The sequence below is a fragment of the Netta rufina genome, assembly GCF_964035555.1.
Source record: "Netta rufina genome assembly, chromosome: 5".
NCBI classification, from domain to species: Eukaryota; Metazoa; Chordata; class Aves; order Anseriformes; family Anatidae; genus Netta; species Netta rufina.
In genome coordinates, this window is record NC_140128.1 from 11,043,991 (window position 1) to 11,178,178 (window position 134,188).

General features: G+C 41.2%; 2 protein-coding genes across 2 annotated transcripts; one reads left to right on the forward strand and one right to left on the reverse strand.

Annotated features, from left to right (window-relative positions):
• Positions 1-42,638: 42,638 nt before the first annotated feature.
• Positions 42,639-45,409, forward strand: DBX1 (developing brain homeobox 1; the record flags this gene model as incomplete). The annotated part of the gene is made up of 4 exons (XM_084287387.1): positions 42,639-42,987; positions 43,276-43,377; positions 44,505-44,707; positions 45,032-45,409. The coding sequence occupies 4 exons, from the start codon at positions 42,639-42,641 to the stop codon at positions 45,407-45,409; spliced, it is 1,032 nt and encodes a 343-aa protein (XP_084143513.1).
• A 12,046-nt stretch (positions 45,410-57,455) lies between these two features.
• NAV2 (neuron navigator 2) lies at positions 57,456-120,300 on the reverse strand. Its single transcript, XM_084288071.1, has 28 exons — positions 120,178-120,300; positions 110,586-110,724; positions 104,680-104,971; positions 103,058-103,760; positions 99,314-99,781; positions 98,144-98,209; positions 96,841-96,885; positions 94,432-94,592; positions 91,806-91,994; positions 86,648-86,700; positions 84,963-84,986; positions 84,769-84,843; positions 81,597-81,680; positions 80,684-80,795; positions 79,986-80,131; positions 77,309-77,481; positions 74,937-75,090; positions 74,243-74,402; positions 73,661-73,761; positions 71,878-71,973; positions 71,322-71,490; positions 69,380-69,615; positions 68,011-68,165; positions 67,449-67,520; positions 66,768-66,964; positions 66,191-66,309; positions 60,846-61,049; positions 57,456-59,679 (listed from the first exon to the last, which is right to left on the reverse strand). Exons 1-28 carry the CDS (start codon positions 120,273-120,275, stop codon positions 59,554-59,556), a joined length of 4,617 nt encoding a protein of 1,538 aa, XP_084144197.1. The 5' UTR covers positions 120,276-120,300; the 3' UTR covers positions 57,456-59,553.
• Positions 120,301-134,188: the final 13,888 nt, after the last annotated feature.

Sequence of the window (134,188 nt, forward strand, 5' to 3'; positions counted from 1 at the left end):
AGAGGTATCCAAGGAAATACACAGAGAAGTTTCCTACCTCCAGGAATCATAATGGTGATGCAAGAAGCTAATAATGTCAATATAAATTTCGTCACTTGTTATTAATTTCTGGCACATCCATAAACACCGAAGTCTTTGCATGGAACTGTGTAAGTAAAGAAAAAAGGAAATGCTTAATGATACCTCATCTACAAGATGAGAACCAGTTTGGACATAAAATTTTTTCATAGATTAAAAACACAACACCGATTTCAGGGGAAAAATAAGAGGGTTGCTATTATGCAGAATTTGTTGTGCATCAAGAAGAGACTCAAGTTAAATGCTGTACACGATCTCGCTGTTTCTCAGATATTTATTATATGGGATGTACACATCCCGTAGAAGCCTGACTTGTTAGCAAATTGAATGACACTTGTAGCAAACCTTTGTTCCCGTGGGTGATTTCTCTGACAGAAGTTATAGAGAAGAATAGAATCGAGGCGAAAAAAAAAAAAAAAAAAAAAGAAAAAGAAAGGGAACAGGAAAAAAAAGCCTGAAATCTCTCTAGCCTACCGTTCAGCTCGGCCATAGAGAAGTACGGAAACTAGACTTCCTATTCATGTACATGTATTGCCCACTCTGCTTGTCATGAAAACCTTTCTCACAGGACTCGAGCAGTGGTGCACTGGTAAAGCCCATGGGATGAACTTCAGCATTCTTTTTTTTTTTTTGAGAAAAAAAAAATAAAAAACTACTAAGAAAAGTAGTATTCCTGATTCCTCAGGATCAGGTCAGTGCAAATCCTTCTAAATCCTTCTTTTTATGAAAATCACCCTAAGCCACAAGCACAGGTCCGTCAGGGTCACTTTGGTTGGACTCTGGGTGCTGCCTGACACTACCAGGCTTGTGCCACTGCTTCCCTTTTACATGTACATGTGGTAAGGGGAAAATGAATTTAATTTCCTGTGACCTAGAAATAGGACGTGAATTTCCACAGAGAGATGTCACAGAGAAGGAATTAAATTTCATTAGGGATGGAAGAGAAGGTGGATTTCCAGGAGTAAGGTAGCTATGCATAATTCAAAAACCTCTAGGGAAGATCAGGCCTTTGTGATTTCCCAAGATCTCTGAAGAACCACGGGAATCCACAACAACTAAAGGACAGGGAGAAAGAAGTTGGGGTAAAAGTGACATTGTAAGTCCAAGAAGGCTGCAAAGAAACCACCAGCTTCTAAGATACACTGAAAGCTACAGGTAAATTTCATTTTTTTTCAGGATTAACACCAGTCGATTTTTCTAAATAACAGGACTTCATGGAAATATGCAAGGAATATTCAAATACTTTGGGGTCTCAAGGAAAAATGGGTGGATTTACAGTGCCAGTGAAGGGGTCCTGAAGGGTGTCCATGGGGAAATAATAATACATGAAGGTTTAAGCTGAAAATAAATCTGTTCTGCATCCATAAGTTATACCACTATAGCAGCGCACTCTGGGAAGCCCATTATATTTACAGATCCTTTTTCTTAACATACAAGTGTGGGCATGATATGGTTTTAGGAAAAGAGCAGCACTATCGTAGGCAGTACAAGGCAACAAGTTTTACTCAGGAAATACACGGCATCTGAATGAGTGGTAGCTTTTAGAAAACAACTCTTGATTCAGTGTTATGATGCACATTGCAGTACTCTTCTCATACTTTGTTATTTCTTTATGCCAGCAAAGAAGTACTGACTGTAGCCTGCCTCCCAAGGTGCAGGTCTTCGGCTTCCTTTCACCATCCGGTTTGCATCAAATCTTTGGCCAGCCCTCATTACAGAAGAGATGATTTATTACATTTAAGTGCTGCAACCCTTCTACCTATGCTACCTTTATCTGAAAACAGAACGGATAAAATAGTATGAAAATCTATTTGCAGGCAGTACTATGTTGTCTACTTCAAACATTCTACAACAACAACAACAAAAAAAAAGCATAGGAAATGGCTTCAAAATGATAAGATTTTTGAAAATAACCTCCAAGTTACTATTTGCATTTTGATCTTCACCCTTATGACATATTCAATAAATCTTTTCACATTCAAGATAAAAACATACTTTTAAATGTGGGGGAAAAAAAAAAAAAAAAAAAGGAAAAAAATGAAAGAAAGAAGGCTTCTTCATAATTATATGACTCCAAGAGCTGGGGACTAGAAAAAAAAAAAAAAAAAAAAAAAAAAAAAAAAACAATAAAAATCTAGAATTCTGAGCTTCAACCTCTAAGGAGATTGAAAAGTCAATTAGTCCATTCCCTTGCCTCAAATCTCAAAACAACAACTGATGGAAGAAGATAAAATTCACACACCTCTTTGCATGGTGCTGCCATACATACAATGGGAAACATTTTCTATTAAGCGATGACTTAACAACTGGTTGTACAAATCAGAAGTTTTCAAAATAGAAACACCCATTCTTATCCGCCCAAAAAGAGAAGCCAGAAAGTCAACTCTTAACTTGCCATTACTTATTATCTTGCTTTTTGAAAACTGCTAATAGACAAAGTACAGAAGTATTATCTGCAATAATCTTGATCCCATCAAGGCATCAAATTTCAGTCTGAATCACCAGTTACCCTCTTTTTGCAATGCCCATTATAGGAACTTCATGCATTTCATCTGCATGCCTGTAGCAAACACTATGAATACTGCTAACGAGAAACAGCTCTACATCTGTGTTTGTCTGCATTAATACCTCATGTTACTGTTGTGGATACTTTTTCAATCCAGAAAGATTTGCGAATAAAAAAAGAAAAAAAGTAAACCTGCCCGTGTCTGCACAAGAATTAACAGAATTCAGTAGATACAGCCACAGCGCAATTTTTGCTGTGTATAATCCAAGCCTCAGGGTATGTCCTGAGTTTTTCAGCTTGAAGACAGGACCATTTTCTTCTTTTAATTCCTCACCTTCGTCTCAAAATTGGAAAACAGAACTGACAATGTAGAAATGTTACAGCTTGAATTTGATTGCTTCACACTAGTAACTGCTTTGTATATCTGACAAAGATGTTTTGTGGCACAAAAAAAAAAAAAAATCTCTTAAAGACATTAATCTACATGCACCATAGACTATGGAAGTAATTATCCCATCAAAAAAAAAAAAAAAAAAAAAAGTTTAATATAAAAACCTAAATGAAGTTTATTAAACAAACAAACTAAAACCAACCCAACAACACTATTTGTCACTCTCAGGCTGCTGAGTAGCAAAACAAACGTGGAGGCAAGCTCGTGATCAATAAGGCGAGCACAGCAGACGTAAGGGTCTCAAAGCAAATATTACCAAAACTTGAGAAATTAGAAACAGTGACTGAAATGGGATGTAGGAACATTAGCTACATTACTCACATGCTCCACTATCAATCAGTACTATCTTCCTATTTAAATCTTTATTTTCTGTCAGGTATCACAATTTATTTACAATGACTTCTCAGATAACTTTTGGAACTTTGGACAATATGCTGAATGAATTACAAGCATGAATTGGTCTACTAAATGCAAAGCTTTCAAATGCCAAAATCCATCCTTTTCTTTTTATATCTGCTTTTAAACCCACCATTTATTTTTATTTGAATTTCCAAGTTCAGCATTTCTAATGTATTTAAATCACTGTTGTCCTCTCTTCTCTCAGCTTCCAGGAAGACTGATCTTTTAATTTTTTATTTTTTAATGAAATCTGATATTTCTGATATTATTGTATAATGATATGAACAAAGGAGTTGTGGCTCTGACAAAAAGCATGACTTACAGCAGCTTATCCCGTCCATGGAATAGTTGGTTATGCTGTGTAATAACTGGTAACACCATCTGTCACAGCACATAATTTTACATGTAACAAAAGTATCTGTGGGCTCCTAGGGACTGCTTTAAAACCTAAATCTAAGTTCAAGTTGATACTGGCAGAGAGAGAAGTCAGTTTCATACACGATATTTAATAAAGGAACTAATAAAGTAAGGGAAATAAGGGAAATAGGTCCCCACTTTGCCAAACCATTAAGTGGATGTTATACACCAAATTACTACATGGGTGGCTGTGCTGACCTACTCCACCTACAGTACACACTCATATGCCATTTGCTACAACCAAGTACCATGTTTGCATATTCAACACAGGGGATTCTTTCCAAACAGACTGCGTTATCCTTGTGGTATCGCTTTATCCTCTTCCTTGTAAAAGGCTTTCCTCCTTAAATTCGGCAGGCAGAAAGAAATTGCGTAACTATGCAATTTTTAGAAAATAAATAAAAATGTCACCACCTAACCTTTGGTGAAGCAGTGAGGTGCTAGCAGTGAATGTACGAGACCAATCTCTGAGTGAATTTTGACGTTGGGCTCCAACCTTGCACATCATGCTTTCCTCATGGGTATTTGCCACTGCTCCTGTAAGCAGTCACATCCAAGGAGCCAGAGTCTCCTCCCTCCAGAGAGCAATGTGTTAAGCCAAATACCACTCATTCACCTCTGGCTATGGAAAACAGAGTTGATCTGGGGAGTTCAATCAAAAAAGGTGAAAGGCAGAACTGCCAGAACAGCACGGATGTTCAGGATGGAGTTTGCAGCTAAACAAGTGTGGTATAAAACCCAAACTCCAGTACAGGAATGCTTACATGGCCCCTTCCCAGGGATCCCACAGGAATCTAGTGGGAGCCAACTCAACGTGGTTTTCTTCCACACAGGACAAATAATTAATTCTCCAAGGTAGCCCTTTGACATGACCACACACATCTATCAGCTCTTTCTGCCTGCCAAGCAGCCAAGGAGTGCCCGAGGGCCTGTCCTCAAGGGGCAGGGTGACCAGGGGTCCAGAGGAAGAGCCTAGCAGCTGGGCCCTGAGAGGAGCCATCCCTCCTCCTGAGCACAAACACCACCCTATCAGACCAAGCTGAAACAACCCAGACTTGTAACAACAGAGTACAAATGATTTCAGAATAAACTCAGGCCCAGGAACATGCGACTCCATCTTGATTGTACCCCACCCTTCCGCCAGCACTGAGCCAAACAAAATGGCAGCATGTTTCCTTTCACCTCCCAGAGGTGGTTAGGCCTTTTCATTTGCTTATTTTAGCTAACCTCAGATCAGATCGAGCATTACGGCCTGCTCACTTCTCTAACAGCTCCAGGGGGAGACAACAGATTTTTCACTTCCTTAAAGTCCTCCTGGCCCAAAGCCAGTCCCGGTCACCTGGAGGCTCTTGGCTCTGACCATAAGGCTCCCTTTTGTCTCCCACAGCCTGCATTCAGTGCCTTCTCCACGACCTGAAATCACATTTTGTGACGCAATGTCTCCTTCATGAGCAAGAAACCAAATGGTTCTGGCACTTCTTTTATCAAAGTTCATCTGCCACTACAGAAACAATTAGTGAGACGGGCTTTCCAAAATCCATCAGGTACAAGCAGCTTAGCCAGTCGGTCAGTTGATGCCCGATGACTACCTGATGCTACTCAGAAGCTACAGGTCAGGGGATTTCTGCATTACTTACTGAGTTAGCGCAACAAGATGAGGTCCTGCAGTCTACACATCAACTACTGCTTAATACAAAAAGCTCAACTACAAGGGAAGTGGGACAGAGAGCTCTTTGGCAGAGAAGTAACACCAATGTTGTTTACCTCCTTCATTTTCAGAATATATGTGGAGCAGTGGAGCACTTGGAGTTAATGGGTGTCTAAACTGAAGCACACCTGTACAGTGACAGCGGGAGAGAACCACGGGACAGCCCCAGAACTTGTTCAGTATTTGAGCTAAACTTTCTCCTCTGCTTTAAAAAGCCATAAATGAGAATTTTTTGAATGTTATACAGAGAATCCATCAGCTCCTCCAGCTAAAAGAACTGCAAGCTGTCTAACCTGATAGCAAGCATACCACCCCCAACCCCCAAAAAACAGCAGCAACATGCCTGAAAATTTAACTTCTAAAGCTTCATTTCTGGTCTTTCCTTAGCACTATGCAGTTCGGCGTGGTGATTTCCAGGACCCCTCCTTTTCCAGGCAGAGCCAGCCAGGTCCCCTGACATTGGTCCTGGGTGGCATGCCGAGCAGACATGCACTGGGGTGGGAAACATTGAACTTCATCCTTAAGAAGTATCAAAAGGCGACTTCATTAAACCTAAAGATTTTTTGCAGTGAGGTAACAGCTTATAGTGTATTGCAAGGAGATATGAGAAAGGGCAGATTTTTCTTATCTTTTGTTATTGGAATTGACCCTCAGGGTCCTTAGGCCTCGGTGAGAGCTTAAGCAAGCTTAGATCAAGGAAGGATTTTGAAATTGAATTTATTCAGATTAGCAAAACCTTCCATGAGAGGATTTACTCTGAACAAGCTGTTGCCAACTCAGAGCTTAGAAAGCCCAGCACATTTTGCTGATTTACAATCAACTTTCTTTTTTTTTTCCCCCCTCCTTTAAACAAGGCTGGCATCATTAAAATGTTTGCAATCAGTGTTCACACAGTATCAAAGATTCCCTGCCAAATGTTTGTTTAATAGATACTTTCCTTGGTTGTCCAGATCATTTTCATTCAGATAGCGTTTCAGGGTCTTAGGAAAAAAAAAAATTGCCAATCATGATTATTGCAAGTAAAGAGGGAGGTTCAAGAGGAGGAATACAGTTGTAGCGATGCAAAAGCGCAGTGATATAATGCAAGCCACCTCTCAGACACTACTTCATTTTATAATAATAATAAAAAAAGGAGATGTAACCTCAAAAAAAAAAAAAAAAGTTCTGCTCTGGCACTTCAGAGATGTAAATACTCAAATATATGAACGAGTCAAATCAATGTTCTCATTCATGTACTGCAGGTCAGTAGCGCACAGAGCTCTCAGTCACGATGGTTTTAACCCAGGGAGCAGTTTTACAAGCGACCTGCAAACCACGTTTGCATCACTCTGCATTTTGCCATCCCCTCCAGCTCCCAGCTCCAGAACACAGGCCGTGAGCTTGAAACCCTCCCTCTGCGTGCATGGGGAACTCGGGCAGAGGAGGGAGATGCGGCTGGGGGCAACTCACTCGGACACCAGCTCTTGGTTGACTTCTGCCCTTTGGGCAGAAAAGTCTCTGAAACAGCAGGGTTTCCTCCCCTGGGATTCGGGCGGCAGCACAAGTGCAGCTCAGCCCCTTCCCAGCCCAGCCCCGGGACCCAGGCACTCCCCAGCCCCACATATTTGTGCCTGTCCCACAGCAGAGACCTGGATGAGGAACCAGAGCCCTGCTGCTCCCGGGGGACGCAGATGCAGGGATAGTATCTCTCTGTGCCCAGCACCCACTTTCAGGCCTCAGCCAATTGTCAAGCTCTAACAATTAAAATTGTCCAAATTGTGTACAAGTAGGGCTAAAGGGGAAATGCTACTTTTTAATCAGAGTAACAACCAGACCAGTACTAAATCATTTGCTGCTAACCCTTAGCTCTTACAATTTCTTCCCCTTAATTTGAACCTTAGAAGTATAGCCTTCAATTCTAGTAATAAAAATCTAACAACAAAAAGCTAAAAACGGATCAACACACTAAAATAATATCCTAATGTAAGATGATGTAGTGCAAGGGATCACATCACAATATTCACCAAGTAAAGGAGCTTTTACAAACACTGAGTCCATGCAGTAATTACTTCACACAGGCTTAATTTCCTCAAAATATCTGTTTTTCTTTGCATTTATCTGTGCTTCCGCCCCCCCATTAACCCTATTTTCTTCAACTCAGATCTCTGTTTTATTTACACACACACACACACAAAAAAAAAAAAAAAAAAAAAAAAAGGAAAATTAAACTCCAAACCTGTATCTTTGTCACTGCAGAAGATTCTTTACAGCATTTATCCCAAGGAAGTCCTTCGATTTCATTCTGTAACGTTTTTATTTTTCATTTTCTGCTATACCTTTGAAGGACTGTTTTAACTGAAACAATTTTCAATCTGGAGAATGGCTTAATATTTCTTTTATATAGAAAAAAAATGTGAAAAATTTTGTGGGAAAATCTGTTTTGTGAGAGAAATACACATATCAACGAATGTTTCTATATATACCCAAGACTTCAAATAATTCATTTTTTTTTTAGAACTTCAATTTTATTCAGTCATGTTTTTCCTTTCACCTTTTTTCTTGTTTTAATCAAGTTTTGCTCCTTCGAAATGAAAGAATTAACTGCAAGCTTTCTAAAGTAAGCACTAAATATACGAATAATATATTTTCAAATCTAAGAGTTAAGAGAAAACACTATAGGAGTCTTCGAAGTCAATTCTTCTGCACAAGTCCCATATAACTAGCCTGATAAAGACATCTGTGAAGTAGAAGAGTTAATACGATCAGGTCTCAGCCTCTGCACTCCTAATGTCCGGCACACTCACGTTGCAAAAGAACTTTCCTCCTGAATTAAAAGCAAGGAAAAACTCAGTAAAACATGTATGCATTTTCTTTGCGTTACCAAATAAACTGTGTTTTTAAAAATGAACAAAACTGTATTTTTCCAACAGAGAAACATGATTTTTTTTTTTTCCACCAAGGAGACCATACATTCTCGACTAGCAGCAATCTTTGAAATAAATTATCTTCTCTGTCGCATGATGTGTGTTGTATCTGAAGGTACACAGGATTCCCCTTTACCCTCTGCCAAAGTGTGCACATGCATACGTTATCCTGGCCAGGTTCGGCAGCTATTGCAAATTCTCATTTTGTATCCTTGCCTAGCTATAAGTCCATTGTATGTGGTATTAGGCCCGTTTCTTGTAAGAAAGATTACTGTTGTATGTATACTATTTTAAATGGTCTTTTTGTGACCTTGGTCTGTACCCTGAAACAAGTGAAAGTTTTCTTTTTTTTTTTTTTTTCTCCTCCTGATGGGCGTACTAGGAGAGGGTAGAAAAAAAATCATTACACATGCGGCGCACCAAGGCACACAGGCTTCCTTGTGACCGTATTTAAAGAAACGGGCACAAAGAAATAGTCATTGCAGCTACAATAGGGCAAATCTAGTATGCATTTCCAAGGAATCACATTTTGGGGAGAATTACAGAATAATTACACATATGCTTAGATCACGAGCATTCAATGAAGCGGACAATATTTTGAGGATTTAAGATGTTGGTGTTGTGGTCGTCTCTAAGAAACCAGGATAATTCAGACATTCAAATGCAAAAATGCACCATTTGGAGAGTGTAATGCGGTCTGTTCTGGTCAGTGTTACAAATTCGGAAAGGATTCCCTGGCTGCAGACATTAGCCACTTAATACTTAAATCTGTTTCCAAATGTAAAGCATACAACAAAAGTGTTTTGCATTAATGAAATGTATCCTAACACCAGCGCAGTGACACATTTCATTAATGCGTCACATTACTGATGTAAAATATAATTACAACAGATATGCCTGTCTCAGGGCTTGATAAGACCCACGGATGAAATATTGTTTGACTAATTACGCAGTAAACCTCCATCTCAGTGCTGTCATTTTCTCGCCGTAGGCTGAGCTAATTTCATGCCACCATCCGCAATCGAACGTCTCAGCCTTCCTTACAGCTATGGTTACAGATGGCTCGGTCAGGTTGATTTGATTTCTGCTAGTACAACAAGCATAGCAGGCTGCTATCATTGTCAGTCGCTAATGAATTGTTAGGAAGCACGAGCAGATGAGTACAAATATGTTTTATTTTTCTCCTAAGTGGGCAGCATAAACCGTTGCCATTCATGCTGGCTGTACTCGTTAGCACACAGAGATGACACCACACGTGAATTTAACCAACTTCACATCATTTTAACCTCTCAGAGAAGCTAAACCACTGTCACCTACGTGGCTTACATGAATGACATTTCAAGGTAAATGAAATACCAAGACACTATTTAGAGTACAGTAGAGAGCCAGCACCTAGCCGTATTTCTACTTATCTTCTTCCATCCTAGAGTATATTTAATACTGTTTAAAACATGAGGCAGGTTTTGCTTCTCTGCATCTGCTCTCATTATAATAGCGAGCAAAAGAATAGCATCATCAGTATGCAAACTATTATTATAGAATTACTTATTCAACCCAGGGTATTCTACAGTGATCACTGGAAGAATAAATGTATTATTATCACATGTACAACGTAGTACAGCCTTAACAGATAAATACCCTACAAACTCTTACTCACATGAGCGTGCTGTAGTAGTTACTGGGTTTCCTGGCATGATGGGAATCTGCTTTGAAAATTATAGAGTCTGACAGAGTGTTTATGATTGTTGATTCTGCAGACATTTACTTCTGCAAAGTCTTTATACAAGACCCGTTTACGCCAAGGACAGCTATCGGAACGGGGCACAGCATGCTCAGGGCTGAAAGCAGAGGGACTACTTTCCACAGGAAGCACTGCAGTCGGTCTTCACTGTTTCGGAGCCAGCTCTAAGTTGGCTCGGGGTTTGAAAGTGGAGTTGCCGCAGAATGCAGCGTAAGCAGAATAGTTAGTGTCCGTTTAGAGCCCACTGTCCAGACAGCACAATGGATTCGAGACAATTCCTCTGGTTCTTCTCCCTTCCCCCAAATCACCAGACCAACATAAAATCGTGTCTTTTCAAAACAATTACAACAGATCCTTTTGTTTGTATTGCCGTTTGATTAACCTCCTCGGTCCCCTTGGATTGCGGGCTGTAGCCTTTTTCTGGAGCATTGAGTTTCAGAATTTTTGTTAGAAATCAATCTAGTTTCATTAACAGAAGTAAATTTAACTTAATATTTAAAGACTATAGAAAAACCTACTAACAAAACTGTCCCATACACAAAGTCACAGGATTTGGAACCTAACGAGTCTGATCGCAATCTCCAGTTTTGATCAACTTCGATTTGAGGTTTTTAATACTTTTAAAATCGACTTTCTATATCCGAGTGTTTCCCAAGAAAAGGGAAGGAATGAATAGATATCGCATACGTACTTCACAAAAACAAAAAACAAACACTGCTGATGCAATTCTGCCGATCAGGAGATAAAGAACCACCCAGGTCACTTTACAACACTGAGCTATCTTCCTTGCAGCTCTCCTGTGCTGGATTTCGGTGAAGTACAGGGATAATATCCAAAATGAAAGAAGGAAACAAAGACAACGCCAAGGAAAACAGTAATCAGCAACCTCCTCTATGCAACAGAACATGGCATTGTCAGCAGGTCAATATTCTAAATCCCGTTCTTATTTCAAATTGTTGAAATAAGAAATAATTATAAACAAGAGCAAAAAAAAAAAAAAAAAAAAAAAAACACAAAAACTGCAGCATATGAACTGCCAAGTTCATATGAGTTATGAAATTCTAGTGACACAAAATAAAAGTGCACGAATAATATATGGAAAGGTAAGCACATCCCCTGATATTTTAGCTGCAGAAATCCTACGTGCTCTTGAAAATAATGAATTAACGTGTTGCCATAAGAGAACATACAGAAAAACAAGGTATGTTATGATTCAGTCCTTGCTACAGGAAAAGAAGAAATGGAAGGGAAGATAATAAAATATCAAACTCCGACAGAGTAACCTTCATAATTTAAAGGCAAAAAGATTCTGAATGCAGTTACATCTTTTGTACAGGAGAATATCAACCAGGCAGAATTCAGTCCATGAAGATTTGGATTAAAAGGGCTTTTGCACTGAACACGGGAAGCAGAACACGCGCTTTCCCTAGTAAGGAGCTATTTGCCGGTGCTGTCCCTCCCTGCTGATCAGACTGTGCCAAAGATCTGACTGATACAGCTTCTAATGGATGGAACTCATTTTCACAGAAAGTTTCCATTTTTCTCTCTAAAGTTAAAAATCCAACAACGTCTCTCAGTGGATACATTTTTGGCTCAGTTGCATTTTGCTGGCAGCTTCTCTTCACGTGGATGCTGATTTTGAATACGATTCTGTTGCTTAAACCTATGCCTCAGCTTGTGCAGCAAATGCAGTGCTTACTGACCATAAGTCATCAGGGAATCATGAGTCAGTTACTTAAAAAACAACAAGAAATCCTTCACTATCTTTGTAGTTGTGTGGCATTGTCATCCAACACAGTCAAACTGTGTTTTTATACTTTCACAGAATCACAGAATTTCTAGGTTGGAAGAGACCTCAAGATCATCGAGTCCAACCTCTGACCTAACGCTAACAGTCCCCACTAAACCATTTCCCTAAGCTCTACATCTAAACGTCTTTTGAAGACTTCCAGGGATGGTGACTCCACCACTTCCCTGGGCAGCCTGTTCCAGTGCCTCACAACCCTTTCAGTGAAGAAGTTCTTCCTAACATCCAACCTAAAACTCCCCTGGCTCAACTTTAGCCCATTCCCCCTCGTCCTGTCACCAGGCACGTGGGAGAACAGGCCAACCCCCACCTCGCTACAGCCTCCCTTGAGGTATCTATAGAGAGCGATAAGGTCGCCCCTGAGCCTCCTTTATACTTTACTGTATTGCAACAACTTTCAAGCAGCACCTTGAATACTTTTACAGATACTACCAGAGAGCTAAGAAAGATTAATGAAATCTTAATTATTGGAAAACTGTGCTGTTAGGAGAGACGTAAGGTGTTTTGTTTGTTTGTTTGTTTGAATGTATGCCTTTTATCGATTCAAGTCTACCCCGTTTTAGAAGCAATGGCACTTTTTATTACCTCCTGTTCACCGTCTTTGTGAAGAGTTGTGTCGTCTTAGCCTGGTTTCACGTCATCTCATTTCTACAGCCCAAAGCAGCGGAGCCACAAGGAGCAGCAGAGGACCAGCTTTGGGTTGCACGCCATCCAGCACCACCACACGTGTGGCACCCTTATTTCACTCTCAAAGGCCACCAACACAACCTCCCCAAGCACTAAGGATACTTCAGACTTGTATCAAAGCTGGTTGATGATAAAATAAAATTAAAAAAAAAAAAAAAAAAAAAAAAACACACACACATGGCTATACAGCAAATATTCCCAATGCTTTCACAGAAACCTTCCCACTTGTTGGTCTTAGACACTTCCCTTTTCATCCCTTAAGTCCAATAAGAAGCAATTACATGCAAACATATGGGACAACGCTGAGTCCGGTCACGTTAGCCAAAATGGAAATAACAATCATTTAAAACTCAACAGGTAGCATTAAATCCTTCCTGAGGTACCTGCGTACCTGAGAAGCAACAGACGGAAACAGCTAGTGGAGGTGTATACAGCCATCTGTCAGTTTGCTCCTCTTAGCACACCCACTGGTATTTAAAGGTATTATTAAATATTATGGATATTATGATCTATCAGTGGTAGTAGCAGTAGTAAAGCAGAGGAGTAGCTGTCTGGGCGGTTTATGTTTTCCATTAGCATATTTACAGTGCACTGAAATACTACTGAGAAAGAGGAAACAGCATATGAATCAAGGCCTGGCTGTCAGACTAGAGCAACGAATATGGGAGTCTGATTTAATTTCATTTTCATGGAAAGTGAAACTGCAATGTAATTTGGTAGCTCGAGTCTTCCCTTAGGAGGCATCTGTGAGGCCCTGCAATGTTTTTGCTTATGCCAGCTTCATGCTTTAGTAACTGCTGACTTGAGTGAAGTTACTCCTGGTGTACAGCAGCGTGGCTGGATAGACTGCCAACTCCATTAGTTCCAGCCCCAATTGAAAGCACTCCATGGGAAGAAATACATGGCTATCTACCAGCAGATGAAACAGCAGTCTATCTCATACTTGCTGGGCCCATGTTATTGCCTCGGAGAAGCCAGATGTCATTTCTTCCTCTCCTACTCCAACAAGTCCATTCTTTTGAGCAACAGCAGCAGAATTTCACAGTTCAACCTCAAACTCACTAACTACATAAAGTTTCTGCTCGGGACACTCAACATTCCCACGTGTTTGTTGTTCAGCCCATTAAGTTGATGGGATAGTGCAAGTGGGGACACTCGTACAGCAACTGCAGCATCAACCCGAACTTGAAAACTGTCATCACATCTACAGACTCCCCCATCTAAATCTGTCTCAGAGCTGAAAGATGTATCAATCATGAACAATGTTAACGCCAAGCAGTATTTAGCAAAGAAACAATGCAATACGTTCTTAAAAGGCTTTGCTAATTCAGCTCAGACATCCTTTGACGCAAGTCCAGTGGCTTAGGAAAGCAACTTTACATTATTGCATCCCCACTGGCTCTACTTTGTCTTCCATATTCTCCGAATAAATAGACAGGAAGAGCTCTATGCCTGGCTCCGTTTGCTCGGCCTGTGAGGACATCTGTGTCACTAAGTACAAGTGCAAAGGTAACAGCTCCCTGCGCAGAGACGTACAGAAGTACAATGACAAAAGTGATCGAATCTTCACCAGCTCCATGTTGGAGATCAGCAAAGAAGAAAATGGGCAAGGTTGGTTCTAACAAGTTACAAGTTTTCTGAGGTCCCTCAGAAATATCTCCTTCCTTAGTCCAACTTCAGGTCATGGCCACATCTACCTGGTGTAATAAAACAATACTTCCAACTTAAGGATGCCACAAGCACCCCAACTTGCCAGTCTGTTTGTTAGGATTCCTTTTGCAAACAGTCCAGTTAATGTACTGGGAAAAAAAAACGTAACCTAGAATTATTTGGAATTATACCCCTACCTAGTACCAACCAACAAAACCACACTACATTCATTTGAAATGGCTGATGGGCTAGCCCTGCAAATATTTACACGCTTAACAAATACACCAAGGTTTAAATGTTGCGTTCAATTTATATTTAATTCCATTAATGCCCTGAAATCTAATAAACTGCCATTCAGATGCCAAGCAGTAAACAGTTACAACAGAAGAAAACTGCGTGAGTTCTTGTTTGTTGTAAATATCCAACTAATAAACAAACAATACAAATTTCCCCACAAGAAAATCTTGCTGTTGAACAAAGGACGCTGTGGCGCTCCGCAATTTGGCTGGCTTTTCACGCTTTCCCCATTCTTCTAGTGAAAACTTAAGCCATGAAATTTCTTTTTTGTTAACGCAAAGACATGGTAATGTCAAGCATTCATGACCATAAGCATGGAAAATTGATGAAATTACAGTGTGTTCAGGAAAATAATACGGTGATGAGAGAAAGAATCTTTGCTTGTATCTGCGTCCTGGTGGCAGCTTTTTGAACAGGTGAACATTTTTTCCTCCCTCTGTGCAAAACATCTCTTTGCATGAATACATCAAATGGATGCCCATGGAGAAAGGTCAAAGGGAAATAGTCACATAAATAATTAAGATATGAAGAGAGCCTGGATTATGTTCATTAATGCTTTCCACTGTCCTATTTGGTTGAGATGCACCTTTAAATGTGACACAAGACAGCCCATATGGAGACAACTGCCTTTGCCCCCTCTCTAAATCCCATGTCAATGCCTGACATGTACAATACACAGTTTAAAGGCAAGTCTTGGAGTTGTGTGTGTTTAGGGAAGAAATCCACTTTGGTGCAAGGGGTGGCCTAGCTGGCCCTCCTGAAGACTGCTGGGGAGGTTCACATAAAGCCAACACCACGTAAAGCTCAAAAAATAAAATAAAATAAAATAAACCACAGGCAGGAAAGGCAGAGTATAGGTAGAAGGGTAACCAGGTCCCAGGTTTGGTTCCACAGCTGCATTGGGGAACTTCACACACATTGCTCCCACCTAGTGGCAAGGTGAATAAATAAATAAATAAATAAATATACAAAGCCAAAGGTGAACATGAACCTAGCCATTCTTGACGGATCAAGAATTACTTGAAGAGCGCAGCATGTCAGCCCCAGAGAAGCTCTTCTGCCCCATGGCAGCTTGGTGGAAAGCAAGCCCAGCTCCAGGAGCCTAACGTCTGGCGGTGGTGGTAGAGTCACACTGAAATAGGAGCTGGTAACATTTAATCTGTGTGTAAAGCAAGACAGGTACGCACTGGTAATCTGTAGCACTCTGTCATAAACAGAAATACGACTCCCTGTGAGAATGAGATTGCTTTGCTCGAGAGATTTCTCTTTGTCAAACTGATTCCCGACTCACATACACATGATCTTCACTTCTAAGGGTACCCAGGAAAAATCTACTCCCTCATTTTTTTTCTCAATTTATCCCTTCCGCTAAGGGCACAGCCTATTTCTAGAGAAACAGCTCCAAAGAACCAGAATGCTTTTGCTGGAAACGTGAAAGCAATCACATCTTAACACAACTCCCAAACCATCCCCTCAATCCCATTTATCAACTATTCCTTTCAAATCTTGACAATAAGTTTTAGTTGCTTAATTACATTTTTTCAATCATACTTGCATTTTAAGCTTTCAGATCGTCTAGATGTGCCTCTCTTTTTCCAGGTAGACAGAAGACGCTGTTACTTTTTGTGTGTCCTATCCATGTAGTACACGTTTGGCTATCCAGGCAGGAGCAGCACAGTAAGGGAGGTCTCTCCCAGATGCTAAAAAGCTCAGCTGCAGCTAATGAAAGCGCAGGCAAACGCAAACCCAGCACAGCTTGGCTTGTCTGTGGGATTTCATAGCAAGTTCTCCCGTCTCTGAACCATATGCACTGATGTGAAAGTAAACTCAGGGCTACCAGCTCCCTGCTGCAGGCTACCACAACCCCAGGATTTGGTTCTGTTGCGGCACCCCATGAGCCCCAGGCGTGCTCCCTGCCCGGCCTGCAGGCACAGAGCCCTGCACCACAGCTCCCGGCCAGGCGTCTGGCAGCTCTCCGGGGTCAGCCCCATCCTGAGCTTTCCTCGCTGGGGATGTTTTTCTGCACTTCCTAGCCAAGCAAGCATACATAGAGGACTTATTTTCTGGCACCGTACTACCGCTCTTGAAATCACAGCAGAGTTTTTGCTCACTTTTTAATTTCCAGGACGTTACAGGTCACCTCTCAGGGCTTTTCTCCCCAGGTTTGAGGACCAGGGCTGATTCTTAAAGCCTGGATTCACATTGATTTAGACGGCTCGAGAAGCAGACACACATTACATCTCGAGATCCATCATAACACTATGAGAAGCAGCAGCACCTCTCCAGATCCCAAAGGCCTTTTACACAGCCAAGGAGTGAAACATTGCCACGCAGGGCAGCAGAGAGCAGCCTCCTGCAGGCTCTCACGTTTGGTGACTCCCCACAGCACCCGGCGAATGCCAGGCAGGGAGGACCCATGTCCTCACCTCCCAGCACCCAAATCGGAGCCAAGCCGGTTCGCCCAACGCTGCAGGCATCCCAAATCGTGTTTGCACCTCTGGGACTCGCCTGGCAGCCCTGCTTTGCTGTGCTCGTACCCATGTTGCCCTCTTGTGGCTGTCCGGGCGAGGAAGCAGGACCTCCCGCACCCCAGCCGGGACCGAGCTGCGATTAGGAACGTGTCACTGGGGGTTTTTACACGGGTGGTTTATCCCAAACCTTGACATGTTACACCCAGCTGCGGCTGCTGCCACTCGCACACACTTGGGCGCACTCTGTTGGGTTCTGCCACTGCTGCGCCTCAGCTCAAGCAGCTGCAGGTTTCTTCTGCTGCACATCGCTGCGATATCGGGTTATCCAGAGATGAGCCTTCACCTCCCAGTGATTAGGGAAAACACGTGGGTAAACTCTGATGAGCAGACGGCGTTATAAAGAGGAGCACCTAATGGGCACGAGGCACAGACACAGCATTCAGGAATAAAACCACCTTACCTTCCCCAACACAAGGGATGCAGCACTGCATTTACCAGGAAAATCATGGCGTTTCATTTGTGAGGGCTTTTAGTTATTATTCAAAGCTACATCTGTGAGCCTTATATTAACTCAGGAAAACTGGAAACTGCTACATACTGACAGAGTGCCAGGAGGAGGAGGAGCTGAAGAAACACAACATTAGCAGAATTAGACACAGGCGCTATCTACCTTACAATCTGAGAATAGATGGAAATCATTTTTCTCCCGACAGCTTCTAGAGCCGATGCTGTTATATTTCTCTCTGTACTGGAAGAAAAATTAGACAGTGTTCACAACTGAGCACACAGTCTTCCTGTGCTGACTCTTGCCAAGAAAAATGCACGGAAAAAACAGGTATCCAACTGCATTAATTAATCCCCATGCAAAGCTAATGCACTACAAAGACAGCCTTCATGTGGTTGCTAAAGCAATATTATTGCTTCTGCTTATTAAGCCTTTAGGTGGACATCCTTTACATTTTCATCCTACCACTACTCAGAACTCAAAACATAAGGAAAGTTTACTGGAGGAGTTTCTGTTTCAAACTTCCCTTTTCAGCTTCTCTCTGTGAAGTTCTTCATTTTTTAAACCTCCGTCAGTGCCTGAGAAGGCACACAGCAGATGCCTAGGGACTGAAATCTGGATGAAGCCTCTTTGGCCTAGCAGGAAGGAAAAGGAATTAGAAAAAGAAAGTGCCTCGGTTCTCTCCAGCTTGTTTCAAAAGCAGTTTACAAATGTGTGTGTGGGAAATGAATCTCATTAATTGGCAGGCCACGACATGCTCAAGTGTTCAGGATCACAAGTCCATAGCTTTATCCAAACTCGCTGGGAGATGAAAGAGAACTTTTAACAACTCTTCCCTGGAAAACAAGCTTTCCTTTTTGATAGTGTGTCATTATTCTGTGAGCTTTTCCTCATGGACTACTAAATGAAAACTGAATTAAGACTACCAGGAGCGATAAAGTAATGCAGCTGGAGGAGGACCAAGTTGCAGAACCAAGGGTCACCAGCAGCAAGAAAGCAACCATAAATCTGGGCACAGAGTGCCTTGGCAAGCCCTTGTTTGTTCACGATGATAACCTTACCATAATACATCATTCATAGCAGATGTATGGTCTTTCCACTCTTCTTAAGCGTGAGAAGAAAATTGTTGAGTTGAGAGCAAGCATGTGGATGTCTTTAATATCACATAGCACAATCATCATCACAGAAAATTGTTTTCTCCACCCCTGCCAAAACATATGAAATTTGATATAACAATCTGAAGCAATCGCTGGTGGAAACATACAGGAACATCCATAAAAAATACAGGCCAATTCCTAAACAACGCATATTTTTGACAGGCACTGGAAGCGGGGTTTTGTTTCAGGAGCCAAACCCTCCCCACAAGAGGAAGCATTCCTTTCTTACACGTTCTGGCAAAAATCACCGTGCTTAACACCACTGCAAAACTTGGCAGGTTTGGTAGATTTGCGAGCTCCGAGAGCCACCTTGCACTTTTTTTGTCCCTCTAGCGGTAGCTCTCTCGGTAAAATCCTCTGTAGCTGAGATTGCTTCATAACATTTGCTTTCAGCTTGATTTAAGGCTGTCCTCAAAAAAAAAAAAAAAAAAAAAAATACTTAAAATATGTTATGAACAACCCCCAGAATACAGTAGTCGCTCCCAGCAACTCTGCAGCACTTCAGCTGAACTATAGCAAAAACAATTTGTCACAGCAACAGCTGAAACAAGACGTGTCAGCGAGATGAATGTCTTGTTCACCCACGCTGCCATGCTGACCGGGACTGGAGGGGAAAAAAAATAAATAAATCAGTCCATTTCCAGCATGTGTTAGGCAAGAAGTAATACTGTCGTGGTTCCGCTCGAGTGGGCAGCCGAGCTCCACCACAGCCGCTCTCTCACTCCCCCTCCTCAAAGAGGAATGGGGAGAAAATATGTGAAAAGGGCTCAAGGATTGAGATAAGGACGAGAAAATCACGCAATAATTATTGTAACGGGCAAAACAGACTCGGCATAAGGAGATAGTAAGATTTATTGCCTACAACTAACAAGCGAGAGAAGTGAGAAAACAAAGAAAAAAAAACAAAAGCACCTTCCCCCCATCCACCCTCTTCCACCTCCTCCCCCCGAGCGGCGCAGGGGAACGGGGAATGGGGGTTATGGTCAGTCTACAGCACTTCTTCTCTGCCGCTCCTTCTCGGTCACTCTCGTCCCCTGTGCTGTGGGGTCCCACCCACGGGATGCAGTCCTTGATGAACTGATCCAGCGTGGGCTTCCCACAGGCAGCAGCTCTTCCAGAACTGCTCCAGATATGGGTCCGTACCACGGGGTCCATCCCTCAGGAGAAAACTGCTCCAACCTGGCTCCCCTACGGGCAGCAGCTCCTGCCAGATCACCTGCTCCTGCGTGGGCTCCTCTCCACGGGCTACAGGTCCGGCCCAGAATCTGCTCCGGCAGGGGTCTTCCACAGGCGGCAGCCTCCATCGGTGCAGGGCCACCTGCTCCACCGTGGTCTCCTCCACGGGCTGCAGCGTGGAACCCTGCTCCACCGTGGTACTCCATGGGCTGCAGGGGGACATCCTGCTTCACCATGGTCCTCACCACAGGCCGCAGGGGACTTCTGCTCCGGCGCCTGGAGCACCTCTCCCCCTCCCTCTACACTGACCTTGGCGCAAGGCTGTTCCTCGCTCCTCTCACTCTCCCGGCTGCTGTGTGGCGCAGCGTTTTTTCCCTGTCTTAAATATGCTCTCACAGAGGCGAAAAACAACATCGCTTATTGGCTCGGATCTGGAAAACAATGGGGCCCTTCCCAAACATGGGGCAGCTTCTAGATCTTTCTCACAGAAACCACCCCTATGGCTCCCTGCTACCAAAACCTTGCCACGTAAACCCACTACAAATACAAGTAATTTAACTTCAGTGGAGATGGATAAATGTCTACCTCATCGGGTTTCTTCGAGTAATCCCTGGCTAAGTAGAGCATGAAACTCCTGATCCAAGACAAGCATATTCATTCATATTCTCAGGACCATTAAATAACATTTAGGCAAGCATTATCCAAAAATCCAGCCTCCATTAGTGGCGGCTCCCTCTTTGTAACATAAATGTTTAGAGAAACTGGACTCTCCAAAAGGCTCACACTGAGTAGATCTTTGGGTACCACGTTTATTTTCTTGCAGTTTAATATCTATTTTAATAGATACTAAGTACTAGCTCTATGTTGTTTCACAAACTCATCTTGGGTCTCAATAGCCAAATTTGGCTGTTCTCATCCTGCTCGTTATGCTGAGAAGCAGGCCGTAAAGTCAAAATCTCACCCGTCATCCAAGAGTGACTACGATTCTGCAAAAGCGGAAGGGGATAGGTTTTACCTCACGGAAATTAAGGGATACCTATATTTGCCTCCAAGCATTAGATAAAACCAGAAACAGCTCAATTCCCACAGCCTTTGGCTCCGTTCACTCCAAATACACTCACTGGATTCCGGAAAAACGGTTTTGGACCGATACCAAACATCTTGTGGCCAAATGTGAGCGAAAGCACGTTTGCTCGGTTTTAAGTTGCATTTTGAAACATTTGCTCTGGTTCTGCAATCTTTACATTTTCTATTTAGATCTCCTGTTTGCTATCCCCTAGAGCTAGCCTTTTCTAAGAGTACGCTGATGAATTTCCTACTTGGGTACTTTCCGCTTCCTCATCTTACTCTTCCCCTTGGTCTATCTATGTTCCTGCCCAACACAAAGCCAAGGTTTGTTCAAGGTAACACCCTGGACCAAGTTTCAAATCACGGGCAATTGGCACTTGGCTGATGTGGAAAAGAGGGTGAGGCGTATGGGTCGGCTGAGCGGAGAGCAAACGAGGCAGGCACATCCCATACAACCTCTCATGACAACAAGGAGCAACTTGTGGTCCTCACCATCCCACTTTTAATTAATTCACTGGAATCCTTTTCACCCTTCTTCATGTACCTCATGCCTTTTTCTCCTTTCCTTTGCGTCTTCCTCTTATTAGTCTCAAACATTCTCAAAAGTTGCAAACAGAAAAAAAAAATACCATCTTGGACAAGACGTTCATGCTTTATGCTAGTTTTTATACCTAATCTATCCATCCATCCTGTGTGTCTGCCCAAAGTTTACATATTACAAAGCTTTCATCCCATTTTTTCCTCTCAGTGCTACTATCAAAATTAACATTGAATGCTTTTCTGTTAGCTTCTCCCAACCCATGGGTATCACAACTCTCTTAGGCTTTATTTTATCATCTTAACCCCTCACTGTGCATGTCAGATCCAGGAGAGCAGATAACAAGGGTGGCTGCCCATAAACCTCACATGCTTCTGTGCCATATGCCCTGCAATGCTGTAAAACAGTGCAAACACACACATCCAAGTTTGCTCACACTTTGCCTTTTAAAATTTGAGGGGTAAGTTCTAGGTTTATGCAAAATCCTGTGCTTTTAGTCCAATCTTTTTGTGTTACTGCTGTTTTCCTAACAAGTTTTGCTGGCAGCATTCATGCAGTAAGGCTCCCCTGATTTCGTGGGACTCTGCTGCAGGGGACGGAGTGGGAGTGTGCTACCCAGACTGTCTCAGTGTCACAGACCTGGAGGAACTACGTCAGGATCAAAAAGGCATTTGCTTTAATTAGCATTATTATTATTATTAAAGTCCAAGAACTCTCTAAAGCAAGGAAGTTTTCCTGGAGCTTCAGCAGTATCCAAAATTCTTCCAGAGATATAATTGGCCTCATCAACATATGATGTTCATAACCATCCCCGGTGCATTTGACTGAAATAAAAAAAAAAAAATAGAAAATTCCAACTTTTTTTGCCCTTTCTGCAAGAAATCGTTCCATTTTGACCACCTGATGGGCCCTTGGGGTTAATTAGAAAATCCCCATCAAGAGCTCAGAGGCCAATATCAGCTGTCAAAATCCCACATTCCCCTCTTTCACCTCTTTCAAGTGCAAAACAACCTGTGTCTGAAGATGTGCCGGAGAATAAAAGGGCACACCACAACCACTGTGGGCTCTGACTTAGACCTATTCATGGCCTCACTACTATGAATACAGCAAAATCTCAAATGAAAGTTTTAATCTCCCCACTGCATTCAATCCAAAGAGAAAAGGGCTTCCCTTTTAACAATTTCCCCCCTTAAATCTTTTGTGTTGCTATGCTCCTGAAAAAGCTGAGATTTTGCTCAGACCCAGCAAGGGCTTTTTGCCATAGAAAGCGCTGCACCTAAACCCTTTGTGCTGACACAAGAGTAAAGGTCCGCTCAGACCAAAAGTAACTAATGCATAAGGGCTTCTGAAGGTCTAAATACAAACTGAACAAGATCAGAGTTAAAAGTGCAGGCATCCGATCCCAGCCAGCTCCCTTCTCCCCATGCCAAAGGTGCACATCGAACGCTGAGATGAGCGGTGCAAAGCAAACATCCAAAAAGGACTAGATGCAACAACACTAGGAGCTGGCAGCAGCAAAGCCCTGCTACACCGCATCCGCTGCATCTCCACCTCTCCACGGACCAAACAAGGGATCTCTCTTGCATACAGGTGCACCCACACGGGTGCTATTGGAAATCGCTGAAGCGTTGCTATCCTGGTGATCACCACCTGTTTTCTTCTCGGTCCAAGCAAAAGTCACTTACAGACCCACCACTAATGGTTGAATTCAGGAGTCAGCTTTAGGACGGAGGGAAAACGGCACAGGCTGTGTTTCCATTAACTTATTGCTATGCCATGTGCAGGCACGTAACAGTACAGGGAAGTGCAGAAAGCCAGAAAAAGAAACTGAGGATGAAAAGGTCCACAGAAAAGTATTTCTGATGTGCTACTCCACCTTTTGGGATTTTGTGCATTTTGGTTTATTTTGTTTTTGCTGTTGATGGTTTGGGCTATTTCACTGCAAAACACAGTTTTGATCTCTTAGAGCAGCGCACTTCTTTCCGAGCACCCCATCCTCCAGAAGCACCATCCCTCATCACCACCTACGCCCAGCCCATCTTTCCAAAAGCAAGGAGGTGTGATTTTATATACTCGTGACCTGGAGAGTGCTTCCCCACTCCCCAGGGCTGTGTTCTCTCCCCCTCAAGTGATTATTTTGGTCAGTTTTCTTTTTTTTTTTTCCTCCTTGTGAGCAGTAACACCTACATTGTATGGGGAGAGACAGAGAGCATTCATAGCCCTCAGAAAGCCATTCACTTGAAGGCAGCTGGAGAGGCTAAGTGTTCGCCTTGCCCTCTTCACTCTTGGATGAGTTTTGTGCAAAGCTCGGGCTTGGAGCCCTTTCCCCCACAGATCCAAGCAATTAATGAGAGCGCGATGGAAAAAGGAAAGAAAATATCTCAGTGTTTTGCATCTCCGCAGTTAGTTCACTTTTTGTTTGCGAGGAAATTCTTCTGGTTGGGTCCCCGCCGGAGTAGAAAAACAGCCACCTTCCTCGGAAAGGAAAAAGGAAGCAATGTTTGTTTAATTAATATGTACTTGTGCTTTTTCTTTTATACAAGAGGGCAACTGAGTGTTTGGAAATAGCACCTCCTATTCACCCAGCAGCCACTGGGACCACTGCTCGCAGAGGGATCGTTAGCCAAATGAGACCTTACAAGGGCTTTAACTTCGTACTGCCCCACTTCTGACAGGCCAGCGGCTCGCATCTCTTCAGAGGATGTTTTTGACAAGCAGACAGAGTTCAAAAGGTCCTAACAGGCTCTTAACAACCTTTTTGCCCTGAGATTTGTGCGATACCAGCCAGGATCAAATTCCAAAGCGTCAATATGGCCTTCTATGTCTTAAAGTCTATCGAGGAGGAAAAAAGAAGATAAAAAAAAAAAAAAAAAAAAAAAGATTAACTAAACCCCCTCACGGCTTTACCCATCTTCGTGTCTCCATTCTGTTTGATTTGCCGCTTAATGCAAAGCCATTCACTGTTCACTTACATTTTATCATCACTTTTTATTTCTTGTGGCTATGCACAAGATATTCCCCTGTGCCCCACAATACGTGGGCCACCTATCACTACAAGTTTTTAATTTTAACGTTTACTTTAATAAATGCATAAGAAAGCAATGAACAGAGTGTGGTTTATTTCAGGCAAACCAAGCACTGGTTTATTTATCCACAATTAATTGGATTTACTGCATTGTCAGAGCTACCTTATCACATGTTCTTCAGAAAACGCAGAGGTAGTGTAAGGTCACTGTCACCAAAGCAAAATGAACACTGTGGGCAATTTTCACTCTCTGATTTAGCTTGAGAGACGGTGATTGAGTTAAGACACTGAACTAGCACAGCTCTAATTATTCTGTAAAGACCCCAGCACAACAGGATGATTTAATGCAAGTATCGATCACGTTGTAGTTGCATTCCACTGGTGGGCAAGGCAACGTGCTTCGTACTACATACAATCATTGCAAAATCATCTTGCTATAAAACGGGTCAACAGTATTTGTGGTTATGTTCTATATGCTAGCAGAGTGTTTCAGCTTTCCTTTGCCTTTAATAACATGAAAATAAAAATAAAATGAAACAACCATTAAATATATTTTTATGAAATAAATATGAAAATTTACACATGTTCATTTTGTCAACTCATTTTGCATAGTAGCAATAAAGCTCTTAACTATGTAATTCTAAAAATAACAGTAGCAGAAGACAGCTGTGTCTACCTGATTTAGGAAGCCACACAGACTTGGCCTGGTTAGCACTGGATGGGAACCAGAAATACCCCTGCCAGTCAAGAGGAACTGTCAAACGTTTGGGAAGAACCAAACCACGGAAATCAAATGAGTTAGAAAACTTCATTCAGGCCCATTGCACAGACAAATGGGGGGTAAAAAAATAAATAGAATTAAAATAAAAAATAAAGAGGAGTCAGGAGGCCTCAGTTAGATAATGGTTCACTGTGTCAGGTGCCATATATATAAACAGCAAATGGAAACTGCAGTAGTTTTTAAAAGAAGAGGTAATTACACATAGTGCTCTGAACTCCCCACCAATGCTGAAGGAGTAGCTGCTAATCAATTAACTTGTGCTTGGCAATGAACTACACCTGACAGGCAAATCAGAGAACCACAGACATCTTTCAGGCCAGAAAGGTAAGTGTATTCTGGCAAATAGTATGGTTTTCAGCATATAGTTCAACAGACCATTCCCCAACTTCTAAAGGTGGTTTCCTTCCTCCCCCCATTATTTCTGTTGATGCAAATCCATATTTCTGTTTGCCTGAGCCAAAGCTACTGCTCTGATGTAATGCACCCAATTCGGTTTTGGAAAGTATCCTGTGAGTAAGATCTCTAATGAGTGGGACTCCATGTAATATAAACCAGAACAGGACTTGGCCTTCTGCACTTCGCCCTGAGACTAATCCTTACTCTTGCAAGTAATGGCAATTGACCCTGTGCCATACTGCCTGAGATGGGATTTAATGGACTGGTCATTCACTGCAGGGACTGGAACGTGGGACAAGTTACAATTTTTTTTACGTATACTGCTGAATTAGCTGTTTGCAAGATTGTTCTCTCTCCCACCTTTCTATGGAGTGTTTTCTGACAGTGCCCACGCCAATCACGGCCAAGTGCACTCCTATTGAAAGGGGAGTATTTTCTCAGCATCTAAAGCCCACAGCTGAGTGTCGGACAGCATGGCCCCTAACATTACAGAGGAAATTGCAATGTTAAGACATTTGTCTTGAGGAAGGATAAATCGTGTCCCTCCAGAGCAAGTGTATGCACAGCATTTGCCATGACGGTCAGTCAGGGCTGGTGGCTAACAGAGGCACAATGCTGCCAGCACAGTGGCACGTCTTGAGTCTTTGTACACAGGAGGGAGAAAGCCCCTTCTGTTCTCTCTTTCATCATATCTTGTGTAACTTACACCAACCAAGCAGAAAGCTTCTGCATTCAGTATGGGGAATGCAAGTTCAGCTTCTCTTTCTCTTCCTCTCTTCTAGGCCCTCCTGGATTTATCAGACAGCATTAAGAATCAGCAATCATCTTTAATAGCACCAGCATAGGAGTAGTCCCAAAGCAGTCCCTAAGTTGCATACTGTGATCCTGTTTGTTTCCAGTTGCTGTCCTAGGTCAGCAAATCGCTAATTGTGTAACACAGATTTAGTAACCTGAATTTATTTATATATAAAGATTTCTAGGGGCCTGTGTTTATTCACAAGGTTTTTTAGATCTTGGTTTGACAATGAGGTTGCTAATTCATGGATTTGGAAGTTTTGGTGGAGGCACAATTGTAATGGGTCACAGCAGTGCCCTACCAAAGGAGCTAAAATGGCTAAAATTACCCATCTCCCTTACTGTATTGCAGGGTGTCCTGGTTTCAGTTAGAACAGAATTAATTTTCTTCCTAGTAGCTGGTGGAATGCTGTGTTTTGGCTTAGGATGAGAAGAGTGCTGATAACACCCCGATGTTTTAATTGTTGCAGAGCAGTGCTTATACCAAGCCAAGGACACCTCAGACTTTTGCTCTGTCCTGCCAACAGGCAGGCTGGGGGTGCAGTAAGAGCTGGGAGGGGACAGACCCAGGACAGGTGACCCAAACTAGCCAAAGGGGTATTCCATACCACCTGACGTCATGCTAAACATTATATAGGGGTGGCTAGCCGGGGGGAGGGGGCCGGACTGCTCGGGGTTAGGCTGGGCATCGGTCAGCGGGTGGTGAGCAATTGCATTGTGCATCACTTGTTTGTACATACTATTATTACTTTCCTATTATCACCATTGTAACATTATTGTTATTATTGTTATTATTATTTTGTTATTATTATTTTCCTGTCTTATTAAACTGTCTTTATCTCAACTCACGGGCTTCACTTTCCATTTCTCTCCCCCGTCCCAGAGAGGGAGGGGGGAGGGTGAGCGAACGGCTGCGTGGTGTTTAGCTGCCAGCCGGGTTAAACCACGACACAGGGCTTAAACAGAATCATGGAGATCTCTTACGTTAAGTACAGACTTGTCATTCTGCCAAGAAACCAACCAACCAAAGAAAACAACAAAAAACATATGCCATGCACACAGGATATACCTACGTGAACATTTCTACCTGATATAAATAGAGGACTTTGATCTCAAAGTCACACACCCATATAGTTTTATTACAGATTTTGCACACCTACTTTTGACCCACAGAAACCCAGGATCAGTTAACTAACATACTATGAATTTTTCATTCTGCAATAGTACTCCAAATATTGCTCCTGAAAGAATTTTTTTCTTTGGTTTTGAAGCTCAGTCTGCACAGGATAAGGAGTTTCTTGTGTGGGTTTGCGTTAAACCCAGAAGTTTGAGAAGTCTGTGACCAGAAGTCAACAGAGAGGCCACAGAGTCCTCAGGAGATTATCCCATGTAGCAGCAAATCCAGATCTGCATGTCAATTTCTGGTCATATAAGAGTGTACACACACACACACTCTGTAAGGAGAACAGCCCAGCTCCACAACACGACAGAAAAATTGGGCAGTGCCTCAGAGAAGGGAGCTGCAGACCTGTTTTCCTGATGAACCATGCAGGAGCTTCCCAGCACAGGACCCCAGCCAGCTCATAAGCCATGACCAGAGTTAGCTGATGCGTATATCTAACTTCTGAGCATCAAAACTACAGGAGAAAACAGTGTTCCTGGTTAATCGCACTGGTGCAAAGCACTCACATGCTACAAAGACACAAAGAAAGCTGCGTCTGTAGAATTTCCTTCAAAACAGAGGCACAGATTTGCCAATATATACTGCCCAGGATGGTAACACAGAGGTGCTGCTTGTCAGAAGGCACAGCAAGGAGGACAGTAGCACATTTGGCAGATTTTCTTTTTGTCAGGGACAAGATAAAGACCCTGGGGAAATGTGGGCTGCTGGCCATGAAAGTTTGCACGCTTTTTCCTGAATTACCACATGATCCTCTTCACGTGATCAGCTATGGCTATTTTCCTGAAGGAAGACAGAGAATGCGTATGGCTACCACAGCTATTCAAGAATCTGAAACAGGGATCATGGAACAGCTGCCCACCTGTCATAGAAGGTAAAGAGAATAGAAGAGAAGCATTACTGTGTATTAATACAACATGATTCAACCAAGAAGCCCATCATCCTCCTAGAATACAAATAATTATCTCCAAGTAAGCCATCTGTAACCAGACTGAGTTCAGACACCCATTCAGCCACAATTTCAAAATCCCTGTCCTGACCTCCTCTTTGGCAGTGATGAGCACGACCCTCACAGCTTTCTAGTTTCTACACCCTTACGTGGTGAAAGGTCCTTGCCTATATTGTACCTGCAGAACATTTTAGATAAGATCATGCCACTCCCTCCCAAAAAGATCCTCCTTCAAATCAAGGCAATTCGGTGAAAACTCTAGAGCTGTCTGCGTCAGCCGTGGTGATGAGCACAGCATAGGAAACGATGGATGAGGACAAACAGCGAGCTACGCTGACCGAGGGGCTATCCGCCCATTTGCAAAATGTCTCGTGTTTCCCTGTGAACATTGCTGAGCAAGCCGATGCCCTCGCTCAGGAATGGCTTAATTTATATGCCCTCAGATTGAGGTCATATCAATATCGTGCATAATCTCCAGCAGCCTTACAGACGCCTTAACCTGAGAACGTTCAAGCTCATTGAGAGCTATTCATACTTGGCAGATTGATATAGTAACTGACAATTCACTGCCATCCAAGTGTATCTGAGAACACAAAGCTCACATAAATATTGTTGAGCATATCCCATTGTTGGTTCTTTACTTCTGCCGTTCAACTTTCTACAGCTCTGTGTGGAAGATCATTTCTCTCCGTGTCATATATCTGACGTACCAGCAGACATGAAAAGCTCCTTGTTTCCTTTTTACCAGTAATGAACTGTGCTAGAAATGTCAAACACAGGTTTGTTCAACCCTGACCAACAACAATGCGAGACGTAAGAGTACAGATGGACAGAGACCAGAGGGGAAGCCTAGCTACGAGCCTGTCTTGGTAAGTGGCACCGAAACAGTTTGCGAGGGTGTTTCTACAGTTAAAAACCTCAGAAGGAAACACTAAAACCTGCCTGATACCTTTCTGTCTGCAGTTTCATAACCTGACCTGTCTGCTTACCCAGCCTTAACCCAAACCCTTACCAAAGGCAACTGTGTGCAAACAACAAGCATACAAACAGGAGTTTCATGCAGATGGCATTTGTGGCTTACCAACCCAGAAATGCCCACCTGGCCCTCAGCTCTGGATTTATTACACTCACCTTAACATTCATGGAATCATCGAATATCCCGAGTTGAAAAGGACCCATAAGGATCACCGAGTCCAGCACCACACAGGTCTACCCAAAATTTTAGATCATGTGACTAAGTGCACAGTCCAAACGCTTCTTAAATTCAGACAGGCTTGGTGCAGTGACTACTTCTTTGGGGAGCCTGTTCCAGTGTGTGACCACCTTCTCCATGAAGAACCTCTTCCTAATGTCCAGCCTGAACCTCCCCTGCCTCAGCTTGACACCATTCCCATGGGTCCTATCACTGGTGACTAAAGAGAATAGATGAGTACCTGCCCCTCCACTCCCCCTTGTGAGCTGTAGACCACAATGAGGTCCCCCCTCAGCCTCCTCTTCTCCAGGCTGAACAAGCCCAGTGCCCTCAGCTGCTCCTCGTACATCTTCCCCTCTAGGCCCTTCACCATCTTTGTAACCCTCCTCTGGACACTCTCCAACAGTTTCACATCCTTCTTGTACTGTGGTGCCCAGCACTGCACACAGTGCTCGAGGTGAGGCCGCACCAGCGCACAGCAGAGTGGGACAATCACCTCCCTTGACCTACTAGCGACGCCGTGCTGGATGCACCCCAGGATATGGCTGGCCCTCCTGGCTGCCAGGGCACACTGCTGGCTCATGGTCAACTTGCTGTCAACCACAGCCCCCAGATCCCTCTCTGCAGGGCTGCTCTCCAGTGTCTTGTTGCCCAGTATGTTCATACAGCCAGGGTTGCCCCATCCCAGGTGCAGGACCCGGCAACTGCTCTTTACACAGTTGGTGATCGCCCAGCTCTCCAATCTGTCAAGGTCTCTCTGCAAGGCCTTTCCACCCTCATCTGAGTCCACAACTCCTCCAAGTTTGGTGTCTTCAGCAAATTTGCTCAGAACACCTTCTAGTCCTGCATCCAAATCATTTATAAAGACATTGAACAGGACTGGCCCTAAAATGGAGGCTTGAGGGACACCGTCCACCAGCCTGACGCAGCCCCATTTACCACAACCCTTGGAGCCCTGCCCGTCAGCCAATTGCTCACCCATCGTATGATGTGTTTGTTTAGCTGTATGCTGGACGTTTTGTCCAGTAGGATCCTACGGGAAACCATTTCAAAAGTTTTGCTGAAGTCCAAAAGATCACATTAGCTGGTTTCCCTTGATGGACTGGATAGTGATCTTATCAGAAAAGAAAATCAAATTTGCTAGGCAGGACCTACCCTTCATGAACCCACGTTGGCTGGGAGGGTTTTTTTAATTCCTTAATCTAGAAGGCTACAAAGTCTAAAGACTCTACAGCCAGCAAAACAGCAGAAAAATGCTCCAGAAATATAAGAAACTGTCCCTAAACTTGAAAATGACTACACCTTTCTTTCCTACTTCTGCTGTTTTCAGATACTCACTGGCACAGGGATGATACGTTTCCCCTAAACCCTGCTCCATCACTTTAACACCAAGGTTGTAACTTTGATTATAGCTGAAATACAGATGAAGGCATAAGGTCATATTCACAGTAAGCCCCATAATTCTGCAAAAATCATAAGAGACCTGGAACCACAAAGCAAACACACAAAGTAACATCATCTTCCTATCCATAAGCATGCTCTAAAAATTACTCACCTGAAGAAGAGTTGCATGCAGCAAAGTCAGTTAGTATTATATAGCTTGCTTTACTCTAAAAGATCCTACTAGTTGTTACCTCAAAAAGACACGCTTACCCCTCTCAACTTGGAAACACAACAGCCCATACACTCTGACCCACCTAAAGAACCCTGCAGCTGGCTGAAGGAAAAACAAAGCACTTACCCCAAAGAGCAGCTCAGGCAGAAAGAGCTCTCTCATGGCATACCTGGGGTTTACATGCCCTTAGGCCCACCTGGCACCCAACCAACCACCTGCGAAAGAGGTGGGGCAAAGCAAAAAAAAGTAGAAATCAAGCAAGGTGAGTTCCTTTTGGTTACCTGGCTTAGCTCAACAGTGTGCAAAGCACAGCACAGAGAACTGGGCTGTTTCTAGAAGCAACACTTCCTGTACTCTGGCTTCAGCTTTTAATAGTAAAAGGACAATATGACCAAGTAGTATTTCCCAGCTGTGTAAAATGGCATCAGCATAAACTTCTCACTTCCCCCTTGGCCTTTTTGATAACCTCATTCTCTTTCTGCAACAGTACTGAGATAGAAAGATGGGAAGGAAATAACAAAGGATGAACAAAGTAGAAAAATCAATTTAAACATCATCACTTTCAAACTTACCCCGGACCAAATGCTTCCAACTGCTAAGCCAAGTTGGAGGGGGTCAGATACACTCCATTCTAGCTTTAAAGAGGGATGCTACCTTTTTGCTAAGCAGGGGCAAAAGGAGAGTAGTGGGAAGGATCCTGCTCACCTGCACAGCAGTGCATAGCTGTCCCAGAACAAATGGCTTTATCAGGCATCAGGCATGTTTTTGCTAGGGAATAGACCCACACTTGCAGAATCTATCTCAGGCGAGCATGAGCTGATGTAGTACCACTGAGAAAGAAACTTTCAGTTTCCTGACATTCATCTTTATGGCTCTGTAAATTAAACTGAAACAAAGAATCAAATTTTCATACACACACACACACCCCTAGCTGGGCTGATTTCTTTTGTTCAATTATAAAACCCAATTATTTTATTTCCCTGATGACCTTCCTGCTGCATTAATGAACAGAATGGGTTGACAAAGAGGTCAAATGAACTTCCACCAGTGAAACCATAGACTCACATGGTTAAAACAGATGGAGGATCAGATCTACCTTCCAGCACCTGCAAGCAGCTAGACTGAGCTCAGCCTTTGTCTAACTGCACTTCCTAAGCATCATTTGCAACATCAGTTGCACAGCCCAGACAGGTAAGTTCATTGTATACACATGAAATAAGTTTGACAAATCAGCAGCACCCATCCTACCGTTCTTCTTAGTCACTCGTGGCCCACACAACCTTATTTCACAATTTTGATGTGAGAATGAAGGAAAAACAAGATGCCTTTTTTTTCTGCTGTACTCCCTTATCAGAAGTTGTTGGAGGTAAGATCAGTTCATATCTAAACTGCAAAACAACATAGCAAGCAACAAAGGTACAATGGAGAAAAAAAAAAAATATGTGACGATAAGGTTTCCTTTAAGCAGTAGACACAAGTAATTAAACTTATTTCTGGGAATGTATGGGGGGAAAAAAAAAAAAAAGAGATCAATGAGGAACTCAGTGAGGAGATCAGCTGAGGAAGTCTGAAAAAGACTTCATGAAAACTACGAACACTTCTGCCAAACCTGATGGATGGAGTCAGAGAGGATCAGTGCAGTTAATCAGCTTACACCAGTTGACTCTGTAGATAGGACCATAAAATGAACCCAGGAGCCTTGGTGCCCTGTGCTGTCTTCTGTCCATTAGATCTCTTGGTACCTTCACATAGTGGAAGGAAGAGAAGTAAGGACTGATACTTTTCTTAAATACTCTCAGCTAATATGAATGGGGCTGTTACCCAGGTCAGTCAGATTAGCGCAGAGGCCACATTTCGGTTGCTTTCAACTTCCCCTGGATTAAACGATCAAAACTACTCAATCATTTGGTGTAAGAGACATGCAGCAATTGGAGTAGAAGGCTGTCAACAGACGAAGGGCTTCTGTTCAGAAAGCAGATGTCTTGGCTTCTTCTGAGTCTTGTTTGTTCTTCATAAATACCAGAGCAAGACAGCAGAGTCATTATTGTCTCGTAACAACCTTGTGTTAATCAGGCATGGCATTTGCTTGTATGGCCCAACCTTCCGGGCATCCCAGGCATTCCTTTTCCACCAGAATTAGCCACAAAAATACTATGGTGTGGCTGCTTTATGGCCATGGCTTAGATCAGCTTGTTTTGTGCTTTCAGGCACTGATGTTGCAACACTGAACATACAGGCACTCTAGTAGGGTTGGGTTTTTTGTTTGTTTTTACATAACCAAGGGGTTTTGACCACCATCTTTCCTTTTTCAGTGGCAGTTTGTCAGATGCTTTTGCCTACTTCAGCAACTCAGAAAAAAAATACAGTGTTCAACTAAGGAGCAGCATATCCTTCCCAAATTGTTCTAAAAAGGCTAAAAATATTTTAGGAACGTAACAATCAATGTCATGAGAGCCAGGTCAAAATAATGACACTAGAATTGTACTATTCATGGGCTATGCTAAAAATAATAATGAAAAAAGTTAATAAAGGCAAAACAGATCTTGAAAGTTAGGAACAGCAACCAAGGAACGTAAGGAATAAATGAAGGATGTGAAGTTGCACGCTGCGGCCTGAGCCCATCTCACGCCTTGCACCAACACCACGCTGATGTCTCAAGTCTTGGTGAATCCTTTCAAACTCAAGTGAGCCCAAGTAGCAGCCCAACTTTTCTGCAAGGGCTGAACTGAGTCTAGAGAGCAGGGAACAAGTTACCACCAGCACATGTGTGCACCCCAATCCACCATTACTGAACCCTAAAACTCCCGCTGGAAGGCTTGCGTTTGGCTCCATTACGGCTTTTTTTTTTTTCCTCTCCCTGGCAAAAGGTCTACCAGCTTCAATGCGAGCAGAATGGGGGTTTTCTTTTAAAGGCAAAAAAGCCCATTTTCTCTTCAAGACATACCATGCTTTTTTTCTCCCCGTAGCCCCCGCTTTTGTTAAATATTGAAAATTATTAAGTGTGCCGCTCTCCCAGCTTCTGAAAGCAGTGCTATTTACATGAAGTACTAAAAACCTAACTGCAAATGGACCTCGGAACATAATTTTCTTTTGGGACGGTGTCAGACCTCCGTGTGAACAAGTTCAGCCTTCAGTTTTGCACATCAGGGTCTGGAAAAAAAAAGTAATGGCTTCGGGAGCCCTATAGAGGTGCTTTTGCTTCCCTGACTTCTCACACACCATTCTTTCAAATGAATTTAAGGCTTTTCTTGTCCAAATCCCCGCAAAAGTAACCATACTGCAGTTTTCCTACTATTATGCAAATAGATTAATCAGCCAACGCTCCAGTGAGAATTAATTTATATTTGAATCAAATGAGGCCTCGAGCCTTTAGAGCCGAACCCCCGGGCCAAGGCCTGGGCTAGGTAGCAACCTCATATTATTCATTTGACGAAATGTGAACTGACATAAATACCATGGCTCGCTTTCAATCCGATTACTCCGTTACCTCACATCAATGCTACCCCAGCCATCAGACTCTCGCGTCCCTCCTTTCACCAGCCCAGCGAACAACTGACAACTCCTCCCTGATAAACAAGCACCCACGCTGCCACCTCGGACCCCCACTCTTAACCCATCATCCCTGCTCAATGGCCCTTATTCGACAAGGTACTTTATTTTGTTTGTAGGAATCGGGGGCTAAACAGCCCAGAAATGCTGTTTTGCTGGGGGCTGCGATTCAAAGCTGCCCTTTCAGAGCACTCCAGGCGCTGACAATGAACGCCCAAAAACATGCGAGCATCATCTCTGCACATACACACACACATTTAGTTTAGCAGATCCCCTTACATCTGCTATCTTTCATACTCTCCTTAGCCCATACGGAACACAATGTTTTGGGCTACTATGTCCAAAGGTCAACGTAAAGTGAACCCACACTTTACACAGCACCCTTATACTAAACTCATGTTGACAACCACTAAATTCTTTCTATTGCACGGCACAGGAACTTGTTTTTTTTTTAAAGATTTTTTTCTTCTCCCCTTTAAAACTGTAAGCATTTAAAAAGCTTGGCTAAACAATCCACCAGGTGTGAGAAAAGCCTTTTCTGTGCGGGCAGCTCTGTGTCAGGAAACCTACACTTTGTAATTAGATTAGCAAGCGAGAGCTGAATGGCTCTGATCAAAACATCTCCCCCCACATATTGTTTATAGCGCATAACCGATAACTAAGCTTCTCTAGTCATGGTGAAAATCTGCTTAAAAACAGGAGTGCTGCGCGCTCTGGAATTTAAATGAAGAGCAAAATGAAACAAAGTGCACATTCTTAAAAAGCTATACGTAATTACTCGGCCCTCTTACCTAAAGAGGGCATTATTTGAAAATATTCGCCATAAACAGCCCCTGGGATTTAACGGTAGCTCTTCAGGGAAGCGCTGCTTGGAACACGGCTGACCAAGAGGGCTTGGGATGGGATTTCTGCCTTAGGCACGTAGCCCCCAGCAAGCAGGCTGCAGGAGGAGAGGTGGGACAGCCCCCGGGCACACAGCACCCAGTGCCAGGGGACACCAGGGTCCCAAGTGGGAGAGGTGACAAGTCCCCGGCCAAGAGGATGACCTGAGGTTTTGCCACATGCCCAGACAGCCTGGCTGTGTGCTGGAGTCAGCCTCCCTGCACAAATCCCAAGTTGGAAACACACTGGCTTCACGGAGACACTGAGAGCCAGGTACAGCACGTTAGAGCAAGTCTTCCCTACCTGTTAGCTTAAGGGAAATAACTATGTTCACGAAGACACGATGATAAATGTAAAATAAGCCAAGGCAAGGTTCTTTGTAAAGCTTTCAAACTCTATTTTTCTTGGAAACAGCGAGACTGTGTCACGGTTTGATCCATCTGCTTGGAGTGCCAATGCCCCAGTTTTGAATTTTGATCTCAGCCCCGTCTAGAGTCAGTCCCGGTTTGTAGTCTGGGACCCGAAACCAGATGCAAGCCCTTGTATGAATCAATTTTTCCAAATTAAGATATTCAATTACCAGATCATTCTGCTCAGATCAGTGCTTGTTGTAAATCCCAGGATTAGTCCATCCTTCTTGAGACAAAAATAGTAGGGATGGAGTATCAGAACTGAGATTAAAAAAAATTGTCTTTGGCTGTAGGACACTGCAGAAATAGCAGAAGATAGCATTTTGCAATGCTTACCTGTGCTGGGACAATACAACCCTACCAGATTTCCTTAGGTCAAATGTTAAAATCTACTAAGTCTTATCTAGTACCCCTAAGGACCCTTCTGGAGGCACAGGATTTGATGCTTCCTATCTTCTTCTGTTTTGTAAAGGAGTAACACGGACCAGATTCATGTCAGGATGAGAGCTGAAAACATGAATGCAACCACTAAAAGGTGATCTTTTGTACAACAGCTCCAATTTCTGCAGGCATGACTAGAAACCTGAGAAAACCGGTTTCAGGCAATGCAGACCCCATTCAAACATCCTGGCTGTCTAATTCTAAACTTCAGTTGTCTTCGGTGTTTCTCCTGCAGTTTCCAAACTCTCCCAACAAAATACTGAAAAGAGACAAGCACATTCAGATTGGCTTTTAGGGCTTAACCCCACTGCACTGAAATTAGCTTGAGTTTTGCACCCCAACTTCAGCCCTGACAGAACGAGCAACACTCTTAGGCCAAAGCTGTGGCAAAAAGCTTTTCTAAAATATCCTTTACACATTTGCGCTCTCCTCAGTCCAAGACATTTCCATTTGCTTTCAGAAAGCTGAAGACAGAAATAGGGAACACCGGGTATCTACCCAGTGCCAGGGCTGGTGAGAAAACAAGGCAGGCTTTTTCAGAAATATGTAGAAAACATTTTCTACAGGATAAGCCCCCCTCAGAAAGGTTCTGGTCCTTGCTATTTGCTATTTCAAGAAAGCCTTACAGGTGCAAGCGAGACCAGAACCTCATCAGCCCTTCCTGGGGCTAAAGTGGCAGAGCTCTTCATCTCTGAACATGGTGAAGCCAAGCTGCTTGCAAAGAAAAGCCCGCTGGCCTGGCCTCCCTGCTCTAGCCTCTGCAATGAGGCACACGTTTTCTCAAGAGAACAGCTCTCTCTCATGGATGGAGTGCCAGTGCAAAGACTTTAGCTCAAGGAACAAGTGGCCCTGAGTCCAGAGCTCTGCACTCGAGCAACCTGAAGTTATGTCCATGATGCGCAGAACTACAAAGCTCCTCGTTCCTCAGTCATTACCTCTCCATTCTCCTTGGTTTTCTCCACCTGAAGCAGCTCAAGTCATTGAAAAACATGCCAGAGGGACAAAGAGAAATACATCTGCCTTCTTCTGCCTGACTTTTCAATTTACACCTCTTAACTGGGAGCAGAGCACGCAGACCAGAGCTTGCTGAATCACTTCTCATCAGCTCTACAAAGGTAAACACCCAAGGAACAAAGTTCATCAGTCCTCTTCTTCAGACAGAGCTCCAGAAATCAAATATACTCCATATCAACACCCACACAAACAGCTGTGTGTTTCTGTAGAAACTAAGCATTGCACCTTTCCCCAAAAGGCCAGCACATACAGACTCTTCCTTTACGAAGCCATTACAGTTTGCCAGAGATGTACAGATGAAGATAGCAGTGATTATGGCTGCTTCTGGAACTGCAAACCCACCGCCTCACTGGACAAGTTCACTAGCAAGGCTTCCATGGTGAAATCACTGGTTGCCTAGGGATTTAAATTATCACAAGAGAAAAAAAATATATATAGATATAGATATATAGATATCACATCAGCACTCCCAATTAGAAAAATAAATATATATATATATATTCTTTTTAAAAAGAAATTCCACCATTTCAATTCTAAGAGTATTGGAGAAACCCAGCAAAGAAGTTTTGCACTTTTTTTCTTGCTAAGTAACTGTTACAGTGTTTGAGCTTCTTTACTTTCCTCAACACAGCTCTTAGTTTCAGCAAAAGGTGTCTGTTGCCACAAACAGGTCCTCAGCGTTTGCAGCAGGATGGGCAGCGTGACTTTCCAGCCTGGAAGGTACACCCTGGTGCAGGTGACTGGTCCATTCAGAGCTCTCTTTCATCAGTGAGCTGAGAACTTTACCACTGTTGTAAGCAAAGGGTGACCGCTTGAGTTTATGTTTTGTAGGAGCAGAGATGAACCCTGCTCCGGGAAGGGAAGGAAAACCCAAAAATCTTTTAAGTCTTCATACCTACTTGAGCAGAATGAGAGAAACACGGACTGGAGAAAGTAAATGGGAAGGTGTTGCTTTCCTTCATCCTCCATGCTTTGTCCGTGTGGTCTACCTCAGAACCTCGTGGGCAGAGACCACGACTGAAGCAAGCAGCGCTGTGGCACCAGCATCCAAGAACCCCGACAGCCGCTGCCCCGTTCGCAGCCAGTTTCCCCCGTGGTAAAGAATCGGGAAAGTAAGGCAGAGAACGAAGCAGCACACTGCGTTTTGCAGATCCCAGCTCTCCAAGACATGCACATCCTAGCTCGTGAAAGGAGCTGGTTTTAGGGAGGTTGCGTGTTTGCTTGTTTATTAGACAGATCAGTGGAGAAGAAAGAAAAGGGATTGTTCGAGCCCAGATTTTTTTCTTTAAACAAAGGTGGAGGTTGGGGAAGAGATAAAAGGACGAAGTGGGCAAAAATAATCAAATTTGGAAGAAAGGACGCAAATTAAACAGGCTTGGAAGGAGTTCGTAAAGCGCAAGCAAGACACAGAGACTAAACTAAAGTTAATTACTTCTGACACGATCGGATCATCTGGTTGCATTTCAGGCCGCGTGCACTCTAGGCTGGCCAGGATGAATGGCGAGGGAAAAGAAAGTAACTCTCCCCTCCAGGTCCCTTTGCCAAGTCTGGGCTGCGCGCTCTGCCCAAGATCCCTCTTTCTTTGCGCAGAGAGAGAGGGGGGGAGAGGAGAGAGAAACACAGTTAACCACCTGTCAGGGCTGAGGACACAATAAGGCAGCCCCCAAAAGAGCTTTTCATGCATGCGTAATATATTTGTTCAGCTATTCACTTAATGAAGCTGATAAATGTGATGCGAAACAATAGTCAAGTTAATCTATTTAGTAAAATGTTTTGAGACTCTCAGGCGATGTTAAGGAGGGTAGTGTGTTCGGGGACATTTTCATTTCAATACGCTCATCTCTCCCCTCTTAGGGGGGTTCAAGCAACCTATGTGAATATAATTTCTTATAAATGTGTCTTTAATGGGTTTAATTCACCCTTGCCAGCTGTTTTTTTAGCTATTTTGTAAGAGCAAAACAAACGTGCCAGGCTTGGAAAGCTAGTTAAAATTAGTTTCGGTCACCGGGGCCAAGCTATATTTCCTGCAAACCATCTGCTTGATTGGCACAATAGAAGGATTTTCAAGAAAAGGGGAGGTGTGCGTGTGGGGGGGGTGGGGGGGCTCTAGAAAAGCCCTGCGCGATCCACCGGCCGCCCTTCCCCTTCTCGGAGCTGAACCCCGAAGGAGCAGCCCCGGGGCGGCTCAGGAGCGCCGCGGCCCCGGCTCGGGCACGGCTCGGGGCCGGGCTGCGCCCCTCGGGCTCGGGGGTCCCGGGGCCGAGCCGGGCCGGGCCGGGCCAGGCCAGGGCTACCGGGCCCGGGGCGAGCTTTGGGGCCGGCGGGCTGGAAGCGGCGGCTCCCCCGATTTCATGCGGATTACCGGCCGGCGATGGGACACACGCAGGCTGCGAGCCCTGCCCCCTCCCCGCCGCCCGCGTTTGTCTTTTCTTAGCCTAAGTGGGGGCGACAAAGAAAGGGAGTGACTTTTAAGAAATAAATTTGAAGATAACGACATTAAAATGAATGGCAGGAAGCACAAAACCGCATGAGCATAGGTCAAACGGCATTAGTCACAGGTTTTATCCTGGGACATTAGAATGCCCTTCTCTTAAGCGATCGCCGCCTTTGAAAAGAAACTTCCAAAGGCGATCGCTTAAAATAAGATCCTTTCGTCTGATTTCTTGGTTTCTTATGGTCTATCTTCCCTTTCAATAGATGTCTAGTCCCTTTCGCCCTGGTGCTTAAGGAATTCTTTACGAGCGTGCTCGGACGCACCGCAAGGAACCGGGTCCACGCGTGCCCCAGCATGCGCTTGACCCAACCTTGCCGAAAATGTCAGCTCCCCCCCAACCCTTTTTTTTTTTTTTTTTTTAGGCCGGCCAAATTAGCAGCAGTCGGTCCCTAGCGCGGCCAAGTGCCCCCGAGCGCACGGGCACGGGCAGCGCTGCGCCACCGCCGAGGCACGGGGCGAGGACCGCAGAAGCCGGGGCTTTGCGGAGACCCCCCGGGGGCTGCTGCTGCTCCTGGGGGTGGCGGTGGGACAGTCCCCGGGCTGCTCTTCCCCCCTGCTTCGCAAGCCCCGGGGGCTCCAAGGGGGGCTAGAGCCGCAGCGGGACGGGGGGTGGCCCCCGAGCATCCCCCCCGTCCTGTCCTTTTTGCTTTACCTGCTAAGCGTGGAGACGAGCGCGGCCGGGGAGGGGGGCACACGCTCCGGCCAAGTTTTATTTCAAAGCGATGCTTTCGGAGAGCCGGTCCCCTGCCGCAGATGCTCGTCTGCTTGGAGGGCAGCCTGCGGCACCGGCAGCATCCCCGGCGGAGGCTTCGGGGGCCGGTTCCACCCTCCCTAGTAAATAACTTTTTGATTTGGATCAGGGGAGAGGTTTAACAGACTCTCTTTCTTCCTTAATGTGATATAAATCGCAGATGCACTTTTATTGAATGGTTAAAGCATCGACATGGAGATAATCAACACAAAACGGCCGGACAAAAACCATCGAGAGAAATAAAGCTGGTTAATAAGATTTTTGAGAAAGCTTTGTGTTAAAAAGTAAAAAGGGAAAACAGCTGAAGGTGACAGTTAGTTCATGGTTAATAGGATCAAGGCTGCATGGTTGAGCTGCACACTTCTGCTTGCAAAGGTTCAGCCGCACCAAAGGGCTGAATGGGGTGCTTTTAAAACATAGGGCGTTTAACACATCTGTTATATTCCGCAGCGGAGAAGTCAGGTAAAACCGCTCTCAATAGCCGCTTTCATCGCCCAAAGGCCACGAAGCACACCCGCGCCGTGCCGTGCCGTGCCGTGCCCTGCAGCACCGGGCGATGCGCACACGCCCGCCCTGCCCTGCCCCAAAGCCGCGCTCGCTGCTGCGCCGCCGGTCAGACCCCACAGCCGGGGGGGTGTCGGGGGCTCAGCCCAGCGCCCCCAAATCCACGGCACCGCCTTCTTTTCCCCGGCAGAGGGGAAGCTCTTCCTCCCCCGCCGCTAAGTTATCAGCTCGAGGTGAAGCTTCCCCCCCGAGCGGGAGCAGCCCCTACAAAACCGCCTCGCTCTTTCCCATTCCCAGAATCGAGTCACCCCCCTCGGTGGGCGGCTGCGAGCCCCTTCCTCGGCTCGGGGACACCCGGCCGAGGGCTGCCCCCATCCCCACAGCACCCCCTAAGCCCTGGGTCCCGCTGCGGGACGGGCTCCAGCCCCGGCTCCGCTCCCGGCACGTTTCTCCCCCTCTCCGCAGCCCCATTCGGCGCTTCCCCGGTTGTATTTTCCGTGCCCCCAAAGCCGGTGCTTTCCTGACAGCCCGTAGCCAAGTTTAGATGAATATTTATTGATTTATTTCCTAACCTCAGCGGGGGAGCGGCAAATAAATTTAGTGCTTTCTTTAAATAATTCCCTTTCTACGAGGCAAGATGTCATTCGAAACTTTTAAATAGGCATTTAATTAGCCTGTGTGTGTTGCCTCGGAACAAAACCCTGCTGGGAGCCTTTGGAGCGACGTCTTCCAAAGAGGCGGTCAATATGCAAAATTGATGACTACACTTTCTTTGTGGCTCGGCCATTGTGCGCGGGGTGCTTATGAAGTCTAATCCAATCATAAATTGCGGCCCCGGACCAATGGGGAGCCCCGGGGCGGCCGGTGAATGAAGCTCCGGAGGAGAACTTTGTTGAACCCCATTGTTGGGGCTGTCACCGCTCAAAGAGCCCGAGCGGGGCTGACCACTATAAAACCCCGCATCCAGGAGGAAGGGCACAGAGAACCCTGCCCGGCTCGCCAGCGGGATCTTGGCGAGAGGGCACGCAGACAGACAGACAGACAGGCGGACAGACAGGCAGGCAGGCAGGCGGCCGGGAGGGCGGGCGGCCGGCCCCGGCGATGATGTTCCCCAGCCTCATCGCCCCTCCGGCCGTGTACCCCAGCCTGCTGCGGCCCACGCCCACCCTCACCTTGCCGCAGTCGCTGCAATCCGCTTTCTCCGGCCACTCCGGATTCCTGGTGGAGGACCTGATCCGGATCGGCCGGCCAGCCGCCTTTCCGCCGCGGAGCGCCCCGGCGCCCAGCATGTCCCCCCCGGCCGCCCGCACGGACACGGCCACGCCGGAGCTCGGCAGCCCGGCCGGCTCCAGGAGGGGCTGCCCGCCCCCGGCCTCCGCCTCCCCCGCCGGGGACTCCACTTTCCTCAAGTTTGGGGTCAACGCCATCCTGGCCTCCGCCCCCCGCGCCGGTAAGCGGGGGTGGGGGCGGCGAGGGGAGGGGGAGAGGGACGGGAGGGAGCGGGTTTCGGGGCGAGGAGGAGGAGGAGGAGGGAGGAAGGCGGGGAGGGAGGGAGGCAGAGACCCTCCGGGGTCCGGCTCCGCAGCCTCGGCGCCGGGACGGGGGCAGCGGAGCCCCGAGCTCGCCATGCCCTGCCCGCCTCCCTCCCTGCAGCCCCCCAGCCCCTGTCCCAGCCTCCCTTCCCCTTTTTCCCCCGGCCTCAGGACCCCCCCGCAGCCTAACCCTCTTTCTCTCCTAGAGTCCTCCCCGGCGGTGCTGCAGAGCGGCCCCCCCAAGGCGTTCTCCTTCCCGTACTTTGACGGCTCCTTCCAGCCCTTCATCAGATCCTCCTACTTCCCAGGTAGCCCCCCCCCAAGCCCCAGCCCCAGCCCCGGCCCCGGCCCCGGCCCCCTTCCCTCTTTCAGCACCACGGCCGCAGCGGCCAGCTCCCGCGTGCCCGCGCCAGGCGCGCCCCCGACGCGGGGACACGGGGGGGACACGGAGGGGGGACAGCGCGGTCCTGCCCGCAGCGCCCCGGCCCGATGCGGGGAGAGCAGCTCGCCGTAATCCCCCCAAATCTAATTACCCCAACAAGCCATTAATGTGAAGGGAAAACAGGGCAAGGGGGGAGAGGAAAAAATACCCCGAGCTCCTCCATTCATCCTCCGGATAATGGAATTTGCTCCCTTTCTCCGGCGGGTGAATAGCCTAACAAAAACAACTTGAGCTTTATAAATAGCTTTTCATGTCCATTTAATGAAAATGATTTGGGGAAAGAGACGATTGTGCCATCAGTATTCTCCCGAGGAGCCTGGCATGCCGTTGTGTTTAGTTTGAAAGTGTAAATCTCTTTTGTCCCAATAATATATGGCGTTAGCTGCTTGTCCTCAGTCTTTTTCTGTTAGTTCATTACTACACAATTACCATTCACGCTTCATTAGCATCTCTGTCTCTCTTGGGGAGGTTCTCCCCCCCCCCCCCCTTTTTTTTTTTTTAAGGCAAAACTCTGCCCTTTTTATCATACCAATGCCATTGGGAGCCAGGCAATGTGCTAATTAGCTGACACTTTTCATGTCTTCGGGTTGAATTCTCCAACTTGGGGGAGGGAGGGAAGGAGGGGGGAGAAGAGATTAATATAAGAAGCCGAACACCGATTGATCAGAACTGCGTCTGAAGAGGGCTGGTTTTGTTCGAGCCAGAAAAGTCCTCATTTTCATCTCAAGCATAAAAAGTGCCTGAAATGATAAAAGCTTTTTTTTTTTAAAAAAAGAACAAGTGCTTCTGAGCGAGGTTTATTCTTACACCTCCGTCTCAGGGACCACTCGGACCCCCAGCAGGGCAGGCCACCACTGTCACATCTCACGCGTTTGAGCCCATGGCTCTAATCCCAGTTCCTGGGGGGTTTATTTGGGCAGAAAGCTCCTTCTGGGGCCCCAGCTGGCCCGGCCAGCAGGGTGCCCTCTGCTCAGCCTCCTCACTCTCCCACAGCCACCTCGGCCGTCGTGCCCATCCCCGGCACCTTCTCGTGGCCCCTGGCCGCCCGCGGCAAGCCCCGCCGCGGCATGCTGCGCCGCGCTGTCTTCTCCGACGTGCAGCGCAAGGCGCTGGAGAAGATGTTCCAGAAGCAGAAGTACATCAGCAAACCCGACAGGAAGAAGCTGGCGGCCAAGCTGGGCCTCAAGGACTCGCAGGTGAGTGGGCTGATGGTGGGAAATTGGGGTGAAAAGAGCCAGGGCTGGGTCGAGAGCAGAAGAGGGGAAGGAGAGATGGGAGAGCTGCCCACAGCTGGAGCGAACTGCAGGGCCGTGAGTGTTGGCCAGAGCCATGGGAGCAGCACGATTCCCAGCCGGGGTGGATCACAGCCCTACTGTCCCTCTACCACCCAGAGGCTGGGATCAGGCTGTACAATCCCATTAGCTCTGGCACAGACACAACCAACACAGGTGTGCAGCCAGCAGGGCCTTGCTGGTCCCTGCTTTACTGAACGGTTTTTGTCTGGCTTCCCTCCCGCCCAGGTGAAGATCTGGTTCCAGAACAGGAGAATGAAGTGGAGGAACTCCAAGGAAAGAGAGCTCCTCTCTTCTGGCGGCTGCAGAGAGCAAACCCTCCCCACCAAGTTCAACCCTCACCCGGACCTCAGCGACGTCGGCAAGAAGTGCACAGGAGAGGAGGAGGAGGAAGAGGAAGCTCCCACCGTGTGCCCACCCAGCCCCCGGCACCCCTTGAGCTACCACCAGTCCCCAGAGCACCTGCACTTGCGGGACAGACTGGACTCCCAGCTGCCTCCTTCCCCATCTCACTCCAGCAGCCCCAGCAAACCTTCAGACTTCTCAGACTCAGAGGAAGAGGACGATGAGGGGGAAGAGGAAGAGGAGGAGATCACGGTCTCTTAGGTCACCCGCCTGCCCCTACCATCGCACGGGGACATTGCAAAGATGTAAATAACAGAGTGCTATAAATTGAAGAGGCCACGTCCCACCCGCATGTCCACTTCTCCAGGGCAGGCTCTTTACCACACAGACGCAAGCCTCCCTGCTCAGAGGTATTCCTTATTTTGGGTCCACATGAAGGCTCTCGTACTCGTACCATCAGCCAGCCTTCTCACAACCCCTTCTCCACGCTTCCCAACCAGCACGCCTTCAGCTGGCTGTGCTCCCCTGAAAGCAAGCACCAGGCAGCTCCTTCCCTTACAGCAGGGAAGGGAACTCATCCTACTGCAGGGAATGTTTTTTCCAGACCGAACACCATCATCAACAACAACTATAGACACCGTGGCCATTTTTACCACTTTTCAAGTGCATTTCCAGCAGCTACTAAAACTCGGAAACCTGAAGAGCATCTGACCCCACAGCTTGCTCCTCCCAAGGTCAGTAACATGAACGTGGCACAGCCCAGCTCACCCCGAGCAGCACATCACCTGCACAACAAGCCCCTGGACATCACCGCTGCAGATTTAAGGTGTAAGGTAACAGCATGCCTTGTGCAATGGGGACCTCCGGTGTTTATCCATTTCCCCTTCTAATTGTGCATCGTTCTTCCCTACCAAGCACTGTAACTCCCTTTTCCGCCCGCAGACTCGTGCTTGTTTTCCACTTCGCCTCTGCTGTTTGTGATGTGGACAGAGGAAAGTGGATGTGCCTCTTTGATTTTGACTGAACTTTGCTGTCTTTGCACAGCTTATATGAACTGTACGCTATTTTGTACACTTACTCTGTATGGATGTTTTATACCAAGGTTATTGTGAATGAATATAACAATGGCTCAACAAGGTTTCCCTTTTTCTTTTTTTTAATTAAATGACAGCTAAACTACACACAAAAGCAGCTGTTTAATTCTGTAACTTATAAAGAAACGCCTTTATTTTGTATTTTACTGTGTACAGACTTTAAATATGTGTATATATAATAAAGCAAATGTTTGTCAAATAAAGTAGCCTTCTGAGCTTGGTCATTCAGCACTACTTGGTTCCTGTTTGCAAGCTACTGTAGGTTGTGTCTGGGGCCAAATAGAGATAAAAAATAAAACCACCCGTTATCAACACTACAGTAATTCTGTGAAGCAAGGTAGCCAGAAACAAAACCATTTTCTAAGGAAAGAAAATAATTCTGGTAAGACAAAGCTAAAAGAAATGGAACAAGCCTGATCCTTCTTTGCTTAGTTTTTATCAGGCACCAAAGTAAGATCCACACCATCTGTTGAATCTACAGGAGCTCCACTACATGGGATATTCATATTAAGTATGTGCAGAAATGGAACAGGAACAGTTTCAGTGATCAAATGGGTCAGTAAGAAGGTGTTCACCTTTACAGAAGAACTTCTCATTTGGAGAGGTTTTACATCTCTAAAAAGATAACTTATCACATATTGCAGTATGAATTGGGACACTTGAACCAAGATGAATCCTGCTCTTCCCAAGACCTGTACTCTTTAACCTCGACAACAGATTTATTTTTTTCTTAATCCTTTCAGAAATAAGAACTTGCTTTTCTAGTAACTTCTAGAAGAGGGAGATCACAGCCTAAGTATGTTATGCCACAATATATGCTTGAAAAACATTCGTCCATTCTGCCACATGCAGAGGGACAGGAACACGCCACCTCTGTTAAGAAAAGCTTTCCAAGTTTATCAGAGCACTCCTCCCCCCCGAACACCAACATCGCAAGTGCAGGAGGACTTTGTCTCTTTGACTGAAAGGAAGCAAGCGCTTCCAAGATGGGAAACAAAACAAAAGCATCTCCCACCATTGCTTCTGACTTGACACAGGTTGCACAACTGCCAGTCCCTGCTCTTCCTACTGGGACAGCACTCGCTTAGCAAAACAAACCCACCAATATAAACATGTCGGTAACCATTTCTATTTCTTCTTTTTCTATGATTTTTTCACTACATTTTATTGCATGTATCAGTCACTTTTAGAAAACAAAAACCAGCCATGCAAAGCCTTTGAAACCCCAGTCCTCATATCCACAACACAAACCTTTTCATCCATGAGACAAAAGGAGAATACTGTGTCATCTTCTCCAAGACCAAGAGCTCATAAATAGGGTTAAAAAAAAAAAAAAAAAAAAAAAAAAAACAACTCATACTTAGACACAAGAAAACAATTTATCATAGTTCTTGACTAATAAATGCAGTACTTTGCTTTTCACAGAGGTCTACAGAACAGCCTTCTTTGATACACGAGAGATGGTGTTGCTGCGTGGTTCCATGGGTCCCAGCCCATAAGCTACAGGCAGGAGGCTGCAGTACCTGATTATTTGCATTAAGCATCACTCTTGCCTCAGCAGGCAATAGACCTTAAGAAGCCACAAGTCACATCCAAGAGTGACTTGCTTTTTTGATGTAATATTAAAAGCCTGAGAGTAACAACAATCAAGAAATACTGCTCGGCCCTGGTAAACATCAGCTCAAATTTCCTTCACCCTTCCCACAGCTCCTTGATGTGGGCAGGCCACATTCACATCTGGTGTGACCCAGGAGAAATCAAGGAGCAAGACAACATAGGCAGAATGAGGGATTGAGCACAACTGTATTTATTTAGAGAAAATTGATAACAGACTAAAGAAAAGAAAAGTCCTTCCAAGCAAGCCTCACTCACTGTCGAAGTACTCATGATGGGACCATGCATTCAGAGTGGGACCACAGCAGTATTACTTAGAGGAGCCCAATGAGAAAGGAAGTAGTATGATGCTACACACAGCAGGGGAAAAAAAGAAATCTACCTCCACGGACTTGCTATTGAAAAAAGGCGTTGCTAAACAAACTCGTAGCCTTAAATGTAGGTCAAGCATTCATTACAATGCAAAGCTAATACATAACACCCTAGGTATTTTTAGTTACTAACACACACCACAGAAAAATATGTTTTCCTTGCATGCAGGTAGCTGAGTTCTGCTGCAACAAAGCTTTCATCACACAGGCCACTTAATTAGGGATACAACAACCCAAATGCATGCAATATAACAAAGGCGTGCAATGTCTCCAGCTACTCCCCAATCAGGTAATTGGGCACACCAGGCCAGGACACTCACTTCAAGTGCCTTCTACCCCTCTAACACCTTGCAGCCATGAGCAACTGATAACATACAACAGACCACTATGAAGAAAACAGATAAAGCAAGTGCAGAGTTTATCCCACAGAACATAAAGGAAAAAAAATCAAACAAGTATTTTAAAGTTTATCCAAAAAAGCAGCATCTCCCAACCTTATCTAAAAGGTTCCACAGACATGCATTAAACAGCAGCTAGCACAATCTACTTCATGTTCATTCCAGTAAAACAGCTCTTGTGTGCATTATCAACAACAGGTACCCTGGACAATGCATTGTTATCTGGATATCAGCTCTATAAGCAATAGCAAACCCCACAACAGTTGTTTATAACCCCTGTTTTTACCAGTCCACTAAGCACAAAGCCATAATTGAGTCATCTATAAAAACATATAAGTAAAAAACACATTTAAAAAACAAGTCATAAAATAATCTAAAACCAACAGGTACCATCATGCATACCATAATATAGAAGAAAAGAGCACATTCAAAAATCTGAGCAAATACCACTTATCCATAATCCCTTTCGACTCACTGTTCAACAAGCTACTAGTCATGTTACACCCTCTGGTCTTTATAGTTCATCTGTGCTAGGACCATCATGACCAAAAATAATTATACCACTTTTTCTGACATAACATCGTTAAATCTTATCCTGCTAGACCAACATCCTTACTAAAGGAAAAGTTTCCTAAAACTGTTATTTAACAAGGAAAATCTCACACCTACAATACGAAACTTAAGAATCTTACTAACTTTTATTCCAACAAAGTTCTTTTTTCTTTGCAGTGAAAAGACTACCATATGACCACCAACCGCAACCATCTGAGATTCACAGAAACCTTAATATCAAGGTATAAAGCTGGTGCTTACTCACCGTCTGCAGCTTGTAGGAATGCAGACCCCTCTGAAAAGCTCCCATTTCGTGTTCCTCTTCACTGAGGGTTTCCTTCCTGACCCAGAGTTCACAGCTACTATGGGATGACTCATGCAGGACAGCTGTGCCAAGGGAAGGCTGTAGAGGTAGCTATACTTTCCTATGCCTCCTGTTAAGGACAGAAACTGAGTCATTGACCTCAAATGTGGAGAGATTCCAGTTGATTTAGAAGGAGCTACTGACACCTGGGCTTGCTCCTGGTGTGCATCACACAGGGAGCTCAGCTTGGGCCTATTTCTAAGAGTAAAAGGTTTCATCGTTCACTACCAACAGAGGGAATGTCAGAGGCCACCTCCCCATGTTTCCCCAAGCCAGTTTATCTTCCTGTGGCTAGTACAAAACTGCTGATCAGGGATCTTTCTGTTTGTTTGTTTTACTACAACTCTATGCTTTTGAAAAGGAGGTAATGTGGCAGGAATTCCTCCTTGCTGTCATGGAGGTGGAATAATTTCCACGTTGAATGGTGGCACTAGATGTTTTTGAAACCTCAGCTCTGGAACAAAATAAGGTTGATGCCCCAGCACCAGGGCATCACACAGGGTAGCCCCACGTTGCACTGTGCCTGTTCTTCTATGTGTCCATGAAAGAACACATCTGTACAAATAGAAATCAACTAGTAAGCCATAGCTGTTAACATCATACACAGTAAAACATATTTATCCTATCTTTATGAAACACTGTTCTTCCTAACAACAGTAAGCAAGAAATTCTTGCCAGTCATCCTGCATTGGCAACGCTGCAGCTAAGATGGGGGGAAAAAACAACCAACCAAACAAAAATAACTTTAAATTGCCTCCTTTGATGAGCACCTCTCCTCCAGGAAAGATTTAAGATTACGATCTTAAAGGCAAAGAGGCCAGGACACACGGCCTTGGTTTCCAGCAGCCACCAGAGCAGTCTGAGGCCTGTGAAAGGCAGAACTGCCAGCACTCACCCCGGCCTGAGGGAAAGAAGGCTCCTCTGGGGAGACACGACTTTAGGTCCCCAAAACACTGACTGCCTTCAAGAAATCTGTGCTCAGGAAGCTTAAGGTAGCATTTGACATGGCAGCTGTGGGCTCTGCCACTATCAAGAGGAATAAGGCAAGGCCTCACGCCTGGTTGTGTTTCCTCTTCTCCCCTTGCCAAACGCACATCCCCTGGCAGGTACCTGGGCCCAAAGTGATCATTAAAGAGCAGAAATATGCAGAGAACTGATTTGTCTTACTTGATTTGCCCTGATTTCAGTGGATCTAGCACCTGGAACTGCCATGCCCGTGTGTCAGACCCCTAAGGGGCAGAAATGCCCAGCTTGGAGGGGAGGAGGTGTAGAAGATCACCCCTTCTGCCAGCCTTTGTTACTAAATCCTTTAATCTAAAGTGCAGGAGCCTTTAATACATCTAAATTCTGCATTTTTATTTATTTATTTATTGGCCATAACTGAACCTGATATAAAAGAATAACATTGTTCAAACTCCCAAAGAGACACCAGCACCGCTGTCCCAACGCAAAGGACATGCACGTAACACCAGTGAAAGCCCGTCACAGCAGCCAGGACCATTGAGGAGCATTTTACTGAACTTGTGTAAGTACCTTGTGTGCTGATTTTACTTAGTTTTACCTCCCTTGCAAAAAATTACCACACGTGAGGTTGTTCTCTGGGAGGACCTCTGTGTCCTAACAGCTGCCTTGCACTGGGTGGTGCTGGTTCGCTGCAACCCCCAACTGAAAGGTGCTGAGGTTCAGTCAGGTATTGTTCAACTTGCTATTTATTAGCAATGACAGTATGAGAAGAAAACATTTTGAGCAACTTTATATCCCTTTAGGAGAGGGAACCCTGAGGAGTGGCATCAAACAGGCCTTAGAGCCACACACAGCACGCTGCTCAGGCCCTGCCTGTAGAGGAGACTGTCCTCTTTTGGCCAGTTGGGTTATTACAGGATTTTTCTTACCAGAAAACAACTCTTTATAATTTCAGCAGGCAGGGGAGAGGTTGTTGTCTTAAGAACAAAAGGCAAGGCCACGCAGGTGGCTTGGCCAGCGGTGCCCAGCAGGGGCTGCCAACGCTCTACACTACGAGGGTGGCTGAGGGGCTGATTTTAGAGGGTGATCTCCTCAGGGCCGCACCCCGTGCCTGCAGCGCTGCTGTGCTGGGCTCGCACGAAAATGTGAGAGAAACAGCCCTGCAGAGACCAAGGTCGGTGCAGGAGGTGCTCCGGGCAGGCAGCAGCAGTTCCCCTGTGGCCTGTGGAGAGGCCCGTGGTGGAGCAGGCTGTCCCCCTGCAGCCCATGGGTCCCACATTGATTAAGGAGGTATTGGGGAGGCATTGGGGAGGCAAGGACAATCCCCAGACAAGGACTGTGTATCTCGAAACAAGACACTGGAACTCATGATAAGGAAGTGGCAGACGGACAGAGAAACAAATGTAAGGACTATAAATCTCAAAACTGGACATGGGAATTCATTATAAAGATACAACAAACGGAAGAATTAGCAACAACCAGCTCTTGCAATTAAGAAACATGCCAGTTCAGCAGATTCCTGACCAAAGGTGAAAAGTACACTGTGAGGAAGTCTCGGGGTCTTCCTCCCAAAGACCCCTGCCCACATCCCAAAGACCCCTGCCCACAATTCTTGGGAGGCTCTACGCAGCCGCAAGGTGCCAAAAGGCTAATTAGCATGAGAAGCGAGGGAAGGCGGGGATAGGTAATGCATATGTATAAGTGCTTGTAGAATATTGATAGATTGATTGTATAAATTCAAGACTGCTTTCTGCTTTGGGTATGCACGATAGGTGGAGAGATCCCCCGTGCATCCAGCGCTGCAATAAAGAATATACCACTTAAAGGAATTTCGGCTTCGATCTTTGAACCAACATGGAGCAGATCTCCACGCTGCAGCCCCCCTGTGGGTGGAGGAGCCCCTGGTGGAGCAGGTGGATGTGGCCTGGAGGAGGCTGCGGCCCATGGAGAGCCCCCGCAGGAGCAGGCCCTGGGCCAGAGCTGCAGCCCGTGGAGAGGAGCCCACGCAGGAGCAGGGGGCTGGGGGGAGTTGCTGCCTGTGGGGGACCCGTGCTGGAGCAATTTGCTCCTGGGGGATGGACCCTGTGGGATGGAGCCATGTAGGAGAAGTTCATGAAGGATAGCTTCCTATGGGAGGGACCCCCCACACTGGAGCAGGGGAAGAGCGTAAGGAAGAAGGAATGGCAGAGACAAAACATTAGGAACCAACTGCAACCCCCATTCCCCAGCCCCTTGTGCCAGTTGAGGAAAAGAGGTAGGAGAACTGGAAATGATTCTGAACCTGAGAAGAAATCAGGGGTGAGGGGAAAGTGGTTCTAGTTTTGTTTTTATTTCTTAGTCTCCTACTCTGTTATTCACTGGCGATAAATTAATTTTCCCCAAGTCAAGCCTGCTTTGTCCATGATGGTAATTAGTGCCTGCTCTCCCTGCAGGGCTGGGCTCTCAACCCACAAACTCTTCTGTCATATTTTCTTGCCCTGTCTTGCTGAGGAGGTGGAGCATGAGCACGGCTGGCAGGGTACACTCAGGCTAACTTATGCGTGACTCAGTAGCTCCTTGATGGAGGATGATCTTCCAGTCAGGATTACTACCAGATCTCACTAGAAGCAAGAACCTCCTCCTCCCGTCTACCTGTGGACCCCTTCTTAAGTTAAGGTCTTTCTGAGTTCCTAACTGCCCAACCCCATGTGGGTGAACTTCTTATATGAGCAGGAGGAGGAATTACCTGTGCTTGGCTAGAACATGGTCTCAATCCCTTGGAGCTTCCTCAGCCTCCTTAAAGCTCCAGTGAAGAAACAAATTGAAAGCATCCGCATATCTCGGAAAGAGAGGACCATGGATTTTCTGACTGAATACCCAAACTGAGATGTAGATGGAGAAGTACTCGCCTACAGACAGTTCTCTTAAAACTGACAGAGATGGGGATTGTCCTCAGCTGCTGTGCTCTGCTCTAACTGCCCAAAGTCTTTTCCTGCTTGACTGGGGTGGGGTGAGGACTGAGGGCTTTATAAGGCCCACAGGCAGCTGCTCCTCTCCTGCCAGCGTACTGCAAACATGTTGTGAACAGCAACCTGGTATGGATCCTCCATAGGAGGGCTCTGTGTGGCAGATCATCTGTTTCACTTAAAACTAGAAATCACTGAGGAGAAGGAGGTATCTGCACACCACCAACCCTCAGTTATCACACGTGGCAGAGAGGTTAATGTCAGAATCATCAGTATCACTAAAAGGGTAAACTGTGCACAAATGCAGAAGAGAGGACGGAAGCCTGTAAGGTACCAGGAGGTACTTCCTCTCCGGTTCTTGAAGTGACTACCAGTGGAAAAGATCAGTGGAAGACAAAGAATGTAAGTACTTGTCACAGGCTGCAAACTGATCTCTTTCTTAAAATGACTCCGGGGAATTTCCCCTTTGACTGCAGAAAGGAAGTCTGGACTGATCCTAAAGCACTGAGAAATTATTATGAGGTGGATCTGGGCAGGATATAAAATAAGAATAAAATGGGATGTTGGAAACAGAAACACCAAGCAATAAAGGTTAAGGAGAAGGTGAGGTAAAGGAAAAAATATGTGAAGTTGAGCGTACGAGACAATGTGCATTGAAACAAACAAAGAACACAGGGAAAGGACACAGGAGGTTGAAAAAGGGAAGAAAGGGAAGAAGTCCTGGGAGAGATGAAGCATCTTGGTGCCAGTCCAGTATTGATTCAAATGTTGTCCAAGATCAGGGCTAGAGTATCTTACAGGGCCAATTCCAAAACATGCAATTCTGTACGTTTACAGAACATGGAAAATCTGTTAGAGCATGTCCAACACTACTCTGCCTCTGGAAAACTGCTGTTAAGGGACAGATGAAACTCCCATTACTGATGAATGGCTTTGAGTTACAGCTTGCGCCCCTGTGCTATTAAAAGGCTAGTGAAGATGCTCGTAACTCAGAAGGAAAAGTTACAAGAGAAGGAAAAAATAGATGCAAGAACAAGACAGCCTACAAAAGATAATTGCTCCACAAGACTCTATGATTACCAATTAGCACCCAAGAAATTTCCTTTTGATACGACGTAGGTACTTCCTAGCAAACTTCATTCTCTAGGCTTGCCCCAAGTTGCAAAGACAAATCCAAGTATTTGGTAGGAGAATCATACCGCTAAGTGTTCCTGCAAATTTCTACCAGTCACATTCCTCTCTTACTCATCTGAGAGTAAGCTATAAAGACATAACTAAGGCAGTTGTTGGCTATACAGCAGATAAGCTGCAGTTTTTGATATCAGTTATGGAATGTCTTTAGGTTCTGACAGTCAATGCTGTGTCCCCATAAGAGAAATCAACACCTTTGTATCATACTTCTTTTTTAGTTTGAAAAGTAGGTCAACACAACTATTGAAAAATAGACCTGATCTGTTCAGTGATTTTCAGAAAGAGCTGCTGGGAGTTGTAGATTCAACTGTTTTTGGATTTAAGTAAATCTAATGCATGTCATCAATTCTCAGCAGAATTTCTTCTCTTTCTTTTGATATAGAAGAATCTATTACCAATGTCAGTAGTTCAAGTCTGTAAGTAGAAGACAAGATAACTACAAGAAACTCGCAAGTCTGCAGGAAAAAAAAAAAATAATAATAATAAAAATGCAGTCTGCTGCTGAGAATGATCACCTAGACTTTTAGTGAAGAGGTTTGGGGATTTATGCTTCCTGAAAGGGGAGTACTTCTTCGTTGTTCTCATTAGAGCACAGCATTTAGTTGAAGTAAAGTAGAAAAAGAGATCCTTACATGTTCTTACTGACCAACATGAGCTTAATCATGGTGTAATCTGTGTCACTATCGAATGGGTTAAGAGGAAATTGTTATAATGGGTGGGATTGAGCTGCTTAATGCCCTTGAAGATGGGAATGAGAAGTCTCAGAGACCAATGACAGCAAGCACAGACCTTAAGATAGTCTTGTATGTACAGTGGGGCACACGTAGAATAGAGCTTGCCCTGGGCAGTGAAGTTGCCTGTTCTGCAAAGCACACTCATAGCATGCCCAGCATGCAGGCCGTGCATGGCCTTGCGACCGGCAGGGATTTCTTTGGAAAAGAAGCTGGCACGAGGATCTGTCCGGCCTGCTGGCCACCTATGACTTACTTCCAGCTCTATTGCAGCGACATTCCACGTGGGTAGCCCACAGTCCTGTCTTGAGCAGATCGTGGTGGATTATGCGTGCAAACATTAGCTACAGGAGATAACTGCAATGGTGTAGTACCTCTGCTAAATTTCTCCCCGTATGAAGGTACAGAGTCTTGGGGCTGTTGGCATCTTTTCACACATACTTCTAAGAAGCCAACAAAAACAAGAAGTAGAACCCACAATCTAAGAATGCACAACAGAAAATGTCAATTAAGAAGGGACAAAATGTTCAGGGAAGCCACAAATCTGAATAAATAAGCATCAATTTTATTGAATCATGAATAATTTAAGACTGGTACAATCATCAGCTTTATTCTCCATGACACAAGGGCGGGGAAGGGGGAGAAACAGGGAGGGTGAGAAAGGGGAGGCATGATCTCAAACAGACCATTCACAAATTCCAATCCTAAATGAGAACTGAAAATTAAATAGGGAGAGGAGCAAATGGAAAACATCATAAACGTACACAAAATACTCAGTTCCTAGTTTTTCTCTTTAAAAATGGCTAGAAAAAATTCATCAAAATGCAGCACTTTTAATCAAATATTTACATTTCTATGTTACAATGAAAAATGTACATCTTATAGAACATATTTCATAAACTGTTCCACTGGAAACGACTAGATCAAAACAGCAACCTTCCATTTAATATTGACAAAGAAAGATTTTTTTGCTTTGTTTTTATATTTTTTTTTCTTGAAAGAAAATTGCCACATTTAGACAAGGTTTCATACACATAATATCGAAGTTAAGCATCAACAATGAAGTATCAGTTTGCTTCTTCCAAAATGTACAAAAAGGCTAGCCAACCCCCTCCCTCCCCCTTCCCCAAATAAACCACATCTCATTTATGGCCTGTGGAATTCTTGGCAGGTCTGAAGGAAAGAAAATGGTTTATACTTTCAATTTATAACTCAACATGACTGTTGCATAGAATCTTGCTTTTTTTTTTTTTTTTTCTTCATGATTTTGTTTTCTTTAAAATTACTTTGTAGGGAAAAAAGGCAAAAAGAAAAGAAACATTATTGAAAAAAAAGCCTTAAATTATAACAAAGTCACTTAAAGAAAGACTTAATCTATGAAGTCTTGATAAAAACTAAGTGTGCACTACGGGTAACCCTGCTCCCCGAAGTTTCAGAAAAGACACTGAATGTTGTGATGCTTAGCATGACCAGCCCACTCAAAATTGCCTCTCTTACTGTAATGCAAACTAGTGTCAATAAAAAATAAAAGATAACAGAAATTCCTTCCTGAGCCTAAGCACAGGATTAAAAATGAGGAAAAAAAAATACCCCGTTCCCCACAAATAAAACACCATTATAAACATGTCTTACAGCACTCGGTTAAAGGTTAAGTGAGAAGTTTTCTAGCATATTAAGTCCATTTAAAAGCCCTATCCCTGCAACTGGATTTTTGACAGGCACATGCTGTATCTGCATGGATTCAGTTGGAGGATTAGGTACCAAGATTCACAGTAGTAGCAGGTAAAGTCAGTGCTGGGAAGCAGAATTGTCAAGACTACTGGAAAAATTAACCTCTCTTTAAATCAACACCAGCATGCTATATATTTGAGTCCATACGGATGCACCCCATTTTTACAGTACCAAGACTAGAGTAGGAACATTGGCTGAGTAACCCTTGGTATTTCAGTCAGCAAAATAATGAAATAGAGTTCATAAGGTTAAAACAGTAACAACAGCAACCCACCCCCCCAACCCCAACATTAAAATATTTTATTTTTTCTTTTACAATATTTTTCTTTAAAAAAAAAAAAAAAGTCATCAGCACTTAAAAGTTGTAACAGGAGCAGATTCAAGACCAGCTCAGTAAGACAAAGTAAGTACAGTTATGTTACAGAGAGTCATGAGGTATAATAAAACTATCCTCTCAAACTGAGTCACAGAAGCATGAACTTGTCTGTTACATTACTTTAAACCCACAAGGATTAACAAGCTCTTAAAAAAGTGTTTGTAATAAGTTTTCTTTTTGTACATTGAAAAAACCAGCATATTCCTGTAATTTATTAATGACAGCATTTATTATAGTTGAAAAGCTTTTTTTTTTCTGTCTTTTTTTTTTTTTTCTTTTTCTGCGTGGATAAAAGAGCTCTTCAGTGATTTATTTAGCTGCGGATTGATACGAACCTGAAAAGTTATCTCATTTCCCTCCTTTTCGTCACATTTCAACAGATTCTAGTATCTCATACAAACAATATTCACAGCAACTTATGATATTCCAAGAGATGACTTTAGCCCTGTTTATTTAAATAAAATCTCGTAATATACAGCACTAATTTAATCAACACAATTAGTACAAAATAAGGCATCGCTTTAAAATTCAGCACCAAAAGATAGCTGGAAAGGCTAGTACAGATTGATATTGAGGACTGATGTATTTGCTGAGGTACAGCCCGGGACAGCTGACTTGGTGGCGATGGTGTTGGAACCATTTGCTTCCATAGAAAGGAAAGTGCAATTCTTTGTGAGGTGTTCTTGATCCCCAACAGAAGTACAAGCCTTAACACTGATAGTGTAGGTGTGTGCGTTCGGAGAGGAGGAGAAATAAAACCAGGTTCACAGCTCTGCCAAAACTCAAAAGCATGGCCTAGGTAAACTTAGAAGACGCAGTACCTTCCCTCCTTTTTTCCAGACTGGAATACTGCTAAAATACTTTTTTTTTTTTTTTTTTTTTTTTTTGAGTTAAAAACCGTGGAAGTAAATGTTTTCACCAGAGTAGCACTGAAACTGTCACAGAGCTGAGTTTTAACTAATCTGGTTATGGTTGTGCTGATCGGAACAAAAACTCTGAACAAAACCCAAAGTTTCTCGAAAACTGCTGTAACATTTCATGGCAAGAATTAAAAACAGAAAGTCTGATTAATCCCTTCAGGGGTGTAGCTAACCTCTGTGTACAGGGCTGACAGAACACCCGTGCATTGCCTAAGGTCCTTTAAAGCTGTAGGGCTTCAAGGGGCAGAGCCCTTGCGCCGACTTCTGTGGAGGAGGGAAGCTCACTCTTATCGGTGTAAACCACGTGTACACCACTGAAGTCAACTGAGAGCATCGTGGATGTAAGTGGGAGGAGAATCAGGCCCGGCGTAGCAAAGGGCTACCCGATGTCCAACTTTTAGTAGGATTGATTGTTACACAGTGTTTGAAAAAACCTGATTTGTTCCGACTGTATATATATTTTTATATACTCCTATTTATATATATGTATATCTTTACAAACACACAATGAAAGAAAGCCAAGGTCTCAGACTGGCAAGGAGAGCAGAGCTTTTACTTTACTTTTTTTCTTCTCTTTTCTACTATATTTATTCAAACTTCCCTGTTTTGCAGCTTTGCCTTTATGGAGTATTATTACCAAGGCAAGCAGTATTGTTATAGCACCAGAACTATACAAAGCTGAGTTTAATCTGCAAAGCTGATTGGTAAAAGTCCAGCCCTCACCTAAATGTGGTTTGGTCAGAAGCAGCATAGGCAAAAATTTCCTCTCCCCTCTCCTCTGGACAGTACATGGCACAAAGCTGTTTGCTTCATAGCTGTGAAGTTCCCCCCTCCTTTAACTTTTTTTTTTTTCCTTTAGTAACAATGATTTTAACATCTTCAGTATCTTAGGCATGAGAGCTTACAGCAACTAAACAGAAGAAAACAAAGGAATAGTGCAGTTCTTATCACTGTAAAAAGAAAAACAATACAAAGGTTGCTTGGGTTGCCTGCACCCAGGTTCAAGACTGACTCAAAGTGTCTTCTTGTTCTTGCAGCTCTAATACTGAGATACCAGCCCAGCCCAGGAACATGTTCTTCTCGTGAGTTTGTCATCAGGACTCTTGTCGAGTGGGAGAGCAATCATGGAAACAACTTTTTTCTATCTAATGAAGATCACAACGTTGACTCCAGAGATGAATCAAGGATGTCATCGTGATGGCTGTTGCTGTTTGAGTCACTGTCGTAACTCTGGGGGCTTGAGTAGTTGGCTGCTTCTTGCAGTCTCATTAGCATGTTCATCTACAAAGGCACAGAAGTTCATGATTATTTACATTCTGAAGCAGAAAGAATATCAACTCCATATGAAAATCAAAGTGGCATTCATTATGCCAGCATGTAACAGAGGAAAGGAAGGGAAAACAGGGGTAATTATTAATGTGCATCTGAAAAGAGGCATTACATTTAAAACAGTTATAGGAGCATACACATTAGTCACGAATTGTATGCTTTTCCAGTAAAAGTAAAAATGAAAAGATTGAACCGATTAGTCCACAGCTGTGCCAAAGGATTCTGCAAGCATCCTTTCTATCTCTTGCTCTGACCCATGGAAATATGTTCAGCACAGTCCAAATAGGTAAATATGAATGTATTAATATCTAGCTTGATATTTCAAATCATAGAATCATCTAGGTTGGAAAATATATTTGTCTCTCTATACATTAGGTAGTGAAAGCTAACATGTATTCTGCACTCCAGTCGTCTGGGAAAATGCCTATCTCAGAAGGACAGCTTCAGGGCATTCATAGTTTCAATAACTGTTTCCCACTGAAAGAAAACGGGTATTTAGTAATGCCTTCCAGTTCAGTTTATACACGCTATACAAATATGCATTACCATTTCCTTTATATACACTTGCACTGTATTTCTGATTCATAAAGTTGACACCAGTCACAGAGCATAACAGCTGATAGATTCACTGAAAATTAAAAACAGATTCACAGAGCATAACAGCTGATAGATTCATTGAAAATCTCAGTTTACATCTGGTGACTGTAAACACCGTGTGAGGTAAAGTAACGTGGCTATTTCATGACTGTGGCAAAACAGGCTTAGCCAAATGGCTCCACTGCACTATTCACACAGTTGTCACCAAATGAAGTACTTCTTTCTGGGGTAGAAATTAATAAGCATTGGACACATCCCCAGTGACTCCTCAAAAAATGAATCCTCAAAATATCCTCAGTGAATGAATCTGAAAAACTTCTGACACTATTTCTTGAAAACTTTATGGGCTTTCTACGTCAACACATTCCATGAGCTGTCTTCATGACTTCCCAAGATATATGGACTTCTTGTTCTAAATCTTTTCAACACTTTTCAACCATCCTTTACTTTTTCATTCTTGCTTTTAATCCTATAAAGCAGAGAAACTAGGCAGATCTGCTGTTTCAAAACTGAGAACTTACCAAAGGATCTCCTTCAGCATCACTCACTGGAACCTGTTTGCTGGTTGAGCCTTCCCGTGACATGGAGTAGCCATCAAACCCCACATCTTCAGGACGCAGCTGTAGCAGAGGAGGCCACTCATGATGCTGTGGGGTGGCCGCCCAGGGGTACGTGTCCATTACCCATTTGGCAGGATCCTCCCAGGGAGCTCTCCTCCCATACAACTGAAAAAGTGCAAAAGCATCTTTTAAAGCGTTCCCGTTCATTTATCGTTTTATTCTGTGCTTACCTAACCAAAATGAATGCGCCTTGATTCTTTGATTGCAGATAACATTTGCAAGTAAGGTTGAATAAAACCGAATGAGATTTGCATCCCCCTAATGACAACATTTTAATTATTTTTGAGGGCAAGTGATTTGGAAGAGGCTAACCACCTCATTTGAGGCTGCAATGCCCTTTTGTGGGTACCGTTTAATGAAGGGGAGATGTGAAAATAACCTCAATTTGGACAGGTGTTTTCTTTCTTTCTTTCTTTCTTTCTTTCTTCTTCTCTTTTTTTTTTCCCTTTTTTTTTTTTTTTTTTCCAATTGAATAAAAGTAAAAACAGGAAAGAGGCTGTTAACGTTCACATCCAGGCCGCAACAGGAGACAGCTTATCTGTTTGCTGTTGCTGTGAAACTGCAGTCAGAAGAATGCACAGGAGGAAACGTAATGCCTGTTATCAAGCAATAGTGATGGATGGATGTCAAAGCATAAGTTTTTGAAGCCAAGGGAATTTCTTTGTACTCAACCAAGAAAATGCACCAACAGAATTTGACTGCATTCCTATTTCAAGTTAGTGTGCTCTATTTCCAAAACTTTTCCTGTGTTACTGAATCTCTACATATCTTTCTTGTTACGTTCAGCTGTTTGCCTTAATTAGCTAATAAATTCCTTTTAACGTCCTATGACTTTCAAAAGCATAAATACAACTTTAAGTGACTTCAAACTTCTGCTTTATAATTTTCTGGCCTAAGCATCCTTCCGCAACTGGAGTTCATTACTGGTGCTTTGTCACTTCAATTCAGAGACCTCTCTTTCCTGTACAATGCACATGGGGAAAAAGCAGCGGTATAACAAAGAAATTAGTCATCTCTTTCATGGATCTAAGGCTATCTTGTTTTCTTCATCAGTGTTTCTTCCTCCCCACATTCCCATCCTATTATCCTGCCCATTGCCAAACAGGAATAGTTAGGGCAAACTTGACGTTTCCAGTGCTGTTCCTCACATTGCCATAAATCATTGAACGTTCTTGCAGCATGGAAACCAATTCTTCCAGTGCAAACAGGCCCCCAAAATGCTGCATCCAAACAGAATGCAAGAGACTGACTTCATCTGGATGCATGTTTAATTAATCCAAATCTGCTCTTCCTGCATGGCAGCAGAGTGTTTCCACAGACATATACCAGGCAAGCGTGTATGAATGGCATTTCGTCAGAGACTCCTAAGCAATATTAGGATAAAAACAGCTTTCATTCTAAGTGATGTCACATAGTTCACAGCCTAACCCTTTCTTTGAAAATTTGGCTGCATTAATTTGCACATGCTAAACAAAGTCTTTTATCTGTTCTATTAGAGCCTTTCTGTAAGAGTTACATGGAGCTTATATTCCTGTGAAACTCAGACATGAACGCAGTTTTTTGCATCTATTACTAATAGATGGCAGTCAAATGCCATACGGAAATCACAAGGTACTGAACACTTTCTGGAACAGCACTGAAGCAGGCAGAGCACAGAGCAGGCGTGCCCAGCAGGTGGTGCTAGGCAGTCTTACACATGGCTTTCTGCTGCAAAAAAACTTGTCTGCATCCTTGAGCTGTATTGTATTATTTTTCCCAACATAATGTCTTCAAGCTGTGGTAAGCCAGATCGCGTATTTTAATCTTGTTCTCAAATCTACGGCAAGTCGTAACAGTTGGTAAGGGCAGAGAATTTTATATTTTCCACACGTCCGTGCTGCCTAGAAGGTCTGCTTGGTTCCTAGATCATTTCTGAATATTAGCTAGGAAGTCAAATCCCCACTGCAGGATACGAAATCATCATATATCTTCAGCAGATGAAAGATCGAATTACCAGCTTACCACTCCCATCCACAGCAACCAGTCCTGCCCCTTTCATATGAATGCTTTCTAGACATAGAAGGTGCAATTAAGGAGCAAGAACCTAACAGGTTGGTCCACAAAGCACCACACAGAAACCACTGGCGTACGAGTGATGGCATCAGGAAGCCACAGAGACTTTAGACCCTCTTTTTGCTGGTGCTCCATTCCATATCAATATACCGAGCAGGAAGAACAATGGGTTTTTTAAACCCTGTAATTTTCACATCCCTGTTTTGAAGAACCAAAAACTCAGCGGCTCCAGTGGGAGCAATTATTCTAAGGATCCTTTTGGCTCTCTTGTTTTTGACCCAAAATAGTCCTCTAAATGAGAAACAGAAACATAAAAATAGTTCAGTTTAGATCCAGAGAGATCAGAGTGAAATCAGCAGTCCACCCTTTCTTTCTGGCAGGCAATTTCAGATGAGAAGATGTGTTCTCAAAGGAGCCTTTGTGGGTGTGGGGACAGAAAACAGCCAAAAATGAAATACACATTTCTAGCATTAGCTTGTTAATTAGTACAACTCTGGCTGCTCTTTGAGTACTCATGTTTTATTCCCATCAACAGACTCAACAAAAGAGAATTCTAAAGCAAACGAGGAAATTATTTAAAATGAAATGAATTAGTGGAATATGGGGAAATTGGATTGGAGCAGATACAGAATCTAAAGCAAAAAGCAAGAAACCGGAATGCTTACACTTAAAATGCAATCCATTCAAATAACATAAAGATGCAGATAACAGGCAAAACGAGGAAGCAAAAACAGGGTTTTATCAATTGTTATGCTTTCTCATCCTTTCTGTTATTAATGTTTCAATGCTTTCCATACCTACTGATCAGCTGATAAAAGACATTCAAAACACAATACAACATGCTCAAGCATCCCATTTCAGGAGGAAACAAGAACCCTGTCTTCTCACTTGTTTTAGGTCAAAAAGATTATTAGCTCCCTTTACCTTCCTTTGTGGGGACCCTCTACAGGAATTATGTAAAATAGTTCTTCTCTTCAGTTCTATTTCTACCTATGTTTCTCTTTGTGCAATCTGAAAACCTGACATCTAAGTACCTACCACAATCATCTCAAGGAAAATGAAGTCTCTAGGTAATGTCAGAATTCAAATGGTAAACACAGTTTGTACAAATTCTTACTAAAACTAGTTGAACAATTCATGTATTTAGTAGTTATTAGGAGCCACTAGTAAAAACTGAAATTTCTATGACAAGGCTGTTTTTTCGCACTCTCTCTGTTAACATCTATAAATCTCTACTGTCGAGATAGTAAATGAAACTCCAGGTGTTTCTTAAGTGGATGAGCTTTTTTTTTTTTCTTTTTTTCTTTCCTTTTAAGCACATTTTCAAACTGGTGTGTCTTCTCTTCATTATTGTTTCATTTTCTGCAGAGTACTCCCATCCAAACAAGAGCTGAACCTCAAATACAGAAACTGTATTGAATAGAAAAGAAATAGTATTTTTCAAAAGAAAACTTTCACACTTTTCTAACAGATCTTCCTGACAAGTCATCCCGATGAATACTGTAAAGGTGACCCCTAAGCAGCCCCAGAATGGAGAAAACTGTTATTCACAAACCCCAAATTACCATTCTGTGACATGACTGCTTCTCTCAAAGAGCTTGTAACTTCTTGGGAGTTCTTTCATGTTTCAGAAAGATTTTGGGCTCAGAGACACACATGGTAGAGAACCTATTATTTCTGTAGTAAAATTTCCTAACTATTAATTACTCTTACTAATAACAAACTGTGTCTTGCTCATAGTTTGAATTTTTCTAGTGCAAACTTGTCAAACAGCCAGTAAATGTTCTTCCCCCACTTAAACAGAAGGCTTCCAAAGATCAAAACTGTTTCATCTTCCTATTAAATAAACTGAATAGTTTGAACTTCTCATTTCACTGTAAAATGCTTTCTGTATCTTAAATTATAACTATTGCCCTTTTCTGAACCCTTTTAACTTTTAAATCTTTTTTTTTTTTTTTTTTTTTAACATACAGAAGTACTTCCCTCTTCCTACTTCTATGAGCTTTTAAGTTATACCCCTAAAATGGCATTTGTCCTCTTACCAAAACACAAGCTTCTGATACATCACCATAATTTACTATTCTTCACGTATCTTCAGCCCTTTTCAACTTTCTAGACTCTCTCTGTCATCCACCTTTTTATTTGTCTACATGTGATCTTGCATTTAGCTCTACTGCAAAACAAGTAATTTTTAAATGAGCAGATTTCGCAGATGCTGCAAGTGGAAAGCTTCGGGTTCCATCTACCCTAATCCTCACGTTATCAAAATACAGGGATTTTTCTCATCAAAGAGAGCTCTTTATCAAAAATAACTAATGTTTGCAACACCCAGAATGCACTCGTATTTTACTCATTGATTATGCTATCTTCCAAAACACCTTTTACATTATGTGCTGCTGTTCTTACCCTGTGAACAGAGAACTGAAGAATCTAAATATTTTTTTTTCCACAATTCCATGTCAAGTCAATAGCAAACCTCTGTTAAGCCACTCCTCCTGATTCCAACATGCTTTATAGTCATGGAGATGCTAAGAATTGCATGAATCTAAGAACTGAATGCCTAAAACTATCCAAATTGTTAGACAGTGTGAATCAGATAAAAGTACAGGCAATCAGTGATGATTCTACTACAGACCCTGAAAGAATTACAAAGGAATCTACTCAAAATTTCATCCTGAAGATTGAAGAAATAATCAAAATGTCACTGATATTGAACCTATCATGTTCATTTATACATTTATCCCCTTATACACTTTGTTTATCTTCTGTTCAAGATTTCATTTGCAAAGGAAAATCATATGTAACAGTTAATGACCACAAACATGTTTTTCAGGTGCACGGTACAATTTTAAAGCGTGCTTCTGGGTTATTGAATATTGATTTTTGAAAACAGATTGCTGAAAGACACTTGGATGCCTAACTGCGACTAAAAACATCAACAGTTTAGCATTTAAGCACTTTTCAAAAAGTCACTCCGGAATTTGTGTGCTTCCACTCCGTATTTCAAAATGGCAGAGTGAAGAAAATATTTCTCCCTGAAATTAATGACTGTATTTTCACAGACATACAAGTATTTAGTGTGCAAAGTTACACCCATAGAAAACATCATCATTATTCAGTTTTCTCTGATGCTGTGTTGCCTTCTGAATAGATACCATTTCAAGACCTATGATTTTTCATTTTTGTCTGCTCACCTGTAGCCCTTCTCTAACTGCCTCCAGAAGGTACGGGATGATGGAGTAGTTCCACAGGTCAGTAAACCAAACTCTTGAACCATCTACATCTATTGGACAAGAGAGGAACAGCCGTGGACCTGAAAAGGGGAATACAGATATTACACTCAAATCATAATGACATGAATCAAAACAGGATCAAACAACAACTTGCAGTTCTCTAGAGAAAGAAGCCAAGGATGAGAGAACAAACATAGCTATCTGGTGAAGTGCTCTCACTTGAGAGTTCAAAAATCCTATGAATTGACTTCAAAACCCATAGCTTTCAAGGTCGAAACTATTAACCAGATTTCCTAACAAGGTTGATATCAATGACCTATTAAAATGGGGGAAAAAAGTTTAGAAACTTCTTGTATGGTTTGTCTGAGAGTAAAAAAAATATATATATATATCTAAAAGCAAGGTTTAAAGAAACCTTTTATTACCTTACGTAGTACAAGGAAATGTGCAAGGATGCATTTGGTGTACAAGGAAATAGAATACATACATTTATATATGTCTGGAAATGCATTTCTTCCAGAATGGGCAGAACACTTACCAATAGTAACATCGGAGGAGCTGTGAGCCTCCAAGAACTTGTTCAGATGTTGCCAGACCTTGGGAATCCAATCAATAATTTTAACCAGCTCTGCATTTCTCATCCTGCCACTGATCTCTGTTTCAATTAGTTTTCTCCTCAGGAAACGGCCGAGAAAGCCTTTGACTGGCTCAGTGTGGTTAGCACATAGCACCCATCTGTGGCAGAACAGCAAAAACGTCTGCAATTATTCTTTAGTGCAAGAGAAAGTATTTTGGGCTAAATATTTCTTATCATTTCTAAATGATTATTGTGATCAAAAAGGATGATCACAGTTGTATATTTTTCTTAGAAAAAACTATTTTAGAACAATGAGTTCATTAGATGAAATAATTCATATTGTACTTTGTTTCATCTTACTGCTTACTGGCTATCTGCTTCGCCTATAGTCATATTTAAAATTTGTTAGAAGATCAAATATCTTAAAAATCCTCTGAACAGACAAAGTTTTATTAACTATAGTTATTTCAATAACAGCATCATAACATAAAGCTGCACAAGTTAGGGCAGTAGCTACTGGAGAATGGTATTTCTATATCCCAGTTTGCCATTTCAGCTGATAAGAACAACTTCAGATGACTCAGTAGCCATTGCTCCTTTGTGAGCCCACAAACATAAATGAGAAACATGAATAAACAGTACCTGAAATTATGATGAAGTTGAAGATTAGGTGTTGAGGAGGTGGCTTGGTTCATGGTGCCAATAATATATGGACTATTAAAAAAAAATCAAGCAAATCAAACTTGTAAATTTTGTTAAAAATAAAAAATAACATTAAAACATTTAACATTAAAAAGGTTATTCTTTTTTTTTTTTTTTTTTTTTGTCAAAGAAGGCTTTTGTAGTTACTTGTAACCAGATTCTCTACCGAGAATCTGAACTACAAGAACATCAAATTCAGAAAGCAAAATCGAAGCCTCAGAGCAGGACCTTTCGCTAAAAATGTCTTTTTAGTATTGAAGGTCTACTGCATGAAATGAATGCAAGTTGTCCAACGCATCTACTACTTTTTTATTACTGATTATAGAAGAATTGATAATTTTATGCAGAAAAAAATCTCTGAAGTGCTGTCCATAATAAGGATGGTCTCCCATCTCAGTCCTCTTTACCAAATTGATCTACAGTTCATTGTTCTGATCATATTCTGAAACTGCTGTTCTTTGACATAATTGGGATTTGGAATGAGTTCTAAGATTTTCCTTACCATTTGTGGTACTTGCAGTTTAGAAGTCCATTAAAAATTTCTCCTAGGGAGCTAACGTGATGCAAATTATCCAAAATGATTACAAGAGGCATATCCACGGCATTATTTTCGCTGTTACACTGGTCTGCTAGGTTGGACAGGTATTGGCGGAGTTCCTGCAAAGCATACATTAAAACAAAACAAACCAAAAAGTTTTAATTCTATTTCTTGAAAATCCAGGTAATACAAATAAATTAGTGGCTTTGCTATGAAATCTGAAGCAAAAGAGACCGCCATCTTACATGCGTTCACATTTCCCATGAGGAAATAGAAAAATATGGTTTTCCTTTTCTTTTGTAGGTTTTGCTACATATTCAAAGACACTTGCATGAGATCAGGGCCTAAAGGGGTCAAGATTTTGCCTTTTGCTTTATGTTTTTTTATTTGTGTTGTCCTAATCTGACACAGAAGTCTGAAATGCATTTTTATTTCTTTTCAGGAACTTATTCAAATCTCTGTATACCGAGCTGGGCAGTTGCTGTTGTTCCGGCTAGGTTTGTTCTCTGTTCTTGCCGCTGTGTTTTTATCAAAGCAGAGCTGACAAAATTAGCCTGGTACCAAGCACTCCTCGAGCAGTGGCCAAACTTAGATGCCTTCAGTAATGACACAAAAGAATGATGAGCTCAGAGTGCTACTGCTGGGTGACTGGGTGTGGCTGAAAAGCTCTCATCATCTTTAAAGCATTTATTACATAGCATGTCTCAAATTATGCCAGTGGCCTACAACCACACTTTCAACCACTCTTCTTCTCCAGAGGAAGATCTGCCTAAGGCCATCAAACATTTAATATTTTTTTTTTTAACTAGACATTCACTTGAGGTATATTTGGCAAAACCAAAAGCACATAAAAAGCAGAGACATGCCTTACAAGCTCAGGAATGTGTCTGGACAACAGTAACTACTGGAACAGCGTATGTAGATTACCAGTGCTGATACTTGCAGCTGCAGAAATTCTAAAGGCCTAGAGATGCATTTCATGTTATTTGGAAAGATGTCTGCATGCAATGAGGATCGCTGAAGTTGCCGGGAACTTTGTGCAGGTGTTTAACTTCCTCAGCAATTCTCAGCCTTCTAACCACTTCAAAATCATGATGCCTTTAGGTGTTTAAACTTATACCTGGAAGTCTGCTATTTAAGGCCCAAAAGCCTGGTTAATCTACAGTTCTGAAAAACTTAGATATTGTCCCCTTTAGGATTAAAAGAATGCTTTAAAAAGAAAGATAAGTTTAAAATCCCACTTGCCTATTTTTGACGAATTAACAAAGGAGCAGTTCTCCCGTTTTTGACATATGGTAACATTAACTGTGAAAGCAACGATTTGTTTTCTCACCTTACTGGATTTATGGTCCACATTGAAGGTTGCAATAATTCCATCAGCCAACTCCCTGCCCTCTCTAAGGACCATATACTCAGACAGGCGGTTTGCTAGATATGTTTTACCAGTGCCACTAGGGCCAGACAAGATAATCCGTCGGTGTTCCATCAAGAGAGAGACGTAACGCTGCAGTATAGGCTTGGGGATCAGTGACTCAAACACAAGACAGTCCAAACTGTTCTCGCAGATACCTGCAACAGTAAAAGATTCCTCATTTATAGCAACTCCCAATTTTTATCCAGATTACCTACAAGTTGTTTTTTTTTTCCCTCTTAAAAAAAAGAAAAAAGTAGCTGTAATGCTGAAAAGCAATCCATTAATGACGTTTTAACAAATCAAGATTAATTGAAATGACTGGAAAGCCAAAACAGAACCGAAACGTGGGACTTTGTGAATATGCCTGGGCCCAGTAACAGTAGGAGAAACTCCCAAAATAAAACTTTGTAACAACAGATTTAGATCCAACCCGACCAAGCTGTTTCTTATTTCTGAGAAAAATCCCTTCCCCACTCTGGTGTCCCTTGTGATAGAGAATGACATGTATAAAAAAGTAAGTGGCCTGTAAGCTTCACCTGGATTCTCCATCAGCTTTCCCAGTTTTCAAAGAACTCAGCTTCTCTAGATAAAATTGGCCATATGACTGTTTCCAGGCTACATTTTTCACACAGGAACCATGTGTTTTAAAGTATTTTATTATGCACACTACACATACACACAGAATTTACCTGTTTACTTTTGAATCGCTAGACAAAAAAAAACAGCTATCATCAACTCCCCCTGCTTTCCCAAACACATGTAATTAAACTCCTTCTCTGTATGCTGATGGCTATCTCTTCTAACATAAAACTCCTACTGATAAGCATTTATGCAATGTCAGCAATCACTTTAGGCAGAATTGGCTCAGAAAAAACATACAATGCTTCAGAATAAACAGAAGAAAGGGAAGTTGGCAGATCACCCATAGAAATGTTTGCACCTCAATGGTTACTTGGAATATTAAATATTTATATAGGCAGCTTTATATCTCAACGGTATATGTGAGTAACTGATTTCCCATAAATTGATTAAATACACTCATACTTTATTGAAAAATGTTATCATGTATGAACCTTCAAAGTACAAGTCAAGACACTGCAAGTTAAATACAAAATCAACTGAAGCTTCACAGATATGAGCAATATTTCAATTGGGATTATACGCTTGGATAATGCATTCCAAGTAAGTGAGCAGAACACTCAGAGTTCACATCAACCCTCAGTAAACTGAGGTATTTCATGACTTAGTTTGTCTTCCTGTGTGCTGATCTGCTATAGAATTAATTGTTGTTTTTTTTTTTATACCAGCAATCAGAAATCAAAATACTTCCAAATGCTCAGTCAAACTTTGAAATTGAGCTGTAAAGTGGTTGGCAATGTTCATAAGTATTGTGCTACTCCATTGCTGTATGCAGATCTATGCGACATATTTCAATGGTGTCACTTCAAGCAAGCTGACTAACACTGAAATTGCAGTGGTTGAGGACTTACCTCAACCCCATTTTTTTTTTTTTAATTCATTTGGAAGAGCACTTTGCTGCTCAAACAATTCCACTGTGACACCTGTGGTGTGAGGTGCTCTCCAGCACAACTCAAGGCACCGATTTAAGACATCTGGAGGAAAACTGCTATGTGTATAATTATTTCCATTGTTACAGATAGGAAATTTGCTCAATTTATAGACTTACCATACTCTAAGTGCTTTCTTCATCAAATGAAAACGGAAGAACAGTAAATAAAAGGCAAGGACAGGAAAAACAGACACAACTATAAGTTTTTACTCCTCTGAGATTCTTGACACAGTATGCTTTGATAAAACTGTAATTACTGAGAACTACAACAGACTGATCAACTGCAATTACCTTTGATGGTAACAGAAATCGTATTGTTTTCTCCAACTAGATAGCCACAGGGCAACAGCTCGGGTGTCTCTGCGCTATTTGTGCGTTTGATTTCTCCAATGCTATAGCCCAGAACACTGTCTGAATTAAGTCCCAGCTGACTCACTGGATCCACATGAATGATGTATTCCTACGGTGAAAAAGAGGATGGAAAATTTTACAAAACACTGAAAGCTTTGAGCCTGTGGATTCTAAGCTACAACAACAACACTAAGTTGAATATTATTTGATACTGGCAAATGCCTGTTCGAATAGTACCAAGCCAATTGTCAAAGACAAAGCAGACACAATAGGCAAATGACTGCTACGCGCTTTACAGATGAGGAAGCTGACAGTGAAGTTACCTGACTTATCTGAAGACACACATAAAATCTTTGTAAAAGTCAGTGCTGTTTGGACACCTATCCAAATTCAAAACAGCGTATACATCTGAGTCTCCATGCAGGCACCCTGTCGTCAAATACACTGTGAATGCTAATAGAAGAACTCAAGCAGAGAGCAAATTGTATACACTAACCTTAAACAACCGCCTAACCACGCCATCCAGAACATCCCATTTGGTCTTGCCACTGACTCCAATGCAGCCTATGAGGAAGGTGCGAGGCCTTGAATCCTAAATGAATACAAACGTGAGTCATAAATTTAAGTTAATAAATAAATCCTAGCTACGTCACACGTCTGTTTAAGGTAACTGAAATACTGGCATAGTTATGATGCATCTTCATTTCTTTATACATGTATAGTAAATTCTGAATACTATGTGAAATCCTTGTTCTCTACTTAACATTTTTACAGTGTTGCAGTGACAAATTTAGAGGATACTTAAGCAGTACCCAGTGTTAAACTAAATGTGTTTATTAATCCATGAACAATTCAAAAGCATCTGAAAAGATTACAGCTTATCAAAAAGTCAGGAAGTTTTAAGAATTCTAGGCAGAAGTTCACCGCATTCATTTTTCTGTGACTTCATAATCTAAAATACATTGCATTTTCAACATTTATCCTATTTACTTCTAGAAATCGTGCCACAGACAAAGAAATCTAGTGAAATTCTACATAAATTTCTACATAAACTTGTGTGTTATGTTTGGTATATTATACCATTTTAGTTAATATTTTTGCTTCTGATTTCTACAGCAGATAAAGAAAAAGGAATGCACCTCATTTTTCTATTCCTCTGTAGCTGTACTCACTATGAAACATTTATTGAAGAAAAACTGATTTCTTGTGTAAGACTTCATGTTCAACTAATATATAAAGAACCATTTCTACATGGTAACTTTACTGACAGTAAGCACAGTAGAGCCCGACAGAATTAGCAATACATTTTTACTATTAATTTGCTTATCTGGGGCTGTAATTTATTAATGCAAAATTGTTATTTCATGGGAAGATCTGCTGAGCTGATTTTCTCTCTGTTTATTGGAATTTCTGTCCCCTCTTAGAAAGGCCATTAAATGATTTCTTAAATGCACTTTTACAGGTACTCGTAATGTGAGATAGGAAGATCAATGCTTGGTAAAGATTGTGTAGTACATTCACGCATGCATTACACACGTGAAGCAGGCTGCAATTTCACAATATTTGAAACATATTTGGATATTTAGGATTCTTTACATTGCTTAAGAAAGGAGAACATCTGAAAAATAACTGATTCAAAATGAAATACTTGTACCAGAGAGGAAAACTTGAACCATAGTTACAGATCTCCCAGTCTGAACCTAACAAGTGCTTGTGGAATATTGTTGCTTCTAGCATTTTAGTGCACCTTCTACCTACACACCGCATCATTTTCATTATTTCAACTTAAATAAAACTTGAAATAAAAACAGAAAAGAGCTTTGTGCAGCTTTTAACTGATCAGTCTTAAATACAGGCTACCCTGAGGTGCAGATTAGTCAGCTCACCTCCTTGAAGCTGAAAAATTGACCTGTCTTTCAGAGAATAATTGTAATGTTATCACCTACACCACTGACACATGGTCTAGGCTAGCAGTCCTCTATTACTGACATAGGTTCATGGCTAATGCTGATGGCACCAATTGGCAGAAACTGTAAAATAAGAAGTCACTGCAGACGAGTCCCATGAGACAACCCAAACTGGTGTTGCTGGCTCTCAGCAGGTCAATGAAAGTGGGAGCTTAGTGCTTTGTCTATCACTATTGATATGTCTGATATGTAAACTATTCTGCTGAGAAATTTGTAATGAATGTTTTGCAAATAAAAGCCTTCAAAACAGATTGGAATGTGGCAGAAAATTCAAATCCAAAGTCACTTATATGGAGACAAAAGACAACTCACCTCCTTCCATTTCATTTCGTCCTGAAAGTTGACAACTATTTTGACATGCCTGCCTCCTTCTTTCCGGGCAGAGCCATCGCCAGGGTCATCTAACAGCATGTCTGTGAAGAGATGACATCAACAGCTTTCATAGCTTTATCCTATCAATGAAGGCTATTCTGGTTTACCCTAACACTTCTATTGTAGTCAAACACAACACCTCTGGGCTTCACGTGTCCAGAGGTTAAAAATAAGAACCAGGTTTACTGACTACCTTACTAAATACCAATATCACTTTTAAAAAGAAATTATTAGTCAGTTGCTCTGTATTTTTCTTCCTACAAAATATCCCCCTAGCTAACACAACGCCATTAAATGGCTCTGAACACAACTCTCTGCAGCTGAGGTCATAGTTGGACAACTCCAATCTAGGGTGTAGCAGACCTATGATGACATTTTAAAAGAAGGCTTTATGCCAGCTCCTGACATATTTCCACACCTTAGCTGTTAATAATTTTCATGCTTTCATTTTCCATGGCTAACCAAACCAAACCTTCCAAGAGCAGGATAAAACCTGCCCACTGCCTTTCTCATTAAACTCACCGAGACTGGTTGACTCCGTGAGGTTCAAACTGTGTTGAGAGAGACCCACTGAATGTCTTGGAGAGGATGAAATGGAAACCTGAGACTGCGCCCTGCTGCAGCTGCCGTGGTTTTCAGATTTCAGCCGATCATTTTCTGCTTTTAATTTTTCAATCTCACTCTTGAAAAGACAAGTCAGAGGTTAGAAGGCACAGTGAAAACACACTCTTAAAACAGCACAGCATAAGCAACTACAGAAGAAATACTAATTCAGTGGAAATGCCATTTTCACATAATTTTAAAGCACTGCAGTAAATTAGTTTTAATCATCATAATGACCTTTCTATGACATTTCTCAGTGTCCTAGAAAACAAAAATATGTGGGAATTTACTAAACACTGAAACGTAGCTCCTTTAAAGCAGATGGCCTGAGATTAATTTTAAGAAGCTGTTGACAGCCAATGAATAGCCTCCCCACAGGTTTCTAGGGTTGAAACAGTTAGCTGTTGCTGAGTTCAGGGAGGTGGAAATCATAGGTTCAAGCTGACCTTAATGAAGGTCTAAGGTATGACACTGGTACGCAGGTAAACACAATTTTTAGTAAGCATTCAAAAAGCTTTGAATTTACTTTCTTTTATGTTTTTATTGTGCGGCAGGATGGCCAGCCTTTAACACCTCAATATCCACTGCAGTATTCGGGGTAGTTATCCCCTACCTGCATTCTGTTCATCGCCTCCCGCAGCTGGTCAAGCTGATGAGCGGAGCTAAGGGCTTCTAAACGAATATCAGTTAACTTCATCTCCTTGTCTCTTAGTTCATTTCGTAACTGCATGACTGTTTCAGCTTCACTGTCTGTGCATTCAGAAATTCTGGAAAAGAATGAAAAAGAGACATTGAACTAGACCATTTGTTACTTTTCAGACAGTGCTTCACCAGCATTTATTAGTAAAAGAGGAAAAAAAATATATTCTTCAGGGAGTAGGCAACAGTTTTGGCTTACTGCATTAGTGATACCATAAATCAGATATTAAATAGGTCATGGAAACATTACAGCTTAGCAAAATAAGTCTGAGGGTTAGTTTTCTGTAATCAGCATATGAAACAGAATTCAGGAAATCACCTACTATTGGACAGTCTACTTTTTTCATGGTAGTTGCCATAAAAGAACTATTTTAAAGCCAAAATCTAAATAAATTAAGGGGGTGCAGGTAGTAACAGTAGTTGGTTGAAGATTGATGATTTTACAGAAAGATTTAAAGCTCACCAGGTGTGCACAGCTGGGTTTCCCTGAAATGTTCTGGAGGGCTTTGGAACTCTACACCTATTCAAGCGTGATAAATTCCTGTTTGCTTCAAAGCACTCATGCTCAAAAAATTTTTGGTGGCGTTCTTCTTCCCTCCTCCCACAAAAAAAGATTCTAGACGAGTAACATTTCAGCACATTCATTCATAAGTGTATCTATATAAAGATCAACGACCCAGCTGCATGCTTTGAGGGAGATTTCATTTAAAATGTCTCTCCTTCAATCAGGTTAATGAGAGATGTTTTCTTCACCAAAAAGCCAGTAAGCCAAAATGTAGAAGTTTGACTTTTGCTCTATCCTTCCCTCAGTTTTCTCTCTTTTCTCATGTTGAATCCTTTGGCTTTCTTGTCAAGATGTGATGTATGCACACAGCATTTTGACTGATGACGGACGGGATCATCATTTAACAATTTACCAGCCTTAGAGTTCTAAAACACAATTTGCTGTAGACACCAGAAGCTCATTCAGTTAGGCTCAAGAGACTGGAGAAGCTTTAAAAAATTCATGGAGGATTATCTTCTGATACTAACATTTCATCACTATTATTTGACTGGAAACTATTGCTATTCTTTTCACCTTTCCATGGGAAAACAAGTGATGGGCAAAATTTCAAGTTTGGATATTTACTCAGATGCCTTTGAACTGAAATCAGGCTGGAAGTTTTGTATGTTATTTACAAGGTTGTAAGGCCATCTGATAATTACACGTGTCACAATACAGCCTCTTCCATCTTTCTGTATTTATTTATCCTGATCAATTGCAGAAGCTACTGATAAAGTTAACACAAAATCTGTTTTACAAAGTTCTCCAAGCACGTTCTAAATGTGACTGCAGATTCAAAACAGCACAGTAAGACCATTTTAACTTTATTTCATAGGTAGCCAAAATGAAACACCAACATTGTCTGTGACCTTCCTTGGGAAATCATCACTGCAGCTTAGCACAACATCTGCTGCCTTTAGCCAACAGAAAAAAAAATAAATTAAAAAAAAAAAATCCCAGACTTGGCCTGGTTTGTTTCATTAACAGCTAGAGATCCAATTAGTTCTGCACTCCAAGGTTACTCAAATTATAAATACTCTTCATACTCAATATGTTTTACTGAGAAAGCTCCCCAGTGAATATGAAACAACACTACAGTAAAGAAACAAAGATTTTTAGCTTCTTGGATACTAATGGAAAGGTACCATGTTGCAAGTCAGCTTACCTATCTTGAACTCTCTGAATATACAAATTCCACTTTTCTATCTTTTGCCTGTAGTCTCCTTAGGGCACACAACATGTAAAATAAACAGTAGCTGAAATGTTTGTTCTTTGCTCATTGTTTTGCCACTATGACAGGGTTAAGGGTTTTACCAAATAAACTTGGCCGTTCTGGGAGATAAAGCAAGTAATGCTCAGGAGTAGGACCAACCAGTGGCAACAGACCAGTCCAGAACTACAAGACAATCCTGCCTGGCCCACTGTGTCTTCTGCTGTGGCCTCATGGTGAACAGCTGGTTTTAGCATTACACGCAACTGAACAGCTGTCAAACTCTTGCAGTGCTTACACAGATTTGCAGATCCTTATTCAGAGAAACCGAACAGGATGGGATGGTGGAGGGTATATTTTGCCATTGTTTGTTTCTGGAAAGCCACCTGAAGATGCCCTGTAAAGCTAGCACTGAAAACATTGCACCTGTCCAAAAGATGGTATTTCTCTTTCCCTCTACCTGTACAGCAGGATGCCTGCCAGTACGTTTTCCATTAAATAAATAATAACAATAATATTAAAAAACTCTTACAGAGAATTGGAATGGGAGGCTCTCAACAATGGTGTTGAAGTAGTAGAGTTATGGTGCGGTAACTTTGGTGATGAAGGTAATGAAGAATCAGTCATCTCCTCAATATCTGAATGAGAAGATGCTGACTTGGGAGATTTCTTTTTACCAAAAGCTTGCTTGAAGGAGCTGCGTAACTGAAAAAACAAGACCACAACAGCAGGCATATCATGAAGAATTCATCCAGACAAAAAAGCCACAGAGGAAAACTCTAACATGCAAATATTTCAAACAACAAAGCCATACTCACACAGATTTTAACAGAGGTAAAAGGTAATCAAAAAGCTTTTTTTTTTCTGCAACTATTATATGAGATTAATAAGGTCAATATGACTGGATATCAGTGCTTCCTATTTTTAATATTTTACAGCGAATTCTGTTCAGTGAAACAAGCTTTACATCAACACTGTAATGACTTGTGGCTATAATATAACATGGCTCAGACAAGGTTAATGATGCTGAAATGGTTAGTCATGTAAATGGATGGGTTAGCTTTGTATCTCATAGTTTAAAGTAGGTCTTCCTTACCTCATTGACCTGCCGGAAGAAGCGCAAGCAAAAGGAAGTGGGGGGAAGGAAAAAAGACACGTTTTAACAGATAAAGCCAGCGATAAAGAAAGCTCTGGATTTCTAAGACAAACATGACCAATTATCAATAAAGACCAAGAGTTATTTCAAAACTAAACCCCTGTATTTTCTAAAAATAGGTGCTTCAAACAACATTCAGTCATTTTTGCGTTACTTGAGGGAGACACCAGATCCAAACCTCTTAACTACTTAAGTTATGTTTTCTCCTTGGCTCAGATGCCATGTTTTGGCTAACAACCATATTAACATTATGTTTTTCCTTGCAGGAACAGGTATTTCACCAGGATAAAATACTGAATAATCTCTACACACCTGCAACTATATATATATATATATATATATACATATATAGATTTTTTTTTATTTTTTTTAATGTGCCTGTGTGCCTGCCATTTACCAAAAAACTCATAGAATGAATATTAATGTGGCTGAACTGATGTTATGCTGAATTTACAGTTCAACACCAGTTAAAGCAGTCTGGCTTAATATAAGATGAAAGTTATTTTTATACTAGACAAAGATTCCTATGATGAGAAATGTTGAAAATTTGTTTTTTCAACCCTGTGTGGACAGCTGTACTGCTTCTATATATAACAAAAGGTCTTTGGCTGAGAATTTCATCAGTATTTGTGAAATTAACAATGTACAAGTAAGACTACTATTTTCTCATTAAATTACTGATTTAATTTCCCATCACCATTTTACAGCAATGATGTACTCAAATTTAATACCAAGGTTAAGATATTGTCCTGTCTTCTGTTTATAATAAGGAAATGTTTCCTTAACCTTCTTTAGAGATAGCTGTGTGATGAATGAGAAACCTAGGCTGACGTCGAATGGTATCTACTACATTACAATAACAAAGAATAGAAGCTAAAACAAAAAAATGAAAGTGTTTATCTTAACTAAGGCTTAACCATTATAAAAGATCTGTGTCACAAAAACTAAAAGAGTTGCTAGCAATTTACAAGGTGCAGCAATTTACCCCGTCTAACTACTGTAAAACCCCACACAAGAGCGATGTGGAGATGACACTGTTTCAAATTATCTAATGATTTTAGGAGCATTAAAGCAATACTACCGTTATGAAGGAGCTAGCAAGATATCCAAGTGAAACCACTGTGACAAAAGAGAAATAAAACCAAGAATCTGCTCAAAAAAGCCATTTTTTACAGTCCAGGGAGTTTCAGAAATGTTTCTGTCAGGATATTGTGCAAATACAAATCAAGACTTTACCAGCTCAAACCACATTTTGTAGCTATACAGAAAAGCTCCCAAAAGATCCAGGGAAATTTAAATTCAGTGGGAAGGAAGGGGTGGATTGCTTTACTGGGTACGATGTAGGATCTAGGGACTTCAGTCCAAACTACAGTCAGACTAGGTCACTAAGGCAGTTATGGTCTAATTTGAAATGGAGTTTTATATATTGTACCTTTCCTCCAGTACACGGTACCTTGTATACAGTACATGATGAGCAAAGAAGGAAAAATGGGAAATGAAAGGTAAGTGTTGCAAAATCTTGAAGAATAATTGTTTATCACAATAATTATTTTTTTTTCCTGTGGAACTCCTCAGTAACGTTCCGAACAGAGGTCTTAAAGTGTTTAAAATGTTCACTTAAAAGAAGAAAGCCCTATGAGGCAAAAAGAAAAAAAAATCTCTCGTTTTTGTAGTCGTGGATTTGTTTACTTTAATGACATTTATGGATTTGTTTTACTTTAATGACAAACGTAGAGTTTTCCCTGAGGGGCTGGACACCATATAATTTTTACCCAGAATTGATCTTTGACAGGTATTTCTACTACAGGACTGTCCTTTTGGCTGTTAACATAAGATCCAATCCTACACAGAGTCTACACAAGCACATACATCACTTATGACTCAATTAACTCTTCAAAAGAGTATTTACACAGGATTTAAACAGTGCCTAGTTCTTGTGCTGACCTGTTACATGAGGCATGGGGAGGAAGGAGGACCTAAGCAGCTACATTTCACCATGCGTGTCCTGACAGTTTTACATAAAACCTCACGCAATCCGTTAAAATGCACTCACCCAGTTCTTCCTCTTCTTTTTCTTTGAATCACTCTCTATGTTGCTTCCCACACTGGAGTGACTGGTAGCACTGTTAATGCTAGAGACACTATCTGAAGAGTGCTGCCTTCGGATCCGCAGGTCTGTGGGTTGAGCAGCTCCAGTTCCTGAACATTAATTGAGGTGGTGTCAAATTTGGTATTCTGTATTAATCATTCAATCCCAAATCAACAGTGTTGGAAAAAAACACACGATGCTTGTTTCAAAGCAGTGCGCCTAATACTTATTTCTGTGAGATTAAAATCTCAGACCCAGACCGTTCAACAGAAGTTATTTATGACAAGACTGCATTCAAACCTCATATTGGAAATTACAGAGAACACCGAAGAAAATAAAGCTAAATGTCTGACAGCTCTGAAAAGGGGGTCTTTGCACCCTGATGCTTCACATCAGTGTCTAAGATGGGTAAAATATTAAGTGATTACAGTAAATTTCATTGAGCTCACACTCAAGTTCTAACACGTTCATTTATTTCTGTAGAATTTACCACACTATTTACAAAGATACCCATTCCAAATCCCCATATTATACCAACTCAGGTAACTAAAGCATGGTCATGAGACAAAGTTGATCTCTGACAGAGTTTCATGAGATATTACCAAGAGGACTCAAGTCCCAAGAGCACTTCACAGTTGTGAAATGCAGTGTTTGTTTCTCACCTTTGCAGTTGAGCTCAGGTGTGTTGATGACTCCATTAATGGCAGCCTGGGCAGCAGCATTTTGCTTCTTCAGTAGTTCAATAGTCTTCCTTAACTCATTCAGTTCGGAGTCCTTAAATAAGAAAAAATATGATGATACATCCAAAAATGGTAGTGTTACCAAACTGCATTTGGTAACATTACTTCTCAGTCTGAGCACTGGGAGTTGACAGAGAATTTATTGAATATGTATGTACAAGAAAATGTAAATGAGGTTCAGTATGCCTGGGGAAATACATCCTCAATAGTCTGCAAAATAGCTCAATTATTGCAATACAAGGAAATGTGCATGCTCTGTGGTAGACAAGTAATATACATTCAAGCACACTGTCCAAAAACAACTATGTTGTCTATCTTGCAATGATTCTTCTTAGTGTTTCATCTGGACACACAGGTGTGGATGCATTGGGAAGAAATTTATTACAAAAATATGCAATACTGGACTTGTATCCAAAATAAGATGTTATAGGAATAACTGAACCAGTTGTCACAACATCCCAGTAGGAAAAACAAGTATTTTAGTCAAAAAATTTACTATAATTTATCCCTTCACCACAATTGAGTAAATTAAGGCATACAGTGTATGTGATTTACTTCCACACCACAGAAGGAGGAAGAGCAACAACGCTGCAAGCAGAACTGAAGGCTTCTGTACTGACAGTGCCCTTCCCCTCATCTTAAGAAAAGGTCTTCAACAGTTAATTAGTCTAAACCACATATGCATTTACCTGTTGTGAATGAAAAGTTAAACCTCCCTATGAATCTGTCAGATAAAGCACAACGGTGACTTAATCCTTAAAAGCCATCTCAGATCTGCCCATCTGGGATACACATCTTTATAAGTGCACCTTCCACAAATACTTCTCCAACTTGCCTTTTGTTCAGCTGTCATGGTTAGGCTCTGCAGTCTGATTGTCATGTTTCCCAGACTCTGCTCGAATGCTGCCACAAGGTGTGCCTGAAAATTAAACAAGACAGAAATTACTCCGTTCTCTCCTCAAACAAGAATATTTATGCAGGTATTTAAATGCAGCACTACTGTAATTTGTTGTTTGTTTTGTCAATGATCCAGAGAAAATAACAGTGATTTGGAAAGGTCAAAGGACTTGAGCATGTACTGTGAAAACGTTTACAAACAAATTACCAGGAACAACTTCGTTGTGGAAAATTAGAAATGCTGAAGGTAACAGACCAATGTAAAGATTTTAGAAAATGACAGGCCATTTGTGTAGAACTCATACTAGCAGCACACCACGAAGTCATGCAGTTGTAGGCTATAAACCATGCTGCCATGCTTGGCAGCAGCTGCTACCAAACACTTCGAGGATATAGCAGTAGGAGCAGCACCATGACTTGGCACATCAGTACAGGATCTCCTGAAGGTTGGTTTTCTGGCAGGTATTACCCCCAGCTTTGATGCATAAAATTGCATGGAACCTTTCCAATCTGCAAAGGACATCCTCTCACCTAATTATATAGGGAATGGCACCACCTTCCACAGAGCCATTCCAGGCTTCTCATCACCACACAGCTGACTTATCCTAAATAATCGTTCTCACATTCACATTGAAAACAAACACAAACACTACAATAACACAGGGACGTGCATCTCGTTCCCCTCAGACCCTATGAAAATAAGCAGAGCTCAGACCGTGAGAAAATAGCAAAAAGTAAGTTAAAACCTTACTTTGAAAATGTAAAGGTTTATTTAAAAATCAGACAAAGGTTTTTTGGAGGCAGGGGAGCGGTGAACTGGGAAAAGCCAAACTGATCTTCAGTACTACTCAGCAATGCTTTGCAGAAAAAAAAAGTACCACATGGATTAATAGTGGGATACAAACCCGTGTTTTGACCCTAACCTATGAAAAAAATACCCTTCTGAAACCAAATCAAGCTCCTTGAAATTATTGCTGTGGAAATTTTCAGTGAGCTACAGAAAACAGTTACTTTCACATACTAGTTTGAGGGAAACTTTTTCACAAATTCTTGTCCCAAGCAGCCTGAGAATAACATTGAAGGCTACAGTGTGTATAGAGCAGAACTCAGAAAATATCTGATAAATTAGAGAGGTCAATTCAAACTGCCTAAATGTAAAGCCCTCCCCCCCTATTTTTTAGTTATTATCATTATTTCATTTTTTAAGAAATCTTGTGTGAAGTAAATGTCTGTAAAGCATGGTCTTTACAATCAACATTTATTTGTCTAAAATTCATTGGGATGAGACCTGGCTTTTTATATGGAGCATATGTACGTTCTGTAAAGAGAGGTGGCTAGAGAACGAAAGATATTAGCAGGATAGTTATAGCAACATCTCTGCAGCAAGCTGCAGCTGATTTATGGACAAATAAAGGGTATGCTGAGATCTATGAAGTTTAAGTATCATAAATGGAAAAAAAATATAAATTGAATGAAGCTAAAATGGAGTATTTTCAAAATAATAAATGATGCTAACTTTCTGCAAAACAAAGAAAACGTACAGCAACAGCACACGTAAAATCTACTATCTGCAAAGATATTGCATTGTAGTAACCATGCACAAATCCTAGGGCAATTTAATGGCAATTGGGATAGGCACACAGAAGAAGAGTCACTGCACAGACACTGTTCCCTCTGTGATTTCCTTAAGCACATGCTACTTGCTGCTCTTGCAGAGAGGCTGCTAACTCCTGTGCTGAATAACAGCTTGCCGAATCTGAACACTGTATAAAGAAGAATGCAGCAAAATTAAGCCAGAGCTAGATGAGTTGCATAGCTGATGAGTTCTCTGTATGAAGGATGGAAGCTGGGTTATTTAATGATGGGATAAAAAAATTGTATGCAAATGAATCTGGTCTTACTTTCTTGCATGTAAAAAAATGTTTCTGGATGAAAAACACCTCACATATCCAGTCCCTTTAGTATTCAGGGTGCAAACGTAAGAACTGCTTTTGGAAGATTTTAAAATTTCGTTTCTTTTCTTCTTGGGTCTGAAAAGTTACATGCAGTCAAAGCACTTTTATTTGACTTCCATACTAACTGTATGCTTGATTTTCCATTTCTATTTTGCAAGGTGGTTGCAGCACAGTGATGCCTGCAGTAAACGCTACAGTAGATATCTCCTTGAATCTTTCTTATGATAGGTGTTACTGATCAGATCAAAGCTGTCCTTTACTGTGTCAAGTTTAGAATTGTACTTACTCAAAGAACTGCTGGACGAGAATGTTCTCTTCAGTAACATGTGCTCTTACGTTGATCTATTCCCACAAGTGAAGATGTCAGTGTGACCCGATCTGACCACTGTTCATCTGTAGCTTATTTATTCTAAAATGCTTATTTTCCTAGCAAGTTACTGTCTTTTACTTCTCCTATCTGTGACTACAGAACAGAACATACAGATAAACTTCCTCAGTCACACAGTCTTGCCCCAACACCCTGCCTTCAAGATCTTTTTTTTCCCCTAAGTGTCTTACATTACTTAAACATCAAATTCCTCAGGGGAAACAAGCAGTATCACCTACACTGGCAAAAATCAGGGTATGTTCACTCTTCAGAAACTGTAAACTGTAGGTTCTCAGAGCCCCTCCTGCCTCTGTTACTTATGATTCCACCATTAGCCCACTTCTTTACGCAGTAGGAAACCTTAAGGTTTTTAATCCAAGTTTGTACCAATTTTGATTCCTACCAATTAGAAACACCATTTATACCTCACCCCACCCAAATATCAGAATAAGACACTATTTATAACATAAAGAAATAAATAAGGAGCTGGTCTTCAATGATTCTGATAAAAACATCTTCAGATCTTGACGGTGTTTTTTATCAGATGTTTTAAGCACAATGAATACTATAATTCAGTATTTAAAGGAAGGCATAAGATAATTTAGTAGGACAGAGGATGTTATTTTTGGAAAGGTTCCACATGTGTGTAGTTATTTTTTTATAACACATAGGTAATGTGAACTGAATGTTACACAGATGAAATCTTTTTGTCACTTAGAAAACCTGTGGTGGTAATTGGTGCATTAAATGCATTCCCTGTTAGAGTTTGTTCTCGGAGTTGTACTCACATTGGCAGTCAACTGAGTTGTCAGAGCTGAAACTTTTTCTTGGGATGCATCCAACTCTCTTCGTAGCTTGCGGATCTATATATTTTAAGAGATTACTTTACTGCACCGTAATATGGAAGAATAAAACAGCAAGACAGAAAATGCAGAGTGTCTTGACAGAACAGTTATGCCTGTCAAACACAATGTGCTCTTACCTCTGACTGGCATTTCTCTTCAGGCTATAAAATAAAACCAGAAAAAATATATGAGGATATTACAACATAATCATCATGACAACCTGTGCTGTCTAGGCACTGTGGTGATGAAAAACTGAGGACTCATAACTAGTTATCTGACTATGCAAAGGGGATGTACTGAGCATCCCTCGCGGTCTGCATGATAAAATTATGGCTACTGTGGCTTGCTTCTAACTGAAGTTACCAGCAAACGGAAGAAAGTTGGACACTCCGCTATCCTTATGTAAACATGTCCAGTACGAGCCACCATGAAAATTATACCCATCAAACCACATTATTAAGAGCCACTTACGCTTGGACAGCAAGCACATAAACCAGAAACTTAAGGCAGTAGCTGCTGACTATTCTCCTCGTGGCTCATGGCTACAAACAACAGCCCAGAGGAAAGGTCTGCTTTCCATCCTTCCACTGTGTTATCTGTTTTGGCTTCATACAGACCTTGATTGAGGCAAGGTTAACAATGGAAGGCAGTATTTTCAATTTATCATCAAGGTCTTAAGGCCATGTTACACATGTAGCCTGCTAACAGTGGAACAGATATGTGAAAACACGATGCTGGCCTGACAACTTCATAAACAATTATACATGTTCTAAGAGCAAGTCTTTCCATGTAATCGTGTCACACATGCTTGTTTTAGCCGTGGATGTGTGTTAAGTGTGAAGCTGCATCATACTTGCATAACAATTTGAAATTAAAGATTCTGTTCAATTCACACATATTTCAGAAGTAATTGTTATTCACTCTTTGTTTTCTTAAAAAGCTCATGCTTTTAGAAACCTCCAAAATTCAAATTACAGCATGGCAGGAATGCATGATCCAGTTTTAAACTAGCTAGTTTGGGATTAAACTAGCCACTGGGATTTAATCATCAGTGCTGATTAGCAGCACGTGTAGACTGGAAGCTGCTTGTGCCCCCAGGTCACTGCAATTAACGCCCCAACTAACTAGATACAAGTTATGCAAGACAGGGTGTACGTGTTGCAGTCTCACGTCCCCACTAAAGCACAGGTGTAGTCTTAGGAAGTCTTCCATGCTTTAAATGGAAGATCTTTTGTGAGAAGATTAGAAGAAAATAAGCCAATGCAACATGCATTTTAAAAAATTCTGTATTTCCAAACTTCAGTAAGCTTTACTTCAGGATCAGATAACCTAAGTGAATACATACTTCTGGAAAAAAATATTACTGGCATAGAGAGCAGATGCTTCCTTACAGTTATTGAAATCTACCTTATTGAAAACTTATTCAAACTTCTTTAATAGTAAATATTTAGTACAAAGCTACAATGACTTGATAAAGTAAATTGGGGTGTTTTAAGTAATGCAGTTCAAAATCTCCTTGGACTTGTGGAAGTCCTTAAGTGAAACCTGTTTAGCAGAGTTGTAAAACGCTGACTCAAACAAAAAATTGCTGCTTTTAAGCCCTTAATATCTCTGTTTAACGAGAATACTTCTAAATATGAACGGGCATCTTTATGAACACAAACATTTCTTTCAGAGAAAGCTCTCAGAACACAAATGAAAATGAAAATTAACAGTGCTTTTGTTCCTCCTCTTTGAGTGGCAAAAGTAATTAGCACTGTAAAACAAGTCAATTCAATAACTTTGACTAATAAAGTAAAACAATTCATTTTGTTATACTCACCGTCGAATAAATAGATGATGTACTGGACACCAAAGAGAGAGAAGAACCATGCACTAGAGGAAAGAAAATTAACAAACTGAACATAAATACTGTAACCACATAAAGCAAGCGTCATAGATCGTCTATTGTCAGCTACCTGCCTGATGAGGAAATACTTTCATAAAGTTCATCATCCATCATGAACTTAATTATGTTATTGCACAAATAATGTTCAGAAGGAAGAATACTTGGCCACACAGCACAATCCATGAACTCTGATTTGGTAAAGCTGTTTTAACAATTTAATATTACAAATTTTGGGGGGACAACGAGGTGTTGTCAACAAGATGAAAATGAAAAGTTTCAATGAAGATTTGGTTAGAGATAAGTATTTCTTTGGACAGACTTATCTTAAGACTCAGGATTAAAAAAGGAACAAATAAACTGCAATGCAGGAGAGGCTACAAAATTGAGTCTAACTACTTGACCTCTGTTTTTTGATGAGATCGAAGGAGAGTTGTTTTCTTTATGCAGTCAAATCACAGACCAAGAGAGAACTGTGATGCCCAGCTCCGCTATTCACCGAGATGCACTCCAGAAGACTTGGAGCACCCAGGCCAGAAAGCACTGTCTAATCTGGGGACTCTGAATTATCCTCTAAAATAACTTTATCTTCCTTCCACCTCTATGACGGAACTGCATCATGGGTGTCAATGATCTGAATACTCCCTATTCCTGCAGATTTTTTGGTCCGTCTTTAAGGCAATGACACTTCTTTAACAAGGTGATTTCTCTCTCTTGTAGAAAAATCACCTGAGTGAAAACATGGCTTCAAAACATTTTCTTAAAAAGAACCAAGTCCAAGCACTTTTTGCATTTAAATATGCATTCAGTAAAAGATATCCGTATGTATTGATTCTTCAGGTTGTTACCATAACACTGTGTTAGGATCCATGTGTAACACCATCTTTTTTTGGTTATGCTATTAAAAGAAACAACCACCTAAAGCTATTATTTCTGTTCCTGAAACACGCACAAATAAATTATCTTATTTTTAGAAACAAACTACTTTTACTGAAACTTTCATTCAAACACCAGATAACTTCACACAAATCAGACGAAATCCTGTTAATCACTTTTTCTTTCATCTAAATACTCCAGCCAAAAAAAGTTTAGAAAAGCTGCCATTGTGTTTTAATTACCTACTGAAATTCTCCTACATTCAAAATAAATGGGTTCTGTTTTCCCATTCACATTATATCCTAAGGCAAGGCTGGAAAGAGAAGTAAACAAAGTCTAAGTTGGCTTCTGGTGGAATTTAAGACAATTTATAAAAACCCACAATAAAGTAAAAAAAACTCACACCCATTTGCTTTTTCTGGTTAATAATGTTTTCAATTAAAGTGATCTTTAGAGTGAGATGCTAAATACTGTGCTGTATTAAGAACATAAAAATAACCAGAATGAATCAGGCCCAAGGTCTGTTTAATCACATATTCCATCTCTGGCTGCAGTACATTCTCACAGCCAATGTTTGGGGAAAGAAACATAAGAACAAGGCAGATACTTGCTGATTTTCCCCAGGTACACCTTTGTATCTTCTGGGAATCAGCAAAGATGGAAATTCCTGAGACAGAAACTGCACTCAAACCATTATTTTTCATAATTCCCGTGACCTAGCATTAACTTGCTTAATTACTTCTGTATCCACCAACACGTTTTTGTCTGTAACAAAGAAGTTTTGCTTTGGTTTATAAATATATTCTTATAATATATTAATATATCAGTTATTAGTATTAATATATTAGTTGTTTTGGCCAGCTGCTGAATCAGTCAGTAAGTTCCTTGAGCGTCTCTGGACCTTGGTGGATAACTGGAGTAATGGGTAACTATCGTCTTCATAATGCACTAAATTATACATTATCATATCACCTCCTTCAGTCATCGTTTTCCAAGATGAACATTTCTCACTTATTCTAACTCCCTTCCTACTATAGATGTTACGCATTTAAGATCTCCACATCACTTTTGTTTTTACCTTCGTTTTATCTTTAGCATCACTTTTTTAAAAAAATGAAATGCCCAAGGCACAGACAATATTGCACAAGGCCAACAAAGGTCTCACACAGACAACCTATTATTATTTTGCTATGTCTTTCTAAGCTATTCCTTTATGCAGTTTTTTACTATAAAGTAAAAGATGAAAGATAGAGACGTATTTAAGGAAGTGACCGTAACAACAGCTCAGACAAGAAGCTCATCTCCATACAAAGGAATGGGGGACAAACAGATTTAAGTTCACACCTACTGGAATTTTTAAGATCACATGGGGACTTCAAAGGGAAAAAGAAGGAACAGTATGAAAAAATTTAAAACTCTGGGAATTATACTCCTGGCCTTGTAAAACACCACCACTACATCATTAAAACGTGAATATAATTTGAGATTTCTAGTTTCAAGGACAGCTAAGGAGTTAATATTTTTGTGCAATTTCTTGTTGAAGTACCTGCAGATGGCTACTTTAAGGCTATTTAATTAGGAGCCTGAAGGCAGCTATGCTCTTGATGTGAATCCTGTTTTCTGCAGTTAACATGCATCTGCATGTAGACTACAAACCCAAATTGTTTTGGAACTATTATTTCAAAGCACTATAAATGCATATGCAAGCACGTATCATTTTTTCATGTTAGCAAAGAAATAGTCTAGTCATGATCAACTGTCCAAAGAGTAGAAAAAACAACAGATGTTTCAGCACAAAAAGGAATCAGCATTTATATCTCAAAAATGAATTCAATTCCTCTTCTCCCTAGGAAGCTAAACCTTCTCTCATCAGGGCCAAACCAATAGCAACACAGCTCCTGGGGAGGAATTACTACTACAGAAGCAGGGAAATGGGAGAGCCAAGAGACCAGTTAAGTTTTAGGCTGTTTTTCCCTGAAGTTCTGAATATTTTGGAGGCTGTTCCTGCTGGCATCTCCCCAGTGCTAAAATCCAGCAAGAAGCAGAATTACTGCAAGACTCGTAACATTTCCACTTAAGCACTGTTCTATGAGAGAATGTGACAGAACTTCACGCTATTGAGACAAAATTAAAAATATATGTATTTTAAGAATAACTTCTGTGCCTGCTCAACTTAATAAGAATCAAATGTCTTGTAATTTCATATGCTAATAAATAATTAAGATGTAGGTTGGTAAGCTTTATTTAAGACCTGGATTTATACTATATTGACACTGGCTGATTGGTATAAAATTAATTATTGGTATAAAAAAAAATTGCCCATTAACCATATTTAATTTCTATAATACTTTTTCATCTCCAGGCATGCACACTCTGTGAAGGTGAATTACATTCACAGTTCTGAAAGCACAGGATAACATATGTGCCATATTCAGAACTGTTTGCTACCTTATAACTTGTCATTCCCTGAGAAACAAGCAGGAGCTACAGGGCTGTCCTGGCCTTCAGTAAGACTAACACATTTTAATAAAATGAATGAAAAGCACCCGGCAGAACATTTGGCTTCACTAACACTTCCCTCTTCCTTTTTTACGTGGTCCCTCCCTCAAACATGTAATACTTCTTAAATATTTGTTCAAGCCAGCCTCTTTCCTGGACAAGAACTTCCGAATTACAAAATAGCTGCAATCGTAGGCACACTTAAAATAATAGAAGACCAAGGTTACAATTTTTTGACAATGTCTTCAATAAAACTTGAATGAGTTTTCCTGTGGTAGCTCTTTCCATAAATTGTCTAAATATAACTCAGATGCACTGTTCTACATTCAACAATTATATTAAGGTGCTCTTTAGTAAGCAAAGAACCACTCAGCACAGAATGGAACGCAATTGACTATCAGGCAATCTTTGAAAATTTCTCATCATCTAGCTTTCTGAGAGAATGACACAAAGGTCAATGCCTGCAGAGACATGTTTTCAGGGTTATTCTTCTCTTTTTCGAGCCCTAAGGAAGATCCTCAACCACAGGCCCCTATAACACAATTAAATGTAATGGAGTTATAGTTCGTCTGAATTCATTAATGAATTAGCCCTGATTCTTTCTGAAGCCATATCCATTACACATTTTCTATCCCTTCCAATGGCAGGAACTGACGGAATAACCACTATCTGCAGGAAGGCATCTGATGGCTCTTAAAGGCTCCTGCAAGGAGCAAAGCAGGGCTCCCATGCATGCCTAGCTGTAAGGGGTGGCAACAGCAGGGCATTTTATTCATAGCAATTAAAGTACAGAGCTTCAGCAGTGGACAACGCAAGCCAGTGAAGACCATTGTGAGCTGCCTCAATAAAGCAACTGACACTCAACCAAACTCCCAGTGCTTGATGGAAAGGAGATTTAAGACTTGAAAAGCTAATCCTGTCACCTTCCTATGAACCACTCACAGAGCCTGCCCCGTGCTTGACTTCTCAAAGAGCATCATATGTTTTGTGGTATGCAACCATATGGAGGTTTTGATGTGCATTCATAGCTCAGGTAGGTTGGCTGCTCCTCATACAACCAGAAGGTTGCCTGACGAGTAACAACACAATATTAATTTACAACTAAATTAATTTTTCATCTTGTATTTATTTGAGCTTCTTTTATCAAGTATGTATGAACGCATATTTGAAATGAGGCTGAGGAAGAAAAAAGAAGAGTCGAAATGTTTTGAAGAACTACTCGGGTCCCTTCTGTGAAAGCTGTGCAGATATGAACCCATGGCATTCAGTAGAAATAACAAGGAAAGACATGTTGAGTACAGATAATTCAAAATTAACTGGGATAGAAACAACAGTCTGACTAATGTCAATTATGTATACACTATAAACACAAGTATGGAGGCCCAGGTCAGGAGAATATTCCTATTCAAGAAAACACTTTAATATGCTAACTCTAAGCATGAACTTGAGCCATTAGGCTATCACTGAAAATGAAGCAAAGGATGTGTGTAATTCACATGGCACAGGTACAAGACTTATAAGCTATATCCAGAAGGATCACTGAGCGAACACCATCGGAACACAGATCACTAGGATTAGTTTTATACACCACTGAGAATGCTACATAAAGAACTGTGGTCTAAAATGACTGTGATGCTGAATGGAAAAACACAACTTTTACACTTGCTTTATGTGAGAATGCCATCTTCTGATCATTTCCAGCACCACATCTTTTACTGACCTTCTTCAAAGCCATCACGGAACGAGCCAGACCGGCTCATTGTTCTGCTTTTCTCATCCAGGGACATTGAGCTGTTCCTGAAGCGTGTGTCACTATAGGGGTCGTAAGGACCGTCTGCATTGGAAAGGCTGTGGGTCCGCAGCATGGTTGGATTTGACAGGCTCATCTGGGCTGCAGTGGTTGGGCTTGCTATAAAGAATAGAATAAACACCAATTTATTTGTGTGACCACAAATTTTCATGCCTGATGTTTGTGCAACTACAAACACCACATTTCTTTATTTTAAGACACAAATTTTTGTTGTCATCCTCTCTAAACATCAATATGTTTCTAATTTCAGTGGATTCAAGTAAAAGGCATGCAGATCCAGTTAATAAATAGGAAAACTCAAGTTAATAAGGTCATTTTAAACACTGGGAACTAAGTTTATGCTTCTACAGACAAGCGCAGCCAACTCAGCAACACTGGGTAGGCATTAACTAATTATTTCTCATATAATTTGGAACAGTCCTTCCTCAAAAAGGAGTAAAATGCCCAGAGGAATTTAAAGTAGTATTTTGCCTACATAAAACAAGCCTGATGAACCATCACCTTCAAAGCCTTCAAGTTCCCAGAAAATGACATTTCTGTCTGTATTTAAGTGAAGTGAGAAATTTTCAGACCTTTAATTTTCTAATAGTTGTATATTTCAGAAAAGTTTCTTTCCACTGTGAGCTCCTAAGAATTGCAAGAATTGCAAGAATTGCAAGAACAGCACACAGGCACGTACACCTGCAGAATCTGCAGATTAAAAGACGCCATGCAAATATCACTTTTGCCTCAAAAGCCAACAGTCTCGCAGCCAGTGTTTGGAGTACAAAACTTCCACTCCTATTTTCACATTTTTTAAAGGAACTGTTGTGCTAAATTGTAACTTATTTACTAAGAACGGATTAGTTTGTGGAAAAATGAGAAAAACAAAACTGCTGTTCATCTGGCAAGTTCCTGTAAATCTCCTGTCATTGCCTGTTTCCATGTACACCATCAACTGAACTGGTACAGACACGTCTGATGAACATTTACAATTTTGCCTTCTGATCCCAGGTCTTCATGCTGTATTCATTTCCTCTAGGCACCAATTATATGAGGCAATGAATATATGATTAATCTGTTCTTTCAAATATTTCGTTCTTTTTATGTAGAAAATACAGTAATTCTGCTTAAAAGTTCTAACTTTCACATCAGCATTTACTGTTCAAGTAACTGCAGTGGCATTTTTTGACTTCACTATCTCCAAGCTCCTTTATTAAGAATACAGAAAAATACAATGTTTTTTTCTGTTAACTGCTTGTGGCCAAGTAATTTTTTAAGCACTTTAATGTAAGTGATCTTTAATATTCTTCATAAGGAGTTAACTTTCTGAGCCTAAAACTACACCCTTTTTGTTTGACCATTAACGTGTGTTCATGAACTTGACAGTTTATTAGCTGTTGGCAATGCAATTACACTGTGTCTATTCAGCTGAAATTTTGTTAAGTGTTGGTTTACATAACGCTATTTATTTGATCTTATTTCTTTATCTTTCTAGAACAGATGGAGAGGCACTGAAAGAAAAAAAAAAAAAAAAAAGAAAGAGGAAAATGTCTGCTTAACATAGTATTTTCCAGATGTCACTTAACTAGAAGAAAACATTTACTGTTAGGGCTGATTTTCATGCCTCAACAAATTGCGAACGCAACTAAATAGTATTTGACTGGAGAACAAGCAAATATTTATGATAAAAGAATCTTTACGAACAGTGACATTTGAATTACAGGAAACGGAATTACACATTTCTCTCACGTGTTTGTGTGAGAGACTTCAGGTGGACTTCTTACTGTCTACAGAACTCGGTATCTGAGTTGAACTTTTAACTTAGAAAACTCTGCACATCTATTTCACATGAAAATAGAGACCTGTTTCTTACACAAAACATTTTAACTGTTTCAACCTGAATGCCAAGTTAGAGATCAATGAACAATCAGGTGCATGTCTTGAAAACATGCAAATACCTTTCCCGATATTCTAGCATACGAACACTTCAAATTAGTTTATGTCAGCTGATCATGTGGTCAGTTAAAATCTGTAATACATTATGGATCCTGTTAAAACCAACTTCTGTTGTTTCCTTCATTTAAAAAATGTTTACTTTTATCAATCTAATTAAATGAAGGAATGTTAACAACTTTGTGTATTATTTCAGACTGAGCTTTGTCCAGTTTTCAAATGAGCCTACTGAATACAGAGATACAGTAACTTAAACTAATGAGGACATATACTAATTAGTGTGCTTGGATTTTAAAGCAATTTTTTAACTTTAAACATAGCTAAGTGTGATATTAACAAATAGCTCTACTTAATAGCCCACAATTTATATTAAGGCACCAGATTACTCCAAGGGAAAAATTTTCCAAAGTTACTGCAACTATGCCACCTTTGGGCACACAAGATAACAGTGCTGATTAGTTACATTAATTTCATTAATTAAAGTGCTTCCTGAGGTTGAATGGGGTACTTGGAGCTGCTTAAAGAGCATTATATTATGTAATATGGTATTTTCAAAGCATACAATGCATTGCAATGATTATCAAAGCAGATAATTATTCACCAAGCTGGGAGAAGTTAAATCTAGTTCCAGAAGGTGATGTTATGCTGGATCCGGATGAAAATGGAGAATTGCCAGCAGTATCCTGAAGTCCTCCTGCTGAATGTGACCGTAGCCATTCTTTTGCTTCTTCTTGGCTACGAAGTTGGGTGGAAGGAGTATACCTGCAGAAAACAGTTATTTCAAAAATAACTTTGACAATTAGTTCAAAAACAAAGTAAACAAACGAAAACAACAACGAGAAATGTCACAAAACTTGGGGAGGGTGAGAGGGAAAAAAAGATGAGAAAACTTACGTATACAATTTTAGGATTAACACAATACAAAAATACAACTCCGAATTAAGGGCTGTTCCAAGCCTAATTCATTCAACCTGTTTGCAAAAATAAAATTACTCCTTTCCTACAGCTTCAGTAGTAACCAAACTAGCAGTAAACAAAAAGCACAGATAGAAGTTGTGTAGCGCAGTATTGCAGAATAAACTATAGTGTGTGTTACCAGCTATGTCTGAAAAACAAAACCATAGCTTGGAAATCCTTCCCTTTCCTTAGGCTATGCCAAAATTCTATCACTAATTTATTATTTTGGTGCACCTCTAAGCTTAGATGGCTTTTCGTCATGTTACAATCAAATTCAAGTCAACAAAGCCATTATCTGATTTTTAAACAAGTTGGGACCCAATAATTCATATTACACAGGCATTAATGGAAGGTGTATGTCATTTAGGTCAAAACTAAATAGCAATAAATAATCATAAAGGAGACTATATTCAGCCTTTTCTGAAGGTAAAAAAAAAAAATACTGGAAATTTTAACCATGCCAACATCAATGGCAAAACACCCACTAGCTTCACCTTAACCCAAGTTTTAAATCTGCTTTTGTACATGCCAGAAAAATAGGTAGGTTACCACAGCCGTCACATGAAATGCCTGGAAGGATACAGGTATCAACAGGGAGAGCGCAATGGAAACACTTGATTCAAAACAGGGAGAAAAATAGAACTTGCTAACTGACAAAGACACTGTCTGCTGATGGATTTCAGTGTCCATGTTTGCTATGCCACTGACTTTTGAAAAATATTTGTGTGACAATCTCTCCTTCCAAAAATCAAGCACTTGATAATGCAGTCAGTTGATATTATCTATTTGATTAGATTCTGTTCAACTGAAGGCTACACAGTAAGATATTATTTTTAAGAGTGTTTTAAATCTGTGTAAATGCTACAGTAACTAACAAAAAAATTAAAGCTATTTTTAAAAATAGGATTTTAATTCTTCCCCTTATGCCTCAATACTTAAGCAACAGCTACTGACTGAGGACTATTTGCATCTCTTAAACTTTATACAAATATCAGTTTATTAAGGAAAGGGCTTTAAACAGTCATTTTACTTTAACACACTAATGGAGTTTTTCTGCAGCATTAATACCTACCTCTTCAGCACTCAAATGTGTTCAGCCTTTATTTCTTAGACATACTTGACAACCACACAAACATTTTACACAAAACTCCATTTTAAGAAAGGCTTTTAGTACTCAGCTTCATGGGATAAAGCTGCTATGAAGAACAATGTGTAAAGCACAGAATAAATTGCAGCTGCCATTTCAAGGCATCAACTCAGTGATCTCAAAAGCTGCATAAAGCAATTCTGAAGTTGCAATTTTAAAAAATTGTCTGGTATCTCCTCTACATTCTCTAACACTAAGCAAAAGACCTAATGTTGATAATCTTGTCAGAATTACTTCTATCAAAGGTTTAAAATTTTCAGTGCTACTTTTCATATCATTAAAATCAATCTTAGGGATGCACAAAATGTGTTAGGCAATAATTGCCAGAAGTCTGTTTGGGTAATTTTTTTCTTCTTTTCTAGAAGAGTAGAAATTATCTCTGAGACACCTGCACGTTTAAGTATTCAGAAGCAAATAAGGTTTTTTTTGTTTTGTTTTGTTTTAATGAACATGTCCTATCTCATCCTAAGAAGGTCAGGACAACATTGAAAATCTCTTCTATTTCTATATCAACACCAAGGTTCCCAGGGGTGAAATAATCTCATGTCATTTCATGTAATAGCCACAAAAGGTGCAAAGTTATTGTTTCCAAGACAAGTCCAGCAATGGTTTATGAGATGCTTTTCAGCAATTCAGCCAGCAAAGCCACAATTCTTGCTCAAGCGGAGAAGCCACTGAATAAAAAAAGCACAGTGGTAAATGCCCTCCTTTAAGGATTACAGGAAAAAAAAAAAAAAAAAAAAAAAAGTAAGAGAAAAAGAGAAAGAAAGAAAGATGGAAAAGAAGAAAATAAAGATTGTTGCCACCTCTTGCAAACGCTGCGACCATCACCACCAGCCACAACAGAAACACAACAAACTCCAAAGCCACAACAAAAGCTGTTAAACTGTGTGGAAACACCAATACCTGAGTCCCTTCTTAGGCAAGGTGTTCCTATCAAGATGTGGGTCGCTGCAGAAAAGTTAAAAGAAAAGAACTTCAGAGAAGAACAAAAGGGAAGGATTAAGATCAGGATGAAGAAAAAAGTGCAAACATCTGCATCACCTTTTCCGAGGAAAAAGTGCTGGGGCCTTCCTACAGAGACATGCAGAAACCTCCTTACCCACAGGTGGATTTTCACAAACATGCAGCTGATACCATGCTAGAGAAGCTCATTTGCTCACAAAGTCATTTGCCATTTCTCTTGTCAACAACGAACCGTGTGTCAAACCTATGCTTAAAAATACACGTCAGCAGGCATGGGGCAGACTGTTTGTGAAAACTGATGAGAATCTGTAAGTGAGAACCACCTTCCTGCCATTTTGTTCAACAGGCACCATGCCGGGAATGGAGCTGGTGACTCTTCCACGGCTGCGCTGTGCCAGCACCAAGCACAGACTGTTTCAGTTTTCAAAGCTTAAATGCCATTAGCGAAGTAAAACGAATCTATTAGCCAGCCAAACCCCAAACATTTAAGTTTGCGGTTTTACAACTGATGATTTTGTAAATGAGCAGAGCCTGTTAATTTGTTTTTAAAGAAAATACCTGCATTCTTAAATGCAGTAACTTAATGACAATCCATACAGCTAAGTTACAGTTGATTTCCAGTGTGGGACTGACTAAAATTACAACAGAGAGCAAAAGTGAACTAGATTGTTTAGACACAGGTAATTTTTTTTCCAGATTTTACATTCCTTTTTACGTGGACGGATGTGCTCAAGTTCCCACAAAACACTCACAAAGCAAACTGCAATAAAGGACTGACGACACTGAATGACGCTGGGACTTCACAACAAAAGTGACAAGCCTGAAACGCAGTGGAAAAAGCAGCATGCCAGAGGAATGCTGAAATGCTAGTGAGAGTTTAGATTGGTAGAAAAAAATTGCAAGATTTTCAAATTGCCTTTGGCAAAGAAATGAGCAAACGTGGAAAAAAAAAAAAAAAAAAAAGAAAAGAAAACCAGAAACCAAAAAAGAAAAGATGTTCCCAGTCTCAAAAGCAACAACAAAAACATGCCAACTCTGCCATATGCCATTCCCCAGATTTAGGTAGATAAATGGGGTATTTGAGTGGACTCTCACTGGCATGTCTTTGTGTCAGTTCACACCTGAACAATGAACACAGCAGAGGACTCAACTGAGCATGATCTTTCACAAAACAATTGGCGTCACCGAGATGGGCAACAACACCTACAGCCTTGTGCGTTCTACTGTCCTGAGACACCATTACCTGTCCTGTCTCCTGGGCAAAGTATTTCTGCAGAATTTGGGACTAGCAGCAGGGGAGGAAAGAGGGCTAGAAGAACCAGTCCAACAAGACAGAAAACAAGAGAAGGAATATTAGAATGAAAGGAGGAGAAAACAGAAAGGAGTTACAATAAAACGCAAATATAGAAACCCAAATCACCCAAACATTACATTCAGCAGTAATTTTCTCCATTAAGATGCTAATACAGAAATTTTGCTACCTAACTAAACAATTACATGCCAGGATACAGCTGATTTCCAATGCTTGCAGTGGCACTACCTTCTACAGAGGCCACTCAAAAAGCATGCACTGCAACTCACTGTCTGTTTTATCCAGATGATAGCTCAACATGCCTTTAATACAGCTCAGACACTGGAAAAGCAGTCCTTCTCCCTACTCCCTGGTCACTCTGCTCCCAGCTCTTACTCTGTGTCCACACAGGTATCTATGAGCTGGGGAACTGATCAGTCTGAAATACGTGTACAATTCAGGTCATCATTTTTTAGTTGGATCCATCTCCTACTTGATTTCTTTAAAGCATTCACACAAAAGCCTGTACTGAAACGTTGTGGAGGACAGGGCAGCAAGGAGAGGCAGAAAAGGGATCAAGTGACTAGGGAGACAGAGACTTCTCTTCAGCATGGATTCCAATTGAAAAACTTGTCGAATTGCAGTCGTCTTTTCATAAGCCATTATCACCATCACAGCACTCATGCACTGGTAGCCCAGATTCAGCCTTCACCAAATGTTACAACCAAGAAGTTTGATAAGAAACAGTTGGCTTCTCAAATCAAAAGAGTAATAAGGCTTTTTTTGAATGCCCCTATCAGATCAACTAACAGGTGATTTTTGAAAGGATAATGTACAATGCACAACTCACGTATTATGTACAATTTTAGGTACAGTAGCAAGAAAAAGTTGCAATGTTGGTTACCTCAGCAGATGAAAAATCCCACCTGAACACATCCTCCTGCTCTGAACTGGGCTCCTTGCCTGGAATGGTTTCCTTGTCTCTTCTAGTAATATCACTCAATATTATCTTATAAGAAGCACAACTTGAATTGCAACTACACTCTTGGCTACTGCTGGCAGGACTTTACTCACACCAAAGATATACATAAGGATATGGAAACAAGAGAAAAAACTACTAACCTTTCAGACAATGTAGTCTTAACACTGTTGGTTCGGACAAAGGGAGTCAGAGAATCATCTTTAGAGGCTGAAATCAAGCCAGTGGAGGAGTTATGGCTCAGCCCACCTCCACTGCTCAGAGAGATATCAATGGATTCACAGCTGGTATGAAGACTGCTGACAGACTGATATCCAATGCCATCCTTGCTAACAGCAGAAGAACTACTTGCGTTGGTACCCCATGTTAAACTGTTGGAAGGAGCTGAATGTGCTGAACTGGGACTAGAAGCTAGTGGAGATTGGTTCATATCTGTGGTTTTACTATACAGAGGACTGCTGCCCCCACTGCTTAGCATACCACTGCCAGATGGTGAATCAAGATTACCCTGCTGGTTCATGGTAGCATGAGGATTGGAGATGACTACTGAATTTTTCATATTTTCTGCTGTTGTGATGGGAACTTGCTTATTAGGTTTTCCACCAAAAAGTCTGAAAAAAAAAGAGACAACGTGAAAAATACATAAAATGGAATACTAAATGCAATAATATTTTATTTCTAAGCCCTATATATTAATTTCAGAAAACCAACATTATGTAAATGATCCTAGATTGGACATCCTCCCCAAAACAGTGCTTCTATTTCTGCCATTTAGCTCCTTTAACTGCCTTCAGACTCTTAGTTTTCCTCACCCATATCTACATGGATTTGCTCTTTTCATGTCAACGGTGTGCACACTGGGGAAGAAATCTTTCAAAGCATGTGTCTACTCAACCGTCTGCAGAAAAAAGGACTATAGTATTTCTAGCCAAGAGCCCCTAAAAACGTGGGTGGGTACACACCCAGCAGGACTTCCTCTGCTTTCAAGCACGCTCAGGTTGCCTGCATACCACATGCACACCAAGCCAGTCTGTCCAACTCTTCCAGGCTGTGCAATGCAGCCAGGCCCTCTTCAGCACAAGAGCAGTAAGCCCAGCGATGCTGAGAACCACTATACTTACTGCATGTGTGCTACCTGCAGCTTCATACACCTGTGCAAAACGCCTACAACATCGCTGCTGGATTGCTGCTGTTACATGCTTGCTGCAATGCACTTGGACAACTCTGCTGGCTCAGGCTAAGGTGCACATCTACATCTACCTCATGTCCAGCACTGCTCAAACATCTGTGCCATGAACCACTCAGCACCTGACTTAGAGAGAGCAATGTGGATTCATAATCCAGCACAGATCTGGCAAACTGTGTTCACCTGCACCCCACATCACACCTCATTGATCAGCAGACCCTAACTTAGATGAGCAAAAAGACTTCAAATGACAAAGCCCATTCTTACAGAGGCTTAGAGATATTTAGAGTTCATGTTATTAGAGTGAATATGAAGAAAAATGTCCAACCATACTGCACTGATACATGTATATGGCCTTCAGTAACAATACCAGCTTAGGGTATCCTTCCTGCTCCTATGCCATTGCATACCACCTCTTCAACTGCATCGGGGAACCGAGACTTAAAGATAGAATCCTAAAGCTTTTTTTTTTTTTTTTTAATACAAAAACAAAACCACCCATGCTACATATTTACAAGCTGTTTGTACGCAATGCCATCTTCCCCCAGCTGTTTCACAGTGCCTCTAATGCAACTGAAAGGATGGTGCACCGTGGCACAAACAGAAACGCTTTGCTGCCAAAGGCAGAGTATTGCTGAACCACAGCCTCATAACAAATACTGTCAAAAGAGGATGTGGTCTGATGAGCATTCCTTCAGTTCAGGAAAAAAGCCAACCCAGCAAGACAGTCACATCAATACAGAGATTAATTCTGGAAGGAAATACCCTTCCAAGGGAGAACATTTGTTTTCTCCTTTCTACTGTTACTGATGAGAGACTGGCAGATCTGAGCTGACTCCTAGGTCACGCATGTCTCCCACAAACAGAAAGGCAGTGTATTACATGTTCCAAAGCACAAATGCCCAATTTAATAATAAAATGCATCAAGATAGAAAATGATTTAAGAGAAATGATGTATTCATAATACTTGAGCTAAAGGGAATCCTGAGAGGACACAGTGAAGGTCTCAGAGCAGAATTACAGAATTTCACTGTTTATGACAGCACAGCAGTCATGTATGTTTGGAGACTTGCAGGCTCGTCTATACCATCACAAAGGTACAGTTTCTGATTTACGGCAACCTCAACCATTCTGTGATTGTGTGATTCTGTGTAATATTTTAAAAATTACATACAAAAAATGATGTTTGCAACTCATCTCAACTGAATATAAAATAATGCTCAAAATCTTCTTAATTGTCATTCTGGAAATCAGTAACAAATGGGAGAGATTAAATTCAACTCTGATGCATATGTCTCTTTATTTAGGCAGTCTGGTAAAAATTCAAGAACGAAATTCTAAATCAAACGAAGGAACAGTGAAATTCAGCCTCAGTGTCTTCTCTTTGAAGTTGCATGTATTTCTAACGCTCTACTTCAATTATATGGCTAGCAATATGGCTTTCTAGCAATCACAAAAAATCTGTAATCAAATTTCCAGATTAATGCACCTGAGGCATGCAACCACTGAAAACCTGCATTCGTCATGGGGTATACCTTAGAAATCAAAGGTCTATTTGAGTTTTTCATTTTAAGTAGTCATTAATGAAGGTCACATGTTCTAAAGGACATGGTTTATCTAATGATGATCAAGAACAAAGTAAATGAATTATATTGAATTATTCACACAAATGCTCTTCCAATAAAACCACTCATCTAAAAAGAAACAGTTTACAACTCTAAAGCTTTAAGGCTTTAGTATAAGCTGCCATCACAGCCATTACGCTTGCACTGGTGCTTCAGATGGAATGTGGCTTTATCACATCACTGCAAGCAGGATGATGTAGCATAACTGTATGGGTATTATGGTGTCAAGACAAAATGAAATGCAAAACACTGCAACTTGAAACAGACAAGCTACTCAATGCCAAATTAAATTGAAAAATAATATTAACAGAACCTTTCACCAGTATCAAGACTTGGATGCACATTGCATCAACAAAGGAATTCCTGCCCAACTCAATATTGATGTTAAAATAACAAAGGGGATTGTGGTGGAGAAATAGAAGACAAGTAAGATTTCTGTTTAAAAACACTCCTAAGATAAGAAAATTCAACCCAACTTAGACAGGAAACTTTACTTAGGGTTCTTCTGTGTAGTTGAATAACCTAATGTTTTGAGTCTCACAACACAGTGGCCTAATCCCTTTGGGTTAGGCATGTGAATCTCCGTGTGGTAGGTCAAATTACACTTTTAGAGTGAAAATTTGAACTAACTCTTCTGTTGTCAATTTTAATTTGATCCACCACTGGAGTTTTTCCAAGTTTGTTACATACATATTGGTGCAAGAATTCTTCAGTAACCTTCACATAAGAAAGTATTTATTCCTGTGAAATCTATATGGATAATGCCTTCAGGTACATTTTTTATAACAGAATTGTATCACAATTGCCAAACTTTCTGATAGACAGGTGTTGTTTTTTGATGTTTGTTTTTTGTTTTTTTTTTTTCCAAATGTTAAATCCTTGCTGCTGTCTCAAAGTTTGGAGTATTTACAACACTGGCCAACCTGTTTATGTGATATTAAATTTGAATACAAAGACCTTGATGTAGGACACTAAATAGTAGGTGCTCCACAAAACACAGCCAGACCTGGCTCGAAGATTCCTGATCATTCAGCTCCAACTAACATCATTTCACAATCAATGAACTTATTGCCTACCTGCGCAAAGTGGGAGAGGCCACATCGGGGTACTTGGCTCCTTGCTGGTGAGAACTTTGAGCTCCACTAGAAGCAGTCTGTGATGCAGGGTTCACTTTAACAGAATTACATGAGGCCACGCTTTCGTTGTCAGACGAAATCCCTTTCTCTTTATCAGTCTGATTGACTAATCCTGGTAGAGAGCTTCCAAGAATTACCTTGGCAGGCTCTCTCATTTTAGGGACAGGCAACCCAGCCGACTTGCTGCTTACGTTGGAGTCTATGCTACTTGTACTAGATCTATTCCCAGCTCCACTTCTGCTACTGGATTTACTAGGCCGGGGCAAACTACGATATTGAAGATTAGTTCGGGCACTAAGTGCTAGGTAGCCATCATCCTGGTTCTGTGAGCCATCAACACTAGTCTTACGACCAGTGGTCCTACCCATGAGTCCAGATGACTTTGGGATTTTTCCCAGGGTAGCTGATCTACTGGTGATAGTTGCCCCACTGGCAGTGATTATAGTCATGCCTACAGCTGACCCGCTCTGTTTCTTAAATCCAAATGTATTAGCATTAGCAGCAGTTGTTCTAGAGTTACTTGTGGGAAGCTTTTTGGATTCATCACCACTGCTGCGTCCTGCATCTGATGGGGAACGTTTAACATGTCCAGCTTTAGGAGATAGTCTACCCTTTTCTGATACCTTGGCGTCATCAGTTTTCCCTACAAAAATAGAAAAAGAATTCTAATATTTAATGACTTGAAAACATCAAGCAAATGATGAAACTCAAAGCAGCATGAAAAGCAAAAGCGTGTTAGCCACAAGAGTGTGGTTAAAAGTTATGATCTAGTCTGCACTGAACTTAAATGCCACTCTTGTGAGTTATACATGCAGACTTGCCAGAGAAAGTATGTGGTGTTTGCCCTTGAGAATATGAAAAACAGAACAGTCTTATGTAATAGTGACAGATAAGAAAAAAAAAAAAATGTAGCCCTCTGTAGCTACCACAGATTGATCCCTTTTAATCATCAGAAAGAAGTTGTATTAGGCCATCAGGAAAATTTTCCTAAAAGGCATTTTTCAAGAAAGTTAAGTATCTGACCTCAACTTTTTCAGGTACAGTTGTGTACACAATCAAACAAGAAGTATTAACTTGTATTACTTGATTGTTTAAATTCAATCAATTTCCATTTAGACATATGCAAGTGCTAAAATCACTTAAACATTTATAAGAAAATCTGGAACTAAATATTGTTGAGTGTAAATAAACATGCTGATTTAGTACTGGAGAAAAAACTCTCCTCAACCACATACACTGTACGTTCTCGAAGTTAACTGTGACTCCAAGAGCTAAAATTACATTATTTATATTTCATATGGCAATACTATGCCCAGTAAATAGCTTGGCTTATGACTAGGGTTGTCACAAAAACAAGTTTCACAGCGTCCTACTACATAATATTAATTTTAAAATGAACAGAAATAGAAATGCAGACGTACAAGCTGTTGTGTATTTTAAAACAATACCTAAAAATAAAGACAGGATTACCTGAAGTTCAGGTTCTGCCTGTGTAAAGTATTTAAACTGTTTTCATACTGATCACACTTTTTGGCTTGTTTATCTCTTACACCTTTTCTCACCTGTTCCAGGTGTCTTTAATGTGCCTGAGGTGGTAGAAGGTTTAGTCCTTGGTGTGGTAATGCCAACCTGAGCTGACATGCCCCGTCGCCAGGAACCCGTCTGTGAAATAACAGTGTTCTTCCTACCAGAAGTGCTTTTATCAGATTCATCAGACACATCAGAGGGATTCCTCCTCCATTTAGATCCTGGCTCCATTTTTATGCCACTGTCGGATCCTCCATCTGACTTCTTGACTTCATCACTGGACCATAAGGAATTCCGCTCAACCTGGGAATGCTTTTCTGCATCAGTCTAGGACAAATAATTAACTGTATTAGAACCTTCACAGCAAACCTTTCTTTTAAGCAGCTACATAGATGAGAACCATTAAACCGATAAATAAACTCAGCAGTCATCTCTAAGTACCAATCAACCTAACATGCCCTTGATAAAGAAATGCCACAGTAAGAAATGAACCCCAGAAGTGGCATGTTTTTTCCAATACACTAGGGAAAAGAAAAACAAAAAACATACAAGCCACACCCAATAAAATAAAGCAAAAAATGGAGAAAAGCACTTGAAAAGTGCTTTATATAAAGGATATATTCAGCTCCTTGCCATTTATAATCCTCCGTCTCAAATTTCCCAGGAACCTTTTTAGTGCAATGCCAAAAAATCATTTCAAACCTGTGCAGCTAGCTTTTCCTTGTTCTTTCCGCTTTCCTATCTCTTGTCTGACAATCTGATCTCCAGAGCATGATGAGGCAGCTTTTTGAAAAGATTTGAAGATGTGGAATGTTGTTAATTCAAATCTAACCTATTAGGAAGACATCCAAGCTGAAGAAAAATGAATCCCCTACAAATTTCTAACGATACTTAAGTCTGACATGAATACACGAATTACGTCATTTTTAAATTTGTATTCAGCTCTTGCAAACTGTTTTTTCATATTCTTTGCACAGACTGATTGTGCAGATGGAGAATTTTGCTAAGATCAATGTCAAATATAGAGTTTTCTTCTTAACAAGCTTTTGACAAAATCTCAGAAGCTCTTAAATAAAATCTGTTACCATATATATGAAATATATTTCCCCTACATTAGCTCTACCTATTGCTAATGAATACTATCAAAATTCTCCTTGCAGAATTCTGCTTCTCCTGTCAAATGCTGTTGATTAATTTGGGCAAATTTTGTAACACTACAACTACTTTTGCTCAGGTACAAATGACCAATGTCCATGTTTGACTCTCATCCAGGTAAAAATTTCATAATGCTCCTCAAGCATGACAGTATCATGGGAGAGCCTGCCAATTCAGCACTTGATCATGAAGTTCTCAAGTAAGAGTTAGGGGTGTATTTTTGGAAGTTGTCGGGTGTCATCTGTTTCTTGCAGTCTCAGTGAAAGACAAGCGTGCTCAGTACCACGCAGTAGTCATATGGTAATCGTACTTGAAAAGAAACTGTCTTAAACAGCCGAAACATTGTAAAACTCACAACCTTCTATTCACTTGGGATAAGCAGAAAAGCACAGCACAGGAAAGGATGGATAATTTATCATGCTTTCAGCAAAATGCTGTTGTTTTATTATTATTATTTTTATTTTAAGTTCGTCACGTACATTTCAAGTTGTTGATTTTTCTTGCTTACCAGATCGCACCATTAATCTTACAGAATCTAGGTGGGGCTGTGGCTTAATTTCTTCTGCTTTCCACTCTAAGTGCTTTTTTAAAAGCCTGAAAAACTAGTCTAGGTGATCAATATGTGAAAGCTAACACACGCATCAAAGTGGTCTTCCTTCAATTACATTAAATAAGTTTAGGACCTGAGTTATTTATCTATATTTATCTATATATTGAGCCATTAGACTAATGAGCATTTCCTGAAGTATGGATTTAGATGCTATTTTTGTGTTGTATTTTCCTCATGTTATTCAAATGTTGTTTCCCTGACTCTCCATTCAAAGAGAGCAACTTAGCATAGTCTTGAATGAAACACTGCTTCCTAACTTTTTGTATGGTTGCCAGATTGGGATGGCTACCTTTTTATTCACAAACATTGGTAGGTTTGCAATAAATTCACGATGTGACCATTTCAGTGTCCTGTGTTGCTGTAAAATCCATCATTTCATGCTAACGTCTCTTATGTTTACACAACTTGGAAGAGAGCACAGGCAAGAAATAACAAATAATCATCCAACAAAACCACCCCAACATCATCCCTCGTGTGCTTTAATTAGTATCTTGCTTCAAGTACCTTGTCTGGAACTGCCTATTTACCCCGTATGCATGTGAGAGCAGGAAATACACCTACTCACATTGGTAAATGGCTTATTCTAGTTTTGGTTGACTACAAAACGTTCCTGCACCTTCTGTTTTCCCAATTCACCTCCCTAAAAACTGCGCAATCTCAACACAGAAAACTGCATTGCAAGAAGTCCTCTCTCTCTCTCTGCTCTTTTTGGTTTTATTTCATTCAACTCCTACACCCACCTTTTTGCAAACTTTTTTCCCCAGCCTTCAAAATGCTGCACATGTATCCTTGAACCCCTTTGGCCAGAGATGTTTCTGTTTAATTGTAAACCATGAGAACAGCATAAAAACATGACTAAGGAATCAAAATCAAAACACAGCGAAACCTGGCTTAAAATTTCAGCTGAAACTCCACCTACCTGAGGGCCTGGATTAGGTGAAAGTGGAAATACTGTTTGCTGGAGGACACAGCACAACATATGTGTAAAATGGGAACAAAGGCTGCCCTCTGATTGAGCTGGGAGGAGCAGTAAGCTCTAGCACTTTGAAACGTTTTCATAGAGTTTTGTAAACCTATTCACAAAGCTGTGAACAAATCAAATCCATCTTTGCTTCAATGAAACTAAGAAGTCATATTGACCCAACCGTTTAAAGATGCTGCTCCTTTCTATTTAAAGGACTTGCTTCCTCTCCTCTCTTCTCCTTATCTTTTCAGTATTACACGAACAACCTCACTATTGAACCTCTTCATCTCATTTCAGTTGAATAAATTACTTATAAATGCCCACCAGGTGTTTATTTCTCCTCACTATATGCGTATGATACGGCCTTAATAGCATACAATACGCAGTGCTGTGTCAAAAGATAAACTCTTCAAGTTTGTGCAATACTAGGGGAAAACATATAGGGCTCCGGAAGCTGAATAGCTAAGGTAGGTGGTTCAGTACTTGGCACAATCAGAGCAACACATGCTGACGTGATAAGGCAAATTCTGGTTCCCATCTTCAGCTTGTTTGGAACTAACCCAAGGGCATCTTCATAGCATTAAGATCCCAAACACGTATTTGTAGTCCCAAAAGGGGACTACAAAATTTGTAGTCCCCTAAAGGGGACTACAAATATGAATGTCAATGAAGATGGAGTCACTACCATATTTAGGGCTTCCTTCTCAAAGATGGACGAACTACATCTGGATTTGGGCGTACGCAGCAGCTCTGAGAATCAGTTTCTTAGCAGAGACTTTTTTTTCTACTGCGATCATGTCCTCTTCGCTGCTGAGATGATTCTGAATAAGTTACTGATTTTATCAGCAGACACCAACATGTTCGGGCTCTCTCCCTTTGATGTGCTTTATTATTTGTCTGAACTCCCGGTTGCACATGTGTTAGCTTCGAGCTCCCTCTTTAATTATCTGAAACCTAACTTCTGTACCACCTCAAAAAGATGTGGTAGCTTAAAAGCTAAGTGCCTACTATTTACGAGAACCCTAAGAGGTGGATACCTGAGAAGAAAATTCCACATCCCTTGACAGATGCCTGCCAGTCCTGTGTGGCTGACCACACAGGAGAATGCAAACCTGGGCACAGGCCATCGTGCAGCACTACAGGTAAGGCAGAAAAAGCATTAATGTAGCACTTGCTATTGTCATGAGCGGTGAGGACTACTTTGGGCAGCAGAAAATCAACCCTGCAAGCTACATATGCTTCCATCACTCCAAGCTATCTTCATTCCCTTGGTTGACAAGAATGGGATTTTCTGTTTAAATGAAAAAGTATTTTATGGATACTTTTTGCATTAACAGTAATACCTAGAATAAGTATTTTCAGTCATGCAAACTGACGAGAGAAGCAGGTTCACAGATGTGAATTAAAAGACCGTAAACAGCATTTGTACATCTTGGCTCCCAGCGCCCTCTCCTAATGACTATCCTCTGTTGTCTGTACAAGCTTCAGCACATTTTCTGCTGCTATGGGTCTGCACTCTCAGGTGCTGTGATAGTTGAGGAAGAGGTGTTCATCAACACAGATTTGGATCTCTTAGAGGTGTTTCCAAGAATCTGATCCATCAGAAGATAGAAGTCAAATGAGTTTCTATTTTTTTCTTAGGCTAAGATTTAGTCACGTCTCCTTCTTCTTCCCCCCTCCACCCCCCAACAGTATTACAATGTTGAGATATTAATAATTGTCAAAAAAGCTTCTTGTTGCCTGTGTTACTCTCTCCGTTACAAACTGAAAAACACCCTTACTAGATCTTAACTCCTCTCAACTTGTACAGGACTTGTATTAGCAGTTTCGAGCACACATGAAATCGCTGATACACTACCAGAGGCTAACTGGAAATCTTTAATGTAGGCTCAAATATGCACCATGGCAAAGGAACAAAGAGTAATATATGCTTGCACCACAGTCCTGTAGGCAGAGTAACACTTCACAGCAACCACACTTCTACATTAAAACTGATATTAAAAGCAGATTTCGGGTCCAGTCATGAAAAGGAAAAAGAATAAAAGAGGAAAGAAACAGAAGTGACTGTCATACACCCATCCCTCTCCTCTACTTGCTGCAATGCTAAGTCACTGCGTCCCAGTTGCTTTGACACATGACACTTGAGACTCTGGAGCAGGTGGGTGTACAAAGAACAAAGATAAACTTCTTAATCTGTACTTCTTCAAATATTTTTTCCTTGGGGGAGAAGCGGTGCTATTTTGAAGGGGGGGGAGGGACGGGACGGAAAGCAGTTTATATTATTGGAAATCTCTGTGCTATGCAGTCTAATTATCAATGAAGAACTGTTGGGTATCTTCACTTGTTTTATACTATTTGGATGTGTGGAGTCTGTACAAAATAAGTAAATGTAGGCTGCAGATAAACATAAATTTATCTTACTATGAAATGCTGCCAAAAAATAGAAAGCCTGCAGTAACATGCAGCCCTGGAAGTTTAAAATAATATATTTCATTTGCCTAGTACACTTACATTTCCGATGGAAGCGTAAATAATCTTCCAACCTTCTTGTTGCCTTAATTAAATTCTACGAAAAAACATAATACCTTTTTCCAGAGCTAAAAAAACAATAAATAATTAAATCCCATCTAATAGTGCATGTTTTCTGTACTGCAGTCCCACTATGAAAGAAAAAAAATTGTTGCCATAACACCACAGCACAGATTCCACACAGAGAGCAAATACTCATAAATGCCACATATCATAAGGTGGTTACTACTGCTTGACATTGCCTTTCCAGTGACACCCACCATACTGAGGTCTGCGTGTGTTCAATTGTTCAACTATGTAGGGAAAAGGGGAAGGCAATAAAGACACATCCAAAATATTACTGTGAACTAATTTAAGAATCTCTAGCTTGGTTTTGATATTCTGGGAAGTAGCACCGTATTAAGCATTTGTCAAAACAACAATAATTCTTTGCATTTCTACTGGTTTTCTCAGTCAGTTTCCACGTTTTTCAGCCAGAGCTGCTGAAAGGCTGTAAAGACAGCTGCAAATAAGATCAAGGTTACTGCTTAGAGGAAGAATATTCATGCATGTAATTATTGTTTTGTCAAGAAATACTATCTGTGAAGAGATGAATAAACAGTTCATCCAGCTTTAAACAATTGTACAGATTACACAGGAAAATGACAAATATCAACATTAGTCTTCTAAAACCAAAATCTCACCTGTGCATCTAAGTTTTTCCGAGAAGAGGCAGGTGTGTTGGCATAAGAGCTGATAGAAGAGCTGGTGTTAATGTCATCAGTACTAAGATTATCTATGGTGTCACTGATCCCACTGCTGACAGAGCTGCTGTCATCCCAGCTGCAGAAAACGCATAACAAAAGAAGAAAACATGGGTCAAAAGACAAGACATAATTCAAAAGGAAAATTAGTATTTCTCTAAGCCTTATCCTACTGCTGTTTGCCAAATGAAAACGGCCTGCTCATTTTCATAACTTATCTTCATTGCAAATCAAGTCTAAATTCATACAGCTCATTGACTACAGGGTTGCCACAAAGCCTATTCTTTATCATCATTAAGCTGGTAGCACCAGTGATGTCATTCTTCTTCCTGGCTGAAACGAAAATTTATGTCAGTAAGCAAACGTGAAAGTTATCCTCGGAACTATGCCTACAGTCCCCAGGCAGGGAGAAGTGTTGTGGGTAGGTGCAGCATTCGCTTGCTAAGCCATAATGCAGAGATGGAATGTAAATGTAAGAAAAAATAATAATAATAATAACTATCTTTCAGCAATCTCTTATAACGGGTTCCAACGTGTACCTTGGACCATACCTGGTAGATCCAACAATCTGGATCTTACCATTTGCAGCATCACCAGTAGCAGAACTTTTTAGAAAACAGACAGCTGTTTGGAGTAACCAAAAGTTTGAAAGAGTGCCTCTGTCATTCAGAAAGCACATAATCCTCCTGAGCTGTACAACACATCCTCTGCAAGCAGATACGCTAGCAACTTCCTATTTAGGACTACCTTCTTCCACTGTGTGATACCTTCAACATCTAGTAACTAAGAAACACATAACTAGAATTTTAGGATGCGCAGAATGCCAACAAATATTAAATATATATATAAATAAATTATATATAAAATATGTAACAAATTATCCATGTCTGAAGTGATTTGAATGCTATAACAGACAAAACCAAAATGATCTAACATCAAGCCAGATGCTCCATGTCTAACATGCCCTTAAAAATAAGCTGCTTAGGAAAAGATTTACAAACTGGCTTACAAGTGCTCCACCTCCAAGAAAAACAAAGCTAGGATTGAAATAATGCCCAGTGAGTAGCTCTGTGAAGACATTTCAGTCCACTGATGTGTATCTATGGCTGGAGATGCATAAATCCACATTTCATAGCTTGTGTGTGAAGTCTAGCTGCAAGAGCTCATCTCCTGGCTGTTCCCTAGCCATTTATCAGTGTGAACCTCAGACTCTGGGAGCTCTATATGCTGTTCCTCATTGTACTTCCTTTTTGCTTAAAATACTTGTAAGCAAAGAGTCTGCAGGTGCAGTTTGCCTGTAGGAGCCACGGGAAGCCATTCACAAACCAATGAGGCCCTGAGCAACCTGGTGCTTTAGTAATTTTAATCACTTTTTCTTTACCTGTGAATATTTTATGCTCTCCCATCTCGGTAAGGCAGTTCAGGGAATTTAGCAGAGCTCGGCCAGCGGCATGACTTGAGCAACCACAGGAACACCAGTAGCAACAGGGACCTGCTCTGTGCGCCCGCAGGAAGGGTTATTGCTTGCAGCTGCTCTTTACTACTACCGTGTTTCAAGTTACGGTCCTCATCAATCTGCCAGCGGGGCCATTTGTGGGAGTTCTCCCCACATCATCTCTGATGAGCCAGCTGGGTAGCTCAGATGGACAGCTTCAATTAGCCTGGCTGATGTGACCTTCAGGAAATTTGGGAGTACTACACGCACCACTTTGCTGACACAAATCGTAGCCTGCAGCAGGACAGCAGTGCTGGGACAGGGACAGAGGGACAGGCACTGGGATCAGCCCCCAAACCCGCACGGTGCCTGCTGGGGCTCTGCGTCACCGAACATTCAAGCCCCTCTCCTGGTGGAAGTCAGCTCGTCCACACTCCTGCCACTTGCGATGGAATTTCAGCAGCATCCCAGTTAGAGGCAGAGCTCCAGCTTTACACTAAGATTTTCCACACTCTATTTGGTAACTCCACCAATGCTGACTGGGAAGAAATGTCTGTATTACTGGTGATGCTATCGTTTCAAGGTTAGTTTTTTCTTTGTTTGTTTTGTTGTTTTTTTTTGTTGTTGTTGTTTGTTTGTTTGTTTTTTGTTTTGTTTTTTGTTTTGTTTTGTTTTTTTCCTAGATTTGCCTTGATCTGGCTATTTTTAAAGAAGAGTATGAAGTAATAAAAAGTACGTGTAAAATAAAGTTAAAACACAACCCCAAGCACAATTTGAGACTGCTTGCATCTGACCAAGCCAGGGTCTAAGGAACTTTTATTTATGCTGTTATTTTCCGCTATTTTTCTCAGGATAACAGTGAGTGATGTGCTGACTATGCAAAGAAATCTGGGGAACCTGAAAGGGGAGGACAACAGATTTTTTTTTTTCCTCTAGAGTTTAGCATGGAAAATTTGAAAAATTGGTAAAGTATTGAAAGACTTCTTTGAAGCAGCTTTTATTTTTTTAGAGCTGGCAATTAAATATTTTAAAGTAAAATACTGACATCTATAAAACTTCTGCATTTCCATTTTTAAAAATGGGTCCTATAGGTGATAGTTACCATTATTTCAAAACCTATAATTTCAGTTCCTTGATTTTGTAAGGCTATAAATAAGGTTTAAGAAGTTATTTTAATAACTATATATAAAAAAGCTGCACATTTTCCAAGTTTTGTGTAGCAATTGTTTCTTTTAATATTTGTGAACCTATAACAAAATCCTTTAATCCTATAATAAAATCAGCACTGCTAATATTTTCCATGTTTAACCATTTAATTTCCTTCTTATAGAGATAGGGCAATGTAGAAAAATTATAATACCATTCCTCTGTGTGGCTCACAGTTTCATCTTTAACACGTAGCAGAATTTTTAATAGCTTTTTTTTCACAGATAGAATGAATGCAACAATTAGTTCCCTTCTGTCTGCTAGCAATATACAACTCAGTCCTCACTTGTACAAAGGTAACCAAATACGCACTTCAGATGCGCATATCTGCATATGAATATTCAGATATTACAAGATTTCCAATATGGGAGGGGAAAACCTTTTTCTTTACCTTCAGAATGTACAGAAACATTACATTTCTAACCATTCACCACTCTAAAACTATCACGGGCCCTGGTTCAACAGCATCTAAAGAATGTGTCGCATGTTAATCATCAGTAGTTTCACTGGTATCAACTGGTCCTACTGACTTCAGTTGGGCAATCTAAGGCATTCTGGAAATATTGAAGTGCCCTTCAGAACTGGCACGTGTGCCTAAGGACAAAGGTAGAAACATGCATCTGAATACATTGATTGCTGTGGCTTCCCCTTAAACAATTGCTGGGCTTTAAATCTTTTATGTTCTGATGGAAGCTATCAACAACTCAAAATTTGCATTTTCACGTTTAATAATCTATTATTAAATCAAGAAAAGGTCAGCCATTCGGAGGTCCAAAGAGGGATGTCTAGTATTTTGGCGGCTAGAAGCTAAGCAACATGGCTCTTATAGGCATGCTGATTACACCAAGAAATGATCCGATGCCCACAGCTGCTTTGACAAGATTAAGATGCTGTCAGCTACAAGCAGCCATCTCAGGTTTAGGTTTATTAAATATCACTTCAGCAGCGAAGGCTAAAGGGGTCAGACTTCAGCTAGAAGGACAACAGGACATGATGGGAGAGGAAAGAACAGCATCTTAAGAAATTTAAAATAATGTTTAAGGACTCTATAACCAATTATTAATGCTGTTCTTTTGAGTAGCCATACAGAAGTTATAAATGTAGAATGCAGCATGTAGAATTCACTAACGTCTGTAAGTAAGATCCCAATGCGAGAATCTGGGAGCAACTCTGCTCTTTCAGAAGCAAATAGCATACGATGTACATTACTAAAATGTAATTTAATTAAAACACATCTACATTTAACATGCTATTGATGAGTCGTTACGTCAAAAGCTCTTCACCCCAATAATTCTCTCACCCTGTATTTGGGATAACACCAACACAGTGTAGGGTGATTAAAGATGGGTTCCACGGGTGCATCTGCATGCAGGTGAAGACTGCTGCTTCACAAGGGGACAGCATCTGTCACCCAGCTGCATTGCTATTTCACGTTGCTCTTGAAACAACCTCGAGCCCTCTGCATAAATTAGTTCACTTTTACCTTGATTCAGTGCCTCGATGGTTGAAGCCGAATGAAAAGCAGCAGAATGGGGAACCCAACAGGCCTCGTAATTACAGCGTGCTTGGCTCCCAGAGCCGTGATAACATCTTTGTAATTTAGCTGGTGCAATTTATGATTTCTGATGTCAGCAAAACTCCACTCAACCATAACCTGAAGCTGGAATGCCTGGGTTTTCCTTTCTCGATTTGATCAATCACCTGTAACTTTACTTTGATTACAGAAAACTACATAAAATTTCAAAAGCCTATTGTATAGGGAAATCATACAATCACCCACTTAAAAACCATTACCACTACTGAAAACAGGTGATGTAAATGGAACAGACAGCTAGCAATGTTAGGTCTTCTTAGATGAGAGGCATAGAGAAGTTTTAACCAGTGCCAAACACTGGGCAGGGATGGGGACCACCTGGAGTAACCACCACTCATGTCTCAAGTACAAAGTACCTGTCACCATCACTGTGAAACTGCCCGTGCCCAGTAAAGGGCAGCCTGCAGTATATGCTCACTGCTCACCTTTGTCAGTTTTAAGTTCTAAACATCTCTCCCAAACACCTCGGACACCGTCTGATGCTTTAAATTTTCCAAATGAAAGCAGTGTATGCGGTAGGTGGTACCTGAGGGTTTCTGACATCCTGACAGCTTTAGCCTAAGAGCAGCTTGAAGGTTTTCCATCACCTTTCTGTGGAAGGCAGAGCCTCATTCTCCTGCTCTCTCCCCGTTTTTGCAGTAGAAACAGGTTCTCACTTCATCAGAGCTGGTTGCCCCAAGTACACCAAGCCGCCCCCTGCTCCCTAGGAAGCCAAGCATCCTAAGTACCCTCACTTGGAGGGAGTGGGGCTCCGGGGAACGTGAAATGTGCCCTTCCCCTTCCCAGGCTGCTCGCTCTGATGTGACTAACATCGTTGCCAGTACACATCGCCCACATAAAGCACCAGGTCAACTGCTCAAAGCTGCTTTTTGAAACAGGTTTGCAAAGCGGCTAGGCTCAGACTTGTATTTTTCTACAGTCTATCAGCACTTTCCCATCTTGCATAACAATCACATCCACGGAATTGGCTCTCTGTCAGCCTGGACAGCACGTGAAACCAGCCAGCAATCCTCAGGACATCCACCCTCACTGCAGAAATCTTCCCCATTTGCAAGTCCAAGGAAGAAGTGTCATTAATTTGTTAGAGGCTGAAAACGCACCCTTTGCTGCGGATGGGTGTGGATTTTTACTTCTCTGGCTCTTCAGTCAAAACCAAAATTACAATGAGCTGCTGAAAAATACATTTGTCAAAGACAGGGCCTTGGGGCTCTACAATATTTCAACTGGAAACATGGTAATTATGCTCTTCTACCTAAAAATTTAACTATTTATTAGTTGATAGGGGAACAACAGCAACAAAAAGGTCAAGGTGCAAAAGGATTGAAACTTCCCAGCATCTTCAAAGAATTAAAAGGAAAAATTAAAATGCCAGAAAAAAACGTAATTACACTATAAAGTGAGATACTAAATACTGCAGTTTCCACTGTTTTCTTCTGGGATTTCCTATAATACTGACATCACCGTGTCAGGAATCCAAAAACCATATAAAGCTTCTTACATGGTTTTCCTTTCAAATTGTTATAAAAGGTGACAAATAAGTGTAAAAGAATGGATGGAAATCTACTCTGAGAGAATTGGATTTAGTTAATGTATTTCACAAGGTTATTAATCACCCACCTTCCCCATGTCTTCATTATTCTCTTTTATTACATCTCATCATAGGTATTTTAAAATAAAATGTTTTGTTTCTAACCAAAGGTAGAGCTCAGGGACAGCACTGTTTCCATGAAACACCTTGCAAAGTGAGACCATCAGAACTGAAAACCAAAACAGGGAACATGAACATCGACCATTTCCAGCTATTTTTTTCTGGAGCAGAATCCTACCCTTTTAATGATATATTTGGTTAAAGTTCTGTGTGTTGAGAGCCATTTAGACCATTTTAATGTCCACTGACCATTGGTTCACCACCACCAAGCTGAAATGCAGCACCCTGTAAAGTTCTGTTTAGCACTCATTTGAGATAACGTTTCAGGTTTTACATTTAAAAGACCTATTTGTAAAAGAAAACAATTATCAAAAGGAAAGACTTGTGGAAGCTAGAAAATTGCACGTGCACTTGTTTAATCTTTTTATATCTGTGCTAATAACCTTATAAAAATAACACCAGATTTTATTTTGCCCTTAAAATTTGACAAGCAATTCTCAAACTTCAAGTGAACACAGCTTAGTGTGCACACAGAGGAGCTGCTAAAACCAATTAATCTCGGGGAGTTTACCAGCTGAAATGGTCTAAAACTTCATGAAAGCAATCTGACTTTCTACTGAAACTAACAGTCTCAGGCTCTAAAGCACAAATTCCAATGGTAAATTCTTTATCTGCACAAATTTTGCTCCAAGACTCTTCAGTTACTGTCTGGAGTCACTGAATAGAGCAGTCCCACAACTGTATTAAGTTGCAAAATGCTTGACTGGTGGAACTTGTTTTTTGGCCATTGTTCAAAACAATTGTTCCTATGTCATTACACAGCCTCGGGGTGAGGTGATAAATCAGTGCAAGGCACTGCCTTTGACCCAAATGCTGGATGAACACTACCTCACAGCTAGCTCTGAAGAATCTAGCTCGAATGCTCCGACCAGCTACCAACCCTTATTTCCCGGGTTCATCAGCCACAAACCATATTTTTGGCCTCTCCGCCCTTTAGCTGCTGCTGTCACCTCTTTACTGCTCTATCCGAAGCCCTCCTGTGTGGAGGAGCCCAGAGCAGCCCTACACTGGGTGCACAACGCATCCTTGTGCTGCTGGGACATCGCCCTGCAGCTGGTGGCACATTTACCTCCCTACTTCCAAGGCACTCAGCATATCCATGCAACTCCATTGCCTCTAGCTGATTTAAAGCAGTGAAAGCTGGCAAGAAAATCAGTTTATGCACATCACAGTAAGATCAGTGTTAAGTCTTACTCATTATCATGTAAAAAGTATGCTTCGTTTGTTACGCCTCTGTTTCCAAGACAGCAAAAAGGGCTGAGAAGTCGTCCAATATAAGTCAGAAAACCATGTTTGTGCACAGAACAGAATCTCTGCTGTTCTCAAGAAATCCTGTGAAGCACACACATGCCCCAGCGATGAACCAACAGGATGCCCACTGGACAAGTCAACCCTGCTGAGGGCACTGCAGTGGCTGGCCCAGCTCCCTGCACTCCCTCTTGCTGGCAGCTGTGCTGAGGGAGCGAGGAGTTCACTGGCAAACACCACGGGACCTGCAGGTGCAGATCACAGCCACAGCGTGCCCTTCTTTCCATATCGGCCATGGTTCAGCCTGCCGGGGGCTGTCTGAGCCCCCAGAGCTGCACTGAGACACTGGGGGCCCCGAGTGCCTCCCCGAGAGCAGGGCTCACCTCGCCCACAGCAGATAACCACGAGATCACATTGCCTCCCAGCTCAAAGGCACTGTTTGAGTCACGGCTTGGAGAAGGGGTGGCACTTACTGAAAGCACGAAATGTGCTTTCTGACACAGATCTCCCATCTGATAGTCCCCTCCGTACTGAATAGTGCTGGTGAGGGCTGAGTGGATCACAAGCAGCTACTGTTACCTGGCAGTCTGCTTCGGGAAACAAAGGAAAGATTCATGGCTCCAAAACAAAATCAAAACGGGCTGCCTGAGCACAAAGAAGGAGAAGGAGAGATTAGCTAAATTCTTAGAGGACTGACGTAACTAAACAGGGGAAGGAAGGGAACGGAGGATAGCGTGGAAACAAAAACATGCAACGGGGATTTAAATTCCCTGCTGCTGAGTGGGCCCTGGAGAGCTGCCCCTGGCTGGCCCACCTGCTGGGGAGCCCCTGTGGCCACCAACCTGGGGCCGGGGCCACCAGCCCAGGGCTGCAGCAGCACAAGGGCCCCAGATCGGAGAGGTGCCTGCTGCGCACACCCACGCAGCCCACACCTCCAGCGGCTGGCAGGCAGAAGATGGCTCCTTTGCCTCCCAGCCTGGTTTGAATTCCTCCCGCCTCTGTGCTCCAGCAGTAAGAAACGCGAATGCGAATCTTTTCAGGTCCACACACGGTAATCCTGGAAACACGCAGGCATGAAATGAAATGCAGCACTGATCTCTCCGCATGAAGACTTGGGGTAATTTACAGTCACTGTTGAAGCTCTTCATTATTCAGAATACACCGTAAAGCTCCTACATAAATCACTCAAGGCAAAAACCTGTGCACAGGAAACAGATTGCACACGCGAGAGAAAACTGCTCCTCTTCTACCCGGCAGCATCGCTGGCAGCTAAGCCCAGGGGTAGGAAGCAGGCAGAACTTACCGCTGCTCTCCCATCGGAAAAGGAGAAAGACACAAAATCTGGCGCTCTGTAAGTATTACAGCCTGCCGGCGTCTCTCTTAAAATGCAGCTGAACTTGGCAATAAAAGGTGTCAATTTGATCACAGAGCATAGCACCATCCCTCAGGAAGCTGCATCGCTGAAAAATGACTAGCGTTATCATGCCAGCAACTTCGTGGAAAAAAAAAACCAACAGACACATAATCGAGTGAAATGTTTCATTCTTTGTAATGTGGAGTTGTGTGCACTGAAGATGCCAGCTACGACTATTACTGGAGGCAGTTTTTTTGTTGTATTTTTTTTTCCAGCAGAACTGCAACATCTGAACTAGTACCAATGAATCCTGGTTTATGTCCGGCTTTAAAATTAGGCTTCTTTGAAAGAAGCTGCAAAAAAGGAAAACCATCTTATAACTTTACTCAGACAAAGGGTTTATCAGGAAGCCATCACAAATTTGCACAGGAGTGAGAATCAGGACTGCACAGTATGCCCTGAAATGCAAGTGCACTCTGTGCTGTGATAATGGCCAGAAACAGCCTCACCCGCGCCTTTGTTTCAGTGAAGAGTGAGCTCGTTCTCACAGAGAGATTCTTCTTTTGCACAGAGAGCAAGCGAAGTGTTAAAATACAACAAAGCCCCCTAGTTTTCTGAGGCTACAAGTCTGTAATCCTAGTGGAAAGACACCCGGTTAGACTGCAACCTATTAATGCTCATAATTAGTCAATAAACCTCACAAAATTCTGAATTAAAGCCAGAAAAAATAAACGCAGTACTAGCTGTCAGCTCTCACATATGGACTCTACTATTATTTTATTAAAATATTTGTAACCTAATAAAATATATTGATTTCATGGATTCAGCACGTCAGATGAAACATACATAATGCAGAGGGAAAACTCACATTTGCTGCATACTCTAACATGCTTTCATTGCTGCCGGATTTTAAATGCTAGACCTACTTACACAAAGCTGTAACACAGCGGGCAGTCCAAGCTTTCAAAAGTGCAGAAAACATCTTACCTTGTGATATTCCTAGGCCAAAGCACTTCTCCACCTTGCTGCCCATGAAGAATTCCAGAAAAGGGGCTTAGATTTATTTTACAGGTTGATACCTTCATTAGGCTACCATCCAACACTCCACTGAATAAAAACAACTCGATTATCTAGGAACAGGCTTTAAAAAGTTGGAGGAAAGTTGTTTTTTCAGCAGAGCACTCAACATGCAGCAGCTCTGAAAGACACTGGCAAGTAAAGCCTAGCTAGAAGGTGATCATCAGAAACTTCCCCCAGAAAGAAATCTGATCCCTCAACAAAATTAACCTCTGAAGTGCTGAAAAAGTGAGAGGTCAAGACTTTCTGCTGGTACTAGGTCAACTGTGAAAAGCTGTAACCTGATGGCAGTAAAACAGGCAGACTGGGTGCCTCCAGATCACATACCGTAACATATGAAGTAAAAGCTCATGTCAGCAACCCTGTACTTGGAGGTACTAAATGACAGTATTTGATCTCAGCTCAAAGCCTACAATCTGTGAAAGCGTATTTCCTACTCTGTTTTTATAGTCTCACAGACCGATTCAACAATGTGACTGCTAAAATAACTATATATTTTTTTTTTACGAGAATGTAGCAGCATAAAAACAGAAGACATGCTTCAAATGCTTTAACATAAAATATTTGGAATACTGGTAAAATACAAATTTTACCAATCTACAAACACAGGAAACATTTTCAATACAAATCCCCTGGTATCCACAACCTTATGAACCTGGGACAAGATATGTAAGATTTCTCTGATTACGGATTAAATACACTAATCCTTATTTACAGATGTAAAGCAACAGACTTATCACTTTCCTTTATTTCAAGTAGAATAGAGATAAATATTTATAAATACTTGGTTGATAAAAATTTATGGTTGCTAGCAATTAAAACTCTAATTTTAGCCTGATAAAAATACTTCCTGGCAGTATTCTTCCCAGATCTATACTTCTTGCCATATATGAGGGTGTTTTTTGTTTTTTGTTTTTTTTTCTAATATGGGAAACAATGCCAGTCCCATTTACTGTGGGTAGCAGTGCTCAGAGGCACTAATTACCCTTATGCCTAAATGCTGCACAAATGTAATGTATAAGCACTAGAAAACTTGTAAGACAGAACTGGAAAGCTGGTTGCTTCCAATCCATGTAGGCTCACCATTCATAGGGTCTCTGGCATGCTAATTGGCTCCATGCAGGGGGGAGAATCTTCAGGCAAAGAGCAGGAAATGTGCCCCCAAAATACCCCCAAAACTGTACATCCTAGAAACACGAGAGAAACGGTGATAGTCATGCAGATGATGCCAAACACAGTGGTGCTTGGTAGCCATGAATTTGGGAATGGAAGGCAGCACTGTAACTTGGTGTAGAAGGGACCAGGGAGCCCAAGGATGGACAGAGAATCAAGGGATGGGTTCAAGATCCCTGTGAGCAGAAGGGGGCAGGTGGGTGAAACAGCAGAAATACATATTTGAAGAGACTGGGGACAAAAGGTGGAATAGGGATACTCAGGTTAGGAGCATGGTCCAGGAAGGTGGTCTGAGACCAAAAAGAGAGATCTATCAGCCTCCTTGTTGAGGAGGTAAGATGAACTTGACAAACAGTTTAAAGACAGGGAATTGGACTGCAAAATGGAGAGAACAGATTAGGAAATATTGCACAGGGAGAAGGGATTAAATGCAAGGATAAAACCTAAAACTTTTATCGTATTTTCTTACTTCAAGAGGGGGACAGACAAAAAATTTGACTCTTGCTGAAGTTTATACAGTTACTAACATTGACTAACTCACTGACTTCCAGCTACAAGGGAATATGCAAGTCCACTCCCGTTATTACAGAAGGACTTGTTCACCAAGCAAGAAATGGCACTACTAATCCAACCGGGGTAGGTTTCCGTTGTCCAGGTTACTGATGAGCAAGTGCGTCACGAAAAGGAGATGGGCAGCCGTTCAGATGCAGGAAGCGGAGAAGACAATACCGGGCTGTATTCTTAGCCTCACCTCAAGAAAACCCTCAATCATGCAGCCTGAAGCCAAAAAGAAGAGAGGGAAAGAGTCGGCAGCAGTCAGCCCTACCAATGTATTTATTAACTCTGCCATGCGCCTCAACTAAGAGGCACGTTTTGGCATTATGTTGTACTTCTGGTTGAAAGAGTTAAAATGCAAGTATTCAAAGGTTATAAAATAAAGACTTTGTGGAGAAATTCTTCTGCCAAAACCTTCAAATAAATGAGTTGCCGTCTGAGCTTGCCTTTCTATTCTGGAGTCTATATTTTAGTGGCCATGGTGTTACTATAGCAACAAAGAAGACTGGTAATTTAGGGGCTGGTGGATGTGACAACTTGCAATTTAGAACAATGCTAATAATAAAAGTGGCTTGGGAAAAGCATCATTTAACACCAATGTTTGTGTTTTAAAATGAAAAAAGGCTGTTCATTTAATATCTTCTTGCAGCTGGACTATTATCTATATTAAGTTAGTCTAGTGGTGAATAAAAGATAGAAACATGACTCTGAGGCTTTTCGGTATGCCTGCATCTTAAGAGTGAAATCACTCCAGCCCCTTCACCGCGTGTACGTGTAAAAATGCAAAGCTACAGATGTCATTAGCTTTGTTGAAGATTAGACAAGAATCACGTAGCTTTTTAAAACAAAAGTATTTATTATCCGTAATAAAAGCGAGGGTAAATATACTCATGGACTATTACTAATCCTTTCTTGCCTCTGCTGAGTTTAAGGGGACTCAAAGGTATTCTTTATTAACAAATCTGTTAATAAACTGTTCCTCATTCGTTATTGTAATCAAAGAATAGTTACTAGAAATAACTCTTAGATATTACAGATACTTAAGAGAATCCCAACTGGAATAACAAAGCTTTCTTCTGATTTCTAACATCCTTCCTGTCTTGACCAAAAAAGCTCCCTCAAACTTGATGGTTCTTAGCTATCTGCTTTCAGAGTTGCATAGAAAATCAGCAACTGACCTGTGCTAATGGTAAGTAAGAACAGCGAGAAATGTTCTAATTCCCACAATAATCATATCTGAAATGGTCATCTAGGGAAAAAAAGCATCGGAACATCCCATCGGTTAAATCATGAGTTCCAAATAAAAACAAAATCACAAGATTAAGGTACAGTGTTACTCTCTACACACTAATCTACAGCCCCATTGTCTTTCTTTTTCCTGGCAGCCTTTACACTGCAAAGGACGAGGGATTTTGCAACATAATACCCATAACGCTAAATACAGAGGGATATTTCCAGATGAATTTTACATGTAGTAATAATCATAGTTTTATGGGTCAGGAAGTTCAGAAGATTAGTGCGTTATGGCTGCAGTTTATAAAAGCGTTTATGTTAGAACTTTTGCATAGCAATCGGGTGAGATAAGCTGTGAACAGCTTTACATTAACTTCTTTTATGGTAGTTAAAGTTTGAGAGAAGTAAAGAGACCCCAGGTATTAATTTACCTAAAGAACAGCTGCTTAGAAAAGGCTGCAAAGTGTCCTAATGCTCAGTGTAATAAAATCATTGCGCCTCCAATTGCTCGTTCATTCTTTCCACAATTGTGTGCTGGTCTCCTTTAACATAAGTAAGAATCACGTTCATGGTCTGAACGGAGCTAAAACTGCATGCAGATTTTTTGCTGCATACTTATGAAAGAAATCTACTCTTTGATTTTTATTTTAAAAGGCCTAAAACCATGATTACAGGTTTGCATTTTAGGTTGAAGCAGCACGAATCTTGGTTCATTTCAAACTCTCCCTTGGAGAACACCAAGATGCCTGAAAATGAGGTTTTCCTGCAATATGTTAACTTCCTCTATATTTTTTTCTCATTAGCTGAGATCTACCAGTTAGGAGCTTATAAAACGTCTGCATTTGATGACTGCCATGACTATAAAAGAAATGCAGGCAGTGTAGGCTGTAAAGACATTGCACTTCACGGTCTTTGTAAGCTGTTTTATAACGTGTGGTACAAAGCGTCTACCACATTTCACCCTGGAAGGGACACCATTACGACTGGGTAAACTCATGTCTTAAAATAATCTCAACTTTTTTTTTTTTTCTTTTTTGAGATCTTTTTCTTTCTTTCCTCCTAAGGAACACCAAGATAGTTTGAGTGAGGAAAAAATAAAATTGTAAAGCCAAAACATATTCTGAAGAGACTCAGACATACGTTTGAACACTCTTCTATTTTATGCACTCAAATTAATATATACATACTTCTTCAAGTATTCTTATTGTCCAAAAATATGAATGAGAAAATAAAAGCAAGAACACAGCAACGCTGCTGCACCTTTACAACTATTACACATCAGACAATTGGACTAAAATTTTATGTATGAACACAGTCAACGTATGCTTCGTGTCAAAGTAAAATCCAGAGGAACACTGTAGTCCATGTAATCCCTCAGTAAGAAAAATGGTAGTCAATATTCCCTAGCTGCTATGGTCCTGTGAAGTTGTGTTTTTTCATTGTGGTTCTAAAGGGAGCTTGGAAGGCAGGAGAATTAGATCTGGGAAAATTAAGATCCATTTTTTTAATTCCCCTCATTCTGCTGAATGAAAGAGGCTCCAAGTTTGTAGACTGATGAAATACATATGCTAGGAAATATTCTTCTTCACATTCTTAAACCTCAAGGTTAAGAGTCCTCTCATCTTGCAGAGTTCTTACAGAGTTATAATTATGGTGGTACTCTGGATTTATTATTTATAGGTAAACATATGAAGCATGGAATACTTGAGGATTTCATTAACATTACTCATATAGGTAGCGCTGTATGGAGGAAAATAAAAGGGAATCATCAGCATGCACTACTGCAAGGGTACACGTGTGATGCACAGGAATTGACCAATTATACACATAGGGAAATGTGGTGACATTTTGCTAGTCCCAAGCCAATGTGAAGCCAAGTCCCTTGTCATTCCAGACAATAACAAAATTTCACTTGAGTAAAAGCATAGGGATTTCAGCCCTGAAAAGGCTGCACACACAGAAAAGCCAAATATGGAAGAAGATTAATTACTTGGAACATGATTAATGATTATTGCACTGATAATGTGTTATGCATACGGTAAACATAGCATAAGGTAGACTGAGCATCAAATATCTAGAAACTTCCTTTCACTGACCAACTGTTCAAGAAAATCACAGCTTCCACCAAAAGTGACATGCGTATCTGATGGAGATGAAAAGATGGATTGTGTATGTGCAATATGTGATAAAATTGGGTTTATAACATTTTGTATGTACTTAAAAGATTATTTAAAAACGCCCACAGCCTACATGGACTGCTTGTGTTGACAAAAGTGTGAGGCATGCTTTTTCCTATGCCCACTTCAAATGAATAAGCACAAAAGAGTGAATAAGCACAAATGGCTACTTTCTAGTGGCAGTGGAGAAAGAAAAAGGCAGGCAACTGGAGATAATCCAATAAAAACCTAAGGATGCTGAGCAGTGATGCAGCTTGCATGCTATTAACAGAAGGGAATTGCAAATTACAGGGCAAATTACTTGTAAATATGAATAGTCTATAAAAAATGAAAGAAATCTGATCTTAAAATGCAAACAACCTACATAAAGAAACAAAGGAATTAAATGCTATTCACACTGTTCTAAATGCTTTTTCTTTGCATCCTTCTCCAAACCATAAAAATTAGTCCCCTCTACAAAGAATATAACGCTGTGAATCACAGATTTTGCATATGTGCCATTGGGTACTGAAAAAAGTTAAATTGTTCTTATCAAAACTGCTGAAGAGAATAACACGTTACTTCCACATCATTACAAGTCTTCCCTGTCATCAGCATTTGCTAAGATTTTAGGCTTGATCCCTAACATACGAAGTTATAAAAATAGTGCAGCTGGCATGATTGCGCTCTTCTCAGGAATCTGAAAAAACACTTTGAGATGGATACACGTCAGAGGTTCCCATATGATTTATGGTTTGTTTTCTGAGCTTTCTAGTGTAATGCCTTCGCCAACAAGAGATACTGTAGAGAACAGAATCACCAGACATGAAAGAAGCTATAATCTATAATATCCATAATCTAGGTGCCATATACTTTATGGCTATAATGAGGTATGGAACGACCCAGAAAGAGATAAAGTTTGAATCACAGGTTCTTTGCCTTTCAGGCAGTCGGAACAGAGGACAACATCAGAGGATGAAGTCAGGCCCAAGAAGAATATGCCATGTGTAACACCTACAGAACTACTCTAAAATAATGCTGTTTGAACAAGCAGCCTTCCAGTTGTTGCAATATGCTTTTGAAGAATCCTGTAAAACTTAATTTTCTCCCACATCCCCCCCTTCCAATAATACCGAAATCTTAATCAATAGCAGTCATTAACCATTTCTTGGCATATTCCATAAAAGCACTGCTGTCAACCACCTGCATCTTAGTCAACTCCAGTTCAGTTACGATCAATACAGTTTGTTTGTCTTACTTGCTTTGGCCTCCTCCTAATTAGCTATCTGTACATTTACAGTAGTTTATTGTTGCTGTGGCTTGTCAAAAAGCTAATACATCCCACTAGAGAAGTAAACTCATTTATTCTAATTAAAGTAGAACAATTAAATCAAGCTAGCATCGTTACAGCTTGATCTCTAGTGCTTGTAAATCCTTCGTATTACTGAGTCTACAAATATTCAAACCACATGAACGCTTCAACAGAGTAATAAGCAAAGAACAAAGATGCAAACTCTCAACTTCAACAAAAATTAATTTTGCAAGTCCATCTGCATTCTTCTAATAAAACAAAGGGACATACTTCACTCATACAACGCGAGGATGTTCCAAAGATCGTACATGAGCCAAAAGACTTGCCTCTTGCTCAGACTATCTTATAAAAATCTTTCCTCTGTTTTGAGCACACTTTCCCACGTGAATTGCTTTTGTCTTATTCCTGCTACCGCTGCCTGTCAAATATACTAACCTGCCATTTCCAAATTCACAATAATCTATTAATGTAGTACCAATTTGCAGATATTTCTCATGCCTGCCATTGTTTTCTCTGTCTGGTGAAGAAAACTATTGAATTTTCTTTACATTTATAATCCTTCTAACATAAAAGATAACTGACACTGCTTACCCACAAGACAGCAGCTCATACTACTGGGCACTTTTAAACAAAAGGCTTTCCTAGCTTTGTATTTTCTGGTTTTGTGAATAAATGCAGACAACGCCTAGGCATTCAGTATTTTTGCTCATTCAGAGAGAGAAATTCTTAATTAAACGGTAAGAAAACTCTGATCTTGTCAGATAAAGTAAATAAATAACACATGAAAAACGCAGCTGATCAGAAGTACGCCCTACATGAAAATCTTTTATTGTCTCATAAACATGCTGCAATCAGAACTTCTGATCTTTTCTAACCCTCAATAAAATGACAGCTTTACTTGGGAATCCTAATGGTCCTACAGATCGGATATTGCTGCATGTTTCAGGTAGTGAACATATCAGCTTTGTGGGAGCTTGACTGAAGGAATCTTTAGCCCACAGAACTGCTCTTAACACAAGGTCAGCATGTCTGTAGCAATGTCAGGAAAAGAATAACTTGTTTTCAATTGCTCCAAATTATTCACTTACACAGAAAACCTTGTCTTTGCAAACAGTGCAAGCCTCTAAGGGCAAAATGTCCTGCTAGTATTCCAGCGGAAGGACAAGATGATCGTCAACCCTGCCAGGTCACTGCCAGAGAAACCTGTGCCCTTTCCCAGGAGCCCAGCAGGAGCCCCCTCAGGATAAGGGCAGTGACCAAGAGCTTGTTTGGGAGGTACATACAGTTTCATCTCCACAGCAAGCTATTTGGAGTAGAAATTACTACTAGCACACAGCTGGGCAAGTTCAGCTGACAGCTTCTGGACAGGGGACAAAGGCCAATGCAGTGGGGTACTGCAATGCAGAAGAGAAGCAGGTTTGAGAGTCAAGAGGATTCGCAAAAGGAACAGCCAAGTGGAACGGGTGTACAAACCAGGCTGGTGTAACAACACCTCCTGCAGATCCACGTGCTCGGCAACCTCAGTCGCAGCTCAGAGTAAGCCCATTATTAAAACCATCAATTTCTTTCTGGAAGAGCAAATCCTTTTAATTGCTGTAGATACTAGGATAACTATAAAGCAGGCAGAATGAGCTGTAATGGGACGTGAGAACACCAATGGCAATAACAACTGAATATTGATGTGAGGAGCTATTGCATTTAACAGTTATTTTCTTTTGAAAGTGAACTACTAATTCCAAACATCTGTGCCTCATAGGGAAGAGATTATCTGATACCTGATATCGTTATCTGATACCTGAAAATTTAATCTGATAATTACTTGTAAATTATATTCATACAGTTTCTTATCAGGTAAATATTTCTACTATATGCTTTCTGAACTACATAAAATATTTAGTCTGGAATGCCAGATGACAACTCTTAGATATTTTCCCAAGATACTGTAGGTTTTGTTTTTGTTTTTTTTAATTTCACTGCCAGTAATAAGCTATATGCAGAGCTCAGTGGTGTCAGAATACTACCAGGAAAAGTAGCACAGCTACAAATATAGAAGGCATAGCTACAGTGTGTTACGTAGCATGGTTCAGAGATCCCTGAAGTGCCGCTGCATTATGCTTTACAGACGCACGTCTGAAGACACTCAAGTGGGTCTGGATGCAGTGCAGATTCAGCACAACAGTCAACTTCAGCTATCACATTATTACATTTTATAGGGCACCATTCATTCCTACCATTAGGCCCTCACAGTCTATGGGCCAATTCCTACCCATTCATTTTAGTCAGTAGGTCAGGAGGACAAGTGGAAACGATCTTTCAATTAGACATGATGAAATGAGAACCACTAGGCATCCACCAGATGTGTGGGAAAAGAAGGGAGAAAAGAATGAATATGTTTTGCTGCCCTCCAGACACAGTTCATTAGAAGTCCAGTCTTCCTAATGGGTCAGAAATGCTGCGATCAGAAGATGCAAAGCACTGCTCTATCACAAACATGGCTCTGATTCAAATGAATTCAACGTTTTTTCCAGGAGTAACTTTGTTCTGCAAGACTTCATGTCAGCGCAGGTACAGTCTGCCCACAGCACTCTGCCTCGTCACAGCACCAGGTATCACCTGTACTCCCACGACTGGCACCAAGTAGGTATAAAACCACTGAGCTTCGTGCTCTAATCTAAAGGCACAGCGATGTACCTATTCTTGATTTGGATGAAATTTGTGCAACTGACAAGACCCAGCACTGGTTGCACAAGCATGCACCAGCTAATTATACAACGGTGGGTTAATTATCATCATGCATTGCTGCATTATCATACATTCATGCACTCTCTTGTTTCATTTTATTTTCATTATAATCGGGTGTCATGACAGATGTTGTCAGTGCCAGAGGTGACCCTAATCTTGGGCTCCTCCCATAAACATTACGGATGTGTAGTTATCTTCAGTGGGTATCCAGCTCAGTATGCCACTGTGCATTGCATTAGCTATCCATTTGCACTCTAGAACTTTGCAATATTCATTAATGCGATGCCTCATTTTACAAATGAAAATGCTAAGAAAAAAAACCCTCAAGATGTGCATTATTGGCTATGTGCACAGTGTAATTAACACGCATATAATCTGTATGCAAATCATGTTATTGAAAATACTGACTATTAGCATAACAAGCGCTTATTATTTATTGAGATGCAACTCAAGCAGGCATCCTGCTGGGGTTTAACATCCTTTCTTTAAACAGCACCATCTTTTCTTTCTTCATTTACTCATTCTTCTCTCCGCTTGATGATTAACAGCACAGAAAACAGGGAGACTCCCTTCTGTGCCTTTGTTTAAAGTGGGAAATCTTCTGTGTTTAATTGCCCTCAAGCATCTGATCCAGTTCAAAGCTCAGTGGAGCCTCTCCGACGGTGCTACACCCCCCCCACCATCATCACTGAACTGCAGGCTGTTTAAATGATGCGTTAATATATGCAACATCACCTAAATGATCTCTCTCCAATTCTTAAGTGACAACAAGTTAAAATCAGTTCAGCGTTTTTTTGTTTTTTTGTTTTTTTTTTTCTTTCCCCCTTTCCTTTTTTGGAGGGAGACAAAATAGGAACTGGGAGAAAACAAAAGCTCAACTGTGTAAAGTCATAAACCTTTTTAACACCGTGCCACTCTTCTCACCTCGTATTTCAGATGAGTTCTACTTTTAATCATGCCAGCAACTTAACCTTTTAATCATTTCAGCAACAAAATGTAACAGGAAAGCACAGTTCTGCGTTTTCCATAGGACTGAGCAAAGGTTTCTTGCTTGATCAGTTCTGTTTGCTCCCTGCAGAGAAGGTCTGCATCACTGATGCTGTTTCCTCACTCCACTCCCTAGCCAGCAAAAGTCCTGAGGCTCCAGGATCTCTGCACGATTGTATAACCTTTCAGAGCATTTCTGCAACAGCAAAAATTGCAAAACCATTCTCCTTGCCCAGTAATTCCTTCCCCAGCCCCAGCCCTGCTGGGCTTTGTGCTGCGTGTTTGTTCTCTCCGAGGCTACGCCCTCTGTTTTAGAGATGGCTGTGTTACAGTGATGAAATAATTATCGGGGGGGAATGATTTCAATTATTTATCATTTTGCCAAAATTGAGATGTTTTGCCTGAAGTTTTCCAAGCTGCATGCCAACCTAAGGATGGACCTTGATCTCAGTAAAAACAGCACTATAATTTCCGAGAATATCCATGATTTCTGCTATTAAATTACATTGATCTTCCCTGAGAATCCCTGATCCTATGAGATATATGCATATTTTATGCTGGAGAGCTCTGGAGAACAGGGACGATAAGTCAAGAAGAAAAGCCAGGACTGTATGTGGAGAGTAGCTGGAAACCAAAAAAGGAAAGGGAAAACAAAACTAGACAGAAACTCGGGAGTCGGAGGCAGGAGGGCAGGCTGCACAAAAGCAACAGAGCTATGATAATAAAAACCTCAGGTGGGTCTGAAGAAGGAAAAAATAGGGCAAGAACACGTTGGAAGGGAAACATCAGAACTGAAGTTGAATGTAAATACAGATTTTGTTATATCCTTTCATGTTAGGATGCTTTTTATTTATTTATTTATTTATTTAATGTTTTCCATTGGACTGCAGGAGACAGACCTGCAGAGGTACATCACTGCTCTACAAGGACAACTGCTCTGTTACTTAGGGAATCCTGAATTCCCTTTTGGAGCAAATGGACTTTGCATAGCCTCAATTTGCCATTAACACACTTTTTCATAGGCCTAAATTGTTCCCTGTCCTTTTTTTTTTTTTTTTCTTTTGGCTGCGGAGACGTTTGCTACCTTCTAACCCAACAGAGCACCTTTACAGCACAGTGGCAACAGAAGAGGAGCTTAAAGCAGTAACTGTAATCCACTCAAGAATTTATTTTGTTAAAGAGAGGTTTGCAAGCACTGTCTTTCCCCTTACACTTGGGCAAGCTAAATACTACAACTCTCACGCTGCTAGTTCTGCTACTGCTGCAGTGTTGTTTTCAAGATGGCTTGGATCTTTTCAATTAAATATCATAAAATATTCTGTTCATTTATAAAAAAAATGTAACTCTTCATAAAACTAAGACGACTCCCTTGGACCCTTTGCTAATTTTCATAGCTAAATCATCAAGGGGAGATGTGGGAGTTCAAGGACTTCAACCTTAATTCTTTCCATCCCACTTCTATTATCTGTTAGCTCCAGAATAGCCAAGAGTCCAATTAACACCTTCCAGTATCTTATGCTTAAACAATTTCATTTCCAGCAAATAATTTGGCGGGAGAGACAGAGATAATGAAACATTCTTAGAGAAATGACTCAAATAGAGGAGGCCAAAACCACAATTCCTGCTGCAGTCCAACACAGGAGAGACCCCAGCTTGACTTTTTACCTTAGAACCTTAATCGCTGCAGTACTACTCTGTAACAGATCTCTCTGCAATTTTCTGAGGAGGGAAAACAAACAAACAAACAAACAAAAAATATCCCTTGCTCTTTTCCAGGGCAATAATAAAGCAAAAATAATTTTAAATCAGCCTCTCATCTGTCTGTCCCATTTGACCACTAGCAGAACGTGGCCATCTTAGGGAAATGGTTTAGTGGGGACTGTTAGCGTTAGGTCAGAGGTTGGACTCGATGATCCTGAGGTCTCTTCCAACCTAGAAATTCTGTGATTCTGTGATCTTGTTAAGGCTGAGCTGTCAAATGGTGCTTCAAGTGGCCATCAGAGACTTAACAAACTGATACTGATAAAGATTGCTCTATTTTAGTGAATTCCCCTGGAATGAAGGAGTGGTCATTGGTATCTTTGTTTAGAGAACTTAACAAAGCAAACTGCACAAAGGATGATGAAAGGAGAGAAATCTTTGGGTGTGTCAAAAAAATCCATACATCCTGCTAGTTTGATTATTTCATTCACGTTTTGCATCACAACAGGCACACCTAACTAACTAAGAGGGAAGCCCTTGCCTTCAGTATTAATCATCAAATCAACAAGGGTTCCTCTGGAAAACACCGTGTTGGTTATCCATGCCACATTCCCTTTAATGTGTGACTGCACTTTGATTCGTATGGATTTAAAAGATCCAAAGTGTAGATTTCCCAGACTAGTTTGCAAGGTAAGTACCAGTAAGTGCCAGAGTTTCTCCTCATCATTACTCTGCATTTTCCTCACATCTCTTGAATCCACTGTACTTATTATAACTACAGTTCACTGTAATTCATGAAAATATTCATAGGAAATTCCTCTCCTCCCATGATCCCACACACCTGTGCTTAGCCAAGTAGTAAGTTAACTTGGGCTCTCAATTTTCAGTTTCTAAAATAATCTCTTGCTCCTAAATGACTTGATGACTCTTACACTGCCATAATAAGCCTAACTGCATCACCATGTATTGCAAGCTCCTTCATTCCTATACTGTCCAAATCTAAAAGCGAACTCAGAAGCAGGTTTCATTAAAAGGAGAACGTATCCAAAGTGGAAAGTAACTTAAAGATTCAAACATGTTTTGTGGACAAAGTTGGGTTTTGGTAATTAATCAAGGACAAAGGCAGACGTTTGTGACGAATGACCAGCATTGAAAGTACAGCACGTTGCTTGGAATGAGAGAAATGGCTGTAAGACAAAATGATTTGGTAGTATGGAGGAGATGATGTAGGCAAAGTAAAACAACTGGTTCAAACATGACTGGAATTACAGAGGTGGAGAGAGTGATAGCGAGGGAAACATATGGTATGATTCACAGGCAAGAATGATTATTTTATCAGTCGTGTGTGTAGCTCATTACAGCTCATGTAAGGTCAGCCCGTAAAACACGGTAGGAGAATTTTGCTAACTTGAGAAGTGGTCAGAAGATCTTGCAGGAATGAAACCAAATTCAAAGCCATGGTGTGGAAGACACCTGTTTCTACCCTTTGGTTGTTGGAAAGCATCCATTGATCAAAAGGAATATTGAGCAATCTCAAGTTATCATATGGCATACTTGCTTTTCATCTATACTAACAGAAATCTGGCTCAGTGCTACAATTAAAACTGAAGTTACACCAAAGAATTTCAACAGAAACTAGAGCACAGGAACACACATCCTGACTTCACTTCAAAATCACAATCTTCTGATTTCAGAAAACGTGTCTTTCCTTTGCATGCATATTTAAGACTCTGTGGAATTTCTTGCCAGAACCTAATCCATCTTATGACTCCCTTTGGCTCAGAAATGCTCTCAAAGCACAAATAGATGGGTAAATTCTCTATTCAGAAGTAGCTAGAGAATCCACACAGTCGCAAAATATTGACTAAGTAGTGTATAATAAGTTTTTCCTTATTGAAAGGGTGAACATAACCTCTGTGAACTTCAGGTGGCACTGGATACTGGTATCTCTTTCCCAGGGACTCATATTGATATTTTTTCCTTTTCCCTCTCCTCTTTTTTCCATAGAAAGTCACAGTTGTCTGGGGCATTTCTATCTATTTCACTATTCCTTTAACCACGT

Bases quoted from the DNA above. Each gene is read 5' to 3' on its own strand.
- NAV2 (XM_084288071.1), bottom strand. From the start codon at position 120,275: ATGAAGGTATCAACCTGTAAAATAAATCTAAGCCCCTTTTCTGGAATT. The intron at 96,886-98,143 runs GTAATGGTGTCT...ACTTTTCTGCAG, and splicing joins TTGCCCAGGAGACAGGACAG to CGACCCACATCTTGATAGGA. The intron at 74,403-74,936 runs GTAGGGGATAAC...TGTCTTTTCAAG, and splicing joins AGGCGATGAACAGAATGCAG to AGTGAGATTGAAAAATTAAA.